Here is a 144,179-nt window from a genome sequence, read left to right as displayed (position 1 = left end):
TCAGCTTGCCCTTCTTTCCGAACCTCATAACACCCTCCATGGGTGAAACCCGGAGCAAGACCTGCTCCCCAACCATGAATGCAATGTCGCGAACCTTCCGATCCGCATAACTCTTCTGTCTAGATTGGGCTGTACGAAGTCGATCTTGAATTAATTTAAATTTTTCCAAAGCATCCTAAACCAAGTCTGTACCTAATAGCCTAGCCTCACCCAGCTCAAACCAACCCACTGGAAACCGATACTGACTCCCATACAAAGCCTCATACGGAGCCATGTGAATGCTTGACTGATAGTTGTTATTGTAGGCAAACTCCGTAAGCGGCAAGAACTGATCCCAAGAAACCCCAAACTCCATCACACACGCACGAAGCATATCCTCTAATATCTGAATAGTACGCTCGGACTGTCCGTCCGTCTGAGGGTGAAATGTTGTACTCAACTCAACCCGTGTGCCTAACTCACGCTGTGCGACCCTCTAGAATCGTGATGTAAACTGCGTACCCCGGTCAGATATGATAGATACCGATACGCCATGAAGTCTGACAATCTCGCGAATATAAACCTGAGCCAGCTGCTCTGAAAAATAAGTAGTCACCACTTGAATGAAATGAGCCGACTTGGTCAACCTATCCACAATCACCCAAACTGCATTGAACTTCCTCCGAGTTCGTGGGGGCTCAACAACAAAATCCATAGTAACCCGCTCCCATTTCCACTCTGGAATCTCTAGCCTCTGAAGCAATCCACCTGGACGTTGATGCTCATACTTCACCTGCTAATAATTTAGGCACCGAGCTACATATTCCACTATGTCCTTCTTCATCTTCCTCCACCAATAGTGTTGTCTCAAGTCCTAATACATCTTGGCGGCACACGGATGAATGGAGTACCGCGAGCTGTGAGTCTCCTAAAGAATCAGCTCATGCAAACCATGTACATTGGGCACACAGAGCCTGCCCTGCATCCATAACACACCGTCATCCCCAATAGTGACCTACTTAGCATCGCCGTGCAGAACCATGTCTTTGAGGACAATCAATCATACTGACGCTATCTGATACGATCATAAAGAGAAGACCGGGAAACCACACAAGTCAAAACTCGACTCGGCTCCGAAACATCCAATCTAACAAACAGGTTGGCCAAGGCCTGAACATCTAATGCTAATAGCCTTTCTGCTGCCGGTAGATATACTAAACTGCCCAAGCTCTCCGCCTTGCGACTCAAGGCATCGGCAACCACGTTGGCCTTCCTGGGATGATATAGAATAGTGATATCATAATCCTCAAGTAACTCTAACCACCTCCACTGCAGCAAGTTTAGATCCTTTTATTTGAACAGATATTGCAGACTTCGGTGGTCGGTATATACCTCACAAGGGACACCGTATAAATAGTGTCACCAAATCTTCAAGACATGAACAATAGCTACTAACTCAAGGTTGTGGATGAGGTAGTTCTTCTCATGTACCTTCAGCTGTCTAGGCACGTAGACAATCACCCTACCATCCTGCATCAACACCGCACCGAGGCCAATACGCTACGCATCACATCACAGTACACAGTATAAGACCCCAAACTCGTAGGCAACACAATATTGGGGCTGTAGTCAAAGCAGTTTGAGCTTTTGAAAGCTCTCCTCATACTCCTCGGTCCACCTGAACAGAGCACCCTTCTGGGTCAATCTGGTTATAAGTGCAACAATAGATGAGTAGCCATATACGAATCGACGATAATACCCTGCCAAACTAACAAAACTCCGGATCTCAGTGCCTGAAGATGGTCTGGGCAAACTCTGCACTACTTCAATCTTCTTCGAATCTACCTTGATCCCCTCACTCGACACTACATGACCCAAAAATGCCACTGAATCAAGCCAAAATTCACACTTTAAAAATTTTGCATACAACTTCTTTCCTCGCAAGGTCTGAAGCACGGTCCTCAAGTGCTGCTAATGATTCTCCCGGCTCCGGGAGTACACCAAGATGTCGTCAATAAACATAATGACAAACGAGTCAAGATAGGTCTGGAATATACTGTTCATCAAGTGCATGAATATTGTTGGGGCGTTAGTCAGCTCAAATGATATCACAAGGAACTCGTAATGACCATACCGAGTTCTAAAGGCAGTCTTCGGGATATTTGGCTCCCGAATCTTTAACTGATGATAACTTGACCGTAAATCAATCTTTGAGAATACTCTGGCAACCAGTATATAATGAAATAGGTCATCAATGCGTGGCAATGGATACATCTTCTTCATTGTAACCTTGTTCCACTGGCGATAATCAATACACATGCGCATAGAGCCATCCTTCTTGTTTACAAACAAGGCTGGAGCACCACAAGGTGATACACTGGCCGAATGAAACCCTTATCAAGCAACTCCCGCAACTGCTTATTTAACTCCTTCAACTCTGTTCAGGCCATACAATATGGTGGAATAGAAATGGGTCGAGTGCCCGGTAATAAATCAATACCAAAATAGATATCCTTGCCGGGCGGCATACTCGGAAGATCCGCCAAAAATACATCTGGATAATCCCTCACTACTGGAACAGACTCAACGGTAGGAGTATCAACACTAACATCTCTCACATATGCTAGATACGCATCACATCCCTTTTTAGCCATCCGTTGTGCCTTAAGAAAAGACACCACCCTGCTAGGAATATAATCTAAAGTACCTCTCCACTCCAACCACGACAAACCTGGCATAGCCAATGTTACCATCTTAGCATGACAATCAAGGATAACATGATAGGGCAACAACCAATCCATGCCTAAAATAACATCAAAATCTACCATACTAAGCAACAATAGATCAGCTCTGGTCTCAAACCACCAAGAACAACTAAACATGACCAATATACACGGTCAACAATAATGGAATCTCCCAGAGGCGTGGACACATAGAAGGGGAACCCAAAGAATCGCGGGATATACCTAAATACAAAGCAAAATAAGATGATACATAGGAATAAGTGGAGCCTGGATCAAATAAGACTGATGCATCTCTATGAAAAACTGGAACAATACCTATGATAATTGAGTCAGAGGCAACCACCTCTGTCCTAGCAGAAAGAGCATAATATCTAACCTGTCCTCCCCCTCTAGGGTGACCTCGACCTGCCCGACCTCCACCCCTGACTGGCTGTGCAAGTGGAGTGGCAACTCGTGCTGTAACCACGGCCTGAGAAGCCTGAGGACCTGGTGGAATACACAGAGCATGAGTATTCTATGGAGGTGCACCCCTTGAGTCTGAGCCAATTCATCACCGTATGACGAGTGTCACCACACTTAAAATAAGCCCTTGGGGGACGTGGCTGGTGAGACTGACTCGGGCTTGGTCGGTTGGACTGACCGCTGAAATCACCCCGTGCAGGAGGTGCACCAGAACATGGCGATGCATAATAGGGAACCTGAGGCCTGGGAGTGGCAGGAATATCGCTGGAAGCTGGAAGTACTGAATGAACAGTGCGGCTAACATAGCCCCTACCATGACGGGCTGCAACTGGGACACGGGCACCACTATATATGTCACAATCTCGAGGCCTCTTGGCCTCCCTCTCATCTCTCTCTCGGGCCCACATACCCTCCAATCTCCTACCGATCTCCACTGCCTACTGGTATGGGATGTCAATCTCCATCTCTCGGGCCATGCTGAATCTGATACCAGGGTTGAGCCCCTCGATAAATCGATGAACTCGCTCTCTGACAGTAGCAACCAAGGCTGGTGCATGCCTAAAAAAATCTCTAAACCGGACACGATTATAGAACCCTGACGCAACTGCTCAAACACTGTGCGCCATGCATCCCTAAGACTTTGGCGAACAAACTCCCTCATAAACATCTCTAAGAGTTGATCCCAAGTGAGTGAAGCTGCCTCGGCCGGACTACCCAACTCATACGCTCGTCACCACTGATAAGCCGCTCCCTGAAGTTGGAACATAGTGAAAGCAACCCCACTCGACTCCACAATACCCATAGTACGGAGGATACGGTGGTACTTTTCAAGAAAAACCTGGGCCAAACCGCTGAAAGTAGGAGGGTGGTACGTCTTGTACCTCTCGAGCCTGAGCTGCTCCCCTTCAGAAGTTGCTGCCCTAACTTCGGGTTGAACTGGGGTGACCGGATGAACTGGTATGAACTATGGGACCTGGTCAACCTAGACCCACTACTCTAGGGTGCGAGCAGCGGGAGTCTATGCTCTCTAAGCACGCGAAGAAACTTTTCTTCCTGCAAAACAGATAAGTCGGAAGATACAACAATATGTAAAGTTTCATCAACACATAAATAGGCGTAATGAATATGGGAAGGTAGGGGCTTGAGTTCCAATTTAGGAGATTCTTCGATTGACGGCTTGGGGGTGACCCAGTTGGTCTATCTAGAGGCTCGAAATCGATCAGACTTTTGATGTAAGCACATGCATCCAAATGGTGCACCATCTGCTTCACCTCATCATCCAAGTCAATATTGTCAAACAACATAAGTTCTTTCTTTAGAGAGTCATCCAGATATGCACCAACATTATTTTTTTTTCTTCTTTTTCAATCACAGATATCATAGATAGTTCCTCATTGTGCCTTGGCAGCTGAATTTCCCTGTATACATTAAAGATTGCTTCCACATTATCAACCCGGAGGATCATTTTTACTTCACGAACATTGATCACAGTATCAGCGGTGGCTAAGAGAGGTTGTCCCAAGATGATGGGGGCTTGTTCATCAGCTTCATAGTCTAGTATAATAAGACCTGCTGGTAGAATAAATTGCCTAATTTGTAGTAGCACATCTTCTATCACCCCCTTGGGATAGACAATAGATCTATTAGCAAGCTGCAACATGACTGTGGTTCGCCTTGGGGCTCCCAACCCCAATTGATGGAAAACTGATAGGGCATCAAATTTATGCTAGCCCCCAAATCACAAAGTGCTCGTCCCACATCTACCTCACTAATTTGAACATGTATGGTGAATCTCCCTAGATCCTTCAACTTTTGTGGGAATTTTCTTTGAATTCTCAAGGTGCACTCTTCAGTAAGTGCCACTGTCGCAAAATTTCCACCTCCTTTTGTTAGCCACAATATCTTTTATGTACTTAGCATATTTTGGGATTTCACGTAGCACATCAACCAATGGAAGATTCAATTGAATTTGGCTCAGCATATCAAGAAATTTGTTAAACATTTTGCCATCACTTTACTTCTTCAATATTTGTTGGAAAGGAGGTGGTGGCCTTGCAATCATAGTCTTTTCGCTTTCTTTAGTGTTTTTCGTAGCTTCTCCCACAGTTTTGGGGATTAGTTCACCCTTAGGAGTGACTTGTTCTTTCTTTCTTCTTGGGACTTCTTCTAATTCTCTGCCATTCCTCAAAGTTACAATATAAACTTGAGGATTCTTATCTGTATATTTTGTTGTTGCAGCCAACTACTCAATCCGCCCTCTATATTTCAAAATTAAGTCCTCAATTTTTGATTATCTATTCGAAGTTGCAGGTAGTTAATCAATAACTTTTTCAACATATCATTAGTGCTTTCGTCTACCGAGCCAAATCTAATTATAGTTCCCTTGAGGCTTGTATTGGTTCTAAGTGGTCTGGTTCCCACCCTATGAGAAATTTGGGTGATTCCTCCAGTTGGGATTGTAGGTGTTCCCATATGGATTATTTTGGTTCATTGGACCTCTACCTTGTTAGCCCTTATAATAGATAGATTCTGGATTCACTGTACATTGGTCACTCATATGACCCTCTCCACAAATTTCACAACATACGGTCATCCTATGAACCTGCTGCATGTGGTGCCCTTGACCCATTTCCATCTTAGCCATTTGGTTGTTTAGTTTAGCAATATCTGCTCGCATGACTGACATCTCATCCAGCTCGAGCGTACCTGCTGCTTTCTGTTTTATCATCTTTCTTGAGTCACCTTCACCCTGACAATTATGATCATTTGCAGTGAAATTGGTAAGCAGAGTCTGAATCTCACTATATGGCTTTTGCATGCAACTTTCTCCATAAGCTGAGTCTAGATTTAATTTGGAGGTCTCATCTAATCTATCCACAAAAGTATGTCCCGATAACTTATCAGTCTGACAATGATGTGGGCAGTCTCTGAGTAGTTTCTTATATCTTTCCTAAGCTTGACAAAGAGTCTCACTATCTCGTTGTTGAAACCCAAGAATCTGGCTCCTCAGTGCCTATCTTCTTAGTGGGAAAAAACTTGATTAGGAATTTTCATTCTAGATCATCCCAAGTGTGGATCGAGTTTGCGAGCTCCTTGTTTAACCATTCCTTTGCTTCCCTCATTAGAGAAAAGGGAAACAAAGTCAATCTGACATAGTCCTTAGAGACTTTTAGATAGTTGTATGTATCCGTAATCTCCAAGAAATTCTGTATATGCCTTTGGTGATCTTCACTTGAAAATCCCACAAATAGCCCTGTGGATTGAATCAGTTGCACCATGTACTACTTCAGCTCAAAGTGCCCAGTTATATCAGGATTCACGATAGCCTGAGTCATGTTCGCGACACTAGGCCTTGCTGCCTCAATCAGCGGTCTTTATTCATTTTCTACCATCTCGATTGCCTGTGGTTGGACTACAATACCTAACTCTACAATTCTTGCTCTTCCTTTTGCCTCCATCCTTCAGCTATGGAAAAGACTTTCGGGTTCAAGATCAGGAGAAGGAAAGTTGTTAAAACTGTTGCTTCTTCTTAGCATTCAAGGTGAACACCTGTAGAGTCACAAATAGTCAGATAGATTAATACTTGAACAACAACAAATAAGATCTTCTTTCAGACAAATAACTAATTTCTAAATCCTCAGTAACGGCACCAAAAACTTGTTGGGTACAAACGCATACGCAAGTATACACGGTCGACATGTAATAAAGTAATAAGAAAGTATCGTTCCCATTAGGATTTATGATCAACTATTCTCCAATCTAAGATATTATATATTAAATGCTCAAGTGAGTGTGAATAAGATGATTGTGATTTTTATAACTATATTACTATGAACTAATAAGCAACCAAGAAAATAAGATCGCACGTAGAGCAAGCAAACACTTAGGAAGAATTCAATGAGATGGGGATATTCCAGGGTTATGGGATTAACTTCTCTCCTATTGCATTTTTTGGGTTGATGTAATTACTTGACTTATCTAATTTGTTGATTAGCAGAGTTTATTATGCTCGCGAAGTTCTTTCGACGCTTCGCTCGCCTATTCAAGCCAACCTAAAACTATATGTCTATAGAATCAAACTTGACAAGAGCACATGTATATTTCCTGCAAAACTAACCAAGTAAGGCAACTAGAATATGTCTATCATAATCACGAATCTATTCTCCGATGCCCGAATTCAAGAACTTTCTCTATTCAATCATGTATACAATCTATAATTCCCACTTTCGAGTTCAACGATAAATTCGTAGATAATATTCTATTGTTAGCTACACAATTGAATAATTAAGTGCAAGATTAAATAAACAATTTACTATGATAAAGTCAAGTAAAACAATCAACCATAAATTTACAATAATTGAGAACGACACATAACCCCAGAATAATGAGGCTCTTAGTCATTTATGTTCATAACAATCATCAAAATATTATTTTCAAACATAAAAGCTATGAATACTAGAAGAAGAATGGAAGAATTGGTAAATTCTGTGCTCCCGAGTGTTTCGTACTTATATTTCTCTCTCAAAGTCACGTCCTCATTTGACAAAATAGGTTTAGATTTGATTTTATACGAGTTGGGGGCGTCTTGGGGTCGACACCAAGTCCCGGGTAAAATAGGACAACTTCACGTCACCAGCGCCCATCGTAGCGTGGGGCGCTAGCCTGGCACTGGAAATTTAGAGAATCGGTTTTGTGCGCCACATGTAGCGCCTCACGCTGCCTGTAGCGCTACATTGTAGATTTTTCTCGTTTTGTCCCCCTTTTGCTTCAATTCGCGTACCTTCGTCCCAAATTACCTCCGGATGATTCCTACACATAAAAATATCACTAATTAGCACAAATTATTATATTACACATCCGAAAACTACGAAACATGAGTAAAATACGAGGCAATATGCATATAAATATACATACTTTAAGCGGAATATCAATCATCAATATGAGCCATAGGAAACAACCCCAAATAATAAAGCTAAGATCTTGATTCAAATATGTAATGTCAATCCAAAAGTCAACCCCGGGCTCGTACCTTGAAATTAGACCAAACTTATAAATTTCGAACACGCATTCCGATACGAGTGCAAATATATGTGTTTCACCCAAATCCAACCTCAAATCAACCCTCAAATCATCAATGTTCACTCTCCAAAGTCATTGTAAAAATCTCCAAGTTTTACCTATAATTCACTTAAACTAGGTATAATAATCCATGGGTAATCAATATCTAACATCAAAATTAAGTAAACTTCACTTACCTCTTCAATTGTAGTAAAAAGTCTCCCAAAAATCACCTCCAACCGAGCTCCACAATCCAAATAATGAATAATGACCAAACCCTTCAAAATATAAAGTCTGCCCAGCGATTCTGCATTTGTGTTCCATATCACCGCACCTACGGTGCTGAATTTGTGGTCAAAAACTCGCATCTGTGAGTTCTACTTAAGTCCCGACCTATCGCTTCTGCAGTCAATCCCCTCGCACCTACATACCCATAGCGCAAGTGCGGCCCCGCTTCTGCGCGACGCCTCCCCCATCTGTGGCCCCATGCTCCTCTAGCCAATTCTGCTTCTGCGGCTCCTTGTCCGCATCTGCGGACTTGCGTCTGCAGCCCATCCATCGTAGGTGCAAAAGTACCAGAAGTCAGAAGTTCATCAGCATTGCCAACATAGTCCAAAGTGATCCGAAACCAATCCAAAACACACCAAAGCCCTTCAGGACCCCGTCCAATCATACCAACCAATCCCAAAACATAACACGGACCTACTCGGTATCTTAAATCACTTAAAACAATATCAAAACTATGAATCACACCTTAATTCAAATATAATGAACCATTGAACATCCAACTTTAAAAACTCATGCCGAACCATAACAAATCAACTCGGAATGACCTCAAATTTGGCATACAAGTCCAAAATGACAAAACTGACCTATTCCAACTCCCAGAACCACAATCCGAACCCGATACCTTCAAAGTCAACTCTTGGTCAAACTATCAACCTTCCAAACCTTTAACCTTCTAACATTCGCCAATTCAAGCCAAAATGACCTAGGACCTCCAAATCCAAATCTGGACACACGCCTAAGTCCAAAATCACCATACGAATCTATTAAAACCATCAAAATACTATTCTGGAGTTGTCTACATAAAAGATAAACTTCAGTCAACATTTACAACTTAAGCCTTCCACCAAGGGACTAGTGTCCCAACTCAAATCAAAACTTCCCCGAAACCAAACCACCCATCCGGTCAAGTCACGTAATCACAAATGCACATATATAAAGCATCAAATAGGGGATACAAAGCTAAAAAAACTCAAATGACCGGTCGAATCGATATAGTAGTGGTAAATATCTTTGAAGAAATCCTTGAACAAATATTATTTTAATGATACCTAAAAGATCTATTTAGTCCTATTAAGTGTTGTAAAATAAAAATACAAACGGCAACGATGATTGAAATTTAAATGGTTAAGATTCAAACTTAAAAATAACACACTTAATAACTGTAATAATAAATATTCGAAACTTCATTAAATGCAAACAAATAGGCTTTAGTAGGATCTTACTAGAGATTATAGGAAATGTTTTACTATCATTCTTTTCTTCTTGAAGAGAAAGGTGAGTCAAATGCCAGTCTTTCATCGACTTTTTGACAATTCTTTCGATAGGGCTCTGTCCTAAATGAAAATGACCTATGAATTGCTGAACATGAATATGTCTTGAAAAGATTCAGATAATTTTATCTTGGTCGGCGAGAGTAACAGTTGGGCAGTCTCGAGTCACACCAGTTATAACTATTTACAATGGTCTTGTCTAAGGGCTGAACTAGAAAGTTACATCTCAGTTCTGCGAACCTAATACTTTTAGAAAATTTATTAAATTCGTACAAAAATTAGAGTTAGAACCCTGCTACTAACCATTGATATTGATATCCTAAAATTTAGAATGCATAAAATTCAAATTCTGGTTCTGTCTAGACTCTAGCGCCCTTTGTTCTTGTATTTTGCTTTTCTATTTAATAAAATCAGTAACAGTGACAATGTTTCTATTTTTTAAAAAAGGAAAAAGGCTAAATTTGCCCTTAAACTATTGGAAATAAGCAATTTTGCCCTCCGTTTGATTTTGGTATCAATAATATCCGTACCATTAATAAATTAGCTCACTTATACTCTCAAAACTAACGGTTACTCCACACGGGCACAAAGCGTCTTAAGAAAATATTTTTTATCTGAATTGGATCTTCATGTAGGATTGATATTATCTTCTGCAACCTAAAGAGAACCATGGCCGACCACTTGAAAAATTGCACTAGGAAGAAAACCATCCACAACGACAAAGAGCCAAATCTACATTTTCACCACATGGATATTCATTTAAACTGTTACAATTCTAATAATCCAAAAGGCAACTTCAAGTTAGAAATTCAAGATGCGAAGTTCAAAATTTTGAAATACTTATCTAATCAATTCTTCATCTGTAAAACTAAAACATAGAGTATCAAACAACAATAATTAGAGCAGATGACAATTTAACAGAAGTACTCACCAAATTTAACATGTCACACAGATATAAATGAAAAATAAAGAAACAAAACCCACCATTATAAGAGAGCTCAACCACTAAAAAAAGGGATCTTTCGTTAGCAATAGCCCAACAGAATAGTGAAGGTGCCAACCTTCTCCATTACCCCTAAAACAATACCAATGAGCCACCCTCCAAACCCATTTTCAAAATCTTAAATTTCTTCCTTTGAAAAGCTTCAGATCTGTCTAGCAATATCGCCCTCAGAATAAACTCTGACGGGAGAACCTTTCGATTTGGCAAACAAGGCCTTTCTGGTGCAGTCATCTTTTTCAGCTAGGTTGCTGCGCCTTTTTCTGATATTGGTGATTCGTACAAGGAAGAGAAAATTAGATAAAAGTGAAAGATTAGCCGCCAATATTTGCTCTCATTGAAACTGCTTTCCGCGGTAAATTAGTCGCTGCTTTATTGTGGGTATTCCAATGAACAACTTGATTTTCATGGTGAACTATTTTCTCTGAGTCCATAGAATGGGATGGAATAGCCGGCAAGGAGAAGAAGATGGGGGTGTACTTGGTGGATGAACGGTAGCAATGATGATTTTTGGAGTGGTTTAATAGTTATGTTTATCATCCAAAATAAAAAAGAAGATAATATCAATCCTACGTGGAGATCCAATTCACCCAAAAATATTTTTTTAAGATGCTTTGTGCCTATGTAGAGTAACCGTTAGTTTTGAGGGTATAAGTGAGCCAGTTTATTAATGATAGGGCTAATATTGATACCAAAACCAAATGAAGGGCAAAATTGCTCTATTTTCAATAGTTTAAGGGCAATTTTGGCCCTTTTCGGTTAAAAAAAACTCTCACCCTCATTCTGATATTGACGATACAATATATATATCGGAAAAAATCTCCTTTGCATCAATTTTTTAATCGTTCTCCAGAATTTTACAGGTTATTTCCCATATCCAAACCAGTTTCCTACCATGCCAAAGCTCTTGCTTTTGTAACACATTTATAATGACTATTAGTTCACGAAACTCATAATCTGCACAAAACAAACTTTGATTACTATTGAGTTTTAAGTTTTTTACACCATTAATTGACTTGGAAAAATATCAAACACCTACGAAATGTACCCTGGCTAATATTATCAACGTGAAGTATAAGTTCTATGCACTATACCGTAAAAAAGAGTTACACCATCGAATTACTTAAAAGGTAATTATATTTAATTCTACATATATGCAAACGTTAATAGGTAATATTAAATCAATATAAAAATTTTAAATCATCGTTTCACCTTTATTTGTAGCACGTAACATGTCTTATTTTTAAGACAACTAACCTAACATCGTAGGATTACCTTTAGATATTCTTTGAGATATAACTTAAACTCATCTAAAAAAACAATGTTCTATAAAATATCATAATACATTAATAGTATAATATTTATTTACACTATTGATGCATTTTACTTAAATCCATCCACATGTCTGGAAATATATGGAACTGAAAAGATGAATTAACTTATATATAAAACATAAAAACACGCAAAGTTTGACTAAAAGGACTCAAATTTTCTCTTGTGCATGAACTTCCAGAGGTCCAATTAGAGCTCTTCTAGAATGCACCTACCTCTTCCTCAATCATTATTTTATTAAAATTGTCAACTATTTATAATCTATTGTGATACTTTATTATTTATAGCAGTGGCAGAGATACCTTATAGGAAGGGGTGTTAAATGACATCCTTTTGCGGAAAAAATACACTGTGTAGTTAGGTAAAAAAATAAATTATATATATATATACTATGTATTGACTCCCCTTAATTTTCTGATATATTTACTTTTATATATTTTGACACCCCTTAACGAAAATTCTGACTCCGCTACTGATTTATAGTGGAAATACTGATACATATGTCATAGTCAGTTATCTAATTTTGCCTTCCAAATATTTTTAAAGGAGCAAGTAAGATATATCGATTATATGGTGTTTACATAATTAGCCAAGTGAGTGTCACGATCCCATTTTTTCTCCGTAGGATATCGTGAACACACCTATTCTCTAAGATTATGTAAACCTAACATTCATGCAGAAGTGACCGAAGCAATAATTTTAAGTCTCAAAACTTTAACAACTATATAAAATAAAATCTGCAACTCAACATGTACAACTCCCAAAATCCGGTGAAATATAAATCACAAGCTCTAGGTAATAGTATAGAATAATCCGATATATCAATGTCTATAAAAGAGAAATAAAATAAGGAAAATAAGGTAGAAGGAGACTCCGAGGTTTGCGGATGCTGGCAGGTATACCTTGAAGTCTCCACGCTCAGACTCAATTCGCCGATGCCTGGACTAGTAGGATATACCTGGATCTGCACAAAAAGATGTGCAGAAGCGTAGCGTAAGTATACTACAATGGTACCCAATAAGTGTCAAGCCTAACCTCGATAGAGTAGTGACGAGGTCAGGTTAAGTCCCTACTGGAATAAATACAAGACTGAACAATATAAGGTAGTGTAATAATGACAGTAATGAAATTGAAACAACAATTAGTATATCAAGGTTAGCTACATGGAACTAAGCAAATAGTGTGATACAGAGAAAGACAATTAATAATATGCTAAGGAAACAACAACCAAAGACAAGTGCAAAAATGAAGAAATGCCAACAAGAGTCACGACTGAGGTACCGCTTCGTAGTCTCAAATCACAAGAATAAATCACATTCTTTCCTTATATCATCGCGGGAGCCTTTACATTTAGTTTTAAAAATTATTTTTTCAAAATAGCGTCGTGCGTTTTAACCCATCTTATTACACCGCATGACTTCTAGTAGTTCCCCCACTAGCCACGCGTATCAAGCCCATCTTATCTCACCGCATGCGTTTCAACCCAAAACCTTATACCACCGCATGCATATCGATATTACAACGCATCACAAATCTCACCTCAAGTGCTCAATATCACAACTTGCCAGAGAAACCAAATAAATACAGTACTTTTACAGTAAAGAGCCCATGGCTCAACCACAATGTACACAAGAGTCTCAGCAATAACAACCGGAATGAACAACCTAACAAAATGGTATTTCACAACTTAACATTTTGCCTCAATGTGAATCACGACCTTTATATCTCAATACCAATTTCAACAACAAGATATTACGCGATTTAACAACTTCAAGTAAAGAGTTCAACGATCAAATAATGAATACAGAATAAAGGAAACAAGGACTTTAATTAAACATGTAGGGCAATTAGTACGTAAGAGAATAAGACAAGTAGACACGTGAAAATATACTAGAAATGATGACTATAACATGTTAAGGTAACTCAATTACGACATGAAAGGAATCTACATAGCTAAAATCGATAATTTCAATATTTAGCCGTGTACACACTGATCACCTTCCGTACACGGCAGTCACATATTACAATTATCAAAACCAACACAAATTCTAAGGGATAATTCCCCCACACAAGATTAGGCAAGTCACTTACCTTAAATCACGCTAACTCAATCTACTAGTAGGCTTTTCCCTTGATTATCCAACTCTGAACGACTCGAATCTAGCCAAAATAACTTCATATTATAAATATAAACTATAGAAAACTAATTCGAACAATAAATTTACGATCTTTGTAAAGAATTAAAAGTCAACTCAAAAAGTCAACCCAGGCTCGCATCTCGAAACCCGACCAAAATTACTAAATCCAAACACACATTCGATAACGATTCCAACCATACAAGAATTACTCAAATCTGACCTCAAATCGCCTTTCAAAACTCAAAATTTTAGTCTAGGAAGTTTCTACCATTTTCTCCCAAATTTTCAACTCAAATCCCTAATTAGATGACAAAAAAATAATAGATTCGTGTAATTTAACCAAAACCAAGTTAGGAATTCTTATCCCAATAATCTCTCTGAAATTCTCCCGAAAATTCGCCTCACACCGAGCTCTCTAAGTCCAAATTATGAAATATGAGATAGAACCCTTGTTTTGAAATTTAAGTGTGATGTCCAGTGATTTCTTCTTGGCGAACGCGGAAAATGCCTCCCGTTCGCGAAGCACAAAAATGTTGCCGCCCAAATTTCCTGTCACGCGAGAACCTACATGATGACCAAGGTTCTCAAGCTTCGCGATCGTGATGCCTCACTCGCGAACACATAGACCAACCTCGTGAGGTCCTCCCAGCCTGCCTTTCCTCTTCACGAATGCGGCTCCTTGTCCGCGATCGCAGTGCAAAAAATCATGACCCTTAGTAAACGCATGGCCTTCTTCGCGAACGCGAAGGGTAAATCTCCAGCAAATCCCTGAAGACTCTACGCGAACGCGAGAACACCTTCGCGAACGCGTTGAAGGAAGCCAGACCTGTAGAGAAACCAGAACTTCAGCAATCCTTAAGGTTCCGAAATGCGCCGAACATGGTCTGAATTACACCCGAGGCCTCCGGAACTTCAACCAAACATAACAACAAGTGTTAAAATATCATACAAAAATGCTCGAAATGTCAAATCACATCAAACAACACTAGAATCACGAATCCCGTATCGATTCAAGCCTAAGAAACTTATGAACTTCAGAATTCCAAAACTAATACCGATTCATACCAAAATAATTCAGATTGACTTCAAATTTCGCACACAAGTTATAATTGACATGACGGACCTATTCCAACTTCCGAAATCGGGACCCGACCCCGATATCAATAAAGTCAACTACCGGTCAAACTTTCCAACCTTCCAAAACTTTAACTTTTCAACTTTCGCCAATTCACGCTGAAACGACCTACGGACCACCGAATCAATATCTGGACACGCTCCGAAGTCCAAAATTACCATACGGAGCTACTGAAACTGTTAAAATTCTATTCTGAAGTCGTCTACACAAAAGTCAAACTACGATCAACTCCTTCAACTTAAAACTCCAACTTAGGGACCATGTATCTCATTTCACTTCGGAACTCACCCGAAACCAAAACAAAACACCCTGGCAAGTCACATAATCACAATATAACATAGAGGAGGCAATAAATAGGGGGTCGGGTCTAAAACACTCAAAATAACCGGCCGGGTCATTACATCCTCCCCCTCTTAAAATAAATGTTCGTCCTCGAACGAGTATAGAGACATACCTTATGTGGTGAAAAGATGAGAATAACGGCTACGCATATCATGCTTGGTCTCCAAAGTCGCCTCCTTGACTGGCTGACCCCTGCAGTAAACCTTCACAGAAGTAATGTTCTTCGACCTCTACTTTCAAACCTGCCTATCCAAAATGGCCACAGGATCCTTAACATAAGACAAATCCTAGTCCAATTGGACTGAGCTGAAATCCAAAATATGAGACGGATCACCGTGATACTTTCAGAGTATTGAAACGTGGAATATTGGATGAACTGAAGCTAGACTAGGTGGTAGTGTAAGCTTGTAGACACTTCTCCAATCCTTTCAATAATATCAAAAGGTCTGATATACCTAGGGCTCAGCTTGCCCTTCTTTCCGAACCTCATAACACCCTTCATGGGTGAAACCCGGAGCAAGACTTTCTCCTCAACCATGAATGCAATGTCGCGAACCTTCCGATCCGCATAACTCTTCTGTCTAGATTGGGCTGTACGAAGTCGATCTTGAATTAATTTAAATTTTTCCAAAGCATCCTAAACCAAGTCTGTACCTAATAGCCTAGCCTCACCCAGCTCAAACCAACCCACTGGAGACTGATACTGACTCCCATACAAAGCCTCATACGGAGCCATGTGAATGCTCGACTGGTAGTTGTTGTTGTAGGCAAACTCCGTAAGCGGCAAGAACTGATCCCAAGAAACCCCAAACTCCATCACACACGCACGAAGCATATCCTCTAATATCTGAATAGTATGCTCGGACTGTCCGTCCGTCTGAGGGTGAAATGTTGTACTCAACTCAACCCGTGTGCCTAACTCACGCTGTGCGACCCTCTAGAATCGCGATGTAAACTGCGTACCCCGGTCAGATATGATGGATACCTATACGCCATGAAGTCTGACAATCTCGCGAATATAAACCTGAGCCAGCTGCTCTGAAAAATAAGTAGTCACCACTTGAATGAAATGAGCCGACTTGGTCAACCTATCCACAATCACCCAAACTGCATCGAACTTCCTCTGAGTTCGTGGGGGCTCAACAACAAAATCCATAGTAACCCGCTCCTATTTCCACTCTGGAATCTCTAGCCTCTGAAGCAATCCACCTGGACGCTGATGCTCATACTTCACCTGCTAACAATTTAGGCACCGAGCTACATATTCCACTATGTCCTTCTTCATCTTTCTCCACCAATAGTGTTGTCTCAAGTCCTAATACATCTTGGCGGCACCCGGATGAATGGAGTACCGCGAGCTGTGAGTCTCCTAAAGAATCAGCTCATGCAAACCATGTACATTGGGCACACAGAGCCTGCCCTGCATCCATAACACACCGTCATCCCCAATAGTGACCTACTTAGCATCGCCGTGCAGAACCATGTCTTTGAGGACAATCAATCATACTGACGCTATCTGATACGATCATAAAGAGAAGACCGGGAAACCACACAAGCCAAAATCTCGGCTCCGAAACATCCAATCTAACAAACAGGTTGGCCAAGGCCTGAACATCCAATGCTAATAGCCTCTCTGCTGCCGGTAGATATACTAAACTGCCCAAGCTCTCCGCCTTGCGACTCAAGGCATCGACAACCACGTTGGCCTTCCTGGGATGATATAGAATGGTGATATCATAATCCTCAAGTAACTCTAACCACCTCCGCTGCAGCAAGTTTAGATCCTTTTATTTGAACAGATATTGTAGATTTCGGTGGTCGGTATATACCTCACAAGGGACACCGTATAAATAGTGTCACCAAATCTTCAAGACATGAACAATAGCTGCTAACTCAAGGTTATGGATGAGGTAGATCTTCTCATGTACCTTCAGCTGTCTAGGCACGTAGACAATCACCCTACCATCCTGCATCAATACCGCACCGAGGTCAATACGCTACGCATCACATCACAGTACACAGTATAAGACCCCGAACTCGTAGGCAACACAACATTGGGGCTGTAGTCAAAGCAGTTTGAGCTTTTGAAAGCTCTCCTCATACTCCTCGGTCCACCTGAACAGAGCACCCTTCTGGGTCAATCTGGTCATAGGTGCAACAATAGATGAGTAGCAATATACGAATCGACGGTAATACCCCGCCAAACTAATAAAACTCCGGATCTCAGTGCCTGAAGATGGTCTGGGCTAACTCTGCACTGCTTCAATCTTCTTCGAATCTACCTTGATCCCCTCACTCGACACTACATGACCCAAAAATGCCACTGAATCAAGCCAAAATTCACACTTTGAAAATTTTGCATACAACTTCTTTCCTATCATGGTCTGAAGCACGGTCCTCAAGTGCTGCTCATGATTCTCCCGGCTCCGGGAGTACACCAAGATGTCGTCAATAAACACAATGAAAAACGAGTCAAGATAGGTCTGGAATATACCGTTCATCAAGTGCATGAATATTGTTGGGCCGTTGGTCAGCTCAAATGATATCACAAGGAACTCGTAATGACCATACCGAGTTCTAAAGGCAGTCTTCGGGATATTTGGCTCCCGAATCTTTAACTGATGATAACTTGACCGTAAATCAATCTTTGAGAATACTCTGGCAACCTGTATATAATGAAATAGGTCATCAATGCGTGGCAATGGATACATCTTCTTCATTGTAACCTTGTTCCACTGGCGATAAGCGCATGGAGCCATCCTTCTTCTTTACAAACAAGGCTGGAGCACCACAAGGTGATACACCTTATCAAGCAACTCCCGCAACTGCTTATTTAACTCCTTCAACTCTGTTCAGGCCATACGATATGGTGGAATAGAAATGGGCCGAGTGCCCGGTAATAAATCAATACCAAAATAGATATCCTTGCCGGGCGGCATGCTCGGAAGATCTGCCAAAAATACATCTGGATAATCCCTCACTACTGGAACAGACTCAACGGTAGGAGTATCAACACTAACATCTCTCACATATGCTAGATACGCATCACATCCCTTTTCAACCCTGCTAGGAATATAATCTAAAGTACCTCTCCACTTCAACCATGACAAACCTGGCATAGCCAATGTTACCATCTTAGCATGACAATCAAGGATAACATGATAGGGCAATAACCAATCCATGCCTAAAATAACATCAAAATCTACCATACTAAGCAACAATAGATCAGCTCTGGTCTCAAACCACCAAGAACAACTAAACATGACCGATATACACGGTCAACAATAATGGAATCTCCCAGAGGCGTGGACACATAGAAGGGGAAGCCAAAGAATCGCGGGATATACCTAAATACAAAGCAAAATAAGATGATACATAGGAATAAGTGGAGCCTGGATCAAATAAGACTGATGCATCTCTATGAAAAACTGGAACAATACCTATGATAATTGAGTCAGAGGCAACCACCTCCGTCCTAGCAGAAAGAGCATAATATCTAACCTGTCCTCCCCCTCTAGGGTGACCTCGACCTGCCCGACCTCCACCCCTGACTGGCTGTGCAAGTGGAGTGGCAACTCGTGCTGTAACCACGGCCTGAGAAGCCTGAGGACCTGGTGGAAATACACAGAGCATGAGTATTCTGTGGAGGTGCACCCCCTTGAGTCTGAGCCAATTCATCACCGTATGACGAGTGTCACCACACTTAAAATAAGCCCTTGGGGGACGTGGCTGGTGAGACTGACTCGGGCTTGGTCGGTTGGACTGACCGCTGAAATCACCTCGTGCAGGAGGTGTACTAGAACATGGCGATGCATAATAGGGAACCTGAGGCCTGGGAGTGGCCGGAATACTGCTAGAAGCTGGAAGTACTGAATGAACAGTGCGGCTCACATAGCCCCTACCATGACGGGCTGCAACTGGGACACGGGCACCATTATATATGTCACAATCTCGAGGCCTCTTGGCCTCCCTCTCATCTCTCTCTCGGGCCCACATACCCTCTAATCTCCTATCGATCTCTACTGCCTACTGGTATGGGATGTCAATCTCCATCTCTCGGGCCATGCTGAATCTGATACCAGGGTTGAGCCCCTCGATAAATTGATGAACTCGCTCTCTGACAGTAGTAACCAAGGCTGGTGCATGCCTAAAAAAATCTCTAAACCGGATACGATCATAGAACCCTGATGCAACTGCTCAAACACTGTGCGCCATGCATCCCTAAGACTTTGGTGAACAAACTCCCTCATAAACATCTCTAAGAGTTGATCCCAAGTGAGTGAAGCTGCCTCGGCCGGACTACCCAACCCATACGCTCGTCACCACTGATAAGCCGCTCCCTGAAGTTGGAACGTAGTGAAAGCAACCCCACTCGACTCCACAATACCCATAGTACGGAGGATACGGTGGTACTTTTCAAGAAAAACCTGGGCCAAACCGCTGAAAGTAGGAGGGTAGTACGTCTTGTACCTCTCGAGCCTGAGCTGCTCCCCTTCAGAAGTTGCTGCCCTAACCTCGGGTTGAACTGGGGTGACCGGATGCACTAGTATGAACTATGGGACCTGGTCAACCTAGACCCGCTACTCTAGGGTGCGAGCAGCGGGAGTCTGTGCTCCTCTCCTGGCCTGAGATGTGGCAGGAGCATGTGGAATCAACCCCACCTAAGACAAAGTGCCGAACATGCTCAGAAACTGGGCGAGAGTATCCTGAAGTACATAGGTAGTAACAAGCGTCTCAGGTGCCTGCTCTCCAACTGGAGCTACTGATGGCTCCTCTGTAGCAGTCCGGGCAGGTGCTTTGGCTGCACCACGTGCCCTTCCTCGACCTCTGCCACGGCCACAGACTTTGGCGGCTCTCACAGGGGGCACGAGTGTCTGATCATCAAATCTAGTTGTGCGTGTCCTCACCATCTATGAGAGAATACAAAAATAGAGATTTAGAATTTTGAAGTCAACAAATTCGCATGATAAGGAATCAAAGAAGTGAAACTTTTCCTAACAGTTATATAACCTCTCGAAGATAAGTACAAACGTCTCCATACTGATCTGCGAGACTCTACTAAACTTGCTTGTGACTCATAACACCTATGCACCTAAAGCTCTGATACTAACTTGTCACGACCCCAATTTCCCTCCGTAGGATGTCGTGATGGCACCTAGTCTCTAAGACTAGGTAAGCCTAACATTCATACAGAAGTGACTGAAGCAATAATTTTAAGTCTCAAAACTTCAACAATTATATAAAATACAATCTGCAAGTCAACATGTATAACTCCCAAAACCCAGTGAAATATAAGTCACAAACTCTAGGTAATAGTACTAAATAATCCTATGCATCAATGTCTATAAAAGGAAATGAAATAAGAAAAATAATGTAGAAGGGGACTCTGAGGCCTGCGGACGCTGGCAGGTATACCATGAAGTCTCCACGCTCAGACTCAATTCAATTCTGCCTGGACTGGTAGGATGTACTTGGATCTGCACAAAAAGATGTGCAGAAGCGTAGCATGAGTACACCATAACGATATCTAGTAAGTGCTATGCCTAACCTCGGTAGAGTAGTAACGAGGTCAGGTCAATGCCCTATTGGAATAAATACAAGACTGGACAATATAAGGCAGTGTAATAATGATAGTAATGAAATCGAAACAACAATTAGCATATCAAGGTTAGCTACACGGAACTAAGTAAATAGTGCGACATGGAGAAATATAATTAATAATATGTTAAGGAAACAACAACAAAAGACAAGTACAAAAATGAAGAAATGCCAACAAGAGTCACTACCGAGGTACCGCCTCGTAGTCTCAAATCACAAGAATAAATCACAATATTTCCTTATATCACTGTGGGAGCTATTGGAGCCGTCAAAACCCATTCCGGAGTCGTCTACACAAAAGTCAAACTACGGTCAACTCATTCAATTTAAAGCTCCAACTTAGGGACTATATGTCTCATTTCACTCCGGGACTCACCCGAAACCAAAACCTAATACCCCGACAAGTCATATAATCACAATATAGCGTAGAGAAGGCAATAAATAGGGGGTCAGGGCTAAAACACTCAAAATGACCGACTGGGTTGTTACAGTGAGATTCTTATTTTATTCAATAATGAAAAAGTACATGCATTGTAGCTTTTTATTGAAAAAGGAAATTAGTATTATTAATTAACAAGGGTTAAAGATGGATATTTGTGATTCTGCTTTCTATTGTGGAGAGTCGTGAGTCTTTCACTTGAATCACTATGACAATCGGAGATATTCGATGATATCATATACACAGACATCATATTATACCTATTAAAGTCAAATTAGAGTATACAATGTACAATTAAAAGTTATCCTTGCATATTACTAGATGCTTGCAGGTTTGACAAGTGATTTTGTTCCTCAATTCATCCAACTTGTTAAGGAGAAAGGCTTTACTTAACAAGTGCAGAGGCGGATCCAAAATTTAAATTTTATGGGTTCAACTTTTAAGGTTTTAGAATTGAACTAATTATATTTTTAAAGTTATGAGGTCATATCTATTATTTTTACAATTTTAATTAATTTTTACATAAAATATTTTACTCCGCGTCGAAAATTATGGGTTCGATTGAACCCGTTGATGACACACTATATCCACCCCTGAGTAAGTGTATAGATGAAGGTGCAAAATAGTCTATTTGTGTGTAACAAAATTAATACAATTGTGAGTAGTTAGTTACATTGTTAGGGATAGTTAATGGATTAACTCAATTAGCTAGGAGTTGTATAAATATCTCACCTTGTGCAGACTACTATCAAATTAATACAATTGAGAACATTTATCTTCTCTTTGTTCTATGCTAAATTCTCTCTTCTCTCTTCTTTCTTCTCTCTTCTTTATTGAATTAGGATTTCCTCTTATATAATCACACCAAGGTATCAGAGCCATGAGCTCAATGACTTAACTTGTGGATTGATCCTCTTTCTCACTTCCCATCTCAATTTTTTCTTTCTGATCTCTTCTAAAATTCTTTGTGAAAGTTCTACAAATTTTTGAGTTGTTCAATAATGGCAGTCGAAGATGATGAATTTGAGCATGGAGTCACAATTGAATCTACACATTCACTGTATCTCGCGTTCAAGCGATACTATTAGTATGTCTCTAATTTTCTTCCAATTGATTATCACTAAGAACTTTGGTATCGATCTATGCGCATTGCCTTGATTGAAATAAGCTTGGTAAGGTTAATGGCTCTTTGAAGAAGGAAAAATTTCATGAAAGATACTGATATCAATGGAAATAGTAAAATGGAATAATGCTTTTATGGATGATGAATTATGTGGCTCAAAACCTAACTAGTAGAATTACATATGCTACGAATGCTCAAACAGTCTAGGAGGATCTAGAAGAGAGTTTTGACAGAATGAATGGTTCTCGAACCCTCAATTACACACATAAACTGCAATCCTGACTCAAGGCACCTCCTGGATTTTTGTATATTACTCAAAGTTAAAGGATTTATGGGATGAATTTGGTATTGGTGCCCTTACCTGGCTGTAATTATCCAAAGTCGGAAGATTTTGTGGTGTTTCTTTAACAAGAAAATTGTATTAGTTTCAAATTGGCTTAATTGAAAATTATCTCCAAGATGAAAGTCAAATTCTTCTTATGTTTCCTTTGTCTATGATTAATCAAGCATATGATATGCTCATGAATCACTTTGAACACGCTTTTTCTCTGTCTGACGTCTCTCTCTCTCTCTCTCTCTCTCTCTTCGATCTCCATCCCCATCTCACCGTTGAAATGCTACACTCACCGGCGAGATCTCCTGTGCCGACGACCACGCGCATGTAGGATGCCTCTCTCTCTCTCTCTCTCCCCTCATCTCTCCCCCCTCTGTCTTCTCACTGCCTCCCCTTTTTTCTTCTTTCTTTCCCTCTGTTCTTGCTTTGCTTTTTCCCACTTCAATCCCCATCAATGTCCTTAGTCAAGGCTCTCCTCCTTCTTCTCTCTTCTCTTTCTGATCTCTTCCTCTCTCCCCTTCTTTGTTCATCCCATGCCTAAAAACCCTATCAGGGTTGCCTCCGCCGGCGACATCTATGGCCGGCGACCCCTAGTTACCCCTCTCTTCTTTCTTCTATCGGAGTTGCCCCCACTCACTTTTCCCCTTCTTTGTGTTTGACTCTTCGATTCTTCGACCCTTCCCACTGCACTCGCCGGCGATTTGCTCGTCGTTTAGTAGGGCAGCCCAGGCTGCCATAGAATTAAACACCAATGTAGCGGTGACAGGTTGACAACCCCCCATACCTTATTGGTTTTGTGGTTGGTGTGTTGTGATTTTTCAGGTTCTTAGCCGCGACATTTGGCGACGAGCGTGAGGCTTACGAGCGAGCAGCGATGAGCAGCCCTGGTTGAAGTTTGCAGTGACCAGTGGGAGTTAGAAGGAGGTACGTCAGTTTCCACGACCTCGGGTGTGCACCAAGTCAAATTTTCAGGTTTTATTCTCTGGAGTTGGTATCTCCCGCTTTCCAATTTCTCTTCTTTATGTTAGTTAAATTGCTGCCATTTTAGTTTGTATTAGTTTAATCATATTATTAACGTGCCTGTAGTTACAACTTCTTTTCTTCTAGTTTGGTTTGTTGCCTATTTTGTGTTAGTGATTATCCTTAGTCTATCGTGGGTATAGTGGTTGTTGTCTGGGATGGTAGAGTAAGGCCATGTCCTTGAGGAGGGCGGGGGATGGGGCAGGGGTGGGATGGGAGGCAAGGGAGGTAAGGGGAACAAGGGAGCCTATATGTTGAGAATTGGGTCATGGAACATAGAAACATTGACGGGTAAGTCTGTAGAGTTGGCAAAGATTCTCTAGAAGAGGAATGTCAATATAGCGTGTGTTCAGGAGACTATGTGGGCAGGATCGAAGGCGAGGGATACAGACGGATATAAGCTGTGGTACTCTGGAGTCATGAAGGGTAAGAATGTAGGGGGTATTTTGGTGGATAGGGATCTTAGAGAATATGTGGTAGAGGTTAGGGGGGTGAATGATAGATTAATGACTATTAAGTTAGTGGTTGGAGAGTGCACCATAAATATAGTTAGCACTTACGCACCACAAGCGGGCTTGGATGAGGAGGTTAAAATGCGCGTCTAGGAGGGGTTGGATGAGATTGTGCGTAGTATTCCTCCTGGTGAGAGGTAATTTATAGGGGGATTTCAATGGTCATATTGGGTCGACTGTTGGTGGCTATGGCGAGGTGCATGTCGACTTTAGTTTTGGGATTGTAGACATGTAATTTTTGACCCTCCTCCGAAATTTAATATCTTTTTGTGCTTAGATGTCCGTCTTAGGTCTAATTTGCTATTTTTAACTAGTTTTGACTGTTTTACTTTATTTTATCTCAAAGATGAAAATTACAACAACAAAAAATTAAATTAATTAGTTTTTCCTCTATTTTAGCTTATTGATATTTTGTCTAATTAGTTTTATATTATTTTTACAAAAGATAAAAAGAAAAGTTTCAAAAAAATATTTTTACTTGGTTTAGTGTGATTTTAAGTTATAAGTATTTAGTAAATATCGAGTAGTATTTAAATTTCTCTAATATAATTATTTTATTTCTCTTTTTAATGTTACCTACTATAGATAAATAGTATTTTGTATAGCTAGTTATATTTTATTATTAATAGAAAATAAAACAAAACAAACAAACATACAAAAAAGAGAAGGAAAAAAAACGAGAAGAATTAGAAAAGAACGTAGAAAACAGAAAGGAAATGAAAAGCAAAAGAAAGAAAAGAAATTGGAAGCGGTCCCATCTTCTCACTTTTTTCCCCATATTCACGTGACCACCTTCCAATTGAGAGAATCTCTTCCATAACAAATTTTATTCTTCTTTATCCCAATTATGATTTTGGCATTTTTGTGACCCTCATAAAAAAGGACACGATAATTTTACTAGGGGGCTAGAAATCTATATATATATAATTGATGGCCCTAGGCCCGGTTAAGTGGCATTTCTTAATACCAGGAATTACATTTATCTCATTTCTCATTTTTTCCCCCACTTTTTCATTTTTTGCCTATTTTTTCCACTTAATGTGCTTAGCATTTTTTACTCTTTTTTTTCCCACCAACAGTCGCTTCAATACTTCTACTCGCATTAATAAAAGTAACTGCTACTTTGTTTTTCTTTTTCATTTATTACTTATTCATTTATTATTATTTATGTTCTCCTAATATGACAATTAATACCTCACCAGTCGTGTTCTTCCAAAAACGGCTGCTACAGTTGCAATTTAAAGGATTCACGACTATTGCAACAATTAATAAAAGTAACTGCTACTTTGAAAGGATACACGGCAGTTAATAAAATCCAATTCATAAAGCTTTACAGCGGTGAATACTGTGTACTCTCAAACAAAATCTAAAGTAGCTAATGGGAAGGTCTAATAGGAAGGTCTATAAGGCTCTATTGAATATCGTCATTTTCTTCCCCTCCCTAAAATAAAGATGTGATTGTTTAATTTAATCTATTGTTCTCTTGATTCATTAGGGTTGGATATGGTGAGATGTCAATTATTTTTTTTAACATACCTTTGTTTCATTAAATGGGAATAGTATATGATGTTTGATATTATTCTGTTTTGTTTGATATATGAACTTTGCATACATGTGTTTCTGTAAATGTGACAGTATTTGATGTTTGATACTTTTTATAGTACCTTAGAACACCATCATTTCATGGCGGTGAGGAGAGGAGCTACAACATATTTCTTGATGAGTACATCTACCGAGGAGAACAAGAAGCCACATGGTCAAATCCTAAGAGCTTTGGCAGGGATTGAAAATATTGAGTTTGAAGATTTTATTCATCTACTACATGTGCTTCGTTTTTCTTTTATATATACATATTAAATTCTTGGTCTCTTTGATGGCACATGTTGTTAGTGCTGTTGAAAAATAAAATATATTACAGTTTCTTCATTGAATTTATATACTATGGTGACCATTTTAAAATGTAAGAGCATTGTATAGCAAGACAAAGAAAATAAGCCTGCGAATTTACAGAAAATCTGGAAGAATAAAATACTTTCGCCTATCAAATGGAAAGAGGAGCAGAACGCCAATTAGAACCAAGAGAAAAAGATAAAGGAGAGAAAGGAAAAGAAAATGGGGAGAAAGAAAAGAAGAAAAAGAAAAATAAGGAAAGAAAACGGGGAGGGGGGGGAGGAATGAAAATGTATGGTATAAAATATTTCCTCATCAATTTCTCTATCTTTTTTTCACCACTTCCCTCAAAAAATCCTTCAGTCAGAGTTTATTAGTATATTCACCAATGTCGTCTTCTTTTCAATTACTCACAATTTTATCACTTCTTTCACTTTCATTTTAAACCAATTCACATAGCTTGACATGCGGCAATTCATCAAGCCAATACAGGCAAGGCTTTAATTTTCATAAAGCGATGAGCAAGTCAACTATCCAGAATTGTTTTTAATATTTTTTCTTGCGAGATTAAATATGCTGAGACTAGACAATATCAGTAGGTCAACTTTTTTGGACTATTTTTTGTAATTTATATTTGAGTTTGTATTTTTATATTTGACATTTTTTTCTGAAAAATAAATGGTTACGAAAGCAATAAAGAAAATAAGAAGAAAAAAAAAAAGAAAAAGTAAAAAATGAGAAATAGGTATAGCATCACGTATATACGTTTAGGTTATTAAGAAAAAGGATTAACTATCTAATAATAAAACCCCAATAAGAAAAAGCTAGAAAAAATATAAGATCGATAATAATAAAATTGATTAGAACTTGAACTCTAATACATTTAGATTCGATGACTAATATAATTTTAATATTCAGATATTAAAAAAATTATTTAAGTCCTTTATTAATTCGCGCGAGTAAATTCTCTAGTTAGGGATAAAACAGAGAGAGGAATTTTGAAGAAGAGATTAGACGGACAGTGAGAGAATAGAGGGAGAACGAACAGTGAGAGTAAAGACGGAGGAGTTTGGGAACAAGAATTAGACAAAAAACAGAGGAAACTATTGAAAGAGGAGAATTGAGAAGAGAAACGGGTAAAGAGTCCAAAAATACAGAGAGAACGAGCGAGAAGAAACTAGAGACAGATCTATTCAACTCCAAAACTCTGTATAACTTACAATTATCAGATCCAAATCCTAACGACAATGTCGACCTTCGCCAGAGATGAAATTGCTCCTTTCTTCGGCTTCCTTGTCGTCGCCGCCATTCTCGTCTTCTCCCTTTCGGATTTGGGATTTTGACTGAGGTTCGAGGTTTGATTTCGTCACAGAGTCGAGGTGTCGTTCGAGGTTATTTTGTGGTTGGCGGTCCAAGCTCCTGCTGCTGTTTCATTTTCTGGTCAAATTTAGTTCGCCGGAGTTTGCTGTAAACGAGTTCTTGTTAATACTATGGAGGTCCGATTCTAAACTCTTCCTCTTTTATCATTTCTCATGCAAATGTTTTGTGTTTGTTTCCTATCGTATTTTTAGTCCTTGTTATGTGAACTATTTGCATTATCAGTTTCATACTTGTTTGAGTTAGTTCTTTGTTTAAATTTTTAATTATAAGAAAGTGTTTTAATTACTTAACATGTGAAAGAGTTTATCCAGAATATCTTACCAATATGTATTGGATTGTTTCACTCAAGTGGATCGTAGAGTGAGTATAGTATAGACTTTTAGTATTTTTCTCTTATTTTATTTTCTTTTATTAGGTGGGAACGACCTCGAATCTCTTTTGTATTTATTTATGCTTTTGTGTGTTTCTACCTCAATCTGAGTACTCTTTAAAACCAACTAGATCATGTATGCAATCGTGACTTTCACGAGACTTAGGGAATACCTAACACCTTCTCCTCGAGTTAAATGAACCCTCTTACTTAGAATCTCTGGTGCAAACTAGTTTTGAAGTCGAAATGTATTTTTAAAGGAAAAAAATTATTTTTTCAAAACGGTGACTTGGCATACCGAAACCAAATGTCAAATGGCGACTCTGAACATCCTTTGAAACATAATCTTTGTCACTTTCGAAATGAAAACCCTTTTGTCCTTTAAAATCACTTTATATCTTTTAAAGAGGGGTTAAGGTAAAAAAAGGGGTGTGATTGTGTCACGACCTAAAATCTCAACCCGTTGTGATGGCGCCTATCTCGATACTAGGCAAGCCGATAATCTCGATAGAACACAATTTCTCTTAAGTTTGAAAATACAATAATTTAATACAATACAAAATCTCACAAATACTGACATGAACACTCCCCAAAATCTGGTATCACTGAGTACATGAGCATCTAATATGAATACAAGTTTGAAAAATACGGTCTATAATAATCTGAGACCAAATACAATAAACAAGGAGATAGAGAAGGAGAGATAAGGTCTGCGAAATACGGCAACTACCTCAAAAATCTCCTAAAAATTAACTGCGCGAAATGATCAATACCCGCTATATCCGGGAACACCTGGATCTGCACACGAAGTGCAGGGTGTAGTATGAGTACAACCAACTCAGCAAGTAACAATAATAACTAAGGAACTGAAGATAATGACGAGTTACACAGTTATAGTTCTCTTTCAGTAATTCCAGTAAAGAATAGACATACTTTCAAATCCGGCAGTTTAAGTCAAATAAATTTTATACAATTCAATTTCATGTAATCCAGATATAAAATCTTTCAGAGAATTTCACAACAATGACAGATAGGAATTAGGTGCAACAACAAATAAAACCAAGTACAACCTCTCAGGCAACAATCACTCAACTCATCACCACAACTCAATCACTCGGCTCTCAGCTCTCAACACTCACACTCAATGGGTACCCGCGCTCAGTGGGGGTGTACAGACTCCAGAGGGACTCCTACAGCCCAAGCGCCATAATCTGCACGGACGACTCACGTGTTTCACGGACAACTCACGTGCTATAATATCCTGCATGGACAACTCACATGCCATAATATCCTTACCTCACCGACAGGCCTTCGGCCTTACTCAGTCCTTAACCTCTCTAGTCTCTCGGGCTCTTAGAAATCATAAAGATCAACCCAAACAAAGATAACATAATGCATCAACAAATATCAAGAAAGACTGAGGTATGATACGCAAGTAAAATCATGACTGAGCATAAGATAGAAATTAGCAAATAATTCAATAAGTACGTGACCTATGTGGTTCCCAACAGTACTATCACATAGCCTAAGCATGATTTCAAACATGATTTACAGTCATATTTCTTCAACACATAGAGAACATATAGCTAACAATAAATTATTCAACTATATAATTTTTTACGGGACGGACCAAGTCACAATCCCTTCGGTGCACGCCCACATGCCCGTTACCTAGCATGTGCGTCACCTTCAAAATAATCACATGACACAAAAATCCAGGGTTTCATACCCTCAGGACCAGATTAAAACTGTTACTTACTTCAAAACATGAAATTCTTTACTTTGCTATGCCTTTGCCTCGCAAATCGGCCTCCGAATATCTCGAATCTAGTCACAAATAATTCGTTTCAGTCAATAAAATTTATTGAAATTAATTCCATAAGAAAATTCTAATTTTCCATAAAAATTCAAAATTTAGCTCAAAAATCGCCCGTGGGGCCCACGTCTCAGAACCCGACAAAAGTTACAAAATTCGGAAGCCCATTCAACCACGAGTCTAACCATACTAATTTTACCAAAATCCGACCTCAACTCAACTCTCAAATCTGCAAATCTTATTTCCAAATTTCTAAGTTCCAATCTCCGAGTTACACCTCAAAATCATGTAATCTAGTCAGATGTTTCAATAATATTTCAATATTATGGAGTAGAAATGATCACAAGGGACCTACCTCAAGTTTTTCTTGAAAATCTATTAAAAATCGCCTTTCCTTAAGCTCTAATTTATCAAAAATGGCGAATGGGACGAAGTCCCTGCTATATAATTCTGCCCAGACATCTTCGGTTTTGCCTCGAACTTGGCCTTCGATTTTGACCTTCGAGGCCTTCGATCTTGGGTCTCGATCCTGGATCTGATCCTGGGCCTCGATTTTGACCCTAGATCCTGGCCCTCGATCATGGCCCTCGACCCTGGCCCTCGATCATGTCTTCGACCCTGCCTTCGATCGTGGCCCTCGACCCTGGGCTCGATCGTCGCTTGATTCTGGTTTGATTTTTGGGCTAGATTCTGGGCTCGAATCTGGGCTCGCATCTGGGCTCGATTTCTGAGCTCGAATCTGGCAAAAGAGATTTCCAACAGAAGGAAATTACAGCAGTTGTTGTAGTTCAAGTTTTGATCCGTTAACCATCCGAAACTCACTCGAGGCCTTCGGGACCTCAACCAAATATACCAACAAGTCCTAAAACATCATACGAACTTAGTCGAATCCTCAAATCACCTCAAACAATGCTAAAACTATGAATTACGCCCCAATTCAAGCCTGTTGAACTTTAAAATTTCTAATTTCTTCAAATTACGCCGAAACCTATCAAATCACGTCCGATTGACCTCAAATTTTACACACAAGTCATAAATGATATAACAGAGGTATTCCAATTTTTAGAATTGGATTTCGACCCCGATATCAAAAAGTCAACCCCCGGTCAAACTTTTCAAAAATTTAACTTTCGGCATTTCAAGCCTAATTCCACTACGGACCTCCAAATAATTTTTCGGACATGCTTCTAAGTCCAAAATCACCATACGGAGCTATTGAAATCATAAAAATTCAAATCCGAGGTCGTTTACATATAGGTCCATATCTGGTCCACTTTTCTAACTTAAATTTTTAATTATGAGACTAAGTGTCTCATTTCACTTCGAATTCCTTCCGGACCCGAACCAACTAACCCGATAAGTCATAAATCAATTGCAAGGCATAAATTGAGCAGTAAATGGGTGAACAGGGTTATAATATTCAAAACGACCGGCCGGGTCATTACATTCTCCCCTTCTTAAACAAAAGTTCGTCTTCGAACGGGTTTAGAATAATACCTGGAGTCTCAAATAAGTGTGAATATTTGCTCCACATCTCCTGCTCAATCTCCTAAGTAGCTTCTCCGGCTGGCTGACCTCTCCACTGCACCTTCACTGATGCTATGCTCTTTGACCTCAACTTTCGAACCTGCCGGTCTAAAATAGCCACCGGCTCCACATCATAAGTCAAATTACTGCCCAGCTGTACCGTACTGAAATCCAGAATATGAGAAGGATCCCCGACATACTTTCGGAGCATGGATACAGGGAACACTGGATGAATACCTGATAGACTAGGTGGCAAAGCAAGTTCATAATCCACCTCCCCAATTTTCTTAAGTATCTCAAAAGGCCCAATATACCGAGGGCTCAACTTGCCCTTCTTTCTGAACCTCAGCACACCCTTCATGGGTGAAATCTTTAGCAGAACCTTCTCCCCAACCATGTAATTAACATCGCGGACCTTCCTGTCGGCATAACTCTTCTGCCTAGACTGCGCCGTGCGAAGACGTTTCTGAATCACCTTGACCTTCTCTAAAGCATCCTGAACCAAGTCAGTACCCAATATTCTAACCTCACCAGGCTCAAACCAACCCACTGGAGACCAACACCGTCTCCCATATAAAGCTTCATACGGAGCCATCTGAATGCTTGACTGGTAGCTATTATTGTAACCACACTCCGTGAGTGGCAGAAATTGATCCCAAGAACCTCCAAAATCAATGACACAAGCATGTAGCATATCCTTCAATATCTGAATAGTACGCTCAGACTGTCCGTCCGTCAGAGGGTGAAATGTTGTACTCAACTGAACCTGTGTGCCCAATTCTCGCTGCACTGCCCTCCAAAACTGTGAGGTAAACTGCGTACCCCGATCTGAAATAATGGACACCGGCACACCGTGTAGGCGAACAATCTCGCGAATATAAATCCCAGCCAACCGCTCCGAAAAATAATTAGTACCGACTGGAATAAAATGTACAGATTTGGTCAACCAATCTACTATCTCCCAAATATCATCAAACTTTCTCAAAGTCCGTGGGAGTCAAACTACGAAGTCCATGGTAATAAGCTCCCACTTCCACTCCGGAATTTCAAGTCTCTGTAGCAATCCGCCCGGTCTCTGATGCTCGTATTTTACTTGTTGACAATTTGAACACCGAGATACAAACCCAACTATATCTTTCTTCATTCGCCTCCACCAATAGTGCTGCCTCAAATCCTAATACATCTTCGCGGCGCCTGGATAAATAGAGTACCGTGAACTGTGAGCTTCCTGGAGAATCAGCTCACGCAATCCATCTACATTAGGCACACATAGCTTGCCCTGCATCCGTAATACACTGTCATCTCCAATAGTGACTTCCTTGGCATCACCGTGCTGAACTGTGTTCTTAAGGATAAGCAGATGTGGATCATCATACTGGCACTCTCTGATGCGATCATATAAAGAAGACCGAGCTACCACACAGGCCAAAACTCGATTTGGCTTGGAATCATCCAATCTAACAAACTGATTAGCCAAGGCCTGAACATCCAAGGCTAAAGACCTCTCTGCTACCGGTAAATATGCTAAGCTGCCCAAACTCTTTGCCTTACAACTCAAGGCATTGGCCACCACATCGGCCTTTCCGGGATGATAGAGAATGGTTATACCATAATCCTTAAGCAACTCCAACCACCTTCGCTGCTGCAAGTTAAGATCCTTCTGTTTAAACAAATGTTGTAGACTTCGATGATCGGTATATACCTCACACTGGACACCGTATAAATAATGCCGCCAAATTTTCAAGGCATGAACAATAGCTGCTAACTCAAAATCGTGGACTGGATAATTCTTCTCATGTACCTTTTACTGTCTCGACGCATATGCAATCACCCTACTGTCTTGCATTAACACTGTGCCGAGACTAATACACGATGCATCACAATACACAATATAAGACTCTGAACCTGTAGGCAACACCAATACTGGAGCTGTAGTAAAACTGTCTTGAGCTTCTGAAAGCTCTCTTCACATTCATCCGACCACCTGAACGGAGCACCTTTCTGGGTCAATTTAGTCATAGGCGATGCAATAGACGAGAAACCCTCCACGAAATGACGATAATAACCGGCCAAGCCGAGAAAACTCCGAATCTCAATAACTGAGGATGGTCTGGGCCAATTCTGAACTGCCTCTATTTTCTTCGGATCCACCTTAATTTCTTCACTGGACACTATATGTCCCAAGAATGCCACCGAACTAAGCCAGAACTCACACTTAGAGAATTTAGCATAAAGTTTCCCCTCTCTCAGCCTCTGTAATATAATACCCAAGTGTGTTGCATACTCCTCCTGGCTACGTGAGTACACCGAAATATCATCAATAAATACCACTACAAATAAATCAAGATATGGCTGGAATACACTATTCATCAAATGCATAAATGCTGCTGGGGCATTGGTTAGTCCAAAGGACATCACAAAAAATTCATAGTGGCCATAACGAGTTCTGAATATCGTCTTTCGAATATCCGAATCTCGAATTTTCAACTGGTGATACCCTGATCTCAAATCAATTTTGGAGAATACCCTCGCTCCCTAAAGCTGGTCAAATAAGTCATCAATACGCGGTAATGGATATTTATTCTTGATTGTAACTTTGTTCAACTGCCTATAATCAATGCACATCCGCATAGTACCATCTTTCTTTTTCACAAACAGAATTGGTGCACCCCAAGGTGACACACTAGGCCTAATAAACCCTTTTTCAAGGAGATCCTGAAGTTGCTCTTTCAATTCTTTTAACTCAGCTGGTGCCATACGATATGGAAGAATAGAAATAAGCTGAGTGCCCTGCATCAAGTTAATACCAAAATCAATATCCCTGACGGGTGGCATACTCGGCAGGTCTACAGGAAATACATCCGGAAAGTCTCGCACGACCGGTACTGAATTAATAATAGGAGTATCAACATCAATATCTTTCACAAAGGCCAAATATAACAGACATCCCTTTCCAATTATACGTTGGGCCTTCAAATAAGAAATTACCCTGCTAGGAACAAAATTTAGAGAACCTCTCCATTCAACCTTTGGCAACCCCGGCATTGTCAACGTCACGATTTTTGCGTGACAGTCTAGAATAGCATGACATGGAGACAACCAATCCATACCCAGGATTACATCGAAATCAACCATACCGAGTAATAAGAGATCAACTCTAGTCTCCAGTTCCCCAATAGTTACCACACACGATCGATATACACGATCCACAGTAATAATATCGCCCATCGGTGTAGATACACAAACATGTGAAACTAAAGACGCACAGGGCATATCCAGATAATGAGCAAAATATGATGATACATATGAATAAGTGGAACCATGGTCAAATAATATAGAAGCCTCCTTGTGGCACACTGAAACAATACATGTGATCACTGCATCTGAGGCAATAGCATCTGGCCTGGCAGGAAAAGTATAGAATCGAACCTGACCACCACCTGACCAGCCTCCCCCTCTTGGGCGACCCTTAACTGCCTGACCCCAACCCCGAGCTAGCTAGGCGAGTGGTGTAACTGCTGGTGCTGGTGCCGTTGGTCGAGAACTCTGTTGTGGAGCACCACTCAACAACCTAGGACAATCTCTCTTAAAATGACCCAATTCTCCGCACTCGAAACAACCCCTCCTCTAATGGAACTGCTGCTCCTGATAACCCGAATAATTACCTGTAGAAGCCTGAACGGATGAGGCATGATGAGAACTCTGCGCTGGTAGTGCACTGAATGAAGACTGGCCTGAGTGAGCACTGTAAGAACCGTGGCTAGCTGATGCACCACGATGAGCTGGACGACCCGTCTGAGCGTGTCTGTAAGAACGACCCCTACCGCTGTAAAACTGACCCCGTGAAGGAACACCACTGAAATCACCTAAACCACAAGGCCTTTTAGCCTCCCTCTCAACCCGTTCCTGACTGCGGACAATCTCAATATGACGAGCAATGTCGACCACCTCGTCGAAAGTAGCACCAGACACTCTCTCTCTAGTCATAAGTAATCGCAGCTGAAAAGTGAGGCCATTTTAAAATATTATTTGGCGGACTGATGTTTGGGAAAGAAGGGTGGGAAATGAAGTAAGAGAGAATGTTGATAGTTTCTTTTATCACTTTTGATTTTCTTGTCCAATTTTCTAAAAGATAAAACCCAAAAAAGATTTTTTCACTTTCTTATCATTTTTCAAAAAGACAAAAAAATAGTTTTCTCTAAATTAGTTAATTTTTTCAAAGTTTTCTCCCATTCCCAATCCGGCCAAACTACGCCATTCTCGGTCAAAACTCGAGTCAATTGGCTCGCATTCGCGAAGGGTGTGGGCTGGTTGGTCATGGCATTCGTAGGAAGACCTTCGCGTTCGCGTAGCAGGAGAGCCAGAAGGGTAGTTTGCATTCACGTTCCTGAGCTGAGTTCGCGTAGACTAAGAGTACAGGTGCTTTGCGTTCACGGGAAGACCTTTGCGTTCGCGGAGGGTTATTTTGAGGTTGTGATTGTTTGTGCTTCACGAATGCGAGGCATGTGCTGCGTTCGCAAATCGTACCCTTGTGTAGAGCATATAAGTGTTATATTTAGGATTTTAGCACATTCCCTCATATTTTAAACCCTAGACTTGGGGATGAGCAATATTTAAAGGATATTTTCATACAAGACTTTGGGGTAAGTAATCTCTACTCATTTTTTATATTATTTCAAGAATTTACATAGATTATTAACACTCAAAACTTAAAGTTCTGAGGGAAATATTTGGGGGGGGGGGGGGTACAACTTATGAGAATTAATTTTGGAATTTGAGGGTTGTTTTGGACTTGGTTTTAGAATATAATCACATATTTGGACTCGTGGGATTATGGGTAATCAAGATCTACCCCTTGACTCGAGTTTTAATCGTGTGGTCGGGTCGACTTTTATTGACTTTTTGAGAATTGAATAAAGATTGAAGCTTTATTATTTGAAATTGATTCTTATGGCTTTGTTTGACATTATTGAGTTATTTTTGGCTAGGTGTGAGCTGGTCGGAGGTGGTTTCACAGGGAAAGACTATTCTAGAAGGTTGATTTGGGCTTGTTAAGGTAAATATCTTACCTAATCTTATATGAGAGAATAATCCTTAGGGCTTGACCTTATTTGCCTAATTGTAATGTGTGTAAAGCAATGTATTTGCAAGGTGTCGAGCATATATGCTGGTGCTATATATAAAACATGACGGGATTTGATGGGAGGAACCAGAACTGAAAAAAATCCCTTATATGGACAGTACAGACTAGTTTGGCCTATGATCCTGTTTATTTTAATGCTTATCCGAATTTATAAATTTTTTTAAATGACGAAAATTCATTAGATGTTTTAATTTTGAGTATCAAATTACATGGTTATGATTATTTGCCTGGTACAGAAGTAATATGCATTTGTTATAGGATTTATTATAAGCCTTTATATACTTTAAATCCCATGTGTAAAATTATGGATTTTAAAAATAAAACTATTTTAGTAGAAACTAATTTTGGTAGATCTAAAGTTACTATCAGAAGGCCTATTAAATGGGACAAAATTAATTTTTCCAAAGAATGGGTCATAGAGGAAGCAATAGCTCCTCAAAACACTGGTAATACAAGGTTACAGAAATTGAGCAAACCTATAATGGAACTGTTAAGATCAGGTTCAATGAACCCGTTCAAACTGATAATATGAGTTTATCATCTAGACTAACTAGATCCAACTCATCTTTATTTCTCCAATTGATTATGTGGTAGATTTTTCATCCAGAGCATCTACTTCACAAATCAGAGATATTAATAGAATTGATCATATTAAAATCAGACAGGATAATATAGTTAAGATTAACTCAGACCCTAACCCAACCCCATCTGAAATGGATTTCTCAAATGGTTTTAATGGATATAAACCAAATAAATTTTATTCCGGGGTTCACCGGTAAGAAAAATGATTTGTGAAGAATTTAAAAAACCCAGATGGGAACTTTTCAGAAATTGGTTTTTTGATAACTTTGATAAAGAAATGAGAACTTTCTTTCAAAACGATTTTTATAATGACATTAGCAGTCATAATAAAATAATTGCTTTTGTTCCTTGGTTTATGTCTAAATATATTCATAATTATATTTCAGTATTAGAAAGAGATTATAAGCTCACGAGTGGAGAAGTTACCTAATCAGTTTTTCCACCACAATAATCTTTTCAAATAGGAGAAAAAAATAAAGTAGTATATTTCACTACTTTTTTTAAATTATTTAAAAATGATACTGCTGTTATAACTGCTAAGAATTTGAATGCTATGCTCACACAGAATAACTATACTAATATTTATGTTAGTATTCTGGGTGAACAAATGGCTTCCATACATGAAAGATTGGACAAGTTGATAACTGAAGTCCAAAAAATAGCTGAAAAGGATACTAAAGGTAAAGAGCAAATCGCTACTACTAGTATCCAACACCTTCCCGAGCTCAAAGATTTTAAGATTAATAATCTTGAAGACCCTGAACAATTAGTGGAAAAGAAATTTGGAGAATTTAGAGTTTGCCCTCTAAATTTAGAGCATTTATCTGATGAAGATAAGGGACTACGAGTCTCGGACGAGATTAATAAGATCTCTGAAAAATATGCTCGAAAACCAGTTCAAAGGATGTTCTACTATCCGAGAGCAACCCCACATGATGTTCTCCTAGAAGAACTTGATAGTGACTACTACCATCAAGGTTACAGTGGCACAGACATCTATGAATGAAACATAGATGGCCTTATAGATAGGCAGATTTATACGACAGTACATAAAGTGCTTATGTACAGCACTATCTGTAAAGTTAATAAGAATACTGAAAAGGCTATATCAGAAATGATAATAGCCGGTTTCACTGGTCAACTTAAAGGTTGGGGGATAATTACCTTACAAATGACCAGAGATTTCTTATTATGAATTCTGTTAAAAAAGAAGATGGACAAGATGTCCAAAATACTGTCTATTCTTTAATCATGAATATTATAGAATATTTTTCTGGAAGATGGTCAAATAATAGTGAGACCATTAGGACCATGCTCCAAAATCTTAGGTGTAAGACCTTAACATCTTTTAGATGGTACACATATGTTTTCCTATCCAGAGTAATGGAATTGCCAGAATATAATAGCACTCATTGGAAGTCTAAATTTATCGATAGACTCCCTCCACTTTTTGCTGAAAGGGTTAGAAACACTTAGAGGAACATCAATGAGTATTGATTATAATCAATATTCATATGGTAAATTATTTAGTGTATGCACTCAAGAATGTTTAGCTTTATATAATGAGATTAAGCTAAATCAAGAAATTAAGAGACATCGTCTGAATGAGAGTCAACAATCAGGAGAATTTTGTGAACAATTTGCTATTGATATTCCTGCAAAGGGAAAACATTCTCATAAGAAAACGAATTTTTATAAAAAGAAAAAAGGATCTCCTAAAAAAAGGTTTGAAAAGACTAAAAGGAGAAAGGAGTTTTATAAGGCAAAAGAGATTTTAATAAAAGCAAAAAACCCTCAGGCCTGTTATAAATATGGTAGGGTAGGTCATTATGCCAAAGACTGCAAAGTCAAGGATAAGATTAAAAATCTTGACTTAAATGATAGCATCGAAGATTCTTTGTATAAGATTTGATTAAATTCCTCTCCAGATAATAGTCCTGAAAATAGTGATAGAGAATCATCTACTAATGAAGACTTATGAGTCCTTCAAGAAGAAAATTTTATTTCTTCTTCTGAAGATGAGCAAAGACCATGTGATGAGGGACAATGCTCGAAACAGTATTGTAACACTGATGATGACCTTTACAATATTTATTTCCAATTTAAAGACATGAATATCAATGTTTTAACCAATGACAATTTTATAGAACTGTTAAGGGTTATTAAGGACCTTGAATTAAGATCCCAAATATTAGATAAAATACCTACAATTTTAGAAGTAGGTACAGAGATAGAAGAAATTCCTTTTACAGAGATTCCATCTCAAAAGGGACCTTATATTATGTCAGATAGAAAATGATTAGAGAAAAAGCATTGCCTAATAGGCCGACTACTGTCCAAGATTTAGGTATTGAGATTAATAATCTCAAAAAAGAAGTCTCAGAGTTAAAGGCTTCTGATGTAGCCTTAGACAAAAGAATTTTCAAATTGAAAAATTTTGACACTGAAAAAGGATTCGGTATTGATATTACTGAAAAGGAAAATAATAAAAGTACGTCAGCAAATGCTGATAAGAGTGAATTCCTAGGAGCTATTGATTTTGCAGAAGATGAATTTTTGCAAAAACTCCAGTACTTTACTACCCAAAAAGTTTTGATAAAAATAACTCTTTTAATTGATTATAATTTTAAAAAAGATTTTATTGCTCTATTTGATAGCAGGGCAGATTTAAGTTGTATAAAAAGGAGTAATACCTTCAAGATATTTTTATAAGACCACTCATAGATTAAAAAATACTAGTGGTGGTTAAATGAGTATTTCTTATAAATTACCTAAAGCTTATATTTGCCAAAACGATGTTTGTATTCCGAAAAATTTTATTTTGGTAAAAGATATTCCCTAAGATGTTATATTAGGGGGTCCTTTCTTTCATAAATTAATTCCTTTTACTAATTGGGATTCCAAGAGTTTTTCAGGAACTTTTAATAATAAGAAAATTACTTTTGAGTTTATAACTCAGCCAGTTCAAAGATTTTTGAATGAAATTGTTTCTAATAATATTTCTGTTAAAGTTAAATAAATTGTTTTTTTAAAAAATGAAATTTATTCTCTTACTATTGAACATGATTTAAAAAATCCTAAACTAGTTAATAAAATTGATTTATTAAAAAATTAGTTTTCTTTACAAATATGTGGAGATCATCCAAATCAGTTTTGGAATAGAATGAAACATATTGTGAGTCTTCCTTACGAAGAAGACTTCTCAGAGGATAATATTCCTACCAAGGCTAGACCTTGTCAGATGAATTTTGAATATTTAGAATTATTCAAGAAGGAAATAGATTCCTTACAGCAAAAAGGTTTAATAAGACCCTCAAAGTCCAAATGGTCTTGTACTGCTTCTATGTTAATAAACATGCTAAACAGGAACGTGGATTTCTTAGATTAATTATTAATTATAAACCCCTTGATAAGGTTTTGAAATGGATCATGTATCCAATTCTTAATAAAAAAGATTTATTAGATAGGTTACATGATGCTATAATATTTTCTAAATTCGATTTAAAATCGGGTTACTGGCAAATTCAGATAGCTGAAACTGATAAGTATAAAACTGCTTTTAATATCCCAATGGGTCAATATAAGTAGAATGTTATGCCTTTTGGTTTGAAAAATGCTCCTTCTGAATTTTAAAAAATTATGAATGATATTTTTATCTCTTATACAAAATTTATAATTGTCTTTATAGATGATATTTTGGTATTTTCAAAAAATATTGAATTACATTTCAAACATCTTGATTTGTTTAGAAATATTATAATTCAGAATGGTCTTGTAATATCTAAACCCAAAATGTCTCTTTTTCAAATTAATATAAGATTTCTTGGACATAATATTGAAAATGGTAGAATAATTCCTATTAATAGAAAAATTAAATTTGCTTCTAAATTTCCTGATAAGACTTAACTTCAAAGATTTTTAGGAAGTTTAAATTATATTTTTCTATTTAAACAGGATATAGCTAAAGATACTGCTCTTCTTTATGATAGACTAAAAAAGAATCCTAAACCATGTACTGATTGTCACGGCCAAAAAATTTCACCCGTCATGATGGCGCCTATCTCAATACTAGGCAAACCGACAATCTCAATAAACTCCCATATATTTTATGTTTAAAAATATAATGATTAAATTCAGCGGAAGAAAATTTATAAATACATATATAAACACTCCCAAAACCCGATGTCACTGAGTACATGGGCATCTAATATGAATATAAGTCTGAAAAATATGTTCCATAGTAGTCTGAGACTAAATGCAGTAAATAAGAAGATAGGAAAGAATAGACAAGGTCTGCGAAACACGGCAGCTACCTCAGAATCTTCGAAAAATCAACTGTGCGAAAAAATTAATACCCGCTATGTTCGGGAACACCTGGATCTGCATACGAAATACAGGATGTAGTATGAGTACAATCAACTCAGTACGTAACAATAATAAATAAAGAACTGAAGATAGTGACGAGCTGCACAGTTATAGTTCACCTTCAGTAATTTCAGCAAAGAATAGACATGCTTTCAAATCCAGCAATTTAAGTCAAATCAATTTTATACAGTTCAAGTTCATGTATTCCGGATATAAAATCTTTCAGAAAATTTCACAACAATGACAGATAGCAACTAAGTGCAACAAATGAAAAACAAGTACAGCCTCTCAGGGCAACAATCACTCAACTTGTCACAACAGCTCAACCACTCGGCTCTCAACCCTCAGCACTCACACTCAATGGGTACCCGCGCTCACTCGGGGTGTACAGACTCCGGAGGGGCTCATACAGCCCAAGCGCTATAATCCGCATGAACATCTCACATGTTGCACGGACAACTCACGTGCTATAATATCCCACACGAATAACTCACGTGCTACACAGACAACTCACGTGCTATAATATCCATACCTTACCGATAGGCCTTCGGCCTTACTCAGTCATCAACCTCTCTAGTCTATCGGGCTCTCGGAATTCACAAGGATCAGCCCAAACAAAGATAACATAGTGTATCAACAAAAAAATCAAGAAAGACTGAGGTATGATATGCAAGTAAAATCATGACTGAGTACAAGACAGCAATTAGCAAATAATTCAACAAGTACGCGACCTCTGCGGGTCCCAACAGTATTATCACATAGCTTAAGTATGATTTACAGTCAAATTTCTTTAACACATAGAGAGCATATAGCTAACAACAAGTTATTCAACTTTGCAGTTTCACGGGACGGACCAAGTCACAATCCCCTCGGTGCACGCCCACATGCCCGTCACCTAGTATGTGCGTCACCTCCTAAATTATCACGTGACACAAAATCCGGGGTTTCATACCCTCATGACCAGATTTAAAACTTTTACTTACCTCAAACCGTGAAATTCTTATTCCGCTAAGCCTTTGCCTCGTGAATTGGCCTCCAAACGCCTCGAATCTAGCCACAAATAATTCGATTCAGTCAATAAAATTTATTGGAATTAATTCCATAAGAAAATGCTAATTTTCCATAAAAATCTGAAATTTAGCTCAAATATCGTCCGTGGGGCCCACGTCTCGGAACCCGACAAAAGTTACAAAATCCGGAAGCTCATTCAACCACGAGTCTAACCATACTATTTTTACCAAAGTCCGACCTCAACTCGACCTCCAAATCTTTAAATCTTATTTTCAAATCCCTAAGTTCAAATCCCCGATTTTCACCTCAAAAACATGTAATGTAGTTGGATTATTCGATGAGAATTTAATATTATGAAGTAGAAATGATCACAAGTGACTTACCTCAAGATTTCCCGTGAAAACCTCGCTCAAAATCTCTCAGTCCGAGCTTGAAATGCCCAAAAATGGCAAAAGCTCGGAACCCCTCTATTTTTGTACTGCCCAGGGGTTTCCGCTTCTGTGGGATTTTGAGCGCATCTGCGGACACGCTTCTGCGAGGAGCTGTCCGCTTCTGCGAAGCTGCCTCACCAAGCGCCCTTGCGCTTCTGCGATCAAATGCCCGCAGGTGTGGGGACACTTCTGCGTCTACCTGCCGCTTCTGCAATCGAAGCCCCAGCCATGTCTGGAAGCATCTGCTATGGAAGGATCGCTTCTGCGAGCTCGCACCTGCGATGGAAGTTCAGCAGGTGCGATTACATCAGATGGCAGAAACCTTCTGATTTTCTTCCAAGTCCAAATTCGATCCGTTAACCCTACGAAACTCACCCGAGGCCCCCGGGAGCTCAACCTTATATACCATCAAGTCCTAAAACACCTTACGAACTTAGTCGAACCCTCAAATTACCTCAAACAACGCTAAAACCACGAATCATACCCCAATTCAAGCCTAATGAACTTTGAAATTTTAAATTTCCACAAACGACGTCGGAACCTATCAAATCAAGTCCGATTGACCTTAGATTTTATACACAAGTCATAAATGATATAACAGACCTATTAAAACTTTCATAATCGGATTACGACCCCGATATCAAAAAGTCAACCCCCCGGTCAAACTTTTCAAAAATTCGACTTTAGCCATTTCAAGCCTAATTCCACTACGGACCTCCAAATAATTTTTCGGACACGCTCCTAAGTCCAAAATTATCATACAGAGCTATTGGAATCATCAGAATTAAATTCCGAGGTCGTTTACACATAAGTCAATATCTGGTCAACTTTTTCAACTTAAGTTTTCAATTGTGAGACTAAGTGTCTCATTTCACTCCGAAATGCTTCCGGACCTGAACCAACTAACACGGTAAGTCATAAAACAAATGTAAAGCATAACTTGAGCAGTAAATGAGAAAACGGGGTTATAATACTCAAAACGATCGGCCGGGTCGTTATATTCTTCCCCTCTTAAACAAACGTTCGTCCTCGAACGGGTTTAGATTAATACATGGAGTCTCAAATAAGTGTGGATATTTGCTCCGCATATCCTGCTCAATCTCCCAAGTAGCTTCTCCGACTGGCTGGCCTCTCCACTGTACCTTCACTGATGCTATGTCCTTTGACCTCAGCTTTCGAACCTGCTGGTCGAAAATAGCCACCGGCTCCACATCATAAGTCAAATTACTGGCCAGCTGCACTGTACTGAAATTCAGAATATGAGACGGATCCCCCACATACTTTCGGAGCATGGATACATGGAATACTGGATGAACACCTGATAGACTAGGTGGCGAGGCAAGTTCATAAGCCACCTCTCCAATTTTCTTAAGTATCTCAAAAGCCCCAATATACCGAGGGCTCAATTTTTCCTTCTTCCCGAACCTCAACATACCCTTCATGGGTGAAATCTTGAGCCGAACCTTCTCCCCAACCATGTAAACAATATCACGAACCTTCCTGTCGGCATAACTCTTCTGTCTAGACTGTGCCGTGCGAAGCCGTTCCTGAATCACTTTGACCTTTTCTAAAGCATCCTGAACCAAGTCAGTACCCAATAGTCTAGCCTCACACGGCTCAAACCAACCCACCGGGGACCGGCACCATCTCTCATACAAAGCCTCATACGGAGCCATCTGAATGCTTGACTGGTAGCTATTATTATAAGCAAACTCCGCGAGTGGCAGAAATTAATCCCAAGAACCCCCGAAATCAACGACAGTAGCGCGTAGCATATCCTCTAATATCTGAATAGTGCGTTCGGACTGTCCGTCGGTCTGAGGATGAAATGTTGTATTCAACTGAACCTATGTGCCTAATTCTCGCTGCAATGCTCTCCAAAACTGTGATGTAAACTATGTGCCCCGATCTGAAATGATGGACACTGGCACACCGTGTAGGTGAACAATCTCACGGATATAAATCTCAGCCAACCGCTCCGAAGAATAATTGGTACCAACTGGAATGAAATGCGCGGACTTAGTCAACCGATCTACAATCACCCAAACCGCATCAAACTTCCTCAAAGTTCGTGGAAGCCCAACTACGAAGTCCATGGTAATACACTCCCATTTCCATTCCGGAATTTCAAGCCTCTGAAGTAATCCTCCTGGTCTCTGATGCTCGTACTTTACCTGTTGACAATTTAAACACCGAGCTACAAATCCAACTATATATTTCTTCATTCGCCTCCACTAATAGTGCTGCCTCAAATCCTGATACATCTTCGCGGCACCTGGATGAATGGGGTACCGCGAACTGTGAGCTTCCTGGAGAATCAACTCACGCAAACCATCTACATTAGGAAAATATAGCTACCCTGCATCCGTAATACACCGTCATCTCCAATAGTGACTTCCTTAGCATCAGCGTGCTGAACCGTGTCCTTAAGGACGAGCAGATGGGGATCATCATACTGGCGCTCTCTGATGGGATCATATAAAGAGGACCGAGAAACCACACAAGCCAAAACTTGATTCAGCTCGAAAACATCCAATCTAACAAACTGGTTGGCCAAGGCCTGAACATCCAAGGCTAAAGGCCTTTCTGCTACCGGTAAGTATGCTAAGCTGTCCAAACTCTCCGCCTTACGACTCAAGGCATCGACCACTACATTGGCCTTTCCGGGATGATAGAGAATGGTGATATCATAATCCTTAATTAACTCTAACCACCTCCGCTGCCGCAAATTAAGATCTTTCTATTTGAACAGATGTTGTAGACTCTGTGATCGGTATAAACCTCACAATGGACACCGTACAAATAGTGCCGCCAAATCTTCAAGGCATGAACAATAGCTGCTAATTCAAGATCGTGGACTGGATAATTCTTCTCATTTACCTTTAACTGTCTGGACGCATAGCCAATTACCCTACCATCTTGCATCAGCACTGTGCTGAGACCAATATGCGATGCGTCACAATACACAGTATAAGACTCTAAACTTGTAGGCAACACCAATACTGGAGCTTTAGTCAAAGGTGTTTTGAGCTTCTGAAAGCTCTCTTCACATTCATCCGACCACCTGAACGGAGCACCTTTCTTGGTCAATTTAGTCATAGGCGATGCAATAGACGAGAAACCCTCCACGGAGCGATGATAATAACCGGCCAAGCCGAGAAAACTCCGAATCTCAGTAACTGAAGATGGCCTGGGCCAACTCTGAACTGCCTCTATTTTCTTCGGATCCACCTTAATCCCTTCGCAAGACACTATGTGTCCCAAGTATGACACCGAACTAAGCCAGAACTCACACTTAGAGAATTTGGCATAAAGTCTCTCCTCTCTCAATCTTTGTAATACAATACTCAAGTGTTGTGAATGCTCCTCCTGGCTACGTGAGTACACCGAGATATCATCAATAAATACTGTGACAAATGAATCAAGATATGGATGGAATACACTATTCATCAAGTGCATAAATGCTGCTGGGGTATTGGTTACCCCAAAAGACATCACAAGAAATTCATAGTGGCCATATCGAGTTCTGAATGCGTCTTTAGAATATCCGAATCCCGAATTTTCAACTGATGATACACAGATCTCAAATCAATTTTGGAGAATAAGTCATCAATACGCGGCAAGGGATATTTATTCTTGATTGTAACTTTGTTCAACTGCCTATAATCGATGCACATACGCATAGTACCATCTTTCTTTTTTACAAACAGAACCAGTGCATCCCAAGGTGACACACTAGGCCTAATAAACCCCTTTCAAGGAGTTCCTGAAGTTGCTCTTTCAATTCTTTTAACTCAGCTGGTGACATACGATACGGAGGAATAGAAATGGACAGAGTGCCATGCACCAAGTCAATACCGAAATCAATATTCCTGTTGGGTGGCATAGCCGGCAGGTCTGCAGGAAATACATCTGAAACATCTCGCACGACCGGTACTAAATCAATAATAGGAGTATCTGCATCAACATCTCTCACAAAGGCCAAATATGACAAACATCTCTTTCCCACCATACGTTTGGCCTTCAAATAAGAAATTACCCTGCTAGGAATAAAATCTACAGAACCTATCCATTCAACCTTTGGCAACCCCGACATCGTCAACGTCACGGTTTTTGCGTGACAATCCAGAATAGCATGACATGGAGACAACCAATCTATACCCAGGATTACATCGAAATCAACCATACCGATTAATAAGAGATCAACTCTAGTCTCCAGTTCCCCAATAGTTACCACACACGACCGATATACACGGTCCACAGTAATAATATCGCCCACCGGTGTAGACACACAAATAGGTGAAACTAAGGACTCATAGGGCATGTCCAGATAATGAGCAAAATATGATGATATATATGAATAAGTAGATCTAGGATCAAATAATATAGAAGCCTCCCTGTGGCACACTGAAACAATACATGTGATCACTGTATCTAAAGAAACAGCATCTGGCCTGGCAGGAAAAGCATAAAATCGGGCCTGACCGCCACCTGGCCGGCCTCCCCCTCTTGGGCGATCCCTAGCTGCCTGACCCCCACCCTGAGCTGGCTGGACGGGTGGTGTAACTGCTGGTACTGGTGCCGTTGGTCGAGAACTCTGTTGTAGAGCCCCACTCAACAGCATAGGACAATCTCTCTTGAAATGACCCAATTCTCCGCACTCGAAACAATCCTTCCTCTAACGGAACTGCTACTCCTGATAACCCGAGGAATTACCTATAGAAGCCTGAGCGGACGAGGCATGATGAGAACTCTATGCTGGTAGTGCGCTGAATGAAGCCTGGCCTGAGTGAGCATTGTAAGAACCATGGCTAGCTGATGCACCACGATGAGCTAGACGTAAAACTGACCCCTTAAAGGAACACCGCTGAAATCACCTGAACCACGAGGCCTCTTAGCCTCCCTCTCAACCCTCTCTTGACTGCGAACTACCTTAGTCTGACGAGCAATGTCGACCACCTCGTCGAAAGTGGCACCAGACACTCTCTCTCTAGTCATGAGTAATCGTAGCTGAAAAGTGAGGCCATCTATGAACCTCCTGATCCTTTCTCTGTCTATGGGAATCAACTAGATAGCATGACGGGCCAACTTCGAAAATCTCATCTCATACTGCGTCACGGACATATCACCCTGATGAAGCTGCTCGAACTGTCTGCGCAGCTCCTCTCTGCGGGACTGAGGCACGAACTTCTTCAGGAATAGACCGGAGAACTGCTGCCATGTAAGGGGTGCTACACTGACCGGCCTACGCCTCTCGTAACCCTCCTACCTTCTGAACGCAACCCCAGAAAACTGAAAAGTAGTGAACAAGACCCCACTGTTCTCCAGAATACCCGTTGTCCGAAGCATCCGTTGACACCTATCCAGAAAACCCTGAGCATCCTCTTACTCAGTACCGCTGAATGGTGGAGGTCGAAGCCTCTCAAATCTCTCAAGTCTCCTCTGCTCATTGTCTGCCATAACAGGAACTACCAGGGCCTAAGCAGCTGCAGCCGGCTAGGCTGGTAGTGCCCCCGGTATCTGAAGTCTTTGTACTACCTAGTCTGGAGTACGGGCAGCAGGGGTATGAGTACCTCCCCCGGCCTGAGAAGTGGCAGGTGCGGCCTGAGCCGAAACTACCTAAGCAAGACCAGTACAAACTGTCAATATATGGGCCAGAGCCTCCTGAAGGCCTGGTATCATAATAGGTGTAACTGGTTCCTGAGCTGGTCCCGCCGGCTCAACTGTATCCGAAATCTTTTGCTGAGATGGAGCAACTGGTAGTACTACAGGTGCTACTCCAACTGCTGCACGAGCTATACCTCGACCTCTACCTCGACCCCGGCCTCTACCACGGCCCCGGTCTCTCGCGGCCCTAACTGGTGGCAGTAGTGGCTGGCCGTCCGATCCGGTAGTATGTGTCCTTATCATATGTGAGAGAATAGAATAACAGAAATTTTGTTTTTGGAATCAGCAAATTCGCACGACAGAATACAAGAAAGTGAAATTTTCCTAAAGGTTCTGCAGCCTCTCGCAGATAAGTACAAACGTCTCCGTACCGATCCGCAAGACTCTGCGAAACCTGCTCATGACTCGTGAGACCTATGTAACCTAGGCTCTGATACCAACTTGTCATGACCCAAAAATCGTATCCATCATGATGGCGTCTATTTCAGTACTAGGCAAGCCGACAATTTCAATAAACTCCCATATCTTTTAAGTTTAAAAACATAATGATTAAATTCAGCGGAAGAAAATTCACAAATACATATATAAACACTCCCAAAATCCCTTGTCACTGAGTACATGAGCATCTAATATGAATACAAGTCTGGAAAATACGGTCCATAATAGTCTGAGACCAAATGTAGTAAACAAGAAGATAAGGAAGGAGAGACAAGGTCTTCGAAACATGTCAGCTACCTCAGAATCTTCAAAAAATTAATTGTGCGAAAGAATCAACACCCGCTATGTCCGGGAACACCTGGATCTGCACACGAAGTGCAGGGTGTAGTATGAGTACAACTAACTCAGTAAGTAACAATAATAAATAAAGAACTGAAGATAGTGACGAGCTACACAGTTATAGTTCACCTTCAGTAATTCCAGCAAAGAATAGACATGCTTTCAAATCCAGCAGTTTAAGTCAAATCAATTTTATACAGTTCAAGTTCATGTATTTCAGATATAAAATATTTCAGAAAATTTCACAACAATGACAGATAGCAACTAAGTGCAACAACAAATGAAAAGCAAGTATAGCCTCTCAGGGCAACAGTCACTCAACTTGTCACAAGAGCTCAACCACTCGGCTCTCTGCCCTCAGCACTCACACTTAATAGGTACCCGCGCTCACTAAGGGTGTACAGACTCTGGAGGGGCTCCTACAGCTCAAGCGCTATAATCTGCATGGACAACTCACGTGCTATAATATCTTGCACGGATAACTCACGTGCTGCACGAACAACTCACGTGCTATAATATTCATACCTCACCAACAAGCCCTCGGCCTTACTCAGCCATCAACCTCTCTAGTCTATCTGGCTCTCGGAATTCACAAGGATCAGCCCAAACAAAGATAACATAGTGTATCAACAAAAGAATCAAGAAAGACTGAGGTATGATACGCAAGTAAAATCATGACTGAGTACAAGAAAATAATTAGCAAATAATTCAACAAGTACGCGACCTCTGCGGGTCCCAACAGTACTATTACATAGCCTAAGCGTGATTTACAGTCAAATTTCTTTAACACATAGAGAGCATATAGCTAACAACAAGTTATTCAACTTTGTTGTTTCACGGGACTGACCAAGTCACAATTCCCTCGGTGCACGACCACACGCACGTCACCTAGCATGTGCGTCACCTCCAAAATAATCACATGACACAAAATCCCGGGTTTCATACCCTCAGGACCATATTTAAAACTGTTACTTACGTCAAACCGTGAAATTCTTATTCTGCTAAGTCTTTGCCTCGTGAATTGGCCTCCAAACGCCTTGAATCTAGCCACAAATAATTCTATTTAGTCAATAAAATTTATTGAAATTAATTCCATAAGAAAATGCTAATTCTCCATAAAAATCTGAAATTTAGCTCAAAAATCGCTTGTGGGGCCCATGTCTCGGAACCCGACAAAAGTTACAAATTTTGGAAGCTCATTCAACCACGAGTCTAACCATACCAATTTTATTAAAATCCGACCTCAACTCGACCTCCAAATCTTCAAATCTTATTTTCAAATCCCTAAGTTCAAATCCCCGATTTACGCCTCAAAAACATGTAATCTAGTCGGATTATTCGATGATAATTTAATATTATGAAGTAGAAATGATCACAAGTGACTTACCTCAAGATTTCCCGTGAAAACCTCGCTCAAAATCGCCCAGCCCGAGCTTGAAATGCCCAAAAATGGCAAAAGCTTGGAACCCCTCTGTTTTTGTACTGCCCAGGGGTTTCCGCTTCTGCGGGAATTTGAGCGCATCTGCGGACACGCTTCTGCGAGGAGTTGTCCGCTTCTGCGAAGTTGCCTCACCAGGCGCCCTTGCGCTTCTGCGATCAAACGCCCGCAGGTGCGGAGATGCTTCTGCGGCTACCTACCGCTTCTGCGATCGAAGCCCCAGCCACGCCTGGACATATCTGTGATGGAAGGCTCGCTTCTGCGAGCTCGCACCTGCGATGAAAGTTTCGCAGGTGCGATTACATCAGATGGTAGAAACCTTCAGATTTTCTTCCAAGTCCAAATTCGATCCCTTAACCCTCCGAAACTCACCCGAGGCCCTCGGAACCTCAACCAAATATATAATCAAGTGCTAAAATACCTTACGAACTTGGTCGAACCCTCAAATTACCTCAAACAACGCTAAAACCACGTATCATACCCCAATTTAAGCGTAATGAACTTTGAAATTTCAAGTTTCCACAAACGATGCCGGAACCTATCAAATCAAGTCTGATTGACCTCAGATTTTGCACACAAGTCATAAATGACATAACAGACCTATTAAAATTTTCGGAATCGGATTACGACCCCGATATCAAAAAGTCAACCCCTAGGTCAAACTTTCCAAAAATTCGACTTTTCCCATTTCAAGCCTAATTCCACTACGGACCTCCAAATAATTTTTCGGACACGCTCCTAAGTCCAAAATCACCATACGGAGCTATTGGAATGATCAGAATTAAATTCCGAGGTCGTTTACACATAAGTTAATATTTGGTCAACTTTTTCAACTTAAGTTTTCAGTTATGAGACTAAGTGTCTCATTTCACTCCGAAATCCTTCCGGACCCGAACCTACTAACACGTAAGTCATAAAATAATTGTAAAGCATAACTTGAGAAGTAAATGGGAAAACGAGATTATAAAACTCAAAACGACCAGCCGGGTCGTTACACTAATAATCATACAGAATCAGTCAAAAGAATTAAACAAAAGGTTAATAATCTTCCATGTTTAACTCTTGCTAATCCTAGTTGGGCAAAGGTAGTTGAAACCAATGCCTCAGACATTGGGTATGGGGGAATATTGAAACAATACTCTCCAATAGATAAACGAGAGTGTCTTGTTCAATTTTATTCGGGGAAATGGAATAGCTCCCAAAAGAATTACGCTACAGTAGCTAAGGAAATCCTTGCTATAGTAAAGTGTGTTATGAAATTCCAAACTGATTTATATAATCAGAAGTTTTTAATAAAAACTGATTGCCAAACAGCCAAGTTTATCTTTAATAAAGATTTTAAACATGATGTATTAAAACAAATATTTGCAAGATGGCGAGCATTGTTATCTCCATTTGATTTTAAAATAATTTATAAAATAGGATCATATAATAATCTTCCTGATTTTCTTAGTAGAGAATATTTAAACTAATAAGTTTATTTGTCACGACCCAATTATGCCGAGGACGTACGGTCTGATCCAAATATACATATAAATATACTATGCACTGCCGATGGTTGAACGTCCCGAACCATAGATACATCAATTAACCGGCCGAGGCGAACGGCCCACTCCCATGAGAGTAGTGAAAATTTACCTCGTTTGCGGAATATACTTTCGAAGCGGTTGAATATAGATTTTCTCAAGTTACCATAATATTTCTCAATTATTTTTCAAAATAAGAAATTCGGCTATGAACCTTTAAAATATTGAAATCCTCAACCTCCGCTTTAATCCAAATAATTAGTAAGCATAAACAAGCAACGGTATCAATAAAAACATGGTGTAAGCCTAAATCTACCCGGACATAAGCATGAATAGTAGCTACGCACGGACCCTCGTCACTCCATACGTACGTAGCCCCCACAAATAGAAATACATAATGATTAAGTTCACCTATGGGGTTAATTTCCTCTTACAAGGTTAGAAAAAAGACTTACCTCATTTCAAGGCCTACTTCCCGGTCCAAGAATGTGCTCACACCCTCAATTCAGTGCTGAATCAACCCAAAACTAATCAAATAGTATATAAACTAATCAATACATGCTCAAAAGTTCGCATCCCAACTATTAAAGAGGTTACCCAACCCTAAATGTAAGATTCTTAAAATTCACCCTCGGGCCCATGTGCCCGGATTCCGAAAATTTTCGAAGAAAGTTGTTACCCATAACCTCATGAATTCAAATATATGATTTTTACTAAATTTCATAACGAATTTCATGATTAAATCTCATTTTATCAAAAACCTAGGTTTTTCTCCTAAACCCATGATTTTCACTAGTTTACATGTTATACTCTACCCATAAGTTATGTATTTGACTCATATTTGGTAGGAATTACTTACCTCAAGGTGTTAGATAAAAATCCTCTCACTAAGGGCTCCAAGAATCGCCCAACAATGGAATAAATGAGCCAAAATGGCTAAGTCCCGTATTAAATGAAGGATTCTGCCTTCAGCGGTTTCCGCACCTGCGGAGGGACTTCCGTTTCTGTGGGACCGCTTCTGCGGAACCGGCCTGGCCACTCGCCCATCGCACCTGTGGAGCCAGGGCCGCTCCTGTGCAACCGCTCTTGCGGTCGAATCTTTCGCGTTTGCAGACACAACCGCTTCTGCGGTCATAGTCATCGCACCTACGCATTCGCAGGTGCGCCAAACTCTTCGCTCCTGCGGATCCTGGGAAGCCTTGGCTTGCTCGCTTTTGCGGCTTCTGGCTCGCACCTGCGCCTGGCCAAGCGCAAGTGCGATTACACCAGCAGCTGGGAATTTCAGTTGTTGCTCCCAAGTTTCAACTTGGTCCGAGCCTCGTCCGATCGATACCTGGGCCCCCCGAGGCCCCGCCCGAACATACCGACAAGTTTGAAATCATAAAATAGGCCCACTCGAACTCTCGGAATGCCCAAAAAGACATTAAAACTAAGAATCACACCCCAAACCAATTGGATAAAAAAATATGAATATTAAGTTCTTTAATTTACTCCCAAAGCGCCAAAACGTACTTATACTACTCGGATTGACACCAAATTTTGCGTGCAAGTCTTAAATGACATTACGGAACTAACCTCGGTCTCAAAATTCCATTCGAACCTCGATATCATCAAAACCTACTCTAAACCAAATTTAAATAACTTCAAGAACTTTCAAGGAACCAACTTTCAATATTAGGTGTCGAAATGCTCCCGGGTCATCCACAATCCGGCCCGAGCATACGCCCAAGTCCGAAATCACCATACGAACCTATTGGGACCATCAAATCCTGATTCCGAAGTTGTTTACTCAAAATGTTGACCGAAGTCAAACTTAACCTTTTAAGGCCAACTTAAAGAACCAAGTGTTCCGATTTTAACCCGAACCCTTTCAAATCTCGAACTAACCATCCCCGCATGTCATAAAACAGTAAAAGTATATATGGGAAATCTTATTTAGAGGAACGTGGTACTAAAAAGTAAAACGACCGGTCAGGTTGTTATATTATTACTTATATTGCAGATCATGAGGTCACAGTTTAGGTCCTCCCGAGGTAGGGGAAGAGGAAGGGGAACACCTTCATATGAAAGAGGAAGTGTAATAACACAATTGGGAAATCGACAATTAATAAATGCTTATATTGCAAATTCTTCAGGGATTGATACAGGTCATCCCATGTATAAAGAATTTTTGGAATTCATGAAATCAAAACAAAGTAATACCAACAGTCCTTCTTATTCCTCAGCATTAACGGAGGATAGTCATGAGACAACTGAGGTTTATAATCAAAATAATAAAAAAGAGTTAATAACTCTTTTAGAACATTCTGATCTTAAATGGAAAGAAAACCCTTGGCAACTCATGGCAAGGTATTTTGATACAATATCATATGCTACACTTTCATATAAGTATAGAATGCACTATGAGCTAGCCCTAACATCAGTTGGTTCAGTTGAAATTCAACATTTCGACCCTACTAATACAAAAAAGGTTTACAATTTTTCAAAAATTATAGTTCCAGAGGAATGGACAAACAATACTTTTAAAGAAAGGGATTATATCCATCCGGAGTAAAAAGTTCTTTTCTTTAAAGGATTTAAATCCTTTTAAGCAATTAGCCAGACAGTTTCAAATGAAAAAAGGTACTATGTCAAAATCAAAAATGTTAGCTTCCTATATGGAGGAAGTAAAAATGGATTTAATAAAAAATCTGGAGATAGAAATTCCAGACGATATTTCTATGGCATCAACAGGCCATACCATGGAAACTGAAGAAGTAATAGCAGGAGAGTCTCAGGAAGAAGAAGACACTGAAGTAAATCTCTAAGATGTAGAAATTTTTCTACAACAATTCCAAAGGAGTGTGGAAGAATCTTCCGATAAAACCAACAAAGGAAAAGATAAAGCCTAAAAGAGACTGAAGGTTTCACCAATGAATTATCAGGGTAATGAAGACAAAAGACTTTAATAAAGCAAGCGGGATCAGATACTTTAATAAAGCAGCGGGTCCGAAAAAAATCAACTTTTTAAAAGTTGATTGTTTTTATTACTTTTTATCTTTTCTTTGTCGGCCAATCTTGTCGGCCATTTCTTTTGTTTTTTTAGTTAGGCACTCCGTTATATAAGGAGTTAGAATTCATTAAGAGAGGCAGGATTTAGCCAACGCTCTAACTTCTCTCTAGAATAGCTCTCTCTCTCTCTCTCTCCTCTTGTAAATCAGCTCTCTTCACTCTCTTGTGAATCTCCATCTATAAAAATTTTATATTTGAAATAAAAATCAGAAAAGGCCACTTGGCCACAGACCAACAGTCTCAGTTACTTCTTTTGTTCTTGTAGTTTATATACTATAGATATTCATTTAGCCTAAATGATAGGCTAAATACTTATAATAAATACTTATGAATTCTAACTTTTTATATAACAGAGTGCCTAACTAAAAAAATAAAAGAAATGGCCGACAAGATTGGCCGACAAGAAAAAGATAAAAAGTAATAAAAATAATTAACTTTTAAAAAGTTGATTCCTTCGGACCCACTTCTTTATTAAAGTATCCGGTCCCGCTTGCTTTGTTAAAGTTTTTTGTCTTCATTACTCCAATAATTCGTTGGTAGAGTCTTTAGTATCTTTTAGGCTTTACCTTTTCCTTTGTTGGTTTTATCGGAAGATTCTTCCACACTTCTTTGGAATTGTTGTTGAAAATTTTCTACATCTTGGAGATTTACTTCAGTGTCTTCTTCTTCCTGAGACTCTCCTGCTATTACTTATTCAATTTCCATGGTATGGCTTGTTGATGCCATAGAAATATCGTCTGGAATTTCTATCTCCAGATTCTTTATTTAATCCTTTTTTACTTCCTCCATATAGGAAGCTAACATTTATGATTTTGACATAGTTCCTTTTTTCATTTGAAGCTGTCTGGCTAATTGCTTAAATGGACTTAAATCCTCTAAAGTCTTGATATTATTATTCTTTTGGATGTTGTATTCATCCATAGCTCTTTGGATATTATCCAGATTTTCTTGGCCATATAGCTTCCCCTATGGGTCTTTTGGATCTTTCTGAAGTAATTTGGTCCAAAATTTTGTATAAAAAATTCTATTTAAATATGGAAATCCTTCAGTAGTATGACTGACTTCCACATCCCATTTCATTATCCATGGAATAGAAAATTCTATGAAAAAATACATTATAGCCATTCCTTGAATGAAGATATCTTCTTTTTGCAGACTAATTATTTTGGGAGATATGTATACCCACTGAGTATATAAACTCTTAAACTGTTCTGGCTTAGAATTTGCTATAGTTCTTGTCGAATGAGAGGGAATCCCATGACTGGTCGATCTGATGAATGGTTATGAGTTCTGCGTGTTTCTTTCATCATCGGCAGTGTACGAAGATTTTAGAATGAGGTTTTATTTGATATGAGGTTTATTACCGGTATTGGGTTATTTTGAGCAGCTCCTGTGATTTGAAATTATCGCTATGAGTATTTAAGTTATGTGATACATCATGTGATTACATCTTGGGTTATGGTGAAGGCTTGTTACATCTTGTTCAGACTTATACAGTGTGTAGATGTGAGATTCTGATCTTATAGAAATTTCGGATGTTGGAAATTGGATTCTAAGATTTATGGGCTAGGTTGAATTAAGAAACTATAGTTATGCTGTGTTGTCGGGCCTATATGGGATAGGGTGACGCGAGATCACCCCCGGGTATGTGCATGGTAAGGTTACATGGTGATTTGATGGCTTTTGGAACAACTCTTGGCACGCTCGAGGACGAACATATGTTTAAGTGGGGGAGGATGTAACGACCCGACCGGTTATTTTGAGCATTTACACTTCGCTTGGTTGTTTGAGGGCATGAGTAGCTCCGTATGATGTATTTTGACTTATGTGAATCATCGGGCTTGACTTTCAGGTTATTCGGAATCGAATTGGAAGAAAGAATTGCATTATTAAAACTTAAGTTGAAAAAGTTAACCGGATATTCACTTATGTGTAAACAACCTTGAAATTGAATACTGATGATTCCAATAGCTCCGTATGATGATTTTGGACTTAGGAGCGTGTCCGAAAATTTTTTCGAAGGTCTGTAGTGGAATTAGGCTTGAAATGGCGAAAGTTGAATTTTTGAGAAGTTTGACCGGGGAGTTTACTTTTTGATATCGGGGTCGGATTTCGATTCCGGAAGTTGGAACAGGTCCGTAACGTCGAATGTGACTTGTGTGTAAAATTTGAGGTCAATCGGACGTGATTTGATAGGTTTTGGCGTCGTTTGTAGAATTTGGAAATTTTAAAGTTTCTTAGGCTTGAATCCGTGTGTAGTTTGTGTTTTCGATGTTGTTGGAGGTGATTTGAAGATTCAATTAAGTTCGTATGATATTATAAGACTTGTTGGTATGTTTGGTTGAGGTCTCGGGGGGGGCCTCGGGTTGATTTCGGGTGGTTAACGAACTTGGAATGTGATTTGAGAACTTGCTGAAGTCTGAGAGTTGCTGGTGCCACCGCACCTGTGGAGAGGGGACCGCAGATGCGATGCCGCAGGTGAGGAAAGGGTGGAGACCAGCAGGGGTCGCAGGTGCGATGGTTTCTCCGCACCTGCGATAGCGCAGATGCGGACCATGGGTCGCAGGAGCGGAGGCAGCCGGAGTTAATCATTTTCACAGGTGAGCCCAGATTTTTCGCACCAGCGGGCGCGCAGGTGTGAGCTCAAGCTCCGTAGGTACGGAAGTGCCTGGGCATAACCTATATCAGTGGGGTCCGAGATTTTTGGCTTCATTTCATCATTTTGAGCTCGGATTTTAGAGATTTTGAGAGAGCTTTTCAAGTGGGATTCTTGAGGTAAGTTCCTTATTTTCATTTTTATTCAATAATTATGTTTCCCCACTGATTTCCCACCTAGATGGTGTGTTTTTGAGGTGTAAATTGGGAATTTGAGGCTAGGGATTTGGAGAGTTGGTTTTGAGAATTTGAATGATCAATTGGTGTCGGATTTTGATGAATTTGGTATGGTTGGGCTCGTGAGTGAATGAGCTTTCGGATTTTGTAATTTTTGTCAGATTTTGAGACGTGGGCCCGGGTGTCGGGTTTGGGCCGATTTCGGATTTTGGCTATAATTTCGTATTTTTGTTGTGGAATTAATTCTTTTAGCCTATATTGATTGTATTGAACAGCTTGTGGCTAGATTCGAGACGTTTGGAGACGGATTTGAGTTGTTTTGGGTTAGTTTTGAGCCGTTCTGAGGTCGGAACGCGCGTGATGGCATCTTTGGAGCATCGCTTGTCTTGCTCAGCATTTGGTATTGGCTTGTTCGAGGTAAGTAACTCTTCTAATCTTAGAGCTGAGGGTATGAACCCTGAATACATGTATTATGTGAATTGTTGGGAGGTGATGCACATGCTAGGTGACGGGCGTGTGGGCGTGCACTATGGAAATTGTGACATAATTGTTTCCGTGAAATTTTATAGTAAACTAATCTTGGCATTTTCCTCGTATTGTCATATGTTAAAGGAATTTGAGCTGAGAATCATATGAAAAATCATGTTGAGGCTATGTGCCAATACTATTGGGACCCACAGAGGTCATATTGCTGTGAATTATTTGTTTTAAAATGAAAATTTATACTCAGTCATATTCATGTCATTACATATCATATCTCAGTCTCTGTTATTATTTATTGATACATAATATCATCATTTTTGGGCTATTTTCATGACATTGTGAGCCCATGAGAGAGAGACTGGAGAGATTGATGACTGAGTGAGGCCGAGGGCCTGATTGTGAGGATTATTATGTGGATCGGGGTTGTCCGCCTGTAGCAGGCCTTATAGGCTTTATTATAGCACGTGAGTTGTACGTGCAGCACGTGAGTTGTCCGTGCGGATCCAAATATTATTATAGCACGTGAGTTGTCCGTGCAGATTATAGCGCTTGGGCTGAAGGAGCCCCTCCGGAGTCTGAACATCCCCAGTGAGCGCAGGTACCTACTGAAAGCGAGTGGCGAGTGCGAGTGCGAGTGCTGAGTGATTCGGAGGACTGAGTGACTGTGAGGATTGAGTGAAATGATACTCTAAGAGTATGCATATGATTTTATTACTGAGTTGCATCGTATTGACATGCACACATGACATACAGGCATAGAGATGTATTTTTTCTCATGTTGTACAGTATCACATCATTCATGATTTTCTCACACATGTTGACAGATGGGCATAGTGATGCATTTGTTTTTACACGGGTTATCTGGAAAGAAAATAAAACATCTCATTTATTATTGAAAGGATTTTGGAAAAATTATTGTTTTCAAACTTATTCATATTTTTGGCAACTTCGGTAAATGATTTTGGGTTTCATTGATGTACTTGAAAGGAAGAACTATTTTTGGAAATCATGATTTAGCTGAGCATTTTACCTCTGAATTACTTCTTGTATTATTTGCTTTACGTTGTTATGAAATGTGGTGGACTATTGGTTTTGGACCCGACCTTGGTAAAAGCTCGTCACTGCTTTCAACCTATGGTTGGGTTTGTTACTTACTCAGTACATGGGGTCGGTTGTACTGATTCTACACTTCTGCACATTGCATGCAGATGTTGGCTGGTGTTGTTGCTGTACTCGATGGTTGCCGGATTTGAAGATGTACCTGCATTCCTATTGTAGCTGCTTCTTGTTCATGGTAGCCTTAGATTCATAAAACTCTGTTTATGTACTTTTCAAACAGATAATGTATATATTTCATACCAGCTTTGTATACTCTATTCTTAGAAGCTCATGATTTGTACTACAAGTTCTTGGAGAATGTATAAGATTGAGATTTTTCTTTACTTACACTGCTTTAATAATTGTTAATGGAATTGGATAGTTGATAATTGGCTTACCTAACGGGTTGGGTTAGGTGTCATCACGACTAGTTGGATTTTCGGTCGTGACATCTGTAAGACCATATATGTTCCATTCATAGATGTCTGTGCCACTGTAACCTTGTTGGTATTGGTCACTATCAAGTTCTTCTAAGAGAACATCATGTGGGGTTGGTCTCGGATAGTAGAACATCTGTTGAATTGGTTTTCAAGCATATTTTTCAGAGATTTTATTAATCTCGTCCGAGACTCGTAGTCTCTTATCTTCATCAGATAAATGCTCTAAATTTAGAGGGCTAACTCTAAATTCTCCAAATTTCTTTTCCAATAATTGTTCAAGGTTTTCAAGATAATTAATCTTAAAATCTTTGACCTCAGGAGGGGGTTGGATACTAGTAGTAGCGATTTGCTCTTTACCTTTAGTATCTTTTTCAACAATTTTTGGACTTCAGTTATCGGCTTGTACAATCTTTCATGTATGGAAACTATTTGTTCACCCAAAATACTAACATTAATATTAGTATAGTTATTCTGTATGAGCATAGTATTCAAATTTTTAGGAGTTATAACAGCAGTATCATTTTCAAATAATTTAGAAAAAGCAGTGAAATATACTACTTTATCGTTTTCTCTTATTTCAAAAGATTGTTGTGGTGGAAACACTGATTGGTAATTTCTCCACTCGTGAGCTTATAATCTCTTTCTAATACTAAAATATAATTATGAACATATTTAGACATAAACCAAGGAACAAAAGTAATTATTTTATATATATATATATATATATATATATACACATATATATATCCCACCTTGTCACGTCGCATGTGCAAATATCAATAGTAACAATAGTATGGAAGAAACCTCGTGCAACCCAATAACACTCGCACGGCAGAAACCTCATGCGTCACAATAACAACAACCGCACGACAGAAACCTCGTGCATCACAATAACAACAACCGCACGATAGAAACCTCGTGCGTCACAATAATAAGTACAACAATAACAATGACAATAATGCAAGGGTACAACAAATAAGTCAACTCAGAAATTCTAGAACTCAAAGAAATGGAGGAACAAATTCAAAGGAGTAGTCACAATAGAGAATGCTAGTCATAATAAGAACATCTCAACAAGGAAGGAAATAATATGTAAGAACGGCCCACAATGTACAATTCAACAACAAAGGAGCTAACACAAGTCGAATGATTCCAAATAAGGATAAGTCAACTAGGATATAGGATATCTAAACTTTTTTTAAGGTCGGGAAATTACAAAAGAGACAACAAATTTAATTAAGGATAAGCAGCAGAAAGATAATCATAGTCTCAATTAAGGATGAGCAATTACAAAAGAGATAATTATAACTTCAAATAAAGATAAGCAGTTAGGGGAAAGATAACATGATAATAGAAGAGATAACAATTTCAGTTAAGGCACAGATGAATCAAATAAACAACAAGAGTGAATCATGAAGCAATTAACTCTAATTAAAGCAGGTAGAGGTGAAACCAGTAATTAAGAAACGTATTCATAACAAAACAATTGCATATTCAGTAAATACAAGAACCTAAGAACCCTAAAAGGCCAACTTTCCACAAATAAATCCGAACACGTACTCGTCACCTCGCATACACGGACTACAATTAGCATAGAGACTCAAATCCTAAGGGGTAGTTCCTCCACACGAAGTTAGGCAAGATACTTACCTCAAAGAAGACGGGCCGATACTCAAAAATGAACTTCTTGGGTGAAATGGCCTCTGGACGTCTCAAATCTAACCAAAATAACTTCAAATCACAAATAAAACTCATAAGAAACTATTCCGGATCATAAATCCTCAATCTTTATCAAAATCTAAAAATCGACCCCCGGGCCCGCACCTCGAAACCCGACAAATTTCACAAAACCCGAACACCCGTTCCAATACGAGTTTAACCATACTAAAATTATCAAATTCCGATACCAATTTGTCCCTCAAATCATGATTTTTCATTTTGAAACTTTTCTTCAAAAACCACCATTTTCCTCAACTCAAAATACAAATTAAATGATAAAAATAAAGATAAAATTATGGAATATAATAAATTCTAGGTGAAGAACACTTACCCAATCGATTTGCTTGAAAAACCCCACAAAGAATAGCTCAAAATCGAGCTCTACAAGTCAAGATATGATTAAAATGGCCTAACCCTCGATTTGGAAAATATATTCTACTGCCCAAGTGTTTGTACATCGCGATCGCGGAAGAGGAGCTGCGATCGCGAAGAGGAAATGGCTACTGCCCGGAATTGGTGTTGTGCAATCGCGAACAAGCATGTACGATCGCGACGAAGGAAAATAATGGCCCAGGAACTGGGCTACGCGAAAGCGAAGGAGGGGAAAGCACACTTACGCATTCGCGGATAGAGCAGTGTGAACGCGTAGAGGAAATGGTCACTAGCTCCCAGCTCCTAGTTTCTACTACGCGAACGCGATGGAGCGGATGCGAACGCGAAGAAGGGGAAGGCAGGCTTCCGCAATCGCGGAAGGAATTATGCGAATGCGGAGAACAAATAATTCATCCTCCAAAATTACACTACGCGAACACGGAGGAAGTGACGCAAACGCGATTAAGGAAACCAGATGACAGAAAACAGCAGTCCAAAAATAGAAGGAAATGGCCCGTAGCCCATCTGAAATACACCCGATGCCCCCGGGACCCCGTCTAAACAGAAAAACAAGTTCTATAACCTAATACGGACTCGCTCGAGGTTTCAAATTACATCAAATAACGTCGAAACTAAGAATCGGACCATGAATCAAACTTATGAACTTTTAAATCTTCCAATATCTAAAACGCGCGCCGAAACCTAACAAATCAACTCGGAATGACGTCAAAATTTGCAAGCAAATCCCAAATGACATAACGGAGCTGTTCCAACTCTCGGAATCGAATTCCGACCCCGATATCACCAAAGTCAACTATTGGTTAAACCTCTCAACCTTCAAAACTTCAACTTTTCCAATTTTCGCCGAAATGCTTCAAATCACCCTATGGACCTCCAAATCCAAATCCGGACGTACGCCTAAGTCCAAAATCACCATACGAAATTGTTGAAATCATCCAAAATCCATTCCAGAGCCGTTCACACAAAAGTCAAATTCCGATTAACTCTTACTGCTTAAGCTTCCAAAACTTGAATCCTTCTTCCGATTTGACTCCGAATCATCCGGTAACTGAATTCAACCACGCATGCAAGTCAATACACATAATATGAAGCTGTTCAAGACCTTATGCCGCCGAACATGACTTAAATTCTCAAAACGGACGGGCGGGTCGTTGTATCCTTTCCCTCTTAAACAAATGTTCGTCCTCGAACGTGCCAAGAATCGCCTCGACGTGTTCAAATCACTGGATGCACATATCCAACATACACCCGTGGGTGACCCCACGTCACCCCAATCCACATAAGCCTGACGACACCATCTCAACTATAATTTATCCTTTCTACCAACACCGATAAGCCTTTGAGTCAAAATTCTCACCTTCCGTTCATCTCCAAAAGAACCGATTCTAAATCCACACCCGGTATCAGTCTCAACCAGCTGCAACAACTCATTCCTACCCCCACAAGGTACGACCACTCAACATGACACGCCACACATAGGCCCATAATAATATTTCTGATCACAATAGCTGCCCGTAATCAAAACCAGCACCGGCAATTAGCCTCATATCCGTTAGAACCCTGTTTCAAACCTCCACAACACTGACAAAGATGCAAGAAACATGAAGACCTCTTAACTATACATCCGAATCAACGAGTCACAACAAACACCACCGGGCACACACCTCGCAAGCTAAAACTCAAGAAGCACAGAACGAAAAATGACTAAATATGTAAAGAGAAACACATAAGAGAATGTCAAACAAGCCCGACAGGCACAACTCTCTATGAGTACCATCATACAAATCAATTTAAAAGGAAAATTTGAATTATATGAACAATTCACAAGAATCTCAACCTGATATAACTTCCACCGCGCCACGCAGCCCGGCTCAAACATATCAAATCACATGGAATCGCGAGGATCTCACCCTCAACTCTGAATCACAAGTCGAATACACATCATACCAATGGAAATCTTCTACTAACTCAATTTTGCCAATCAAATCACAACACTTACTAAACTCTCACCCCGGTAGAGTATCAAATCACAAATCGTAACCAAATTATTCAGGAATCACATCAAACCTACCATAATAGAAAACAGGAATTCACTTCTAGCCTCGTAACTCTCAATAATGAATAAAAACAAACGATAGACACGGGATGCCATTCATAGAATCTCCCAACAGGGGTAAACGCGTAAGCAGAGTACTAATCATAAAACTCAACCATAAATGAAGTAACAAATAAGGGAACTCGCCCCGATAAGCAGAACCGAAACAAAATACAAATAGTGCCCCTCTGTAACAAATCAAAAGCATACTTGTATGAAATCATCTGGCGCAGCGGCCTCAAGCCTACTATATGAAACACATCAACGGGCCGGGTCTCCCCCTCTTGGGCGCCCTCTACTCGCCTGAATACCCCACTGTGACACATATGTCCGGAGTCTACGACAATCTCTCACCATGTGGATGGTATCTCCATACTCAAAGCAACCCCTATGCTGACATGGATGTGGGAACTGTGCGGTACGGGTATTTTGAGACCCATGAGCACCTGAAACACCGTGTGAAGCCTGAAGTGCAATTTCGTTCTTATGTGTTTATGATTCGCACATTCTTACCTCTGAAATTCATGGCTTAATGTGTTTTTGGGCTACTTTGTGTGCAACTTTGATTAGTTTTTCATTTGTTTTGAACCTCTTTAGTATTTAATTTTACCTAATGCTGCTAGTTCTGAGGCATGTTTATGCCTAATTTGAATAATTTGAACCCTCTTAAGTGCATTAGTTTACTATGTCAATACCTGAATGCCTACATTTGCTATTTGACATGAGCTAGCTTTCCCACTCTATTCTGAATCTCTGTAATGACAGACTTGCACATGTAATGTGTTCTAATCTATGTTAAGATCTTTTCTATCAACTATGATCTGCTCCCCTGTTGATGTGTCTCACAGCATGTCTCTATTTTGCTAAATCCTATATCCTTAGTAACTGTTTGAAACCTTTAGAATGGTTATCTTAGTTTGTGTTTCCATACCATGTTTGATACTTTTCTGCTTCATGATATAAGTTAACATGACTGTCTTATGATATTGTGATAAATCCTTAGCATAATTTGGACCTTTAAGATTTAAACCTTTTAAGTTAGTGCCCCACTTAGACTTGTTTGATAATATGCACCTTAGTATGATAATCTGGTTGATCTTGTAATATCAGGGAACTTGATTCTCCTCCAACTCCCAATGTGCTTTCTGCCAATGTGTTATTTTTGCTAAGTGTTGCACCTGCTTCTAAATCTTCTTGACCTTTTTGATTAACTATTCTCTGTTCTCAACTTTGCTATGTCTGCTTTCTAAACTATAAGTATACAACTTCTGTCCCTTCACCACTGTCCACTCCCTCTCATTTGTTACCTATGCTATTCTGAACCTATCATTCTTGGTCGGCTAAAAGCCAAAGCCACCAAGACTCTTACTACTGACCCCCCTAGTGCGAGCACTGCTCGGGGTCCATTTGAGACCCTTGTGAACTCTGACACACTAGGATTTGGGGTCTTTTAGCCACTCTCTTTACTACTGAGACCCGAGCTATCTCTGACACTCAGCTATTTCTTCCTACTGTCTACTGAATATGTAAACTGGTTGGTTTAAGTGATTCAATGTCTGGGTAATATTAGTCAATATATGGCTATTTTGTTTGGCTTGAGTTCTCCTATGGCTTCTGGGTTGTGCTGATGAATATAGTTCCCTGTTGGAAATCTTGGTATGCTATGTGAGAGTTGTTGAAGGCCCAGGCAATGCTGGGTATTTCCTTTTGGGCCCGTTGTGACCTACTGTCATTGCTTGTATAATCTTTTGTAATTACGTTTATCATTGGGTCTGTAATAACTCTGTAATGAACAATTGGGGTGATAGTGAAATTGGGGAATGGGTATACTCTGATATTCGCATGCAAGGGTAGAAAACATGCACATAGGATTCATGTGATTTACTTATTATCCGACTTGCTGTATATGCCATTTAACTTCCACTGGTAGAAATCATGCCTTTAGGAAACTCACATACTCACATAACTTGCCTACCATCAAAGCATGAGTGTAAACCCTCTATTTATTCTACTGCTATGTGCTACTAGAAAGCATACGGGAAATAAATGCCAGTGAACTTTCTTTCGATTTGTATGATTGTAGCATATTCATTAGATAACCTGCCTATAGGATCTCACTAGCTTATGTTCTATTTTCACCTAGAAATCATGCCTATAGGGCCTTGACTAATCAATTAGCTACTGTTATTGTTATTGCTCCGCCTAGATAACCTGCTCATAGAGGTAAAGTGTTATAAAATCAAGGTTCGATTGTCAATTGTTAGAGATCTTGCCTATATGATACTGTCATTCGCTTAATATTGTTTATCCCCTTGTCAAGGCTGGGTTCCCAGAATTATTTTTAATTTCTTAAATATGCCACTATTAGATATCATGTATGTAGGACAATTTCACCTTTCTAAAATTGGTATCTAAAACCAGCGTTAACAGCAAATGGTTTACTGCTTCCTCGTCTAAGCCGCTAGAAGCAGTAATGTCATATATGTGCGTTTGAGCCCAAGGTCACACAGAAACCATGTCTATAGGGCTTAATGATTTCTAATTGGCTTCAGTTCTGAAACTGTCCAACGCTCAATGTGAAAACCTATTTTACGTGCATTTGTTGTCAAAGTGTGGTGGCTAACTTAAGCCTTTAGCTGCTCTCATTTGAAGTCCAATTTGTTTTGTATGTCGGCTAGTTTTATCATTTTGAACAGCCTAAGTTAAGTCTAGAACCACCCTAAATAGAGGTCCAATGCCTCCTGGACCATAGGTATGGGACGGGTAGTGCACGCATAGGGCACGACTTAGAATTGAATTAGAGCGCTTAGGTAAACAACTTTAACATAGTAATCGGGTAGCAGGAGATGATAGTCTGTGCCCGCTGAATAATATGAGCAACTCCCTACCTCAAGGGAGTTTCGAAGTATTATTTATGTTTCACGGGATGACCTTTTTTGCTAAACAACTTAGGAGCCCCCTTCTCTTCTTTATTCGTTTAACATCTAATATAGGTTTAATAGTTATATCCTTGCAATCCATACTTCTCATTATGTTAATAAATTTATTTGACATGTACTCTCTTTGTTTATCTTGCCTAATTATAATCCATATACTCTTAAGTTCGGTCGGGACCCACAGTTATAGACCTCGAAAAGTTCCTACCACCTTTTCTTTGAGGTAATTTGAGCCCTTACCCGATCTTTGGTGACACTGACTAGTCAAACAAAGTCATTTGCATAATAGGTGCCCTAACGCACCTTAAAAACTGTTAGGTGGCGACTATTCTCTTCTTTAATACCAATCCTCCCATCCAAAAGAGTTCTCACGACGTCGAAACCTGCTTTCGTGAGAAAATAGGGCGCGGCAATATGGCGACTCTGCTGAGGATACATTTAGGCTCTTACCACAATAAACTTGACTTACGTGGATTACTTTCTTTATTACATGCACATCTCTTCTTCACCTTTATTTGTTTAAATTTGCTATTACATACATATCATTTCCCCTATTCACCTTTATTTGTTTAAATTTGTTATGACATGCACATCCCTTCCTCGTTCACCTTTATTTGTTTAAATCTGTTATGACATGCACATCCTTTTCCCGTTCACCTTTATTTGCTATGAACACTCTTCATTTTATCTTGTCTAAGACTGCCATATCATGCCTCTCCCATCCCTATTCTCATATCTGCCTTATTATATTCACGAACTAAACTGCCTCCTTCCTTTTGTCTTTCTTCTATATTCTTTCCATGTTTACCTTTGCTATATTATTTACTGCTTTTACATATCATGCAAATACTTGACAACGTGTTATTATTGCTGCATAATGCATGCTCCACATCATACCCCACTCGTGCCAAATATTATCATAGCGGCACTTGATGAGTGTCCGCGCTCTTCCGAAAATTACCTTTTTAAATCGGAAAGGCTTATTTACGGTAGATTAGTCGATCAGCGGTGCAATCGACGGTCCCGTGCCTTTCCCTCTCAAGTTGTCCACTTGGGAGTACTAGTCTAGACCATTCTAGAAACCCTACTCCAACTTAAAATGTACATGCATCATGCTAAACCTAGTACGGGTTGAAGCGTTATTAACGTAACAACTCGCTAAGATGAACCTCGTCCAAAGTCCGACGGGATTTCCACAATCCTAATGGACGTTATCATACTATGTGCATTACTTGGAGAAAAATATGCCAATATGTTGATCATTATTGCGTAAAAAGTTTTGGCATTAATGAAATGACGCAAATGTTGGCATCAATTTTGTCCAAGTCTACGTGTCGCTTAAGCCTACCTCGGGCACAGTGAGGTCCCCAAATTAGGACTTGAATTATTACATGACTTTGTAAAATATCTTTTAATATCGCAAATATTCTTTTAATATTCCTTACTAACTTGGTTACCTTTTGCTTTTTCTTTCTTTAGATTATTCCCATTCCCAAAGGTTGGTTTGTGCATACTGACAACTTCTCAAGAACTTCACTGTTTCACCATCCCAGGCCCGTCGAGTTTCTGGGTAGCTTGGCAGATTAACATCAATTATTTTTAAGCATTTGAGACATTTTCAGTATTTTGCTTTGAAATAATTGCTCGAGTCATCGAGCCGCATTTGTTAATGTTTTAAAGATTTCAATTAATGCATTGCTACTTTTCGTATTTACTATTATTCTCTATATTTTCTCTTTTTACAGCATTATTATTATCTATCCCGATGAACCTGTGATTGTGACATATAATGAGACAATGCAACATAAGGATAATGATTCAGAAGACCTGGAAGATAATACGATACCTGAGGAAATCGTCAGAGAAGTGAAATTTTTTGAAAATAAGCCAAAGTCCAATTTTGACGAAACTGAAGCAGTTAACTTAGGGGATTCTGAATTGGTCAAGGAAACACGCATAAGCATTCATCTATCACCGTCAGAGAAAGAAGAGTACATCAGATTCCTAAAAGAATATGAAGATATCTTTGTATAGTCGTATGATGATATGATGGGTTTGAGCACATCCATTGTAGCTCACAAGTTACCTACCAATCCCATGTGTCCACCGGTAAAATAGAAGCTCAGAAAATTCAACCCGGATATGAGTTTGAAGATTAAAGAGGAGGTCACCAAGCAAATCAAAGCCAAGGTTCTCAGAGTGGTTGAATATCCGACTTGGTTGGCAACCATTGTGTCGGCTCCGAAGAAAGATGGGAAAGTCAGAGTGTGTGTTGATTACCTAGATTTAAACAGGGCGAGTCCCAAAGATGATTTCCCATTGCCCAATATACATATACGGATTGACAACTGTTCCAAGCATGAACTCCAGTCCTTTGTGGATTGCTTCGCGGGGTATCAACAGATCTGGATGGATGAAGAGGATGCCGAAAAGATAGCCTTTATCACACCATGGGGAATATACTGCTATAAACTGATGCCGTTTGGTTTGAAGAATGCTGGAGCCACTTACATGAGAGCCATGACAACCATTTTCCACGACATGATACATAAGGAAATAGAGGTATACGTGGATGACATCATCATCAAATCCGGAAGAAGCACAAATCATATAGCAGACTTGAGGAAATTCTTTGATCGGCTTCGAAGTTACAATCTGAAACTGAATCCTGTAAAGTGTGCCTTCGGAGTCCCTGCCGGAAAATTGCTAGGATACATCGTCAGTCAACGAGGGATTGAATTGGACCCGTCAAAGATCAAAGCTATCCAGGACTTGCCACCGCCGAAGAATAAGAAAGATGTGATGAGCTTCTTAGGGCGTCTCAACTACATCAGCCGTTTCATAGCACAATCAACTGTGATATGTGAACCGATCTTCAAAATGCTTAAAAAAGATTCTGCAACAAGTTGGACTGAAAAATGTCAGAAAGCCTTTGACAAAATCAAGGAGTATTTATCAAAACCGCCCGTTCTGGTCCCACCAGAGCCAGAAAGACCACTTCTGCTTTATTTGTCTGTAATGGATGGAGCTTTCGATTGCGTTTTGGGACAACATGATGAAACTGGAAGAAAGGAGCAGGCAATATATTATTTGAGCAAGAAATTCACACCTTACGAAGCTCGATACTCTTTGCCGGAGCGCACCTGTTGCGCTTTAACATGGATAGCTCAAAATTTGAGGCGTTATTTCTGTGCATACACCACATATCTCATATCAAGGATGGATCCGCTGAAATACATCTTCCAGAAACCCATGCCTACGGGAAAGTTAGCAAAATGACAGATATTGCTGAGTGAATTTGGCATCATCTATGTAACTCAGAAGGCGGTAAAAGGGCAAGCATTGGCAGATCATTTGGCAGAAAATCCTGTGGACGGAGAATACGAACCATTGAAAACGTATTTTCCCGACGAAGAGGTGTCATTCGTAGGAGAAGATATAACCGAAGCATATGATGGTTGGAGAATGTTCTTCAACGGAGCTGCAAACTTCAAAGGAGAGGGTATCGGAGCTGTCTTAGTATCAAAAATTGGCCAACACTATCTGGTATCTGCAAAACTCAGGTTTCCCTATACCAACAATATGGCAAAATATGAGGCTTGCATCTTGGGACTCAGGTTGGCCATTGACATGAATGTTCAGGAGTTGCTGGTGATTGGAGATTCCGATCTTTTAGTGCATCAGGTTTTAGGAGAATGGGATACCAAGAACACCAAAATATTACCATATATGTACTGTATACGAGAGCTGATCAAGAGGTTCACAAAGATAGAGTTTAAACATATTCCGAGGATTCAAAATGAGTTCGCAGATGCATTGGTCACTTTGTCTTCCATGATACAACACCCAGACAAGAACTTCATCGATCCTATCCCAATAGGAATTCATAAACAACCGGCTTATTGTGCTCATGTTGAAGAAGAAAGTGACGGGAATCCTTGGTTCCACGACATCAAAGAATACTTGGCAAAGGGAGAGTATTTAGAACATGCAACTCATACTCAGAAGTGCACACTCCGAAGGTTAGCCAACCATTTCTTTCAAAGCAGAGGAATTCTGTACAGAATGACTCCAGACCTGGGATTATTACGGTGTGTCAATGCCAAGGAAGCATCCAGATTGCTCGAGGAAATACATGCCGGAACTTGCGGACCGCACATAAATGGCTTTGTCTTAGCCAAGAAAATACTAAGAGCAGGATATTTCCGGATGACTATGGAAACAGACTGCATCAAGTATGTCCATAAGTCTCACCAATGCCAGATACATGCTGATATGATACGAGTGCCACCCAATGAACTCAATGCAACTAGTGCACCCTGGCCTTTCTCCGCTTGGGGCATGGATGTCATCAGTCCAATCGAACCCGCTGCTTCAAATGGGCATAGGTTCATTCTAGTGGGTTAAGGCCACATCTTATAAAGTTGTAACTAAGAAGGTCGTCACAGAGTTTTTTCGGGATTGCATTGTTTGTCGGTTTGGAGTACTAGAGACAATCATCACCTACAACGCCGCCAATCTCAACAATGGTTTAATGAAGGCCATGTGTGAAACTTTCAAGATCAAGCATAATAACTCCACAGCATACAGGCCACAGATGAATGGAGCTATAGAAGCCGCCAACAAAAACATCAAGAAAATAATAAGGAAATTGTATACAATTACAAATAATGGTACAAGAAGCTACCATTTGCTCTGCCCAGGTGTCGTACCACGGTTCACACATCAACTAGGGCAACTCCTTACCTGCTGGTCTACGGTACGGAAGAGGTTATCCTTGCCGAAGTAGAAATCCCTTCTATAAGAATCATACAAGAAGCTGAGCTCAGCGACGCAGAATGGGTACAGAGCCGATATGAACAACTGGCTCTGATCGATGTAAAAAGAATAAATGCAGTATGTCACGGTCAAATCTACTAGAATAGAATGGCAAGAGCTTTCAACAAAAAGGTTAGACCAAGACAATTCATACCGAGGCAGCTAGTGCTAAAGCAGATCTTCCCACATCAGGACGAAGCCAAGGGGAAGTTCTCACCCAACTGGCAAGGTCCCTACATGGTTCATCAAGTACTAACAGGAGGAGCACTCATACTTGCCGAAATAGACGGAAAGATTTGGCTAAAACTTATCAACTCGGATGAAGTCAAGAGATACTATGTTTAGGATTGTTTACATGTCTTCACTTGATGTAACTGAACTACGCTTGACCTGATTCCCGTTTAAGAGGGGATACGTAGGCAGCCATGTGGGTTCGGTCACATCTTGTTAAAATCTTCATTTTTCCTACGATCAGAAACTGGGGCAAGATCGCAAGTTCAGCCAACTTCATCATATACGGAACAACCAAAAGTATTGTCAGAAGTATGCATTTAAACTGGGGCAGAATTTTGAGGGGGAGGCAAGGAGGTCGCAATGTCTCTAAAATGTATCACAGTCACTGGCTCATCTAAATTATTTGATGTCGCATACTACTACATTTCAAATAACTATATTTATCAAATACATTGCATATATTTCAAAAATTTTATTTCTATGACAGCCAGATGTTGCCCAGGGTAATTTAAACAGGATCCCAAGACAGGAGCAAAGGACGAGCAAGAAGACAAAAGCACGAACCAACCTTTCCCCCATAAAATTCACGATTTTTCTTTGGATGCAGGCACAATAAAATAACATTATCCGCAGATACATCAAGTCATTACCTTCATGGCGACAAATTACCTAGCGCAGACACCTCTAGCTAAGAAATACTTTACTTTCTCACCGCCTTTTCACCATTTGCATAAGGTTAAGCTCTATATCCTCTTCTTGCATGAGGCTAAGCATTGCCTCCCTAATTGCATAAGGCTAAGCATTGCCTTTCTTCGCATGAGACTAAGCATTGTCTCATCTTCTTGCATGAGGCTAAGCATTGCCTCCCCAATTGCATAAGGCTAAGCACTGCCTTTTCCCGCATGAGACTAAGCATTGTCTCTTCTTTTTGCATGAGGATAAGCATTGCCTCCCTAATTACATAAGGCTAAGCACTGCCTTTCCCTGCATGAGACTAAGCATTGTCTCTTCTTCTTGCATGAGACTAAGCATTGCCTCCCTAATTGCATGAGGCTAAGCATTGCCTCCCTAATTGCATGAGGCTAAGCACTGCCTTTCCTGCATGAGACTAAGCGTTGTCTCCTCTTCTTGCATGAGGCTAAGCATTCCCTCCCTAATTCCATGAGACTAAGAATTGTCTCCCCTAATCGCATAAGACTAAACACGGTCTCCATGAGACTAAGCATTGTCTCCTTTTATTGCATAAGGCTAAGCATTGCCTCCCTAATTGCATAAGGCTAAGCACTGCCTTTCCTGCATGAGACTAAGCATTGTCTCCTCTTTCCTGCATGAGACTAAGCTTTGTCTCCTCTTCTCGCATGAGTCTAAGTATTGCCTCCCTAATCGCATAAGGCTAAGCATTGCCTTTCCTGCATGAGACTAAGGATTGTCTCCTCTTATCGCATAAGGCTAAGCATTGCCTCCCCAATTGCATAAGGCGAAGTATTGCCTTTCCCCGCATGAGACTAAGCATTCCCCCCCCCCTCCCCTCTTTGGCATAAGGCTAAGAATTACCTTTCTTTGCATAAGATTAAATACTATCTCCACTACGCTATCTAAAACCTTGCACTATCCTCTATTCACCTAGGGCTAAGCACTGCCCTCATCTTATACAAGACTAAGACTTGTCTTGTCTTATCTTTGCATATGCCCAAGCATCCTATCTGTGCATTTCATAGGCTGAAACATCGCCATTTTGTCCAAAGGCGTCATAGTCCGAAGGCATCATCCTCATAGCCGGGAGACACCATTCCATGGCCCGAGGATCTCTCAAAATTGTACATCATTATTCAAAGGCGTCATAGTGCAGAGGCACCATCCTCATGGCCCGAGGACATCATTTCATGGCCTGGGAATCCCATGTCATACACTTCATGGCCCAGGACATCATGGTCTGAGGACGTCATCCTCACCATCCAAAGACAACTTTCAAGGTCCAAAGGGAATTTGCATCACGTTTAAATTGTCGCAATAACCCATATATATTTGCATGCGCCATGTTTTAAGTTTTGCAGGTAACCCAGGAAGTAACCGTTCTTCAAACAGGAGCAATCTTCGCTTCGGTTTCCGTTCATAACGTTCACATCTTGAAATTGTTTCAAACATAACCGACCACCATCAATTACCCGCCTTTTACTCTATGACCGTTCAGATATTTGCTCGGTGATACATCTGTAACGTTTCAAATTCACATTCATGACTCCGCATAAATTCATCCGATACTATCCTACCCAAAAGAACCCTTTCCGAAACATACGACCATTCCTATAGCAACTCCATCGGTTTCGCTCATCGTTGGATCCAGAACTACACACGGCCTGATTCCCGTAACACCATAGATATGTAGGCAACTCAGGAACCAGGGTTCGGCCCCCAAGTTTTTAAATCACATCATTCCTCACTCAATTCGGCCAAAATTGGTCATCATTTTCTTTACCCGACAACTCTTTCATCATTCCTGGGTAAAGAGGGGCAGTTGTTGATACCCAATTTTTTCCTCATATTTTCTCAAATAATATATATACTTTCAAAACATCATTTTGCATTATTATTTAGTTTACAAAAATCTATACAAGAATTTTCTATAATTTGCCATAATTTTTAGAACTTTAGAATCGATTTTCTTGCATTTAAATTACTTGAATATTATTAATTATTCCAAATTATTTTGTGATGACTTAATTATCTAAAATTATTATTTTCACCTACAATACATGTTTCAAATACTTTTATTTCATTTTATATAATTACAATAGTATTTTTAGCTATTTACAAAATTTTGCAATAATAGCCTATATTTGCATGTTTTATTGCATTTGTCATTTTATTCAAGGTCAAAATAATATCTTACATTTTTTATAATTTTCTACTATTGTTTCAAAGTATTAATTTGCATAAATATATATTTATTTAACTATTTTATTAAATTATTTCCCTTTTAATCTCCTATTTAAAAACTGGCATAATTTTTAGGCTAATTTTCGGACCAATTGTGGCCCATACACTTAGCCCATTCACCTCAGCAGCCCAATCAAATAACCCTCTAATTAACCCGTCCAGAGACCCGTTCACTTGACCCGCACGTTCCCTATCCGATCTTGGCCGTTGATCTTAAATGATCAACGACCCCTAATAAACTAACCTTTTTTAATTACCTAACCCTCTAACCCTAATCCCCATTTCCCTAAAGACCGTCGCCCCATTTTCTTTCATTTGTTCTCTCTTCTCCTCTCAAACCCTAGCAGTTGCCTCTTCTAAATCTCCCAACTCCAGTTCTAATATGGAATCTCTCTACAATTTGCCTTCCATATATGCTCCATCTCCGTGTTACTTACATGATTTTCAGTATCACTTAGTACCTGCCTATTTTTGGCAAGTACTACGCCTGAATCATGTAAAAATCGTCTTCAATCTTCAAGATCTAGACGGTATTCCGTCTATATACATTCATGGCAAGGCGATATGAAACTGATTCACCAAAACCTTTGGTCGATTCCTTGATTTCTGTCAAATTAGGGTTCGGAATTTTATACTTTTCCTTTTACCCGTTCCATTACTGATAGCATGTGGTACTTTCTTTCCTTATTTATGTTAATTTTATAGTATTGCCTTGTTTGTTTTCCGAATTTCTACAACTATATAAACCCCTCCCCATTCCCCTTTAGGAGGGACCTTAATCGCTAGATTTTCACTAAAAATTGGAGCTATCACTTTATTGTTCTCTTGTTCTCTTGTTCTATACCTTGATTTTTGGCCGGCTGAAAGCCAAGCCCACCAGGATTCGACTTTTCAACCTTTTCTTGGTGCGAGCACTGCCCGGGGTTCTTTTGAAGCCCTTGGAAACTTTGACACATTGCGATTCTGGGTTCTTGTTCTTTGTTGATACTCAAAAACATTGTGGAATTTGTTCTTTCTTATTGTCCGTTTAACTGGTAAGTCACTTGGCTTTGCAATTTTGTTCTTATGTGTTTATGATTCACACATTCTTACCTATGAAATTCATGGCTTACTGTATTTTTGGGCTACTTTTGTGTGCAACTTTGATTAGTTTTGCATTTGTTTTAAACCTCTTTAGTATTTAATTTTACTTAATGCTACCAGTTCTGAGACATGTTTATGCCTAATTTGAATAATTTGAACCCTCTTAATTGCACTAGTTTACTATGTCAATACCTGAATGCCTACGTTTGCTATTTGACATGAGCTAGCTTTCCCACTCTATTCTGAATCTCTATAATGACAGACTTGCACATGTAATGTGTTCTAATCTATGTTAAGACCTTTTCTATCAACTATGATATGCTCCCATGTTGATGTGTCTCACAGCATGTCTCTGTTTTGCTTAATCCTATATCCTTAGTAACTGTTTGAAACCTTTAGAATGGTTATCTTAGTTTGTGTTTCCATACCATGTTTGATACTTTTTTGCTTCATGATATAAGTTAACATGGCTTTCTTATGATATTGTGACGAATCCTTAGCATAATTTGGACCTTTAAGCTTTAAAACTTTTAAGTTAGTGCCCCACTTAGACTTTTTTGATAATATGCACCTTAGTATGATAATCTGGTTGATCTTGTAATCTCAGGGAACTTGATTCTCCTCCAACTCCCAATGTGCTTTCTACCAATGTGTTATTTTTGCTAAGTGTGGCACCTGCTTCTAAATCTTCTTGACCTTTTTGATTAACTATTCTGTGTTCTCAACTTTGCTATGTCTGCTTTTTAAACTATAAGTATATTTACTCAACTTTTGTCCCTTCACCATTGTCCACTCCTTCTCATTTATTACCTGTGCTATTCTGAACCTATCATTCTTGGCCGGCTGAAAGCCAAGGCCACCAAGACTCTTACTACTGACCCCCCTCCCCCGGTGAGAGCACTGCTCGGGGTCCATTTGAGACCCTTGTGAACTCTGACACACTAGGATTTGGGGTCTTTTAGCCACTCTCTTTACTACTGAGACCTGAGCTATCTCTGACACTCAGCTATTTCTTCCTACTGTCTACTGAATATGTAAACTGGTTGGTTTAAGTGATTCAATGTCTGGGTAATATCGGTCAATCTATGGCTGTTTGGTTTGGCTTGAGTTCCCCTATGGTTTCTGGGTTATGCTAATGAATATAGTTCCCTGTTGGGAATCTGGGTATGCTATGTGAGAGTTGTTGAAGGCCCAAGAAATGTTGGGTATTTCTTTTTGGGCCCGCTGTGGCCTACTGTCATTGCTTGTATAATATTTTATAATTATGTTTATCATTGGGTTTGTAATAACTCTGTAATAAACAATTGGGGTGATAGTGAAACTGGGGAACGGGTATACTCTGATATTCGCATGTAAGGGTAGAAAATATGCCCATAGGATTCATGTGATTTACTAGTTATCATGTATGTAGGACAATTTCACCTTTCTAAAATTGGTATCTAAAACCAACGTTAACAGCAAATGGTTTACTGCTTCCTCGTCTAAGCCGCTAGAAGCAGTAATGTCATATATGCGCATTTGAGCCCAAGGTCACATAGAAACCATGTATATAGGGCTTAATGATTTCTAATTGGCTTCAGTTCTGAAACTGTCCAACGCTCAATGTGAGAACCTATTTTACGTGCATTTGTTGTCAAAGTGTGGAGGCTAACTTGAGCCTTTAACTGCTCTCATTTGAAGTCCAATTTGTTTTGTATGTCGGCTAGTTTTATCATTTTGAGCAGCCTAAGTTAAGTCTAGAACCACCCTAAATAGAGGTCCAATGCCTCCTGGACCATAGGTATGGGACGGGTAGTGCATGCATAGGGCATGACTTAGAATTGAATTAGAGCGCTTAAGTAAACAACTTTAACATAGTAATTGGGTAGCAGGAGATGATAGTCTGTGCCCACTGAATAATATGAGTAACTCCCTACCTCAAGGGAGTTGCAAAGTATTATTTATGTCGCAAGGGGTGATCCTTTAGGCTAAAAAACTTAGGACCCCCCTTCTCTTCTTTATTCGTTTAACATCTAATATAGGTTTAATAGGTATATCCTTGTAATCCTTACTTCTCATTGTGTTAATAAATTCATTTGACCCGTACTCTCTTTGTTCATATTGCCTAATTATAATCCACATAGTCTTAAGTTTGGCTGGGACCCACAGTTGTGGACCTCGAAGAGTGCCTAACACTTTCTCTTTGAGGTAATTTGAGCTCTTACCCGATCTTTGGTAACGTTGACTAGTCAAATAGAGTCAATTGCATAATAGGTGCCCTAACGCACCTTAAAACTCGTTAGGTGGCGACTCTTCTCTTCTTTAATACATATCCTCTCATCCAAAAGAGTTGTCAGCGCGACAAAGAGACTAAAGACTCCACCAATGAATTATTGGGATAATGAAGACAAAAGACTTTAATAAAGCAAACGGGACCAGATACTTTAATAAAGCAGCGGGTCTGAACGAATTAACGTTTTAAGTGTTGATTGTTTTTATTACTTTTTATCTTTTCTTTGTCGGCCAATCTTGTCGGCCATTTCTCTTATTTTTTTAGTTAGGCACTCCGTTTTATAAGGAGGTAGAATTCATTAAGAGAGGCAGGATTTAGCCAGCGCTCTGACTTCTCTCTAGAATAGCTCTCTCTCTCTCTCTCTCTCTCTCTCTCTCTCTCTCTTCTCTTGTAAATCAGCACTCTTCACTCTCTTGTGAATCTCTCTCTGTAAAAATTTTATATTTGAAATAAAAATAAGAAAAGGCTACTTGGCCACAAACCGGCAGTCTCAGGTACTATTTCTGTTCTTGTAGTTTATATACTATAGATATTCATTTAGCCTAAATGATAGGCTAAATACTTATGTGTTAAACTTAGACATACTAGTCTACTTTGTTGGCATGTTTTGTTATTAGTTTTTACTATATCACCCCGAGGGTGCACTAGGTTAAGAACTGTATAGTCCAGACAGTTATTAATTTTGAGAGTAAAATCCTGATTATGGTATCCCATAACCGGTGGTACTCAGTTGACCCGTTAAGCCGAGGGTGAGGCGTGAAAGGGTTGTGAGGAAGACTGTGGTTTAGGGTCTACTAATAAGATTGTAACTAGTTAGGGCTGGTGTTCTTTTAATTTATTCCTGAAGCCCCATAGGAAGCGATCCTGTAGTCACTTGGTATCTATTAACATCATCATCATTATTATTATTATATTAATGATGGCGTATATGCGAATTGTGGTACCTCAACTAATATTATTTGATTTTGACGTGGAGACGGATGATGAAAGTTGAGTATAAGGGTGGAAGCTTGGCCTGCAAGTGAATCCTTTATGCCTTGTGCATTTTTATATGTTTCTAAGTTGAATTTTAACATGCCACTCTATGCCTTTATTATTGACTGATGATTCAGTTGTTAAGGTTGTTTTTACCTATGTTGAGTTGATATCTCTTGATTTGTTGAGTTGATGAAATCCATCTTGTTATATTCTTGCTGCAAGTTATTATGTATATTGCACAACTTCTTTGATTAGTGAGTATCACATGACTTAAACCTTGCCACTAATTCACCAAGATTAGTCTTCATACTTACTAAGTACATGTTGTCATGTACTCATACTATGTTTTTACATATTTTTTATGCAGATCCGAGTGTTGGCAGCAGCGGATTGCGGGAGTGGGCATATTTATTGATCTAGAGGATTTAAGGTAGTGTTGCATGACCATCGCAAGACCCTTGGCGTCCCCTTAACTTATTTCATATTGTTATTTATATATTCAGACAGTATTGTACTATTAAGACCACTTGTTGTATTCAGTTTTTAGAGTTCATAAGTCTATACTACCTAGTTTTGGGAGTTCGGTTTATGTATCGTTGTTTTAGCTATTCATTGGAGATTTATTCTGATGTTTATGTTAATTCAGACTTATTATATCTTGTTTTGCTATTTTTATATTATTGTGTGATTGGATGACCTAGTCTTGAAGGTTAGATGCCATCACGACCTTTGGTGAGATGTTGATTCGTGACAAGTTGGTATCAGAGCCCTAGGTTCATAGGTTATACGAGCCATGATTAACCTAGTAGAGTCCTGTGAATCGATACAGGGACGTATGTTCTTATCTTCGAGAGGTTACCAGATTATTAGAAAAACTTCACTATTTTTCATTATTTATGCTATTAATTTATTTATTCCAAAGTTTGCACCTTTACCTTCTATTCTCTCACAGATGGTGAAAACACGTTCTACGGAGCAGTTGAGCAGGCACTAGTGCCCCCTATCAGAGACGAGAGAGGCCAGATGTGTTGCCTCGATGTAACGACCCAACCGGTTGTTTTGAGCATTTGCACTTCGCCCAGTAGCTTACGAGCATGAGTAGCTCCGTATGATGTATTATGACTTATGTGAATCATCGGTTTTGATTTTCAGGTTATTCAGAATCAAATTGGAAGAATGGATTTCATTGTCGAAGTTTTAAATTGGGAGAGTTGACCAAGTTTGACTTTTTGTGAATTTGAACGCGGAATGAAATTTTGATGGTTCTCTTAGCTCCGTTGGGTATTTTGGACTTAGGAACGCGTCCGGATTGTGATTCGGAGGTCCGTAGTGGAATTTGGCTTGAAATGGCAAAATAGAATTTTTGGAAAGTTTGACCGGGAGTGAACTTTTTGATAGCGGATTCGGATTGTGATTCCAGGAATTGGAATAGCTTCGTTATGTTATTTGGAGCTTGTGCGCAAAATTTGAAGTCATTCCAGAATGATTTACTATGTTTCGGCACGAGTTATTGAATTTGAAAGTTCAAAGTTCATGGATTTCGATTTGAGGTGAGATTCATCATTTCGATGTTGTTATGTGTGATTGGAGGCCTCAAGTAGGTCCGTGTTATGTTATGGGACTTGTCGGTATATTTGGACGGGGTCCCGAATGGCTCGGGTGAGTTTCAGGCGAGGTTCGGATCATTTTCATTTCATGTTACACTGCTGAAGATTTCTGGTTCTGGTGTGATTGCACCTGCGAAAGTGGGCTGCAGGTGCGACAAGGCAGTCACAGAAGCGGTTGGAGAGGAACAGGGCAGAGGTTGCAGGTGCGATGCTATTTTTCCGCACCTGCGTGATCGCAAATGCGACGATTTAGGCGCAGAAGCAAAATGGCTGAAAGCTGAAGATTTTTGCATCTGCGATGTCTTTCCCGCAGATGCGGCCTCGCAAATGCGATGGTGTCCTTGCAGATGCACAAACTGGGCAGGCAAGTGAAGTCCGCAAATGCGATGTTTTTCTCGCACAAGCGGAGGCAAAGGTGCGCAAATACTATCTACAGATGTGGATTGACTGGTCAGAACCCTTTAAGTTCGAGGGTTCGCGATTTTTCACCCATTTTCGGATTTTGGAGCATGGTTTAGGCGACTTTTGGAGAATTTTCATCACAAGGATTGGGTTTCGAGCCGTTCGGAGGTCGGAATGCGCGATATGGCATCTTTGGAGCACCGCTTGGCTTACTCGGCATTGGTATTGGGTTATTCGAGGTAAGTAACTCTTCTAATCTTAGTGCTGAGGGTATGAAATCCCAAAATACATGTTATGTGATTTGTGTTGTGGTGACGCACATGCTAGGTGATGGGCGTGTGGGCGTGCACCATGTGATAAAGTAATTGAGCTGTCAATCATGCTAGATATCATGTTTAGGCTTTATGTTGATGTTGTTTGGACCCATAGTGATCGTGTCTTACTGACATCTCACTCATTTCATTGATATTTCGTACTCAGTCATATTCATGCATTCATATCATATCTCAGTCTCAGTTATTTATTGATACATCATATAATTATTGTCGAGCTAGTTTTATGACATTGTGAGCCCGTGAGTGGTACCAGAGAGATTGATGACTGAGTGAGGCCGGGGGCCTGTTTGTGAGGATGTTGTCACTATAGCACGTGAGTAGTCCGTGCAGCACGTGAGTTGTCCGTGCGATTCCAGATATTGATATTATTGCACGTGAGTTGTCCGTGCGGCACGTGAGTTATCCGTGCAATTCCAGATATTGATAATATGGCACGTGACTTGTCCATGCGGATTATAGCGCTTGGGCTGTAGGAGCCCCTCCAGAGTCTGCACACCCCCACTGAGCGCGGTTGATATTATTGAGGGATGGATCTTTCCTGGACATAGATCTTGTCCGAAGCATTTTATGCAAGGAGATGGATCTTCTCCACGGACTGGATTGGCCTTTCTCGGTACTGAGTGACTGATGGTCAGTGATGTATATATTTCGGGATGGATCTTCCCTGGGTCGTATGGGCCATATACAGTACCGAGTGGTTGAGCATGATGAGCAGAAAGTGTGAGACAATGAGATTAAATACTCTGAGAGTGTAAGTACATGATTCATCTCTGAGAAACATGGCATTGGCATGTACACATGACATACAGGCATAGAGATGCAGTTTTTCTCATGTTGTATGGTATCACATCATTCATGACTTTTTACACACATTGATATGTGGGCATAGAGAGGTATTTCACACTTGCTATCTGGAAAGAAAATGAAACATCTTATTTATTGTGGAAAGGATATTTGGAAATATTACAGTTTTCAAACTTACTCGTATTTTTGGCATTTCGGTAAAAGATTGGGTTTTCACTAAGATGCTTGAAAAGCATGACTATTTTCTTGAACGCTGAATGAGCTGAGCATTTTACTTCTGAGATACATCTTTTATTACTTGTATTATGCTGTTATGAACTGTTGTGGGATATTGGTATTGGACCCGACCTTGTGTTAGCTCGTCACTACTTTCAACCTAAGGTTAGGTTTGTTACTTATTGAGTACATGGGGTCGGTTGTACTCATACTACACTTCTGCACCTTGCATGCAGATGTTGGTTGTTGATGTTGCTGTGATCGATGGGAGCTGGATTGAAGATGTGCCTGCATCCCGGTTGTAGCTGCCTCTTGTTCGTGGTAGCTTTAGATCTGTAAAACTCTATTTATGTACTTTCCAAACAGACGATGTATTTATTTCATTTCAGCTTTGTAAATTCTATCCTTAGAAGATCATGATTTGTACTACCAGTTCTTGGGGAAAATGTATTAGTTTCATATATTTTCTTTTAATTAATTGCCTCATTAAATTTCATTAGATTTGGATAGTTGATGTTTGGCTTACCTAGCGGGTTGGGTTATGTGCCATCACGACCAGGTAGATTTCGGGTCATGACAGGTGGTATCAGAGCTCTAGGTTCATAGGTTCAACAAGTCATGAGCAAGTGTATAGTAGAGTCTTGCGAATCGGTATGATGACGTCCATACCTATCTTCGAGAGGCTACAGGACATTTAGGATATACTTCCCATCTTTCATTCCTTATCGTGCGGAATTGATTCATCTTGAAGCGTAACTCTTTGAATTCCTTCCACGCATTCGTATGCGCATGTGAGCGCTCGGTATCAGTTGTGCGCAGGCGGCTTGTGATTTCATGGTTAAGGTGCGAGATATAATTTTGACGTGCTGATGATGGTCCAGTCTGGAGGACTTGAGGCCGGGTTTTGACGGTAGCTTGAGCACGGAGATTTCGATTATGTGAGCATGTGCTTTGGAACTTATAGTTCCGTTGGTGTCCCTATTAATGGAATTTGTGATTAGATGGTTATATAATAAGTATTATGTAACTGCGGGGTGTGTTAATATGGTTTGAATGTGACGAGAAGTGTCTACTTGGAATGTAAAGAGGGCCATTGAGTACTTGGTTTTCGTTGTGATGTGACATACGGTCCGAGTTGTGAGTGTGTTAAAATATCTGTCATATAGTTTAATTGTGGAGCGAATTAGATTTTTATGTCGTGTTGATGAGTTCAACCTCAGAAAGATTAAATGATTGCGTAGTAGTCGTGACTGTGGAAGGGTATAGAGAGATGTCAGTTTGAAGCAAGGCAGGTGGATTATCTTCTGCGAGGTGTCCTGAGGTTGTGTGATCCCTATAATGTTTTGTAGAGAATTCTCTTTTACCAGTGAATGATATATGTTGCAATTTGAGTTTGGATCGAATTGTGGAAGTTGGCTTAACCATCACTAGGATGAACGCAAGATTTGCAGATGATTTGAGGTACTAGATAGTTTGTGTTGCATGAGCGGATGAAGGATTTAGTGGAATCTTACTGTGGAATTATGGTAGTAATAGGGTATGGATATTGTAAGTAATCAGATGTTTTATTCCATGGCTTTGAGCCAAGTGGGGGAGTCTGCTATCGATGAGTTGATTGCACGGTTATGTGCTATATTGGTTTCGGTTCGGGGTATACTGGTGAATCAGTTATGACTTGCAGAGGTCGAGATCGATGATGACTCGGGTAAAAGCGTTTCTAGATACAGGTTGTATTATACTCTACGGGTATATGGGAATCATAAAATAATTGAGTGGTTATTCGTGAAGGGTGTAGTGTACATGGAGTAGAAATCTGCTCGGTTGCTTAGGAGTGTGGGTTACTCCTTTGGGTGTCGTCGTGGCAATGGGGCACCAGTCATTTGGCCCGTTTGGGGTGGTATAATTGAGATTTGAGTAGAGTGGATGACTCTCGAGAATGGTTCTAATGGATTCAAGAATTATATGTAGAAATTGAGAATTTCGGATTGGTATATGGCTAGGATCTGATATTTGCATGGGATGGTGTCGAGACTTGTGACATTTTTATATCATTGTGGATTATGCATTTCAGTATCAAGAAGGTGAATGAAATAGTTTTAGGTTCACATAAGATCTCTTTAGAGTGGGTATCTCGGTTGTGGTGCTTTGGGGTGCTTAAGAGGGAAGTCAGCGGCTTATGGGCCTTAGGGCATTGTGGTTTTATACTAGGGTATCTTGTGTGGTGAATTTTGGTTAAGGATCGCGATGTTCCAGCAAGGAGAAGTATCAATTTGAAGGCAATTTGGAAGGGACTTGGAGAAATAGGACAGTGTGGTAGTAGGTTGGATCAGCATAGTAATGGATATAATCGGTTCTTTAGGTACCTATCATGTGGCTGGTCTCCACAGGTGTTTCGGGGCAATGCTCTTGGATTTTGGCGACCTGCGTGGCTGGGTTGAGTTAAAGAGATTCGGTTCTGATAGCCTAGTTATGTGCAAATCGGTTTCAAAGAGTTCTCAATGGTTTTTACCACAGTTTAAGGAGTATATTTCCTACCGGCGTGAGGGATATGTTGCATATTGGGATTTTCTCTGGAATGAGATCAAATGGAAGGTTTCTGACTGATCGGGTATGTATTCCGCTTGGGACTCAGAGTTGATTATGAGATTCTTATACTCTTCACAGGATGGCATGGTAGATGCAGTGTTGTGTGGGATTGAGATTTGCATGTGCAAGGTCACATGATAGTTTGGAAGGGAAGGGCATAGATTCGTAGGCAGCATGGATAGATTCAGATGACCAGGTAACTAATATTACTAATCGGTATGGCTTGATGAGAGTATACATTTCAGAAGGGGCAATGTGTTTTGATTTATGGATACTTCATTGGTATTGCGTCACTCTTCTAGTTGATCGACTGCTGATATTCAAATTTTGCTTTGTGGCACAGAAGAATTATAGAAGTATTCCTCGTGGGATGATCGTGTATGGGAGATATGTTAGACATTCGGGTGGTGGAGGATCAAATATGGTGATTTGTGTATTCTATGGATTTGGAGATTGGGAGTTCTCAAGAGCAGATTGTTTCATGGTTGTGGACTGTGAAGTCATGGCCGAAGCTAGCCAGATGATAGTATGGGTTATGATTCAGTCATTGTGGGCTTTCGGAGGGTTATTTATCTAATGGTGGGTGACCAAAGTTGATTTGGGATTCATTGGTAGGCCCAATTAGGATATGTATTCTACACCGAGCCGGATTGGTTGGCTCCATACTGCTATTGTTGAGGGATATGCCATTCGGTTGTTGTTGAGCTTATTCGTGTTCTGAGATAATCTGTGAGTTACTCTTCTATGCTACGAGGAGTTGTGATTCATTGGTTATATGCACATATGGTGCGGTTGTATTGGGGCCTTATAGCGGAATTTGAGCGAGAAGAGTATTAGGTATTGCTTGGTTGATGGAGTATTGGTTATGTTCTTTCGGGTTTTGTGTGACATTTTGTCATTTGCTTCTCCATGGTTATGGTAATGCACTTTGAGTACTTGATGTCGAATTGCGCATGGTTATTGATTTTTAGCAGGGTGGATAGGGTCGCGCATTGCAGCAAAGTTATGTTGAGATATCATCCCTCGTGTAAGATTCGTGTGTTTTGGTTCTACGGTGTGTGATAGGTTCTTAGTATTACATTGTGGTGGTACTTGTGGAGCTTACGGGATAGTTTTCCCGTCTGAATCAGTTTTCCATGATTTGAGTATATTTGGAAGGTTGCTTATTGGTGCACGGTTGCACGGGTTATGGCGTCAGATTGTATTGATATGGCATATCACTAGAGTGGTCGTGTTGGATGAGATGAGATCATTGGACCTAGAATGGATACTATCAGAATTGATTACAGCATGTTTGGAAGGATAATATCGAAAGTCGACTTAGAATTGGCTTTATTTCTTGTCGAATAAGAGGGAATTCCATGACTGGTTGATTTGATGAATGGATATGAGTTATGCATGTTTCTTTCATCATTGGCAGTGTATGAAGGTTTAGAACGAGGCTTTGTTTGATATAAGGTTGTTACCGGTATTGGGTCGATTTGAGTAGCTACTGTGATTAGAAATCATTGCTTCGCGCATTTGAACTATGTGGTATTTGAGTTTGAGTATTTGAGTTATGGTTACGGCTTTTGGTATAGCTTGTTCAGACTTATACAGTATGTAGATGCGAAATTCTGATCTTATAAGAAATTCCAGATGTTGGAAATTTGATTCTAAGGCTTGTAGGCTAGGTTGAATTGAGAAATTTCAGTTATGTTGTGTTATCGGACCTATATGTGATAGGGTGACGTGGGATCACCCCCGGGTACGTGCATGGTAAGGTTATACGGCAGTTTGATGGCTTTGGGAACAACTCTTGGCACGTTCGAGGACAAACGTATGTTTAAGTGGGGGAGAATGTAACGACCAACCGGCCGTTTTAAGCATTTGCACTTCGCTCAGTAGCTTATGGTCATGAGTAGTTCCGTATGATGCATTATGACTTATGTGAATCGTCGGTTTGATTTTTAGGTTATTCGGAATCGAATTGGAAGAATGGATTTCATTGTCGAAGCTTTAAATTGGGAGAGTTGACCAAGTTTGACTTTTTGTGAATTTGAACTCGGAACGGAGTTTTGGTGGTCCCGTTAACTCCGTTGGGTGATTTTGGACTTAGGAGCACGTCCGGATTGTGATCCGGAGGTCCGTAGTAAAATTTGGCTTAAAATGGAAAAATAGGATTTTTTAAAAGTTTGACCGGGAGTGGACTTTTTGATAGCGGATTCGGACTGTGATTCCGGGAATTGGAATAGCTTCATTATGTTATTTGGTACTTGTGCGCAAAATTTGAAGTCATTCCGGATTGATTTGTTATGTTTCGGCACAAGTTATTTAATTTGAAAGTTCAAAGTTCATATATTTCGATTTGAGGTGCGATTCTCCGTTTCGGTGTTGTTATGCATGATGTGAGGCCTCGAGTAGGTCCGTGTTATGTTATGGGACTTGTCGGTATATTTGGACGGGGTCCCGAGTGGCTCGGGTGAGTTTCGGACGAGGTTTGGATCATTTTCATTTCATGTTGCACTGCTGAAGATTTCTGGTTCTGGTGTGATCGCACCTGCTGAAATGGACTCGCAGGTGAGATGGTCGCAGGTGCGACAAGGCTGTCGCAGAAACGGCTCGAGAGGAACAGTCCAGAGATCACAGATGCGATGCTATTTTTCCGCACTTGCGTGATCGCAAATGCGACGATTTAGGCGCAGAAGCGAGATGACAAGAAGCTGAGGATTTTCGCATCTATGATGTCTTTCCCGCAGATGCGGCCTCGCAAATGCGATGGTGTCCTCGCAGATGCGCAAACTGGGCAGGCAAGTGAAGTCCGCAAATGTGACGTTTTGCTCGCACAAGAGGAGGCGCAGGTGCGCAAATACTATCCGCAGATGCGGATTGACTGGTCAGAACCCTTTAAGTTTGAGGGTTCGCGATTGTTCACCCATTTTTGGATTTTGGAACACTGTTTAGGCAACCTTTGGAGCAATTTTCATCACAAAGATTGGGTTTCGAGCCGTTCGGAGGTCGGAACGCGTGGGATGGCATCTTTGGAGCACCGCTTGGCTTGCTCGGCATTGGTATTGGCTTGTTCGAGGTAAGTAACTCTTCTAATCTTAGTGTTGAGGGTATGAAACCCCAAAATACATGTTATGTGATTTGTGTTGAGGTGACGCACATACTAGGTGATAGGCGTGTGGGCGTGCACCATGTGAATTGGGACTTTGTTGTTTCCATGGCATTGAATAGTGGCCCTATTCTGTTGATATCCATGTTTTCACCATGTGATAAAGTAATTGAGCTATCAATCATGCTAGATATCATGTTTAGGCTTTATGCCGATATTGTTTGTACCCATAGTGGTCGTTTCTTACTGTCATCTCACTGATTTCATTGATATTTCGTACTCAGTCATATTTATGCATTTATATCATATCTCAGTCTCAATTATTTATTGATACATCATATCATTGTTGTCGGGCTAGTTTCATGACATTGTGAGCCCATGAGTGGGACTGGAGAGATTGATGACTGAGTGAGGCCGGGGCTTGTTTGTGAGGATGTTGTCACTATAGCATGTGAGTTATCCGTGCAACACATGAGTTATCCGTGCAGCACGTGAGTTGTCTGTGCTGATTATAGCGCTTGCGCTTTAGGAGCTCCTCCGGAGTCTGCACATCCCTAGTGAGAACGGTTGATATTATTGAGGGATGGATCTTGTCCAAAGTATTTTATACCTGGAGATGGAGCTTCTCCACGGGCCGGATTGGCCTTCTTCGGTACTGAGTGGCTGATGGTTAGTGATGTATATATTACGGGATGGATTTTCCCTTGGCCGTATGGGCCATATACAGTACCGAGTGGTTGAGCATGATGAGCGGAAAGTGTGAGACAGTGAGATTGAGTACTCTGAGAGTGTGAGTACATAATTCATCTCTGAGAAATATGACATTGGCATGCACACATGACATACAGGCATATAGATGCATTTTTCCTTATGTTGTACAGTATCACGTCATTCATGACTTTTTACACACATTGATATGTGGGCATAGAGAGGTATTTCGTACTTGCTCTCTCGAAAGAAAATGAAACATCTTATTTATTGTGGAAAGGATATTTGAAAAAATTATAGCTTTGAAACTTACTCGTATTTTTGGCATTTCGGTAAAAGATTAGGTTTTCACTAAGATACTTGAAAAGCATGACTATTTTCTGGAACGGTGAACGAGCTGAGCATTTTACTTCTGAGATACATCTTTTATTACTTGTATTATGCTGTTATGAACTGTTGTGGGATATTGGTATTGGACCCGACCTTGTGTTAGCTCATCACTACTTTCAACCTAAGGTTAGGTTTGTTATTTATTAAGTACATGGGGTCGGTTATACTCATACTACACTTCTACACCTTGCGTGCAGATATTGGCTGTAGATGTTGCTGTGATCGATGGGAGCTGGATTGAAGATGTACATGCGTCCCGGTTATAGTTGCCTCTTGTTCGTGGTAGCTTTAGATCTGTAAAGCTCTGTTTATGTACTTTCCAAATAAACGATATATTTATTTCATTTCAGCTTTGTAAATTCTATTCTTAGAAGCTCATGATTTGTACTACCAGTTCTTGGGGGAAATGTATTAGTTTCATATATTTTCTTTTAATTAATTGCCTTATTAAATTTTATTGGAATTGGATAGTTGATGTTTGGCTTACCTAGCGGGTTGGGTTATGTGCCATAACGACCAGGTAGATTTCGGGTCGTGACACTCGACTAATATTGTTTGATTTTGATGTGGAAACGGATGATGGAAGTTTATTATAAGGGTAGAAGCTTGGCCTGCAAGGGAATCCTTTTTGCCTTGTTGTGCATTTTTATATGCTTCTACATTAAATTTTAACATGCCACTCTATGCCTCTGTTATTGACTGATAATTCTATTGTTAAGGTTGTTTTACTTATGCTGAGTTGATATATCTTGATTTGTTGAGTTGATGATATTGTATCTTGTTATATTCTTGTTACAAGTTATTATGTATATTGCATGGTTCTTTGATTAGTGAGTATCACATGACTTGAATCTCGTCACTACTTCACCGAGGTTAGTCTTAATACTTACTGAGTACACATTATTTCGTACTCATACTATACTTCTGCATATTTTTATGCAGATCCGAGTGTTGGCAGCACCAAATTGCGAGAGTGAACAGATTTGTTTATCTAGAGGATTCAAGGTAGCGCTGCATGACCGTCATATGACCCTTGGTGTCCCCTTCACTTATTTCATGCCGTTTTTTATGCACTCAGATAATATTGTACTATTGAGACATTTGTTGTATTTAATTTTTAGAGCTCATGACTCTGTACTACTTAGTTTTGGAAGTTTAGTTTATGTATCGTTGTTTGAGCTATTTGTTAAAGCTTTATTCCGCTGTTTATGTTAATTCACACTTATTATATCTTGTTTCGTTATTTTTATGTTATTGTGTAATTAGCCGACCTAATTTTGGAGGTTAGGTGCCATCACCATCTTTGGTGGAACTGGAACTTTGGGTCGTGATACTGTAACATAGTTAATATGGATTGTCGGGTTAATCAAAGACATTGGAGTTGAGATAGAACTCCAGTGAGCATCTTCACAGACATCAAAGCAATTATTTAGATAGCTTCAAATTCAGTATTTTATTTCATGAAAGAACAAAATACATTCAAATATATAGTCACTTCATAAGAGATAACATTCAAGAAAGGCTTGCCAAAATTAAGTTTGTGCCTACTAGAAGTCAGGTAGCAGATATGTTGACAAAAGCATTGGATAAGGTGCATTATGAGTTTCTAATGCCCAAGCTTGAGGATGAGTAGCGAGGAGAACGGCATTACTTAGAAAGTGTATAGATGTAGGAGGCCGAAAATGATCTATTTATGTGTAAAAAAGTTAATACAGCTATCAGTAGTTACTAACACTGTAAGAAATAGTTAGTGGATTAACTCAGTTAGTTAGGAATTGTATAAATATCTCCTCTTGTACAAATTACAACCAGACTAATACAATTGAGGATTAACATTTCTCTTTTATTTGCTCCCTGCTAAACTCTCTCCTCTCTACTGAATTAGGATTTGCTCTTCTATAATTTCAGCACGACTCAAGGAGAAACAGGAAATAAAGATGATGTTGGCTAACTTGACTTCCCTTTCCCATCCTAAGATGTTTAAACTGTTATCTCCCGCCGAAATATTTTTCCTAAGAAATAAGGAAGTGACTGTTTTCACTTATGGTTGACGTTATATTCTTGTCAAATATCTCAATTAATATTTCATAGCACTTCTTTAATTAATAGCTAGACAATATTATGGATCTTTAATATTTGAAAATGTCACCGAATTAAACATTATTTTTTAACCATATCCTTAGATCATTTCTATTCAACAAAACATTAAAGATGGTTCAGAACACCGATACTTTTTATATAAACAAATTTTCACGAAAAATATTGTCCATATAAAACTTTTTCCTACCATAACATATACACCAAAAGAAATAAAAAGTGAAATCTATATCCTTACAAATGAGATGGAGGATTCCTATTCAATATTATTGAACTAAAGGTCATGTGTAATTTCCAATTCAATAATTGGACTGAGGTGTGATTTTGTTATCATATACTGTATATGCTGCCACCTTTTACTGATTCTAAGGGGACAAATGGTGACCATTTCTAGGCAGATATAGTTTGTCATGTCTCTTATAATTGGTAGTTCGAATTGCAAAAAGGAATCTTTCTACGGGGGGGTGGGGGGTGGGGGGGGGGGGGGGGACGACAATGAAAACCTATTTTCCTGTAACACCATGTGACATGGTTTTTAGCAGAATGCAATAATGCAAATATAATCAAAATTGATACTATCATATATTACAATATTTTGCAATGTGGTACCCTTGCAGTTCCACTGCCCTCCCTGCTGAAGTTACATTCTAATCCAAATACATAGAAAGAGTTTTACTATGATCTATTCTTTTCAATACTACATGTGCAAGAGAAACTTATCTTGGTCACAAATTTAACCAAGATTCATCTTGCAAGTAGAAGGAAAATTAGAGAAAATAAGACTCTTCCTTGCAGAAATTAAATTGACTACAAGAAATCAGACTTTTTGTGGCAGCTAAAGTCTATCTGCCACATAAACTGCAAACGTCGCCATAACCACGCACTGTCAGGAATCTCCATGCTTGTCATGCTTGTTCCATCGTACAAGCATTGCGATGCACCTTTTTACAATATAAAACTTTGCCTTTTGTTCCTTGGCCATGGTACTACACTTACTTTTAAAATTGGTAGATGACCTTTGGGATGAGCTCTTTGAAAGTCTAGACTTGGAAGAAGAAGAAGAAGTACTAGTCTTTGTTGAAAAACTCCTTGGGAGATGACTTGGATCTGAACTTATAGGACAATGTTGTGAATAGCTCCTCCTTAGAGATGATTTTGAGGAGGAATTATAAGAATGATTGTTAGGATCATCCTTTGATAATTTCCATTTCTCATCCATGTAATACTCCATTTTAATTTGCTTGACCTTCAATGAACTTTTGTGATGTTGATCCACTCTTGCTCTATCAAACTTTCATTGAGAAAAGAAAAGAGGGTTTTCAAGATTTTTTTTAAGAAGGGAGTGGGCAAAATTTGTTCATGAGGCTAGACAAAATGAAGTTGGCATCTATTTATAGCAGTAAAGGGAATCATGATTCATGACAGTGCTACACCCTTTTTAATGTATTTACTTTTTAACTATTATTAAATTTGTGGGTATACATTTATCCTCTCGTCCATGTATTCACTTTTTATCTGTTATTTTTAAATTGGTAGGGTCTATGTCTAACATGTTGTCATGCAAAAAAAAAAAAAAAGGCAGCCTGATTCACAAAATATCTCGTATTTATATAGGATCCGAGGAAGGGACGCACTACACGAGTGTGATATACACAGTCTATCCTAATACAAGTACTAGTGGTTGTTTCCACAGCTCTAACCCGTAACCTATAAATAATTTACTCTTAGCTTCCTCAAACATGGACCTCTTGTCATGCAAAGTGGCTTAAATATGTTTCTTTTATAATATTTAAATATTGGGAAAAGAGGGACAATGGTGGGACTTGGTAGGGTTTTCCTATTTTTTGAAATTTGATTTTGACAAGTGTTCCTCTAATTTAAAATTTTAGTAGCATCATAGATGTCAATGCTTACGTCTAACTGTTTGCTATGATAATATTATGATATGTATACTCCTTGTAATGCTGTTGTGGCACTCCTTTATTGGGTATATTCTTGAACCAATTTGATTCTTCATGATCTCTTTTTGGCTTTCTATCGTTGATCATCCTTTTGGAGATCATCAGCTTTTATGAGGATGAAGCCCTAAATAGTGTTACATGCAATATTTTTTTTTAGTGTTGCCGTATGTTTGATATTTGTATCGAGGCCAGATTAAATTTGAAATTATATTAAAAAGTCTTACATAGGAGGTAAAACACTCCCTATAATAAAGACGATTCTACATTCAATATTTGAATTCAAAACTTTTAATTAAATATGAATGAATACTTACCACTCCACAAAATCATTATCGGTTACGTGCAAAACTTTTTCTGTTTCTCCTATAAGGTGTTAGGATTTTTCCTTCACTCTGTGTGTGGCGTAGTTACTAATCGGATGTCAATAATTTTTCTTTGACTACTATTTTTGTAAAACTTTTTTTAGGTACTTTTAACTGCAAAATATCATAATTTGAAGGATTCTCATTTATTTTTACATACACAAAACTTTGTTTCAAAAAATTAAAGAATCGATTTAATTCACTTGAGAACGTACGTACTTAGACTATTAATATTCTTCGTTTTTGGGCGGAACAAGATAAAATATTCTATCTAGTTCATATTATCTGTCTTTTAAGATAATTGCACACTTCTTACAAAAAATATTTAATAGTCTTAATCAAAAGAGTATTTGTCTAAATTGCATGCATTAATTGGAAAAAACTTATTTTTTTAGAACATCATATATTTTGAAAAAATTAATTTAGTAAAACGGCTAATACTTGAGAACAAATGTAATATTTTAATCTGACGTGTCGAAAGGTACGTGGATAGAAATGTGAAAAGGATTTGAAAAATTTGACAGTTGCGATAGAAATGTTGTTGAAATTTCGATGTCATTTTCTCAAAATGGTCGGTGGGTCATTAAAATTATTGAAACGATTATCTGTGTTTCACTTCTTCGATAGACAATGACTATGGTGATTTCTATGTTCCTGTGTTTTTCTGTGAGATGCTTTTTTCCTCAGTGAGTCTTGTCGTTAGTTTTTTATTATTTCAACAAACCATTAGAATTGTAGAGTATCCAATGTTTATTAATTAATTAGCCTAGTTTCTTTCTAATTTGAAGCAAAAAAAATTCAAACGCAAAGGACCTTTTTTAATAACTCTGTCTAGTTCCAATTATCAGGTATTTTGACAAACTGACTTTTTAAAAATATTTGACGGTTTAGAAAAACAAGTAGTCATTTATCACTCTTTTCTAGATCAATGTGTACTCCTCCAATTATTGGATTATTATTAGTAAAATATTTAAGGAGAGATAAATTATAATTTAGATAAATACTCTTATGATTATTATTATTATTATTATAATATATTATTTTAAAGAATGTGCGAGTTTTTTTAAAAACAAATAATATAGATAGAAACTATTAATTTTTAAAGCTTATCTAGTGGTGCGAATTTGCGAAGGTGTTTTTCTTTTTCTTTTATTTGGTTAGGAAGATGTTATTAATTATTGAAGTTTGAGTTTTGAACAGTCAAAGCAAAAACATGGTACGATCAATGATTAATATTTGAGAATTATGAGCTGTAAGCTTTGTGTTTCTTCTCTTGGAGTATACCCTAGTGCAGGGTATCCTAGGGTTTTTATATATGGCTGTATTTGCACTCAACCCATTTTCCAACATGTGGTGAGAGTACTCTCTCTTTTATTTTTTTTTATTTTTTATTTTTGGTTTCTTATAGTATGGTATTTGATATTTATTTTGGAATCTCGATTAATTCGAATTTGATCCGCGTAAGACCTATTAAAGGATTTTTTTATTCCCAGAGTGGAGATATTTGGTACTATTCATCCCACCAAAGTCCTTGATGGTTAATAAGAGTACTTTGAGTATTCTTTTTTATAATTTCTTTTATGTGAAAAAATAGAGTTGCAATAATAATAATAACAATTTTATCTCTTGGTGTTAAAAGAATGACTAGTAGATTACAAATTCGAGGATTAATACATTAATTTCTTATGAGCGATATTTGCGATGAATAAAATAATCCGTATATGTTTTTTTTATTTCTTTTTCTTCGAATCAAATTAAAGGTCCAGGATAGGAGAAGCAAAAAAGAGAAAATTTGATAAAATCAAACCTTACACTAGTGGAATATCATATAGGAAATTCTATTAATATAAGTTGTCACCAAATTAATTCTTGTACATGTTCATTGGCATTCAACTGAGTGGAGCATATGATTTTTGTTGTGCTATTGAGTTGCATTTTTCTTTACCTTTTTATCCTTATCTCCATTTGCTTATGAAAATATAACAATTGCACAATTAACCAAGATTTTACACAATATCAGAGCATGTAAATATTAGATATATTTCTAATTAAATATTGAAACATAGTTGCTCATCATGTTTGAGCCACGAGAATGAACCTTGGTAGGGAACGCTTTCCCCTCATATAGGTATTATGCATTTCGAATTTATGTTAATCGCGCCAATAAATTTTGAATCCCCAATAATTATACAAAAAAATCTATAATTGCTCTTAGTTTAGCTAGATTTTTCATTTCGCTTCTAAATGATGTCTCTTGGGAAAATGTGTTCCCAAGATGGGTTATAAATAACATTGTCTCTTTGTTTACTTGGGACATCTTTTGAATTAACAGAATACTTCTTAATTATTGAAGAAAAAAAGGATTATTACTAAATTAATAGGAAAAAAAACGTTCTTGCAAGTGCTTATGTACGGTGCTTGAGTCAGCAAATATAAATTTTCAAAGTGTACAAATAATTATTAATTATGATGCTTAGACTCCAATTTGAAACTTAATTAAGATGCTGCATCTGAACCACCACATGCTGAAAATAAATCTCCATTTGGGTTTTGTTTGATGCTGATACGCCATTATTGATGACTTCTTCATTCAAAATATCCTAATTAATTACCTAGTTGCTTTTTTGAAAAAAATTAAACATTTTTCTCTTTTATGAAATATTCATTTCCATTTTTTTGAGGGGAGTGATTATAGTTACAAAAATGATATATCAAAAATTGGATCCATCCTAGTTTACACAGAAGCGGAGCCATAATTTCAAGTTTATGGGTTCGAGATTTTAATCGACTTAAGTTACTGAGTTCTAAATTAATAATTTATACATATTCAATCATTTTTTAAGACATTCAACCGAACCCACTCTCCGCACTCTAGCTCCACCCTGGATTTATACACAAAAATTTATACATAACTAAAGAAGGTAAATATTTACCTAACTAGATTGTGATTGTAGTACCAGTACACTATAGTTGAATAATGACTATATTCATTGTATATACTGTTGATTTTTTTGAACCTACCTTATCTCTGTTCTTGGGGTGGGGCCCCTCATAACTGTGTGTTGATAAGGATCGTTAGTTCAGTTATAATTTGTTGCTCAATTTTGGTTTGTTTCTATAATACATTTGTTTTCTTAAATGATTTTATTCATACACCTTAACTAATTCATAGATCAATTCGATAAAAATCACAAGCACAAGGGTGAATTAAATTTATCTGTTGCAGTTGAAGCAAATGAATTAAATTAAATCACATGCATCTGATCGTGATTGGTCAAAGAAAATGGAAAGTTGGGTCAAAGTCTAACCTCATCAATTTTTTTGTAAAGTCACATGGTTTTGTACTAAATAAACTAATTGTTTTACAAACGCTATGTACAGAAATACACCATTCACACTCTACCTTAATTGATCTTTGTAACGGAATAGAGTGAAAGGGGTAGGGGACCAACAAGGATCGGGGTCGGATGGGAAATACTGTTTCATTGTTAATCAAAAATTTCGCGTTAGAGTTCTAACCGCGAAATTATCTTTATTAGGAAATAGTTTACTTATTAATATAGATTTTTTTGTATAAATTTAAATTTAATCGAGCTTCAATATAAATACCAAACATCAAATAAGAGAACAAACGGGTAGGGATGAGTGTCATTAGGACATGTGATTCAAGAATCATAGCATTTGGAGGCCCACATGCAGACATGTGGTCTATGCAACAATAGAAAATACGTAGAGATGACAATGAGGCGGGGCGGGGCGGGTTTTGCCTTAATCCATAAAATTTCAACCTGCTCCGCTCTGCCCTACATAGCATTTTCACCCACATTCACCCATTCCGCATCAATACTCGCGTCCACCCGCCCCGCCCCACTATGCAAAATTTTCCCTTTATTATTTCTTTCAATTTGTAATATTTAATTTAATTTAATTTAATTTTCAATTATATTCATATATGGATTGCCTCGCACCCGCACCACCTCATTGCCATCCCTAAAAATACGAGAATTGTAACAGCAAATAGAGGTGTATGTTCGTTTGTTTTTTAAGTCGCTCTTTATATTTGTCATCATTTGTAAAAACTTTACTAAAATTAGATTTAGCAGTAGACGATGGTATGTTTGTTCGTTTTTTAAGTCACTCTTTATATTTTATCATCATTTTAAAAACTTTGCAAAAATTAGACTTAGCAGTAGACGATTGCTTCAATATATCTTCGCGACTCTTTCGTTTTAGCCTCCTTATTCTTTTAATAACTTTAAACATTTCCTATGCAGGCAAATCTAATTTAAATTTTATGAGTTTAATCTTTAAGATATCTAAAAAGAACCATTACATAGTTACTATTTGTTGAAATATTTGCAGAATTTTACACAAAAGTTTATGCTATGAATTAAAATAATGGATTCAAATAAATTTGGTTCCCTAACACTACATCGGCCCGGCTTCCCTTTAAGTTTAATTCTTTGTCCTCGTTTGTATTGGTAAATTATGAACATTACATATGGTCGATACAGAAGCCAACACGTGGCAAACATTATGTAGTATAAATGCGCGTTAATTCCTCAATAGTTATAAATTCACCAAGCATAATGTACCGAATATGTTGATAAAGCTCATATAATGGATGGGCGTGATATTAGAAAGTGTACTATAAATGCGCTTCTTCGCTACAATTGTAACTATTCAAACTCAATTTTACTTACTGTTACTATGCTCAATTTATTGAAGCACTCTATTTCAATTATTGGCTTGTTCATCAACCGCTCTCAGCCAAGAACCATTCAATAAGAACTACTTTACTCTGTTATTTTATCTACTTAATTATTTTTGACTATTCTTTACTTACAAAGATTAATTCTATTGATTTAACTCAATTGCTTGTGGCCTTATTACTTAAATTAAATTGATTTATCTAAAACTCAGATTTTAGGTCAAATAGTTAGGTACCCACCGTGAGGCCCAAACAATTCTATGACTGTTAACTTTTGTTGATCTTTCCTTGTTGTTAATCCTAGCATGATATCATGGTCGGAGATCTATCAATTGCATCAGTTGAGAACGAAGTTGGAGATGGCACTGTTGAAGACCAGAAATAATGGGACACAATTGCCATAAATGAGCCCACGCCAGACTCCGATAAATTCACGACCAAATCATTCCAACTTCCAAGGAACCATTACCTCGGAGAACTACAACCGGTGAAGCATTCAGGACTCAAATGGAACTGGAAAAATTCACAGCCCAACAAAAAGCTTGAAGTCAACAGATCAATGAGGCTATTTAGCGCTAATTGTGATTGCAAGTGCAAGATCACCGGCACCACCAAGAGTGGAAATAGTTGGAGCTACTCGACTAATTTACTCGGGAGTTCTTGTATCGGGGGACTCTCATGTAATACCGGAGTTGGAGGTTCATGTGCCACTAGTGCTATAGATTTGTAAAGTTCTATATTAAATCTATAGGAATCCTTTTTGAAACAGATCAAGGAGATTAAAGGATAGTATCCCAGAATTTTCACCAACTTGGAATGACATATATAGCCGGTATAGCACAATACTCTAGATAGAGGAGGACACGATATATAGTTCGAACAAGTGCTGATAGCAAATCAGGAAGTAGATACACTGATCGCCCGAAAAACGCATTGAGACGAACAAAGCCTAATTGAGAAATTCGAGGAGTCGCTGTAAGCCCTACTCTGGACCTTCTAGATGAGATTCCGACAGAATACTGAAATTAGAAAATCAAGGTACCGGCCTAAGGAATAATGTTGGACTTTTACGGAAGGTGTGGAACTGTAGGTGCCAAAGTTTGGGGATTATAATTTCACTGTTAGAATTTTTGAGTTGGTTCCGTACTAAGAGAAATGGGAGAAAAGGTAAAATGGCTCAAGGAGATGAGAACAAATTCTAGCAAGAGGAATCTAGAATTTTGATGTGAATTCAATAATGATAATGGGCACAGGACAGGAGACTGCAAGATTCTGTAAAATAAGGTGGCTTATCTCCTTAAGAAAGGATATCTTAAGGATATACCTAGTGAAAAAGGAAACAATCCTACATAAGGAATCGAAGCAATGAAGAACCGCCAAGGCTCCATCATCCGCATGCATTAATTATAACGATCCGATCGGTTATTTTGAGTTCTGGCACGTCATTTGGCGATTTGAGACCTTGAGTAGCTTCACTTTAGGTATTAAGACTTGATGTGTAGTCGGACTTGAATTTCGGGAAGTTCGGAGTTGATTTGGAAGGGAAATTCTCAATTTGAAAGTTTTAAGTCGAAAGAGTTGACAAAGGTTTGACCTTTGAGTAAACGACCTCGGAATCGAGATTTGAAAGTTCTAATAGGTTCGTATGATGATTTTAGACTTGGACGTATGTTCGGATCGAGTTTCAGGTGAACCAAGAGCATTTCAGCGATTGGAATAGGTTCGTATTATGATTTGTCACTTGTACGTAAAATTTAGCGTCATTCCGGAATGTCTAAGTGTAATTCAGACACGTTCAGCGATGTTTCAATCTTTGAAAGTTAAGAGAAGATTTTAATCGTCAATTCGTGATTTTGATATTATTCGTGGCGTTTCGAACCTTTGGACAAGTTTACATAGGGTATATAAACTTGTTAGAATGATTGGACGGGGTTACTCAGAGCTCGGGTGAGTTTTTAGATGGTTTTAGACCACTTTTAGGCTTTTTTGAACTGCTGTTAACTGATGTCAGGGATGTTAATCGCGATCGCGGAGGTCTGGGCTGCAATTGTGAAGAGCCAAATACAGTCCAAGCCTTGTGAATCGCGATCCCAGAAGGTATGGTCGCGATCACGTACAAGGAATTTCTGCTATTAGTAGTCTGATTTCGGGAGCTTATATCTTGCAATCTATAAGGAATTTTAAGATGATCCAAAAATAAAAATTGTAGTCCTTTGAATCTAGTTTCCATAAAATCAAGTTGTTTATATTTAGAATTTTGTACAGAATGTTATATCCATTATACCAAAGGGTATATGTGATGAGGAAAACCAAATTGGTACATAGCGATCGCGGGGCTTCTGGCCGGGATTGCGATGAAGAAAATGATGCTGAAATATTTTTTAACCATGATAGCATGGCTAATGACCCCGATCGTGAAGAAGAAGACCTGGCAGGTATGTTAAACATCCAATTTCGGGATTTTGAGTTCATTTCTTCACTTTTAAGTTCTTGGAGATAATGTAGGGCAATTTGGGGTGACTCTTGAAGACCATTTTTATCATATATCATAAGGTAAGTGATTCCTTCTCATTGTGAGTTAAATACATGGATTATATATAAATTTTAACATGAAGATTGATAGAAATTGTGGGATTTTGGAAGAAAACCCAGAAGTGATATTTTGGATTTTGACCCCAGAATTGGACAAGGTTGTAGTAATCTAGATCAACATGGTTAAGGAAATAATCTGTTCCTTCGGTGTGGTAAGGCTATATAGGTGTTCGTTGCTATACTTGCGGGCTTGGCAGTATCCATAATTTGATTAATTTTGAGGTATTTAATTCTGATGGTTTTGTTATGTGTAAATGGGTCCCGAAAGAATTATGGCGGTTTAAGCCACGACTTGAGGTTTGTGTTTACTGCGGTTATGGGAATTTGGTTGCGTGATGCAGTTTTTCTTCTAAAACGAGTTAAGTGAAGGGTTCTAGCTGATAGGGTGTTGGTTCCACTGGTAGTTCAGTATCTATGATGGAATTCTTGTACTCTCGCGTAACAGCATGATGGGTATTGTCGCGCCCCGTTTCTTTCAGTTTCTTGTGAAAGCGGGCTTCGACACGTGAAAACTCTTTTAAAGGAGATTATTAAAAGAGGAGAGTTGCCACCTAATAATTTTTAAGGTGCGTTAGGGCACCTATCTTGTAAATGACTATGTTTTAACTAGTCAATGCCACCAAAGATCGGGTAAGGGCTCAAGTTACCTCAAAGAGAAGGTGTTAGGCACTCCTCGAGGTCCACAACTGTGGGTCCCAACCGAACTTAAATTATATGGAGTAGTCTATATGATCAAGTAAGCAAAGAGAGTACAAAATCTAAGAATTTTATTACAAAAAGATCTTGAATAGAGAGGTATAGCTATTTAGATCTAACAGCAACATATAAAGGAGGGGTTCCTAAGTTTTTTAGCCTAAAGGATCACTCTGTGCAACATAAGTAATACTTTGCAACTCCTTTTAGATAAAAGTTGCTCATATTATTCAGCGGGCACAGACTATCATCTCTTGCTACTCGATTACTATGTTGAAGTTGTTTACTTAAAGCGTTCTAATTTAATTCCAGGTCGCGTCCTGTGCGTGCACTACCCGTCCCATGCCTATGGTCTAGGAGGCTTTGGACCTACTATTCGGATGATTCTAGACTTTACTTAGGTTGCTCAAAAATGATAAATCTAAGCGACATTCAAAACATGTAGGACTGCACATAAAGACAATAAATGGCTCAAGTTGGCCTCCACATGTAAGCAACAAATGCACGCGAGCAAGTTCATGTTATAGGCAGTAGTCAAATTTCAGAATTAAGATGAATTAAAGTCCTTAAATCCTATAAACATGCTCCTATGTGATCTTGGATTCAAACGTGCATATGTGACATTGCTGCTTCTAGCGGCTTAGACGAGGAAGCAGTAAACCATTTGCTGTTAACACGGGTTTTAGATACAAGTTTTAGAAAGGTAACATTGTCCTACATACATGATATCTAATAGTGGCATAGTTAAGCAAATGAAAATAGTTCTGGGAACCCAGCCTTGACAAGGAGGTAAACAATTTTAAGCGAATGATAGTATCCTATAGGCAGGATCTCTAATAATTGACAATCGGACCTTGATTTTATAACACTTCACCTCTATGAGAAGGTTATCTGGGCAGAGTAATAACAATAACAATAGCTAATTGATTAGTCAAGGTCCTATAGGCATGACTTCTAGGTGAAAATACAACATAAGCTGGTGAGATCCTATAGGCAGGGTATCTAATAAATATGCTATAATAATACAAATCGAAAGAAAGTTCACTGGCATTTATTTCCTGTATGCTGTCTAGTAGCATATAATAGTAGAATAAATAAAGGGTTTACATCAGTGCTTTGATGGTAGACAAGTTATGTGAGTGTGCGAGTTTCCTAAAGGCATGCTTTCTACCAGTGGAAGTAAAATGGCATATACAGCAAGTCGGATAACAAGTAAATCACATGAATCCTATGGGCATGTTTTCTACCCTTGCATGCAAATATCAGAGTGTACCCGTTCCCCAGTTTCACTATCACCCCAATTGTTCATTACAGAGTTATTACAGACTCAATGATAAACGTAATTACAAAATATTATACAAGAAATGACAGTAGGCCACAACGGCCCTAAAAGAAAATAACCAGCATTGCCTGGGCCTTCAACAACGCTCACATAGCATACCCAGATTCCCAACAGGGAACTATATTCATCAGCACAACCCAGAAACCATATGGAACTCAAGCCAAGCCAAACAACCTTAGATTGACCAATATTACCCAACCAGTTTACATATTCAGTAGACAGTAGGAAGAAAGAGCTGAGTGTCAGAGATAGCTCAGGTCTGAGTAGTAAAGAGAGTGGTTAGAAGACCACAAATCCTAATGTGTCAGAGTTCACAAGGGTCTCAAATGGACCTTGAGCAGTGCTCACACTAGAGTGGTCAATAGAGAAGTCTTCATGACAGGGGTTATATACAAGAAAAAAGAAACAACAAAACTCAAAGAGCAGGTTGTTATCACAAATTCAAACACTTAGCATATTGGGCAGAAAACATTTTTTTGTGAAAGACAAGGGCATCAAGTTTCTAAGATTACAAAATTGACATACAAAGGTGCATAATACCAAACGAGTCTAAAGTAGAGCATTAACTTAAAGTATTAGAACCTAGGGGACCAAATCATGTTAAGTATCCATCACAATATCAAAAGAAAGACATGTTGACTTACATCATGAAGCAAAACAGTATCAAACTTGGTAAAGAAACACAAGTTGAGATAGCTACTCTAAAGGTTCAAATAATCACTAAAGGATATGAGATTCAGTAAACAAGGACATAACAAAGTATCAAAACTAGCATGGGAGCGGATCATAGTTAACAGTGAACATATTACAGATGCGAGTTAATCATTATAGGAATACAGAACAGAGTAGGAAAAACAAACTCATGTCAAACAGCAAATATAGATATTCAGGTATCAACACATTAAGCTTAAGAGGGTCTAAATTATTCAGGTGAAGCATATTCAAATAACATATCTCAGAACTGGCAGCTTTATTTAAAATCAAATGCTAAAGAGGTTCAAACAAGTGTAAAAACTAACAAGGCTGCACACAGAAGTAGCCCAGAACACATTAGGTCACGAATTTCAGAGGTAAGAATATGCAAATCGTGAACACAGAAGGACAAAATTGTAAAAGTCAAAAGACTTACCAGTTATCAGTTGACAAAAACAGACAACAAGAAAGAACCAACTCCACAATACTCTGAATATCAATCAAAGAGCGAGAACCCAGAATCTTAGTACGTCAGAGTTCCCAAGGGCTTCGATTAAACCCAGGGCAGTGCTCGCGCCAAGAAAAGTTGAAAAATCGAAATCCGACAGCCTTGGCTTTCAGCCGGCCGAGAATCAGAGTATAGAACAAGAGAATAAGAGAACAATAGAGTAATAGCTTTGATTTTTTAGTGAATCCGGGTGATTAAAAGTATGTCTTAAAGGGGAATGTGGAGGGGTTTATATAGTAGTAGGATTCAAGCGAACAAAAAAGGAAAACAATCAATCAAACAAAATATATGGAAAGAAAGTACCACATTCTATCAGTAATGGAACAGGTAAAAGGAAAAGTATAAAATTCCAAACCCTAATTCGATAAAAATCGAAGATTGACCGAAAATCTTGGCTAATCGGACTTAATATAGCCTGGCCATGATGCATATGGACGAGATATCGTCCAGATTTAGGCGATTGACGTTGAACGGTTTAGAATCTGAGAGGTAGTACTTGCCATATTTAGGAAATTACTAAGTGATACCATGAAGAAACACCCAGTAGCAGAGGAACACTAATATGGTAAGTAAACAATGGGAGAATCACATGGCTAACAGGATTAGAAAAGGGGATTGGTGAAGGGCGGCGATTAGGGATCTTCAGAGAGAGGCGAGGCAGAGAGAATTTAGAGGCGGCGGGTTATGGGATAATAGGGTTAGGGTTTAGATTTAATGGATTTAAAAGGGGAGGTGGCTTGTGAGTCGTTGATCTCTGATATCAACGGCCAAGATTGAAGGAAGATGGGGCGGGTCATACAAACCGGGTCCTGACCGGGTCATTTTTTTAAATAAGGTCATTTGGCTTTGGGCTGGGGTTCTGGGCTAAGGTGTTGGGCCGATTTGGTCCAAAACATCACTCAAAAATTAGGCATGCCTTTTAAACACATATAATTTAGCAAAATAATTTATAAAAATAATTAGTAAATGAGTAAAAAATATTTTATGCACTAAAATGATTAAAAATATATTTAGCATTATAAAAATATAAAATACTATTTTTTGGCACAAATAGTATAAATAAGGAGCATTTGTACATGGATATAGGCTAGTATTGTAATATTAGATAAATAGCTCAAAAATGCTAATATAATTATATAAAATAAAGTAAAAATATTTAAAACATGTATTATATGTGCAAATGATAATTTTAGGTAACTAAGTCATCACAAAAATAATTTGAAGGAGTAATTAATAATTATTCAAGCAATTTAAATACAACAAAATCAATCTTAAAGCTCTAAAATTATAGAAAATTATAGAAAATGCTTGTATAGATTTGTAAACTAAATAATGATGCTAAAAATGATGTTTTAAAAGTATATATATTATTTAATAAATATGAGGGTAAAATTGGGTATCAACAGGTACAATGAGCGGTGGGGAACTGGAATTGAAGGATCAAGGTTGCGGCTCGGTTTTGACAGAGATGTCACGAGTTCGAGAAGCGGAAGAGATTTAAGATGTTCAGAGGAGGCGGTCGTTATTTTGGTGTCGTCGGAGAATGTTGTGTTATATGGAAGAGGCTTTCGTGTTTTGATTTGTGGATTTTAATTAGCATTACAGAAATAGCATGGACGGCGTCTATTGATGTTCAGATTTTACTACCTGGTGCAAAAGGTTGTAGGAGTATCTCCCACGGGATGATCACATAATTGTGACGTGTCAGTCATTTAAGTGGTAAGGGTTGAAATCAGGCATGAAGATTCTGGTATTGTCGCTAGTTGGAGAGTTATGTTTGAGAGATACTCTGTTTCCTTGGTTCCGGCTTGTGGAAGTTTGTCCTTGGTCTAATGGTAGATCATATGTGTCATGGATAGGGTCATTGTGGATCTTTGGAAGGTTATTGACCTAGTTTGGGATGATCGGAATCTGCTTTGAGGTCCGTGGGTAGGCCTAATGGGAATGAATGTTTTACACCATATCAGATATGCTTATTCACCATAGCATGGCTCATGGATGAGTTTTTGGACGTGTTAAATGCTATTTGTGTCCTTGTCTATTTCATGTGTTACTCTTTTATGCCATGTGGATTGTGAGGCGGCTTGATTTTTATTCACCCGAGTGTTGTGATCCTGTGTAGTCTTGTGGTGTTACATGAGCGAGATGGCTTTCAAGATGCTGATTTGTTTATTGCACCTTAGTCGTGCTTGGGCCTGTGTGGCGCACGATGCTATCCATCTCCCCAGGGTTATATTTATGCACTCGACATGTTTGTGGTTATTATATGTGCGTCTAGTGGGTATGCGGATTTTGGCTTGACGGGTATCATGTGTGGATCGGATTGCATGCCGCAATAGTGAGATGTTGAGTACGGTTCCTTATACTATTTTGTGTATTTTACTTCTCATATGTGGAAAAGGTTCATAGCACTTGTTTTGTTGTTTTATTCATTACACGGTTGGATAGTTCTGTACTCGGTTTCGCTTTTCTTATTTGGCATATTTGAGTTGTGTGTTGGTTGCGCATTGATGGCATCGTATGAGATTTTAGATGGTGTTTGAGGTGGTTTATTATCCGAGCATCTTGTACTGGGTGGGGCGAGGTTGATGAACCTGAAATCAACGCAATCGGACTTATATGATATATGTTGGAGGGAAAATGTCACTGGTCAGTTCAGAAAATAGTAATGGTTCTTTTTGAGTGGAGGAACTCCATGAGTTATTGATTTGACCGGTGGTTATGATATTTCGTATGTCTCTCTTATCATCACAGTGTTTCTCGGGTTGGAACAAGGCTTGTATGTCTCATGGGATATGTATTACGGGCATCGGCTTCGCGAATTTGCAGCTATTTTCTGAACTGACCAGTGACATGTTCCCTCCAACATATATCATATAAGTCCGATTGCGCTGATTTCAGGTTCATCAACCTCGTCCCACCCAGTACAAGATGCTCGGATAATAAACCACCTCAAACACCATCTAAAATCTCATACGATGCCATCAATGTGCAACCAACACACAACTCAAATATTCCAAATAAGAAAAGCGAAACCGAGTACATAACTATCCAATCCGTGTAATGAATAAAACAACAATACAAGTGCTATGAACCTTTTCCACATATGAGAAGTAAAATACACAAAATAGTCTAAGGAACCGTAGTCAACATCTCACTATTGCGGCATGCAATCCGATCCACACATGATACCCGTCAAGCCAAAATCCTCATACCCACTAGACGCACATATAATAACCACAAACACGTCGAGTGCATAAATATAACCCTGGGGAGATGGATAGCATCGTGCGCCACACATGCCCAAGCACGACTAAGGTGCAATAAACAAATCAGCATCTTGAAAGCCATCTCGCTCATATAACACTACAAGACTACACAGGATTACAACACACGGGTGAATAAAAATCAAGCCGCCTCACAACCCACATGGCATAAAAGAGTAACACATGAAATAGACAAGGGCACGAATAGCATTTACCACATCCAAAAACTCATCCATGAGCCATGCTATGGTGAATAAGCATATCTGATCTGGTGTAGAACATACATTCCCATTAGGCCTACACATGGACCTCAAAGCTGATTTCGATCATCCCAAAATAGTTCAATAACCTTACAAAGATACACAATGACCCTATCCATGACACATACGATCGACTATTAGACCAAGAACAAACTTCCACAAGCCGTAACCAAGGGAACAGAGTGTCTCTCAGACATAACTCTCCAACCAGCGACAATACCGAATCTTCATGCCTGCTTTCAATCCTTACTACTTAAATGACTGACACGTCACAATTATGTGATCATCCCGTGGGAGATACTCCTACAACCTTCCGCACCAGGTAGTAAAATCTGAACATTAATGGACACCAGCCAGGCTATTTCTGTAGTGCTAATTAAAATCCACAAATCAAAACACGAAAGCCTCTTCCACAAAACACAACATTCTCCGGCGACACCAAAATAGCGCCCGCCTCCTCTGAACATCTAAAATCTCCGCCGCTTCTCTAACTCGAGGCATCCATGTCAAAATCGAGCCGCAACCTTGATCCTTCAATTCCAGTTCCCCACCGCTCATTGCATCCATCGTGGTGTTACGCGAAAGTACAAGAATTCCATCATAGATACTGAACTACCAGTGGAACCAACACCTTATCGCTAAAACCCTTCACTTAACTCATTTCAGAAGAAAACCTGCATCACGCAGCCAAATGCCCATAACCGCAGAAAACATAAACCTCAAGTCGTGGCTTAAACCGCCATAATTCTTTCGGGACCCATTTACACATAACAAAACCATCGGAATTAAATATCTCCAAATCAATCAAATTATGGATACTGCCAAGGCCGCAAGTGTAGCCACGAATGCCTGTATAGCCTTACTACACCGATGGAACCAATCATTTCCTTAACCATGCTGATCCAAACCACTACAAACTGACTCATCTTCACCCTATTAACTCTTGACTTGCCTTCGAAGTAATACCTCTTTTCAAACCCATAACAGACCTCAATCAACACTCATCCCGAGTAACCCAAAATCACGAAACCACATCGTCTCAATACCTATAAGTCATTTTATACCCTTTCATGCGCTGAATAGTACTTCCAACTTCTACATCCATTCCGATGAGATCTCTTGCGAACTCGAAACTATTTCTCCCATCCCACAAACGTAGTACAATAGACCCGATGATAACATATGAAATACTCTAAGTACCTTTCACCCTATGCTGCAAAAAATAATATTTAGCCACATAATGAATCCGAAAATCCTTAGGCGCCACACCTTAAATATCGAATCCACTAGAACTATTATTGAGAGTCGCCCACTCTGATCTAGTCCCGATTATCTAACCAAACAACTAGTTCTCAGTTAGCACATGAATACTCCAAAGAAGAGATCGGATGAATCCTTTCCCTTGTACATTACATCCATCAAATTCCCTACTCAAATTACCCCTAATGTTTTCTTCCTTATAGTCACAACTAATCTCACTAACGTACTGATAACCAGAAACTGCAAAGATACATAACCACATGACCTAATCATAGGCTCCCCCACATAGCTGTAAGCCACAATCGCAAACCCACAGATCCACAATGACTCCTCCTCCTAGCTACCATGATCCCTCACTGTTACCTAACCAAATTTCTCGCAAGTTCTTGTTAAACTTTTTATAAAACATCCCAAATTATCAGCCACAAATGCACACTCGACCTTCTGATAGTCGCATCATATTATTCAAGGAATCCAAGCCCACATCGTAGTACATGCACCTCATTGCATAGAAGGTAGAACTCTTCATAGGAACTTTACCATAAATCATGCAACCCATAACATTCTCACATGAGATAGCCCACCTGTGTAACCCCATATCGACAGCTTCCAATGACGTTGCCCTGGTTGCAACTACCATGAAATCAGTTAATCCTCCTAAGCCCACACTCGCCCACCATCTCTAAGAGTTCGTTCATTTCCATTACCATCAACTGAAAATTCAATAATGCATTCAAAACTCAAAGTCATCCCGAAATGATAATCAAGCATTCATGTTCCTCTACATTCTAAGCAAACTCTTTCGTCATATTCGAACTTCCTAAGTACAGAAGTCACCACTCCAAATGAAATACACTAACTTTATCATTTGTCCACCGTGACCGAAATTGCTCTAAACTTTCTCAAAGCATGTGGCTATCCTACCACAGAATTCATATGATACACTGCCACTCCCACTCCGCTTAAACCATCTTCCTAAGCAAACTACTCGACCTTTGTTGTTCATACTTGACTTGATAATAATTCAACCACCACCACAATACATATCCAAAAATGTCCCATCTTCCGCTACCAATAATGCCGCCCCACATCACGATCCATCTTTATAGCACCCGAACAATTGGAACGCCATCAATTCTAAGACTCCTTAAAGATTATTTCCTTCGAGCCATCAACACTGGGAATACCGGTTTGACCCTGAAGCCGCCACACACCGCTATCTTTGATAACCTTTCTTTAGATACCATTTCACAACACGGTGCCCCAAAGGCAAATAAATGAAGACCATCATACTGACGATCCTTAATGCGCTCAAACAAGGACGACGACACGACAACATAGACAAGAATTCCACTAAATTTGGAGATATCAAATCTCGCTACTCCGTCAGCCAAGGCCTGAACACCTATAGCCCCAATTACCTCTCCGGCACTGGAATTAAATACTTAATCTTCCAATCACGAACCGAATAATCCTTCCCCTGAAGCACTCACAGCCGTAACACATAAGTAAACACCCTGCCAATTCCACCAATATTACGCGATAACAACGTATGAACATCATATTACACTATGTATAGCCTTGAAACCATGGGAAATACTAACACTAGGCTGAAACAACAGAACATCCCTCCAAAAGGGGACGATAATAGTCCGCCCGTATACGCAGTGTAAAACATCCTGCATCATACCTTTAGCATCTTCACAACTCGTCGGTATCCAACTAATATTGAAAGTTTGACATCGTGTATGAATGAGTAGGAAAGTAATGATAACATAGGCTTCAACCGAAATCACTTCGCACGACAAGGAATCAAGAAAAGGAAATTCTCCTAACAGCCTTGTAGCCTCTCGAAGTTAAGTACAGACGTCTCCGTACCGATCCGCAAGACTCTATTAGACTTGCTCATGACTTGTGAGACCTAAGTAAACCTAGTGCTCTGGTATCAAACTATCATGATCCAATTCCCACTATAGGTCGTGATGGCACCCAACGTCGCCGTTAGGCAAGCTAACGGTGAATTAACAACTTAGTTATTCATTTTATTATTTTTAAAATTTTGGGTTTTATTAATGAAAGAAAATTAGGCATAGTAAAACATGGAGATATAAAGCGTAAATTAAAACATAAAGGAAAGGGTTACAATACTAGATAAATACCATAAACATCTACTAAGAATTCCCAAAATTCGGTGTCAAAGGTGCATGAGCATCTACTGGAATAATACAACACTACTACAACATATGTCTGGAATATAAAATAGATAGGATAAAATAAATGAATATGATGAAGACTCTGTGTGCTGCGGATCGTAACATGGACTGAAACTCACCATAAAGTCCCCTCAGCAACTGCGCCTACGCGCCAAGATGACCACCAAATGTATATGTCTCAGTACCTGCACAATCAGTGCAGAAGTATAGCATGAATACGTAAATCAACGCGTATCTAGTAAATATCTAGCCTAACCCCGAAGAATTAGTGATGAGGGGTCGACATCTACACTTACTAGTGGTCCAATAAATCATGTATACTAAAATTAGGCATGGATGAAGCATAGCAAGTAAAAACAACGAATCAAATATAAGAGCATAATATTGTCCTCAACAAGAGAATAAGCATGAGGTCCTCAACTACCGGATACATCCTCGGATGGAATAAATAATAGTCAATACCAAATAAACAATCACATCTCAAATTAGGAAAACTCACGGGTACACTAACTTCATATCAGGTATTACGCATAATTCTACCGAGGCGAGCAGCCCGGTCTCGTAAGAATAGTGGCCTGAGTTCCTACCGTGGCGAACGGCTCGATCCCTGTTGAGGTCATTCATACCTATCCCATAATCGTATACACTACCAATGGTCAACTGGCGCAAACCATAGATGCATCTCATAATACTGCCGAGGTCGTACGACCCGATCCATAATAATACTGATGAGGCTTTCAGCCCGATCCCATAGGAATAGTGAAACTTGACAGGTCACTAGCCCCATTCACGAATATATGTATGAGTTATGAGATTTAAGAAACTTTCTGACAAATTTGTACAACACAAGAGCAATCTGTAAAAGGAAGTATAATCTCTACTACTAATCAAGTAGCTCGCCAAGTATCTAGAATCACAAGTCCGATAATTTACACAAGTCTAGTCTCAGAAAAATATTTGAATTAAAGCAGTTAAACATGCAAGATTTACTCAAATATTGCGATTAAAGCATGGCGTGAGTCTAAGTCTACCCGAACCTAAACAAACATTCTAGAAAATGCACGGACACTCGATACCTCATACGTGCGTAGCTCCCACAACATGAAACACATAGAAAATATAGCATCTATGAGGTATATTCCCCCTTTCATGGTTAGACAGGAGACTTACCTTGCACCGAAATTCAATAACCGGCTCCAATGCCTCTCTAACACCTAAAATTCCAATACTCGTAATTTAATAATTTATACACTCCAATACTCGTAATGCTCGTAATTTAATAATTAAGATCAGATATGCTTATTCACCATAGCATGGCTCATGGATGAGTTTTCGGGCGTGGTGGATGTTATTCGTGCCCTTGTCTATTTCATGTGTTACTCTTTTATGCCATGTGAGTTGTGAGGTGGCTTGATTTTTATTCATGCGTGTGTTGTGATCCTGTGTAGCCTTGTGGTGTTATATGTGCGAGATGGCTTTCAAGATGCTGATTTGTTTATTGCACCTTAGTCGTGCTTGGGCCTGTGTAGCGCACGATGATATCCGTCTCCCCAGGGTTATATTTATGCACTCGGCGTGTTTGTGGTTATTATATGTGCGTCTATTGGTATGGGCATTTTGGCTCGATGGGTATCATGTATGAATCGGATTGCTCGCCGCAACAGTGAGATGTTGAGTACGGTTCGTTATACTATTTTATGTGTTTTACTTCTCATATGTGGAATAGGTTTATAGCACTTGTTTGGTTGTTTTATTCATTACTTGTGCTGGATAGTTCTGTACTCGGGTTTGCTTTCCTTGTTGGGCATATTCGAGTTGTGGGTTATTGGCACATTGATGGCATCGTATGAGATTTTGGACGATTTTGAGGTATCTTATTACTCGAGCAGCTTGTACTAGGTGAGACGAGGTTGATGGACCTGAAATCAGTATAATCGAATTTATATGATATATGTTGGAGGGAAAATGTCACTAATTAGTTCGAAAAACGGTAATTGTTCTTTTTGAGCGGAGGAACTCCATGAGTTATTGATTTGACCGGTGGTTATGATATTTTATATGTCTCTCTCATTATCACAATGTTTCTAGGGTTGGGATAGGGCTTGTATGTCTCATGGGATATGTATTACGGGCATCGGGTTCGCGAATTTGCAGTTATTATTGTTGGAGGATGTTATTATAGGCATATGAGTTATGTAGTGCGTCGTGTGATTGTGACTTGGGTATATATGTATGTTAAGGTACAGCTTGTGGAGGTGGATACAGTGTATGTATGCTAGAATCGGACCTTGTAAAGAATTCCGGATGTTGGAATTTAGTTCTAAGACTTGTGGGCTAAGGTAGCTGGACAAATTTTCTTTCTGGGTTGAGCTAATATACTCATTTGGATCGTGATGGCACGGATAGGTTGATTGTAGGCTATACTCTCATATTTTAGTCGATTATTACATTTCAATTTACTGCACTTTAATTGAGTTTGAGCTTTAAATGCTAGTGTTTTACACTGATTATGTATTTTATGCTTGTAGGAGTGTTTCCGAGCTATGTAGATGTTATGGAATTAATTTGAGTGATTTGGAGCTTTGAAGTCTGAGTAAAAGCCCAAGGGATTAAGCGGGGATCATGTTCGGGGGGTCGAACACCACGTCTGTATGTTAAAATCGAAGCAAAAAGCCGGACTCTGAGAAAAGTGTACAACCGCAGTGCGTGGGGCGGCGCGTGGTGCACCGCGCCTGTACAAAAATCCTGAAGTCTGTCAGAACAAGCTCTCTGAACTTCCCACTAATGCCTCGCATGGAGCGTCGCCCCATACGGCGCGCCTGTGCAATATTTACAGAGTATTTTCCTATTTCGCGCAGGAGAAGGTGTTTTCGTCTGGGCCCGACCCTACTTAGTATAAATACATGTAAAAACATTATTTTATGGACTTTTGACACATCTTAGACCTAAGTAAGCCAAGGAGGAGGCCGAGAAGCAAAAGCTCAAGGATTTCATCATTCAATCCTCACTCAAGACAAGGGTTTGGATTGTTTTATGTTATTTCTTTAACTTAAACATTGTTATGATGAATTACTCCATATCCATGGAATAGTTATCTTTAGGGTTTGATGGATTTGGTGTATTGATACTTGTTTGTGGATAATTAACGCTAGTTTTATGTATTGAATCATTTTGGATGTTTTAACTCTTGCATCTATATTCACTTGTTCGTGTAATCGAGAGAGACATAACTTGTGATGTTGTTGCATTATATTTCATTGGTTGAAGTCATTAATTCTTCTTAGTAATCAGAAGAGGCTAGTTGAATTGTTGATTAAACTTAGTCTGGAGGATAATCGAGAGAGGTTCTTCTAAAGACCAATCCACTACGAATTCTTGCATATCTTCACGTGCTTAAAATTGGTTCATCTTGTGAGGTTGAGACTTAATCGAGAGAGGAGTTTCTACTAATCAATTGAACTAATAATCAAGTGAATTCAAGAGACCCACTTGAACATTATAAGTGAATTATCTAGAGTTTAATCCCAAACATTTATCTTGCACCTATTCTATCAACCCTATCTTCTCCCAATTGATAACTTCCTTTTCTTAATACTTGCGTTGATTGTCATTAGTCAATTAGCTTAGACTCTTAGTTAATTTTAGTTTAAATCACATAAATCTCAACTGTTGATCATCCTGGATAGCAATATAGATACAAACTACGATAATACTGTTTAACTCTAATCCCTGTGGATACGATATTTTAATTTACTATATTCGACTAGCGAGCATATTTTAGTGTGTGTTTTAAGCTCATCACAGGTGCACGAGGTGTTATATAGTGAGTTTTGGCTACTTTGGAGCGATTCTTGGCACGTTCAAGGGCGAATGCATATTTAAGTGGGGAGAGAATATAATGACCTGACCGGTTGTTTTGAGCTCTAGCATGTCATTTGGTGGTTTTAGGCATTGAGTAGCTTCACTTCAGGTATTGTGACTTGCACGTGTAGTCGGATTTGAATTTTGGGAAGTTCGGAGTTGATTTGGAAGGATAATTCTCAATTCATAAGCTTTAAGTTGAAAGAGTTGACCAAGGTTTGACCTTTGAGTAAATGACATCGGAATCGAGATTTGAAGGTTCCAATAGGTTCGTATGATAATTTTGGACCCGGCGTATATTCAGATCGAGTTTCGGGTGGACCGGGAGTGTTTCGACGCTTATTGTGGAAAGTTATCATTTTGAAGATTTTAGAATTTTCTAAGTTTGATATGAAGTAGATTTTGGTGTTATCGATGTTCTTTGGGATTCCGAGGCTTGAAATAGGTGCATTTCGAACCTTTGGACAAGTTTACATAGGGTATATAAATTTGTTAGAATGATTGGACGGGGTTCCTCGGAGCTCGTGTGAGTTTTGAGGTGGTTTCGGACCACTTTTAGGCCTTTTTAAACTGCTATTAAGTGATGTCAGGGGTGTTAATCGCGATTGCGAATGTCTGGGCGATGATCACGAAGAGAAAAATTATAGTCCAGGCCTTGTGAATCGCGATCGCGGAAGTTATGGTCGCGATCGCATACAAGGAATTTCTATTATCAATGGTCTGACTTCAAGAACTTATATCTTGCAATCTATAAGGAATTTAAAGATGATCCAAAACAAAAATTGTAGCCCTTTGAATCTAGTTTCCATAAAAGCAAACCATTTGTCATTTGAAATTTTGTACAAAAAGTTAAGGCCATTAAATTGAAGGGTGTCTATGAGAGGAAAACCAAATTTGTGCATCGCGATCGCGAGGCTTATTGGCCGCGATCGCGATGAAGAAAATAATGCTGAAATATTTTTTAACCACGATCACGTGACTAATGATCGCGATCGCGAAGAAGGAGGCGTGGCAGGTGTACTAAACAAATAATTTCGAGATTTTGAGTTCATTTCTTCACTTTTAAGTTCTTGCAGCACATGTAGGCGATTTGGGGTGATTTTTGAAGACCAAGTTTGCCATATATCATAAAGTAAGTGATTCCTACTCATTGTTAGTTAAATGCATGGATTATATATGAATTTTAATATGAAAATTAGTAGAAATTGTGAGATTTTAGAAGAAAATCCAGAAGTGGTATTTTTAGAATTTGTTCACAAAATTGGGTATGTAATTGAAAGTAAATTATATATTTGAGTTCGTGGTATTATGGGTAATATTTATCTTCGAGAATTTTTGGAATCGAGTACATGGGCTCAGAGTTAACTTTGTTGACTTCATGTTGTGGGAGCTACACACGTATGTGGTGTCGATTGTCTGTGCGTATGCTAGAACTTCTATTTAGGTTTGGGTAGACTTAGACTCATACCATGCTTTGATTGTAATATTTGAGTAAATCTTGCATGTTTAACTGCTTTAATTCACATTTTTGTCTGAGACTAGACTTGCGTAAATTATCGGACTTGTGATTCTAGATACTTGGCGGCTACTTCATTAGTAGTAGAGATTATACTTCCTTTTACGGATTGCTCTTGTGTTGTACAAATTTGTCAGAAAGATTCTAAAATCTCATAACTCACACATATATTCGTGAGTGTGGCCAATGACCCGTCAAGTTTCACTATTCCTATGGGATCGGGATGAACGCCTCAGCAATACTATTATGGATCGGGTCGTACGACCTCGACAATATTATGAGATGCATCTATGGTTCGCGCCGGTCGACCCTCGGTAGTGTACACGATTATGGGATCGGGATGAATGACCTCAGTAGGGATCGAGCCGTATGCCACAATAGGAACTCGTGCCATTACTCTTACGGGGCAGGGCCGCTCGCCTCGGCAGAATCATGCGTAATACCTGATATGAAGTCAGTATACTCGTGAGTTTTTCTGATTTGAGATGTGACTGTTTACTTGGTATTGACTATTATTTATTCCCTCTGAGGAAGTATTCGGTAGTTGAGGACATCGTGTTTATTCTCTTGTTGAGGACAGTATTATTCTCTTATATCTGTTTCATTGTTTTCACTTGCTATGCTTAATCTATGCCTCTTTTTAGTATACATGATTTATCGGACTACTAGTAAGTATCGATGTTGATTTCTCGTCACTACTTCTTCGGGGTTAGACTAGATACTTAGTGGGTATGCGTTGGTTTACATACTCATGCTACACTTCTGCACTGATTGTGCAGGTACTAAGACGTATATATTTGGTGGTCATCTTGGCGCATAGGCGTAGCTGCTGAGGGGATTTTATGGTGAGCTGTAGTCCATGTTACGATCTGCAGCACACGTAGTCTCCATCATATTTATTTATTTTACTGTCCATTTATATTCTAGACAAATGTTGTAGTAGTGTTGTATTGTTCCAGTAGATACGCATGCACATGTGATACCGGATTTTGAAAATTCTTAGTAGATGTTTATGTTATTTATCTAGTAATTTCACCCTTTCCTTTATGTTTTTATTTATGCTTTATATCTCCATGTTTTATTACCCCTAATTTATTTTACTTAACAAAATCCACAAATTTAAAAATAATAAAATGAATAACGAAGTTGTTAGTTCACCGTTGGCTTGCCTAACGGCGATGTTGGGCGCCATCAGGATCTATAGCGAGAATTGGGTCATGACATTGATGTCATCTTGGGAGGATAAGAAGCCATCAACATCAGGTACATAGCTGCAACGAAGTACGCTAACGTGTCAATCACGTATAAAAATGATGCATGAAAACGTTAACCGTAGACAATATAATCTTTGATGATGAGGACGTTGATGTATTAATGTTCCCATACCACGATGCATTGGTAATTATTTTATGAGTTTAATATAGTGATGTTAAACGTATTTTAGTTGATTCAGGTAGTTGCGCAAATATCATGCACCTTTGAGTTATAGAAGAAATGCAAATTAATCGACATGATCATTCCAACGGCACAAATATTATCCAGTTTTAACAGTTCAAGTGAAACAACACGGGGAAGAATTACCTTAACAATTTTTGCAAAGGGTGTAGTTAAAGATAGCTCGTTCCAGGTGATAACCGCTGCTATGGTATATAACATCATCTTGGGAAGATCATGCAATCACAACATAAATGTTGTGCCCTTTACTTTAATTAGGTAATAAAATTTCCATCTAAGTGGGGAATTAAATAAATTAGAGGAGATCAGAGAGCAGCTTAGTGGCTTTAGCAAATATTCTTGCCAAAGATGAAAGCACAATAGAAATTTAAGGGATTTCGGTCGTCAATCAACCCGGATCCCCCAGTCAATGAAAAACCGGATATAGTATAATAGGAGGATCCAAATATTCTAGACACAATCATGAAGAACCAGATTCTACTAAGTCAACAACAAATGATCTAGAACCAATCATCAACTATATTGATTTTCTGGAAAAAAAAGTGTATGTAAGTTCGGGACCTGACTCCAAACTCAGAGGTAAGGTAACTGAATTCTTACTAACTAACGCGGATTGCTTTGCTTGATCCCATGCTGATATGACAGGTATTTTGTTGAAAGTGGTGACCCACAAACTCAATATAGACCGACATCATCCACAAGTCAAGCAGAAAAAGAGAAAAATAGGATCAATGCGGAATAATACAGTAGAAGAAGAGGTCTCCATGCTACTAAAGATTTGATCGATCCGAGAAGTCATGTACCCGGACTGGTTTGGTAATATAGTGGTGGTCCCAAAAAAGAATGGCAAATGGAGGATGTGTGTTAATTACACAAATTTGAACAAAGAAATGCCCCAAATACTTTTTCGCATTACCATATATTGATTAACTCATGCCAGTTGGTTCCAATAGTTAAATACTATAGAGATTAGAATTCACTTTCGTGCGAAACATGGTATTATTTCGGGTAAAATGACCTGGAAGCCATGTAAATTTGGAGAGAATCTTAGCAGATTTTTAATGCTATAGTATAACCAAGTTTATAGGGATGAAATGTCAACTTGGAAAAGAGTCAATAGAGAAGATCTTTTACTTCCTTTATTCTCTAGGTGTATACAGCCGAAATCGAGCATGTCCGATTTCATAGGCACGAGGAGCTACCTCGAGAGTAAGCTCGTAATAGATCAGGCTCGAGCTCAATTGCAGAGTATGGAGCATGAAGATCGAAGTGCTCGCTGAAGATCGAGACCGAGCTTGACCGACTTCGAGTAAGGCGTAATAACGGAATGGCGAAATATTAGCAACCGACCGAAAATCTCGGTAAAAATCCCGGAACAGATCGAATCAAGCAGTTATTGACGCCAATCATGGGATTTGTTTCCCTTATAAGAATTGTATCTTATTTAGGATTCCTCTACTATATAAAGAGGGATCCCATTCATTTAGAGGGGGAAGATTCACGGAGAAACATATAGAAAAAACGCTGCTCTCTATTTCACTTACTATCTATTATTGTTCATCATTGTTTATTTTTCTGTTCTTTACTGCTCTCCTTATCCAACCTCGAGACCATCTCGAATCGAGGTCGAAAGCTCTGCTAGAACACTGGTTTGATTTATTTTATTATTCAGATTATCTTTTCAAGTCCTTGTTTATCAAATGGTATTGAATTAAATCGCGTATCTTTAAAACCACTAAATAAGTTTAATTGTAACTCAAATTTTAGGGTAAACAGTTTGGTGCCCTCCGTGGGGCTAAGGATAATAGTGATTTTTCAGTACTGATTCTGGTGAAACACACTATTTTACGCTTGTTCTTGTCAAGTATCTTTGCTTTCAAGTTAAAACATGTCAAACTCACAAAACGCATCCACACACGGTGACAATGGACTCAGATTCCATGGTGAAAACATAAATGTGATTCCTCCAGGAATCGAAGTGCCACAGGCTACTCACGGGGGAGCACCGATCGCCAACCCCACTGATGTCAGTTCGCACGTTGCTCTAAATGCGGACCTAGGTGCAGATCTTGATGGGAGTGTACGCAGAGAAGGTCGATCTAGTGGCCAAGGAACACAGGGCAGAGGAGACGAAGGAGTTAGTGTCCAAGTAATATTTGAGATGCTTCAGGCTCAGCAAGCTGCTATTGCTCAGTTACAAAATCAACATAGAGCTCCGAATAGGGTCGAGTCGGAAATTACTCACCGTACCTAGCCAGTACCGGAGAGATTGAACGGTAACAAATTGGGGACTGATCCTGCGATAATTAAAATGCCGGAGGAGCTCACCAAAAGAATTGAATTAGGGGAGAAGAGAATTGAAGCCAACGATAAAAAAGTGGAGACATATAACTCTCGAGTTGATCAGATACCGGGGGCACCGCCAATCTTGAAAGGGATGGATTCAAAGAAGTTTGTACAAAAACCCTTTCCTCCAAGTGCGGCTCTGAAGCCTATTCCAAATAAGTTTCATATGCCAGACATACCCAAATATAATGGTACCACCGATCCTGTGCTGCTGAAAAAATTCGAATATGTGCTGCTGAAAATATTCACAGAGACCCTTTCGTAGGGAGCAATGATTTGGTATCACAACCTGCCACCAAATTCCATCGACTCATTTGCCATGTTAGCAGATTCTTTCGTAAAGACACACGCCGGGGCCATAAAGGTCGCAACGAGGAAATCAGACCTTTTCAAGGTAAGGCAAAGGGATAATGAAATGCTGAGGGAGTTCGTGTCCCGATTTCAAATGGAACGCATGGAGTTTCCACCGGTCATAGATGATTGGGCCATTCAAGCTTTCACCCAAGCGTTAAACGAGCGGAGTTCGGTAGCATCACGTTAGTTGAAACAAAATTTGATCGAATATCCAGTTGTAACTTGGGCAGATGTGCACAATTGATACTAATCGAAGATCAGGGTCGAGGATGATCAATTGGGAGCTCCTTCCGGTTCAGCACATCCAAACAGGTCGGCAATTATAAATCAAAGGGACATCGACAGGGAGCCAAGGTCGAAGAGAGATCGATATCAACCATATACCGCAGATCGAAGGAACAATAAGGATAATGGTTCAAGATGCAATTCCACTCAGAACGATCGGAGAAGTGATCGAAGATAAATTTCTCGGGGACTTATGAGCAAGAGTAGTTTTGACAAGTACACCGATCCCACAGAAGCAAATCGGTTATCGGAATATAACTTTAGCATTGATGCATCAGGCATTGTATCGGCAATCGGAAGGATCAAAGATACTTGGTGGCCCAGACCCATACAAACTGATCCTTCTCAAAGAAACCCAAATTTGATATGCATTCATATGATCGTCGGTGGGGTCGACATTCCACATGGACCAATATTCAAATGCACTAAGGTATCAATTACTAGAGAAAAATGAATCTGGGATTATATGCCCGAAAGCACTTTATCATTCAATGACGAAGAAGCAGAAGGCGTCTTTCAGCCCCACAATGATGTTCTGGTAATTTCTATCTTATTAAATAAAGTTCAAGTTAAGCGTGTTTTAGTGGATCCAGGTAACTCGGCGAATATCATCCGATCGAGGGTCGTGGAGCAGCTCGGCCTACAAAACCAAATCGTGCCCGCAGTTCGGGTCCTAAACGACTTCAATATAGCTAGTGAAACAACTAAAGGGGAGATTATTCTACCGGTGAACGTGGTTGGAACCATTCAAGATACTAAGTTCCACGTGATCGAGGGCGACATGAGGTACAATGCCCCTACTCGGGAGGCCTTGGATCCACAATATGAGAGCAATCCCTTCGACACTCCACCAAATGATAAAATTTTCGACATGAGACGGTGTAAAAACATTATACGAGGAGCAGCATGCTGTAAAGGAAATATTTGTGGTCGATGAGGTAACACCGATATCGACACTATCAGCCTCGGAAAGGTCGAACATCAAAGATAAACAGGATGTCAAATAGCAATCACAGACACCAGCCTCGACCGAATCAGGGAAGCAGGAGATAGAAGAAGAAGAGGAAGATTTTCTGACCCCTCAAACTTTTGTTGTTCCCAAAGATACTGACGCCACCGAATCAACGGTCGAAGAGCTAGAACAGGTTGTATTGATCGAGTACCTACCCGAGCGAAAGGTATACCTGGGAACGGTATTAACCCCCGAACTCAGGAAAAAACTTATTCAATTTCTTGGTGATAACATAGATTGTTTTTCATGGTCCCATTTAGACATGACAGGGATTCCACCGGAGGTAACGACATATCGACTGAGCTTGGACCCTAGATTCAAATCAGTGAAGCAAAAGAGAAGACCACAATCCAAAGTAAAGCACGCATTCATAAAGGATGAGGTAACTAAACTTCTAAAAATAGGATCCATTTGGGAGATGAAATATCCCGAATGGTTAGCCAATATAGTTGTTTTCCCTAAAAAAGGGGATAAACTTAGAATGTGTGTAGATTATAAGGATTTAAACAAGGTGTGCCCCGAAGATTCTTTTCCACTGCCTAAGATCGATCGCATAATCGATGCCACGACCGGCCACGAGATCCTTACTTTTCTCGATGCCTATTCTGGGTACAATCAAATCCAAATGAACCCGTAAGACCAAGAAAAGACTTCATTTATCACCAAGTACGGAACATATTGTTATAATGTAATGCCCTTCGGGCTAAAAAATGGAGGAGCTACTTACCAACGCCTAGTGAATAAAATGTTCGAAGAACAAATAGGTAAATCAATGGAGGTTTATATTGATGACATGCTAGTTAAGTCCCTACGCGCAGAGGACCATTTGGCTCATTTGCAGGAAACGTTCGAGATTTTAAAGAAATACAACATGAAGCTCAACCCCGAGAAAAGTGCTTTCGGGGTTGGTTTGGGGAAGTTCCTTGGCTTCATGGTATCGAATTGGGGAATTGAGATCAACCTCGATAAAATCAAGGCCATCGAAGACATCACCGTAGTGGATAGTGTAAAAGCCATACAAAGGCTAATGCCTTAGGCCGATTCATTTCGAGGTCATCGGATCGAAGCCACAGATTTTTCTCTTTACTCAAAAAGAAGAATGATTTCGCCTGGACCCCAGAATGCCAACAGGCATTGGAGGAGTTGAAGCGATACCTATCGAGCCCACCACTGCTTCACACTCCAAAGACAGAAGAGAAGCTTTACTTGTACTTGGAAGTATCGAAAATCGCGGTAAGTGGTGTCCTAGTTCGAGAAGATCAAGGTACGCAATTTCCCGTTTATTATGTAAGTCGAACCTTAGGAGAAGCATAAACTAGATATCCGCACTTAGAAATATCAGCACTTGCACTAATAAGTGTCTCTAGAAAGTTAAGACCATACTTTCAATGTCACCCAGTATGCGTATTAACCACTTACCCACTTCGTAATATTTTGCACAAGCCCGAACCATCAGGTCGATTGGCCAAATGGTCCGTCAAACTCAGTGGGTACGACATCGAATATCAACCTCGGACGTCCATCAAGTCTCAAATTTTAGCAGACTTTGTGGCCGATTTCACGCCAACACTCGTCCCGAAGTTGAAAAGGAACTCTTGTTAAAATTGGGTACGCCATCGGGGGTATGGACCCTTTTCACAGACGGTGCTTCAAATATGAAGGGGTCCGGGCTAGGCATCGTTTTGAAGCCGCCCACGGGTAGCACTATTAGGCAATCTATCAAAACTTCTAGGCTGACTAACAATGAGGCCGAGTTCGAGGTCATGATTGTAGGTCTCGAGCTTGCTAAAAGATTGGGGACAGAAGTCATTGAAGCCAAGTGTGACTCTTTACTGGTGGTGAACCAAGTAAACAAAACCTTCGAAATTTGAGAGGATAGAATGCAAAGGTATTTGGACAAGCTGCAGGTAACTTTGCACCGTTTCAAGGAATGGACTTTACATCATGTACCTCGAGAAAAAAATGGTGAGGCCGATGCACTTGTAAACTTGGGGTCATAGGTCGAGGAAGATAAGATCAGCTCGGGGACTATCGTTCAACTCTCGAAATCTGTGATCGAGGAAATGCCATGCCGAAATAAACTCTACAAGCTTAACCTGGGATTGGAGGAATAAATATATTGAATACTTAAAGAATGGAAAGCTCCCATCGGACCCTAAAGAGTCGAGAATCGTACGAACCAAAGCTGCTCGATTCAAATTGGCTGAAGATGGAACATTATACAGAAGAAAATTCGATGGACCATTGGCAGTGTGCTTAGGACCAGGAGGTATCAATTACTGTTTACCTTAAAATTCGAGTAACAATTAAACTTATTTAGTGATTTTAAGGATACATGATTTAATTTAATACCAATTGATAAACAAGGACTTGAAAAGATAATCTGAGTAAGAAAATAAATCAAACCAGTGTTCTAGCAGAGCTTGCTGAGCCTGAAGCATCACGAATATTACTTGGAGACTGACTCCCTCGTCTCCTCTGCCCTTTGTTCCTTGGCCACTAGATCGACCTTCTCTGCGTATACTCCCATCAAGATCTGCACCTAGGTCCGCATTTGGAGCAACGTGCGAACTGACATCAGTGGGGTTGGCGACCGGTGCTCCCCCGTGAGTAGCCTGTGGCACTTCGATTCCTGGAGGAATCACATTTTTCTTTTCACCATGGAATCCGAGACCATTGTCACCGTGTGTGGATGCGTTTTGTGAGTTTGACATGTTTTAACCTAAAAACAAAGATACTTGACAAGAACAAGCGTAAAATAGTGTATTTCACCAGAATCAGTACTAAACAATCACTATTATCCTTAGCCCCACGGAGGGCGCCAAACTAATTACCCTAAAATTCGAGTAACAATTAAACTTATTTAGTGGTTTAAGGATACGTAATTTAATTCAATACCAATTGATAAACAAGGACTTGAAAAGATAATCTGAATAATAAAATAAATCAAACCAGTGTTCTAGCAGAGCTTTCGACCTCGATTCGAGATGGTCTCGAGGTTGGATAAGGAGAGAAGTAAAGAATAGAAAAATAAACAATGATGAACAATAATAGATAGTAAGTGAAATAGAGAGCAACATTTTTTCTATATGTTTCTCCGTGAATCCTCTCCCTACAAATGAATGGGGTCCCTCTTTATATAGTAGAGGAATCCTAAATAAGGTACAATTCTTATAACGGAAACAAATCCCATGATTGGCGTCAATAACCGCTTGATTCGATCTGTTCTGGGATTTCTGCCGAGATCTTCGATCGGTTGCTAATATTTCACCATTTCGTTATTACACCTTACTCAAAGTCAGTCACGCTTGGTGTCAATCTTCAACGAGCACTTCGATCTTCAAGCTTCATATTCTGCCATTGAGCTCGAGCGTGGTCTATTACGAGCTTACTCTCGAGACAGCTCCTTGTGCCTATAAAATCGGACACGCCTGATTTCGACCGTATACAGATATAGTCGATTGGGAAGGACCCTATAAAGTCCTCGATATAGTCAGAAAAGGCTCTTATAAACTCGGAACGATGGACGGCAAACCACTGTCAAGAAATTGGAACATATCACTTCTCAAACGATATTATTGTTAAGGTATGGCTTTCTCCCTCCTTTCGTTTATGTATATTCGACGCTAACTCTTTGCAGGAGTTCGACCAAAGACATCGAGACCTCGGGTTTTAAAGTACGCATTGCACTCTTTTTCCCTTAGATTGGTTTTTATCCCAAATGGGTTTTTCCGGTGAGGTTTTTAATGTGGCGACAAGTATGTGCTACATGAGGACAATTCAACAGTATCCAATGCTTCTTTGTAATCTACCTAGAATACTGGAGGACATCACCCTCGGATGTTGTATTCTCGAGAATAGTACTTCATGTCAAAGGGCCTCGATAGGGAAGCTTTGTAATGGGCCAAACGGTCAAGAGAACCGTGTCCATATAAATTAGTCGAGCCCTGATGGCAAAACATGTGCGCATGTATAAACTATTCAAAGAAGCATTCTCTCTTCATTTAAACATTTTGTGTCTCAAAGAAAATCCTCTACTATACAAACCTTATGCTTATGATATTGTGAGAAACGACTCAAGAACCAAAGTGCAAATATACACTCGGCTGAAGATCGAGACCGAGCGTGACCGACTTCGAGTAGGCGTAATAATGGAATGGCGAAATATTAGCAACCGACCAAAGATCTCGACGGAAATCCCGGAACAGTTCGAATCAAGCGGTTATTGACGCCAATCATGGGATTTGTTTCCGTTATAAGAATTGTACCTTATTTAGAATTCCTCACTATATAAAGAGGGGCCCCATTCATTTGTAGGGGGAGGATTCACGGAGAAACATATAGAAAAAACGCTGCTCTCTATTTCACTTACTATCTATTATTGTTCATCATTGTTTATTTTTCTGTTCTTTACTGCTCTCCTTATCCAATCTCGAGACCATCTCGAATCGAGATCGAAATCTCTGCTAGAACACTGATTTGATTTATTTTATTATTCAGATTATCTTTTCAAGTCCTTGTTTATCAATTGGTATTGAATTAAATTACGTATTCTTAAAACCAGTAAATAAGTTTAATTGTTACTCGAATTTTAGGGTAAACACTTGGGTTAGAAGATTTTTTGTTGAAGTATTCCTATCTCTAACCTTACAATTAACAGGATGCTATATATGTGTAGCGATTAGCTTATTGTAGAGTCACGCATCTACAAAGAGAGTATTGAGAGAATACATAAGCTAATAGCAAAATCCCACGATAGAGATGTTATGCTCCGCAATATTATATTACAATAATGTTACGCTCCACAGTATTTTATTACGATGATGTTACACCCTGTAGTATTGTACGTTGAATTTGTCGTAAGATAATTGACATCAGTTCAAGGACAAGATTATTTGGAGATTATAAGTATTATACTATTTCAAACAAGTGATAAGTAAATTCATGAAGGTGAAATGGTAAACGAATCAAAGAAAATGAGTATCGTTGAAGGTTGTCAATTTGGGATATAATACGATCCGAGCCATAATACCCGGTATTTATGGACTAGTTCCATACAAGGTACCACATGACCATGATATTAAGGTGTATAAAGTGTGTTAAAAGTGAGTAGTATTTTAAGTAATTTGAGATAATTCTTAATTATGTGGGTAATTGGTTAATTATTAGATTAGTGGGGGTTTAACAAGTTAATTAAGGAAATGAGTGGATAATTTTGGATAAGCCAAACCCCCTGTCACGCCCCAAAACCGAGGAGCGCGACCGGTGCTCAACCGAGTGAACCCGACCGAGCAAGCCTGTTAGATTTCATTCTACCCAAACTCATCCATGAATAGAGATAATACATATTATTATTAATTAGACAAAAATGTATTCATGTCTACAATACCAATTCATTTTCAATTGTTTCATCATTTTTAATGTCTCAAATGGACAAGTAATACATCCACAACATAACATAGTTTGTCTTTCCCCAGCAGCAATACACAACCCACACTATGTCTACGGAGCCTCTATAGATAAAGAAGAGTATAATGATAATGCCGGCAACAAGGCCCCGGCTATACCTCAAATAGAATACACAAAATACACAAGATTTATGACTCCGGAATGAAGTGGGGCTCACCAAGTCAGCTGGGAAGAAGGTGTACTGCTATCACTGACCAATATCTCCTGCTGTGGAACCACCTGCTTCCATTGAAAGATGCAGCGTCCCTGGCAAAAGGGACGTTAGTACTGTTGAATAGCACTAGTATGTATAACTAAACACCCTCTCAATAGAATGACAAATAATACAAATAAGATTATCATAATATCAATGAAAACCTTAATTAACATCAAACCTCAATTTAGGATCAAGACAATGTTCAAATTAATTTCCATATCTCACATTGGGAGATTTTTAGTATCGATATACATTTGTCTACAATACCATTACCATTATTCACCACACCAATACCACTATTCAGAATACCGTTATTCACAAAACCAGTACCACCACACTTTTAGCACGAAGTCTGATCATGACCCGATCGGCTAGTCTATCTCAGTAGAGACATCAACCATAATTTCTCTCAATATCAATACCACCGTTTTTAACACGGAGTCCGATCACGACCTGATCGGCTAGGCTATCCATTAGGTACATCAACCACAATTACCATTTCAGTTACAATTTTCAGCACAATCACCACCATCTGTGCGGCATGGTATCCGATCACGACCCGATCAGCTAGGCCGTCTTATTTGAGACATCAACCTTTTTATATCAATCATCGCATTTCATAATTCAGTATTTCATGCTCACATTATTAATTTCAAATATTGCTAGTTACCCATTTTTATAAAATTTCGAAATTAGAGTTTAGGGTGTAGAATCTTACCTCTAGGATGAAGACCTAGTAAGCTTCCCTTCTTAATCTTCCAAAACATTAGCAAGAATTGAAGAAAAATTATGGAAGAACACCTTCTCAGTCTAGGGTACTCCCTCTCACTCTAAAATATCAAATTATGTCTCAAAAATGCCCCAAAGAGTGTATTTAACGAATTAGGGTCAGGTTTTAAAAACCCAAAAATGGAGCTTCAGAACAAGGTATGCGATCGCATAACCGATATGCGGACCGCATATCGGTCGCATAATTGGTTACAAAATAGCCAAAAGAACTGTTTGTGTATGCGGTCACTATGCAGTCCGCATAACTGTTATGCGGTCGCATAATGCACCGCATAACAGTTATGCGGTCACATAGTCGACCACATAGTTTTTTCCAACTGACCTAATCAACTGCCTCACTCTGCGACTATTATGCAATCCGCAGAATGGTTCTGCGGTCCACTTTTCTGCCAAATATTTTTATTTACTTTCCGGTGCATTGTTTAACCCAAAAAGTCCGAGCCGCGACTCGCAAGTTCGCCGCTACAATCCTTAAACATGTTAGCCTAGTCCGGCACCATTAAATATTATTTTCTTTGTAAATTTTACCGGGCTTTATACTTAAGTACTTCAAAATTTTTTGGGGTGTTACACCCCCCCCAACGTGGCTGCATACTAGCCCAAATAAGTGACTCTTACTCCATGTAGAAAGGTGTCACATTTAAGTAATTTGTTGGCCATGTCATACATAAGTTGGGGCCCACACCCAAAGACTTAAGACTCCTCTAATTCACTTGGTGTCTCTACAAAATAATGGAGAAAGTTTCAGCATAGTCTTAAGAGACTTTGGTCCTCTACTTTCTTTGGTTTTCTAATGGCTTCAAACGTGAAAGGCTCTCTAAATTCACAAAATGAAAAGGGCTTATGACTTTGTGAAATTACAACAAACATTCGGATGAAGTTTCAACAAAAGTCATACACAAGATTATGATCAAATTCACAAAGTGAGATAGATTGGCAACGTGATTTTGCTTCAACAAAATTTCATACTAAGTAATACTGCGTAATAGCAACGGATTTGCAATTCTAAGAGAGCCCAGTACAATCTTTCTCAAGAATATCATACAGATCATTCTCTATTTCGATCTCGCCATTACGTGTTTCATCGCAATTGGTGTGTGTTAGAAGGATTGTCAAGAGAATTGGTTCAGGTATGTTAAGGCTATCCCTTCTTTCCTTTTGGCACGGTCCAAATGATACAAATGAAACGAGAAAAATACGCAACTTTCATAAATGACTCTATTCATAGAAATACTAGAGGTGTCTATATTCTTGATTCCCCACGTGTCTTATTATTCTATCATCTGTTCATGGGTCGCAGAAAATACATAAGTTGATAAAGTTTATTTTATGATATTAATCAGAGGCATAATGGTCTTATGACATTCCGAGAGATTTTATTGACGTACTTCTCATGCATTGCATTCATTTACATTGACCTATGACCAGATGGTATTATATACGTGTATATATGTATATTATATGTATATGGGATATGAAAAAAGGTTACAGCATTATATACGCACCACCATTTGATCAGCTGGTATACGTTGATCATTTGCCCACAGTGGCCGAGATGATATGATGGGATGCTCTTAGAGGCTTGATGATGTTATGAACGCATATGCCTATGCATGGTATGACATTATACGTATATGCATGACATTATAAGTATTAAATGATTCATAGAGCTATGCAGTCTTATATGTCGAGTCTTTTACTCCATGTTTCTCTCATGTCTATTATTTGCTGATTTTCATTCCTTACATACTCGGTACATTATTTGTACTGACATCCCTTTTGCCTGGGGACGCTGCGTTTCATGCCCGCAGGTCCCGATAGGCAGGTCGAGAGTTCTCCAAGTAGGCTATCAGCTCAGCGGAAGGTGTTGGTGCGCTCAATTTGCTCCGGAGTTGCTATTTGGTCAGTATGATTAAGATATGTATTGATTGGTATGGCGGGGCTCTGTCCCGACCTTTATGACAATTATGTATTCTTAGAGGCTTGTAGACAGATGTCATGTATATGAAAGATTGTATGGCCTTATCGGCCTATGTTCAGTATACGAGTGATCATTTCGGTCTTATAGGCCGTATATCTTAGGTATAAGTTGGTATTATATGTTTTATTCTAGTTATCTCATAGCAGCCTTTCCGTCTTATTTTTCTATGATAGTATGATACGAAAAATACGTTATGTTGGTACTTGGCTGAATAAGATACCGGATGCCCGTCGCGGCCCATCGGTTTGGGTCGTGATAAGAGAAAAAGATAAACTAAAGAACCCATTCCAGAAACTGAATTGAGTATAATTTAGTTTGTCTAGATCCTATAGTAGATATTTTTAAAGTGTAACCTTATTCTTCTTACTTTAGAAGCACTATTATAGGATTTTGTTAACTTTTGATCTAGGCTAAGAGTTTAGCTTGAAGGGTGTAGCTACAATTGTCAAGGTTGTAGGTTGTTAAGTAACTAGACTTAGTCTCTTAGGTTATAAAGAGTATTATAATCAGAAACTGCTTGTTCTTGTTTAGTAAAGTTTATGAGAAAAACCCCAAAGTTGGGTCATAGTTTTTTACATGAGCAAGAAAGTTTTCCATGTAAAAATTCATGGTTTAATTATATTTTACTAGTACAAGAACTACAAGAACCAGTATATAGAACCCAGTTGTAAGGATAACTTGATAAACTATTGGGTGTTTAAACAACTAAAATTTTAATAAGGTGACATCTTAATATGCTATTCACACCCCTCTAGTATATAAATCGTGTATTAAAGTAACAATTAGTATCAGAGTAGGTTCTTAACAATAAGACTAACACCTTTGAGAGATCTAGAAAATGAGTGCACCACCTGGGATGTATGAGGGTCAGTCTACTACACGTCCACCTCTATTCAATGGCCCGTACTACAGTTGGTGGAAGTCTAGGATGGTAGACTTCCTAACTGTTGAAGACTACAAACTTTGAAACATTATTTTGGATGGGCCAAATGTTTCTACCAAATTAAATGTTGAAGGACGAGAGGTTCCCAAGGAGAGGAGTAAATTCAACTCTATCGATTACAAACTACTGGAGAAAAATGCCAAAGAAAAGAAGATACTAATTTGACGTGTTGGACCTGACGACTATAATAGGATTTCTGCATGTATTGATACAAAGAAGATCTAGGATATTCTTCAAATTACTCATGAAGGACCAACTCAAGTGAAGCAATCGAGAATTGAGATATTCACGAGGAACTGTGAACTATTTTTTGTGAAGGATTCTAAATCTATCCAAGACATGATCACCATGCTTACCATCATCACAAATGATTGGGATCTCTCGGGTAAACTTTTTCATCTGAAGAATTAGTGAGAAAAATTCTCAGTGTACTTTCTGCCTCCTAGAAAAACAAAGTTACTGCTAAAAAGCTGGATAAAATTACTCTAGACGAACTTGTTGGAAATTTAAAGGCTAATGAAATGAAGAAGTTGGAAATAAAAAGGGATGATTCTAAGAGAGACAAAGGGTTAGTTCTCAGGAATCTGAAGAAGCTACATTTGATGAAGAAGAAGCATACAGGAGAAAAAGGGGAGGTCCCAGCAAAGCAAATGTTAAAGAAAAATGAAACTTGAATGGATGTTATAAATATGGAAAGCTTAATCATAAGATCAGGGATAGTCCACAGTACAAGATTGATTTGGAGAAAGAGTAAGCTTAAAAGCAAAAGAAGCCATGAAACAATTAGTCCTGGCTACTTTTGAGGACAGCAATGATGAAGATGATGGTGATGACACAGATGGACAATTATCTCTTTTTGCTATGATGGACCTAGTCACTGAAGAGAAATCTCAACAGCCTTGGCTAGAAGGTCTTCCAATAAATGTTCCACCTATATTCACTAAACAGTATTTCAACTGGTGGAAAACTCGAATGGAGACTTTCCTACAAGTTGAGGATTATGATTTATGGTTGATCACAACTCGTGGACTATTCACACCAAAAAATAACAATGAAGGAAAGAAGATTATCAAGATTGAAGAAGAACTGAATAATGATGACAAATGGATGCTTGAAAACAATGCAAAGGTCAAGCTCATTATTTATATTGGTCTTGGATTTGAAGAGTTCAACAAGATTATAACTTGACATTACGAATGATATTTGGGAGAGGTTGTCAGCAATCTATGATGAAACTCACTCTGAAATGGCATTGAGGGTCTTTATGAATACATAATCTAAGAGGGTCAATATGGATGATGTTATCTCTATAATGGCCATGAGTGATTCAAAATCTGAAGCTGGCAACGACCAGGTAAATGTTCCTGATCTCAAGAAAAATCTTCATGCTCTTTCTAAGAAAAAATTGGATGCTGCTTTCCTTAATTAATAATATTGATAAGTTGAGTGTTGATAAAGAGAAATTAATCAATAATTTTTAAATATTAAATTTGAATGTCAAAATCTTAGAAAAATAAGATTTTAAGGAACAAGTACTATTTTTATAATCTAAGAATACAACAATTAAATTGAAACTCAAAAGTTGAATAAAGTACCAGAAAAAGACAAACATAAAATTAGTGAGGTATAGACTTCCCTAGAAAATGAACAAAAATTAACTAGGAATAATTTATGCAGTCAAACTAAAAGAAATTAGTTAATTCAAGAGGACTTGAACAAGGTCAAATATGCACTCTTAAGAATCTCTAAATGGAACAGTTCCTCAAAGGCTCTTGACTGGCTGAATAAGAACCACATGTCAATAAAATTGATCTATCATACTACAAACTTCTTCCTAAAGTTGATCCTAACTATGTAGCCACTACCTAAAATAAATTATGCACACACTGTAGAACCACTGGTCATTATAAATTTTTTTATAAGGCATTATTCAATGAACAAAATAAAAGGGTACCTATTCAGACTCACTGGGTACGAGAGATATCAGTCATGAAGAAATCTGCCTTGCCTAGCTGGACTAAGAAGTATTTAATACACCCGTTTAGTCAAAAAAAAGATCCAAGATAGATTGGGTTCCCAAATATGACCTCCGACTTGTTTATATGCTAAAATGAGAGGAAACAATCAAGGATGGTATGTCGATAATGGCTGCTCTTGACACATAGCTGAACGGAAGGAGAATTGTCTCTCACCAATAGCCTTCCAAGGAGAAAATATGGCTTTTAGGGATGGTGAAAAAGGTAAAATCACTAGTATAGGTAAGATTGATGAGTTACTTTCCCATGCTATAGAAAATATGTAATGTTTTGATGAGCTAAAACACAATCTCCTAAGTGTCAGCCAGATATACGACAAGGGCAACAAGGTTGAGTTTGACTCAGCTGAGAGTCTTGCCACAATCTTGAAATCCGGTGAGGTAGTTCTTAAAGGAAAGAGATATAATAATGTTACATTGCTTCCATTATGTCCTTTCCCGAGAATAAACTGACCTACCTAAGTGTGCTTGATAATGACCATCGTTTGTGGTATGGGAGGTTAGGTCATGCTAGTCTTGTTCAACTGAACAAACTAGCTTTAAAAAGATAGTTATAGGACTACCACAAATTTGTATTATGACAAAGTATGTGATGCATGTGTAAAAGACAATCATGTTAGATCCTCTTTCAAATCTAAGGTTGTTAGTACCTCTAGAACTATTCAATATGGACCTTTGGGATCCCATGAGGGTTATGCGTAAAGGTGGCAAAAGATATATCCTTGTGGAAGTTGATGACTATACTAGATATACTTGGATCTTATTTATTTCAAGTAGATATGAAGCTTTTGATTTTTTGCATATTTCTCAAAATGTTTCAAAAGAAACTGGCTCTTCAACTTACCAGCATACATTTTGATCATACTACCGAGTTTGAAAATGCCAAGTTTTTTGAGTCTCGCAATGTGCGTGGTCTAGATCATAATTTTCGTGCTCCCAGAACTCTCCAACAAAATGGGGGTGGTTAATAGAAATAATATGCCACTAAAAGATATGGAAATGACAATAAATCTCTAGTGGCCTGCCTAAGAATTTCTAGGCAGAAGCCATAAACACAATATGCTACTTGTTGAATAGATGTATGGTAAGACCATTGCTTGAGAAGATGTCCTATGAGTTGCTTAAAGGAAGAAAACCTAATATCTCGTATCTTAGAGCTTTTGATTGTAAATGTTATGTTCACAATAACATCAAGGAAGCTCTAAGAAAGTTTGACGCCAGAAGTGATGATGGAGTATCCTTGGTTATTCACTATGTAGCAAAGCATATAAGGTTTTCAATAAATGAACAATGTGTGTAGAAGAAAATGTGCATATTGTATTTGATGAATCAGATCCCTTAATTGAGAGAAATATATAGGATGATGATCAAGACCTTGGTCTGATATGAGATGAGAATTCGGATCTTAAAGATCAAGTTAAAACTATAGAAAGTAATGAAGCAGGCATTGGAAACAGAAGCTGGAGAAGATGAAGAATCCACTTGGGGGGAACTATAAGCTCAACTGGGCAAGAAGAAGGAATTGGTATGGAAGACCTTGTTCTTGAGCCTGGTGCATATGCTGAGAAATCTCAACAATATCAAAGAAGACCTTGTAAACACCAAAGTTCCCATCCTCTGGAGAACATAATCTCAAATCCAACTTAACAATTCATACCAAATCATCCTTGATAAATTCCTATGCTTTCAATGCTTTTTTATCTACTACTGAGCTAAAAACGTTAAAGAAGCTTTGCTAGAAGCTAATTGGGTTTTAGCTATGGCATCTGGAGCCAAGATATAAGGACTGAATAATAATAGGAACAAAGTGGCTCTTCAGAAATAAGCTGGATGAACGAGGAATAGTGAACAGGAACAAGTCTAGGCTTGTGGTTTAAGGTTACAATCAAGGGAAGGGAATTGATATGATGAGACTATTACACCCTATATTTTCGTATGTAAAAGTACGTCGTGAGAAAACTAATGTAGGACCAAAAATGAGATCAACTTTGAAAATATATAAAGTAAGTTAATCATATTATCTCGGAGGTTACAAATATTGAAGATCATGAACAACAAGTACAAAGAGGATTGGAAGGTTCAGAAGCTAAAGGAATTGAAGAAAATAGTATTTTTTTCATAAGTCGACAAGTTGGGAATGTTATAACATGTACTTTTGGGGTGAGACTAGGGTGCTTAACATGATAAGGAGGTTATGTTATGAGTTATGTTAGTCGTATGATAGTCGTGTGCTATGTTTTGAAGTCAAGCGAGTGGTGGAACAAAAGTCTATGAAAGTCATCACAAGTTACGTTCATAAGTTTAACTGAAATTTTGGGTCAAATGTAACTGCGATTTTCTCCTAATATACTTAGAGTTATGGGGTGTTCCACCCATCAAATTGAAGATCTATGCGTCTTTTCTAACGCATTAAACTGTTTGTCAATACGATATTGGAGTAGAGAGATATGGGTGTTTTTGCGAGACTGCGCAGACTGTCACCTACTTGCTTAAATGAGAGTCCAAATATGGGCCAGTTCGGGTCATCCAAAGAAGCCTTTTAAAGGAATATCTCCTTCATATATTATACTGATAATAAGGCATAATAACCAGACATAATCTCTTCAAAACTCCTCCCAAAAATTACCCACAAACCCTAATAGATTTTTTCTCCCTTTCAAGTTCTAATTGGAGGTAAAACCTAGAGTTTGAAGAACCAAGATAGGAGCTGAGTTATCCAACAAATAAGTTAAGTTTACTACTCTCTTTCATCCATTTATTTTTTCTTTAAATGCATAGTAAGTCGTTCTATATTTGTAAGAACTCACGGGACGGTGATTGGAAGCCGTGAGTTCAAGTTATTCACTTGTAGCAGACTATTTTGTGTTGCTGTTGGGCTGCATGTTTTACTACTATTTTGTGGAGTTTTGGAGTAGGTAGGGTGTGTAGAAACACCACATAAATGCAGGGTGGTGGGCTGGTCATTCGTCGTAATATTTTTGGGTTGTTTGACACTACTACGGTGGTCGTTTTGGGTATGAAGAGATTGAGGTGTGTTGGGCTGTTTTGTAGTATTTTGTGGTGTATATAAGGTTGAAAAATAATATATATATATATATATATATATATATATATATATATATATATATATGTTGTTATTGTTGAGTTCTTGTGTTGTTGGTGTTATCTTGAATTTGGAGGAAGTAAGGACTATAGGGGAGATGCTGCCCGTTTTAATATAAAATAAACTTGTGGTTCGTTGTGCGATAGTTGTACCTTTCCTAATTTAATGATTGTATTATTATCGTTGTTGTAGATTAAGGTGCGAAGAGGCTAGTTCAACTTGATGATTGGAAAGATTGTGATAAGGTATGTTAAGGCTAAGCCCATCCTTCATTTTGGCATGATCTCGTAACAACATGTGTTTGATAACGAGGCATAAAGAGAAAAATATACTCCCGAATTTATATACATTATCCTAGTCTCATAAGTTACATATTCTCCCTTATCGGGACTTTATATTCAATTGAGTAGTGTCTTTTTCTGGTCAAGAGAGCAAAGGGTCTATATATATACAGTATTACAGTATTTTCACCACCATCAAGCTATAATCGGTGGGCAGGCCCCTATTGGGCAACCTCTGATCAGATGGTAAGTTGTAAAACGAGCCTACTGTGTCCGAGCGCCTATGAGTGAGCCTAGGATGGCCGAGATACAGAGCCTAGTATGGCTGAGCGCCTATGAGCAAGCCTACTACGGCCGAGCAGTTACACGTACCGAGCCTTATGGGGCTGAACATTTATTTTACTTACTATATTGAAGGAGTTGAGTCAGTATCAACAGGTAAGTATATCTGCAGATCATCTTTGACTCCCAGTTACTTTTAGTTATTATATTATCAGTTCAGTTTCCGCTTTCAGTTATGTTATTGCCTTACATTCCTTTGTACATTATTTCGTACTGACGTCCCTTTTTCGGAGACGCTGCATTTCATGCGTGCAGGTTCAGATAGACTAACAGGTAGACCTCCTCAGTAGGTGTTTTCAGAGTTCAGCCTGATCGGTAAGCTCCACATCCTTTGGAGTTGTCGGGTCTAGGATTTTGTGTACATATTATGTATGTATGTATATATGCTATGGGTAGGTCAGGGCCTTATTCTGATCACAATACATCCATCAGTAGAGGCTTGTAGACATATTCTGTCAGCTAGAGCAGTATGTTTGGCATGTAGGCCTGGTATGTATATTTTGTTAGTTTGTCAACTGTAGTAGTTATGACAGCCTTATCGGCCCAGCTTTATATTTATGTTTAGTCAGCGCTAGTTTCCGTTCAGTTTTATATTTTGCTTTGCAAAGTTTCTTGCAATGTGGTCCCATGGCCAGATTATGACATTATATGTTCAGAGTCCCTTAGTCACAAGTTGGTACGCTAGGTTAGGTGAGGCACCGGGTGCCGGTCTCTCCCCCCAGGTTCGGGACGTGACAAACTTGGTATTAGAGCAGTTTTGTCCTAGGGAGTCTACAAGCTGTGTCTTGTAGGGTCTTTTTTATAGATGTGTTGTGCACCACATTATATAAGCAGGGAACTATAGGGCATTTAGGAGTTGGTTACCCTTCTTTCAAATCTAAATCGTGATGTAGAACTGAGTTATAGGAAATTTGAGTTAAACTTACGTATTGGTATTGCATACACAGATGACGGTGACTAGGAAAACTATGGCTAGCTAGAGGAGAGATGCAGCAGCAAATGAGGGGACCAGCAGGGTACCCCTAGTAGATGGGTCCTAGTCTGAGGCCTAGGGCGAGACCCCTACTCAACCATTACCGGCTCTTCCACCACCTAAGGACATTTCTAGGGATACCGCACACCCAGTTCCCCCTCCACTTCCATCAGATCAAGACTTGAGAAGTGCGGTGCATTTGTTGACACAGTTGGTAGCTACCCAGCAACAAGCTAGGGCATCAGCTAGTGCACTATCTTCTGAGGGGTCTGGGAGTTTAAGGGTCCGAGACTTTGAGTCCCCCAGAGCTCACGGGGACAAATCAGAGGGAGGAACCACAGGATTTCATAGATTAGCTTCACAGGATCTTTCGGGTTATGCATGCCACATAGAAAGAGGCAGTTGAGCTAGCAACTTTTCGACTCCGATATATATCCATCCTTTGATACGAGGGATAGGAGAGGTCCAAGCACGTGATGCACCTCCAACTAGTCAGGAGAATTTTTCAGATGCCTTCCTTGACCAGCACTTACCGTGGGAGATCCGACAGGCTCGGGTCGATCAGTTTCTAGCCCTCAAGCAGGGCAATATGAGTGTTCGAGAGTATAGTCTTCGTTTTGACTCATTTGCCAGATATGCACAATCCATAGTTGCTACTACGCGGGACATGATCCATAGGTTTATAGAAGGGTTGGCCCCAGAGTTGAACGAGGCATATGCCACCACTACACTGCAGGATAATATGGACATCTCCCGGATTCAGGCATTCACTCATAATATAGAAAGGGGTAGGCGTCAGCAGCAGGGTACAGAGAGGACTGAGCAAGGGCAGCGTAAGAGGATGATATTTCCCAGGTCTCGGGAGTAGTCTCAGGGTAGTTATAGGCCCTAGTACTTCGGACGGCCACCTAGGCCTCCACTACCTCAGCTACAGGGTTACATGTATGACCGCTATACTCAGTCAGGACCGGGTGAGAGCTCACGGGCATTGGGTTTGCAGCGATAACGAGGTACAAGGCAGACATGGTCATTTCCACTGCGGTGTGACATCTGTGGTAGAGGACACTTGGGCCAATGCCGAGCAGGTCTTGATGCTTGTTATACATATAGGTGTCCGGGGCATATGATGCGAGATTGTCCAAATAGATATTCTGGGGGTATGGCACAACCAGCGAGTTCAGCAACAAGATCATCTATATCTGTGTATCCTTTAGGGTGCGAGTTTTAGTCTTCAGCTGGTAGAGGTCGAGGCAGAGGTAGAGGTTCCAGTTCAGGTGGTAATCAGAACCATATCTATGCTTTAGCAGGTCGACAGGACCAGGAGTCTTCACTAGATGTTGTGACAGGTATATTGACCATTTGCTCTCACGATGCTTATGCCTTGATAGACCCAGGATCTACTTTATTGTATATTACCCCATTTGTCGCGGGGAAGTTTGGTATAGTGCTTGAAATACTAATTGATCCTTTTGTGGTATCTACACCGGTCGGAGAACCGATTATTGCTAGACGGGTTTATCAAGGTTGTACGGTGACAATTTGTAGTCGTCAGACCTCAGATGACCTAGTTGAGCTAGAGAGGCTGCATTTTGGTGCTATCATAGGCATGGACTGGTTGGCATCTTGCTATGCCACAGTTGATTGCCGAGCAAAGGCAGCCGGATTTCATTTTTCGGGTGAGCCAGTCCTTGAATAGGTAGGTAATACAGCGACACCCAAAGGTAGGTTTATTTCCTATCTGAAGGGGAGAAAAATGATCGTAAAAGGGTGCATTTATCATATTGTGCGAGTTAGAGATGCAGATGCTGAGATACCTACACTTCAGTCTATTCCCGTAGTCAAAGAGTATGCAAATGTGTTTCCAGATGAGCTTCCAGGTATTCTTCCAGAGTGAGAAATTGATTTTAGCATCGATTTTCTTCCAGGAACTCAACCAATATCCATCCCTCCATATAGAATGGCACATGCCGAATTGAAGGGGTTGAAGGAGTAGTTAAAATATTTGTTGGAGAAATATTTCATCAGGCCCAATACCTCACCTTGGGGGTGCACTGGTACTGTTTGTGCGGAAGAAATATGGCTCGCTGAGGATGTGTATCGATTATAGGCAGCTGAATAAGGTAACTATTAAGAATAAGTATCCACTTCCAAGGATCGATGATTTGTTTGATCAGTTGCAGGGGGCTAGATTATTTTCAAATATATATTTGAGGTCAGGATACCACCAGGTCATAGTTTGGGAGAAAGATATTCCGAAGACAGCCTTCACGACCCGATATGGCCACTTCAAGTTCCTTGTCATGTCCTTTGGGTTGACGAATGCACCCGTCGTATTTATGGACTTGATGAATAGCCTATTCCAGCCATTTTTAGATCTGTTCGTGAAAGTATTTATTGATGATATTCTGGTTTATTCAAGTTCAGAGGATGAGAATACGGACCACCTGCGAGCAGTACTCCAAACCCTCCGTGATCGTAAGTTGTATGCTAAGATTTCTAAATGTGAGTTCTGGTTGAAGTATGTAGCATTCTTGGGGCATATTGTATCTGATGAAGGTATAAAGGTAGACACTCAGAAGATTGAGACCGTGAAACTTGGCCTAGACCTAACACTCCGACAGAGGTTCGTAAATTTCTAGCCTTAGCAGGATACTACCGGAGGTTCGTAGAGGGTTTTTCTTCCCTTTCGGCACCATTGGCGAAGTTGACGCAGAAAGCAACTAAGTTTCAGTGGACGAAGGCTTGCGAGTGGAGTTTTCAAGAGCTTAAGAACAGGTTGACCTCAGCGCCAGTTCTAACACTTCCAGAGGATCCAGAGGATTATTCCGTGTATTGTGATGCCTCAGGTGTTGGATTAGGATGTGTCCTAATTCATCATATGAAGGTAATTGCGTATGCTTCAGGGCAGTTAAGGAGGCACGAGAGGAATTATCCAACCCACGACCTCGAGTTAGCTGCAGTTGTCCATGTACTTAAGATATGGCGACATTATTTATATGGTGTTCATGTTGATGTATTTACAGATCATAAAAGCCTGCAGTATATCTTCAAGAAAAAAGAGTTGAATTTGTGACAGAGGCGATGGCTTGAGTTATTGAAAAATTACGATGTTAACATTCTCTACCATCCAGGGAAAGTTAATATTGTAGTAGATGCCTTAAGTCACCGATCTATGTGTAGCTTAGCACATGTAGAGGTCGAGAAAAGACAATTAACTAGAAAGATCAATCAATTGGCTTGTTTGGGGGTTCGGTTAGTAGATTCTGACGATGGTGCAGTTGTAATCCAAAACACTACAAAATCATCTCTCATAGCTGAAGTGAAGGAAAGGCAGTACGAGGACCCAGAGTTGGTCGAGTTGAGAGAGCGAGTTCCACAGCAGAAGAAGTCATTGTTAGAGCTCAAATGAGATGGGGTTCTCAGATACAGGGGTCGTCTGTGTGTTCCAGATATATCATGGCTACGAGACAGATTATGTTAGAGGCACATTATTCGTGGTACTCTTCATCCTGGGTCGACGAAGATGTATCATGACATTAAGGATGTGTATTGGTGGAATGATATTAAAAAGAACATTGCTGGGTTTGTCGCCCAGTGTCCTAGTTGCCAGCGGGTGAAGGTAGAGCATCAGAAGCCCAAAGGGCTAATGCAGACTATAGAGATCCCGACGTGAAAATGGGAGGCGATAAACATGGACTTTGTCACGGGTTTACCTCATTCTCATCGTAAGTTCGATTCTATATGGGTGATAGCCGATAGGCTCACGAAACAAGCTCATTTACTACCAGTCAGATCTACATATACAGTAGAAGATTATGCAAAGTTATATATTAAGGAGATAGTGCGGCTACACGGAGTACCAGTATCTATTATATCTTACCGTGGGGCCCAGTTTACAACATATTTTTGGAGGTCATTTTAGAAAGGTCTAGGGACTCAGGTGAATCTCAGCACAACTTTTCATCCACAGAGTGATGGACTAGCCGAGTGCACAACTCAGATGCTCGAGGATATGTTACGAGCATGTGTGTTGGATTTTAAAAGAAGTTGGGATGAACATCTACCTCTTATCGAGTTTGCATATAATAACAGTTACCACTCCAGTATCCAGGTGGATCCATATGAGGCTTTGTATAGGCATAAGTGCAGATCTCCTATAGGGTGGTTTGATGTTGGAGAATCTGGGTTACATGGGCCAGACCTGGTTCAACAGGCCTTAGAGAAAGTAAATCTTATCCGGGAGCGACTGTTTGCAGCTCAGAGTCATCAGAAGTCATATTCTGACGTGCGGCGATGAGACTTAGAGTTTGGGGTTAATGACTGGGTATTCTTAAAGGTATCACTGATGAAAGGCGTGATGAGGTTTGGCAAGAAAGGCAAGTTTAGCCCACGGTATATTGGGCCTTATAGAATCATTCGGAGAGTGGGTCAAGTAGCTTATGAGTTAGAATTGCCCTCAGAATTGGAATCAGTCCATCAGTTTTTTCACGTATCTATGCTACGGAAGTGCATTGGTGATCCTACCATAGTGGTTCCCACGGATGATGTACAGATTACGGGGGACTTGTTATACGAGGAAATTCTAGTTGCCATCTTAGACCGACAAATCCGCAAGCTATGAAATAAGGAGGTAGCCTCCGTGAAGGTTTTATGGAGAAGAAAGAATGTGGAAGAGATGATGTGAGGACGCAGAGGAAGAAATGAAGTCTAAATACCCCCACCTATTTCAAACTGAAGATATGGCTCGAGATGGGATGCTACAACACACCTCTATTCGGGCTAGTAGGTCATCAGGTAAGCTCTTTTTTCTTGACTTTCAGTATTTATGATTTACAGCTGTGTGAGGCAAAGTGTTGCTATTTATAGACATTGGCCATGTGTGGCATGCATAGTATATTTTCTGGTTGCGTGCAGGTTGGTTTTAGTCTAGTGTATGGAGGAGACTCTGGCAAACAATTTTCCAAAGTGTGTCGTGAGCAAACTAATGTAGGACCAAAAATAAGATCATCTTTGAAAATATATAAAGTAAGTTAATCATGTTACCTCGGAGGATAAAAATATTGAAGAT

The 144,179-nt window shown here is 39.2% G+C and overlaps 2 protein-coding genes and 2 long non-coding RNA genes across 4 annotated transcripts; 3 read left to right on the top strand and 1 right to left on the bottom strand.

Annotated features, from left to right (window-relative positions):
• Positions 1-4,500: 4,500 nt before the first annotated feature.
• On the bottom strand, positions 4,501-4,845 carry LOC104099315 (uncharacterized). Its single transcript, XM_070194713.1, has one exon. The coding sequence runs from the start codon at positions 4,843-4,845 to the stop codon at positions 4,501-4,503; it is 345 nt and encodes a 114-aa protein (XP_070050814.1).
• Positions 4,846-27,643: 22,798 nt separating this feature from the next.
• On the top strand, positions 27,644-37,165 carry LOC108948821 (uncharacterized). Its single transcript, XR_001973597.3, has 2 exons — positions 27,644-28,161; positions 36,747-37,165. It is a non-coding gene; the product is annotated as an uncharacterized lncRNA (long non-coding RNA).
• Positions 37,166-58,616: 21,451 nt separating this feature from the next.
• On the top strand, positions 58,617-60,506 carry LOC138906768 (uncharacterized). The gene is made up of 2 exons (XR_011414411.1): positions 58,617-58,998; positions 60,273-60,506. It is a non-coding gene; the product is annotated as an uncharacterized lncRNA (long non-coding RNA).
• Positions 60,507-71,210: 10,704 nt separating this feature from the next.
• Positions 71,211-133,051, top strand: LOC138906187 (uncharacterized). Its single transcript, XM_070194712.1, has 2 exons — positions 71,211-71,711; positions 132,824-133,051. The coding sequence occupies exons 1-2, from the start codon at positions 71,211-71,213 to the stop codon at positions 133,049-133,051; spliced, it is 729 nt and encodes a 242-aa protein (XP_070050813.1).
• The last annotated feature ends 11,128 nt before the right edge of the window (positions 133,052-144,179 follow it).

Source organism: Nicotiana tomentosiformis, chromosome 2 (assembly GCF_000390325.3).
Source record: "Nicotiana tomentosiformis chromosome 2, ASM39032v3, whole genome shotgun sequence".
In the NCBI taxonomy this organism is placed as follows: Eukaryota; Viridiplantae; Streptophyta; class Magnoliopsida; order Solanales; family Solanaceae; genus Nicotiana; species Nicotiana tomentosiformis.
This window is presented reverse-complemented; position numbering and strand designations above follow the sequence as displayed.

Excerpts from the sequence above, each read along its gene's own strand:
- LOC104099315 (XM_070194713.1), bottom strand. The coding sequence starts at position 4,845 with ATGTTGCAGCTTGCTAATAGATCTATTGTCTATCCCAAGGGGGTGATA.
- LOC138906187 (XM_070194712.1), top strand. The coding sequence starts at position 71,211 with ATGTTCTTCAACGGAGCTGCAAACTTCAAAGGAGAGGGTATCGGAGCT. Across the intron at positions 71,712-132,823 it reads ACGACATCAAAGAATACTTG|AAAAACAAAGTTACTGCTAA; the intron begins GCAAAGGGAGAG and ends TCTGCCTCCTAG.